The sequence below is a fragment of the Aspergillus fijiensis genome (assembly GCF_003184825.1).
Source record: "Aspergillus fijiensis CBS 313.89 unplaced genomic scaffold BO72scaffold_66, whole genome shotgun sequence".
Lineage (NCBI taxonomy): Eukaryota > Fungi > Ascomycota > Eurotiomycetes > Eurotiales > Aspergillaceae > Aspergillus > Aspergillus fijiensis.
The window spans coordinates 86,000-206,312 of NW_024469042.1; the positions used below are offsets into that span (position 1 = coordinate 86,000).

The 120,313-nt window shown below is 52.8% G+C and overlaps 43 protein-coding genes across 43 annotated transcripts; 18 read left to right on the forward strand and 25 right to left on the reverse strand.

Moving 5' to 3' along the window:
* Positions 1-5,198: 5,198 nt before the first annotated feature.
* BO72DRAFT_388248 (uncharacterized protein) lies at positions 5,199-5,534 on the reverse strand (the record flags this gene model as incomplete). Its single annotated transcript, XM_040941709.1, has 1 exon — positions 5,199-5,534. One exon carries the CDS (start codon positions 5,532-5,534, stop codon positions 5,199-5,201), a length of 336 nt encoding a protein of 111 aa, XP_040796959.1.
* A 938-nt stretch (positions 5,535-6,472) lies between these two features.
* Positions 6,473-6,861, forward strand: BO72DRAFT_452177 (uncharacterized protein). Its single transcript, XM_040945673.1, has one exon. The coding sequence runs from the start codon at positions 6,483-6,485 to the stop codon at positions 6,807-6,809; it is 327 nt and encodes a 108-aa protein (XP_040796960.1). The 5' UTR covers positions 6,473-6,482; the 3' UTR covers positions 6,810-6,861.
* A 1,137-nt stretch (positions 6,862-7,998) lies between these two features.
* On the reverse strand, positions 7,999-9,868 carry BO72DRAFT_438486 (basic helix-loop-helix domain-containing protein). The gene is made up of 2 exons (XM_040943382.1): positions 8,841-9,868; positions 7,999-8,766 (listed from the first exon to the last, which is right to left on the reverse strand). Exons 1-2 carry the CDS (start codon positions 9,432-9,434, stop codon positions 8,176-8,178), a joined length of 1,185 nt encoding a protein of 394 aa, XP_040796961.1. The 5' UTR covers positions 9,435-9,868; the 3' UTR covers positions 7,999-8,175.
* A 1,824-nt stretch (positions 9,869-11,692) lies between these two features.
* BO72DRAFT_489359 (putative nucleoside hydrolase) lies at positions 11,693-13,489 on the reverse strand. The gene is made up of 6 exons (XM_040948085.1): positions 13,328-13,489; positions 13,146-13,249; positions 12,927-13,096; positions 12,838-12,872; positions 12,483-12,779; positions 11,693-12,416 (listed from the first exon to the last, which is right to left on the reverse strand). Exons 1-6 carry the CDS (start codon positions 13,361-13,363, stop codon positions 11,793-11,795), a joined length of 1,266 nt encoding a protein of 421 aa, XP_040796962.1. The 5' UTR covers positions 13,364-13,489; the 3' UTR covers positions 11,693-11,792.
* A 2,260-nt stretch (positions 13,490-15,749) lies between these two features.
* On the forward strand, positions 15,750-16,934 carry BO72DRAFT_388303 (uncharacterized protein; the record flags this gene model as incomplete). Its single annotated transcript, XM_040941711.1, has 1 exon — positions 15,750-16,934. One exon carries the CDS (start codon positions 15,750-15,752, stop codon positions 16,932-16,934), a length of 1,185 nt encoding a protein of 394 aa, XP_040796963.1.
* Positions 16,935-18,339: 1,405 nt separating this feature from the next.
* BO72DRAFT_452181 (protein ERV29) lies at positions 18,340-20,467 on the forward strand. The gene is made up of 5 exons (XM_040945674.1): positions 18,340-18,978; positions 19,116-19,228; positions 19,337-19,830; positions 19,887-19,951; positions 20,024-20,467. The coding sequence occupies exons 1-5, from the start codon at positions 18,812-18,814 to the stop codon at positions 20,094-20,096; spliced, it is 912 nt and encodes a 303-aa protein (XP_040796964.1). The 5' UTR covers positions 18,340-18,811; the 3' UTR covers positions 20,097-20,467.
* Positions 20,468-22,358: 1,891 nt separating this feature from the next.
* On the reverse strand, positions 22,359-23,778 carry BO72DRAFT_253588 (uncharacterized protein). The gene has a single exon (XM_040940060.1). The coding sequence runs from the start codon at positions 23,544-23,546 to the stop codon at positions 22,374-22,376; it is 1,173 nt and encodes a 390-aa protein (XP_040796965.1). The 5' UTR covers positions 23,547-23,778; the 3' UTR covers positions 22,359-22,373.
* Positions 23,779-25,826: 2,048 nt separating this feature from the next.
* BO72DRAFT_472020 (U6 snRNA-associated Sm-like protein LSm8) lies at positions 25,827-26,252 on the reverse strand (the record flags this gene model as incomplete). The annotated part of the gene is made up of 2 exons (XM_040947116.1): positions 25,827-26,098; positions 26,228-26,252. The coding sequence occupies 2 exons, from the start codon at positions 26,250-26,252 to the stop codon at positions 25,827-25,829; spliced, it is 297 nt and encodes a 98-aa protein (XP_040796966.1).
* Positions 26,253-27,013: 761 nt separating this feature from the next.
* Positions 27,014-28,425, reverse strand: BO72DRAFT_500501 (putative proline-rich, actin-associated protein Vrp1; the record flags this gene model as incomplete). Its single annotated transcript, XM_040948910.1, has 2 exons — positions 27,014-28,249; positions 28,306-28,425. 2 exons carry the CDS (start codon positions 28,423-28,425, stop codon positions 27,014-27,016), a joined length of 1,356 nt encoding a protein of 451 aa, XP_040796967.1.
* A 401-nt stretch (positions 28,426-28,826) lies between these two features.
* On the forward strand, positions 28,827-30,077 carry BO72DRAFT_438504 (uncharacterized protein; the record flags this gene model as incomplete). The annotated part of the gene is made up of 1 exon (XM_040943383.1): positions 28,827-30,077. The coding sequence occupies one exon, from the start codon at positions 28,827-28,829 to the stop codon at positions 30,075-30,077; it is 1,251 nt and encodes a 416-aa protein (XP_040796968.1).
* Positions 30,078-30,141: 64 nt separating this feature from the next.
* BO72DRAFT_452185 (60S ribosomal protein uL1) lies at positions 30,142-31,376 on the reverse strand. The gene is made up of 4 exons (XM_040945675.1): positions 31,325-31,376; positions 31,029-31,206; positions 30,696-30,889; positions 30,142-30,624 (listed from the first exon to the last, which is right to left on the reverse strand). Exons 1-4 carry the CDS (start codon positions 31,341-31,343, stop codon positions 30,362-30,364), a joined length of 654 nt encoding a protein of 217 aa, XP_040796969.1. The 5' UTR covers positions 31,344-31,376; the 3' UTR covers positions 30,142-30,361.
* Positions 31,377-31,874: 498 nt separating this feature from the next.
* On the reverse strand, positions 31,875-34,188 carry BO72DRAFT_472024 (uncharacterized protein; the record flags this gene model as incomplete). The annotated part of the gene is made up of 7 exons (XM_040947117.1): positions 31,875-32,907; positions 32,958-33,048; positions 33,109-33,516; positions 33,568-33,658; positions 33,716-33,866; positions 33,921-34,033; positions 34,111-34,188. 7 exons carry the CDS (start codon positions 34,186-34,188, stop codon positions 31,875-31,877), a joined length of 1,965 nt encoding a protein of 654 aa, XP_040796970.1.
* An 857-nt stretch (positions 34,189-35,045) lies between these two features.
* BO72DRAFT_253750 (uncharacterized protein) lies at positions 35,046-37,613 on the forward strand. The gene is made up of 7 exons (XM_040940062.1): positions 35,046-35,420; positions 35,481-35,509; positions 35,565-35,604; positions 35,653-36,109; positions 36,159-36,484; positions 36,572-36,964; positions 37,023-37,613. The coding sequence occupies exons 1-7, from the start codon at positions 35,178-35,180 to the stop codon at positions 37,359-37,361; spliced, it is 1,827 nt and encodes a 608-aa protein (XP_040796971.1). The 5' UTR covers positions 35,046-35,177; the 3' UTR covers positions 37,362-37,613.
* Positions 37,555-38,521, forward strand: BO72DRAFT_253803 (uncharacterized protein). Its single transcript, XM_040940063.1, has 3 exons — positions 37,555-37,783; positions 37,848-38,321; positions 38,408-38,521. Exons 1-3 carry the CDS (start codon positions 37,748-37,750, stop codon positions 38,411-38,413), a joined length of 516 nt encoding a protein of 171 aa, XP_040796972.1. The 5' UTR covers positions 37,555-37,747; the 3' UTR covers positions 38,414-38,521.
* A 2,366-nt stretch (positions 38,522-40,887) lies between these two features.
* Positions 40,888-42,604, forward strand: arfA (putative ADP-ribosylation factor). The gene is made up of 4 exons (XM_040945676.1): positions 40,888-41,510; positions 41,623-41,867; positions 41,927-41,992; positions 42,067-42,604. Exons 1-4 carry the CDS (start codon positions 41,363-41,365, stop codon positions 42,157-42,159), a joined length of 552 nt encoding a protein of 183 aa, XP_040796973.1. The 5' UTR covers positions 40,888-41,362; the 3' UTR covers positions 42,160-42,604.
* Positions 42,605-43,117: 513 nt separating this feature from the next.
* On the reverse strand, positions 43,118-43,918 carry BO72DRAFT_388270 (uncharacterized protein; the record flags this gene model as incomplete). The annotated part of the gene is made up of 1 exon (XM_040941710.1): positions 43,118-43,918. A coding segment is annotated over one exon (801 nt), but the record flags the coding sequence as incomplete, so codon positions are not given.
* A 2,243-nt stretch (positions 43,919-46,161) lies between these two features.
* On the forward strand, positions 46,162-49,157 carry BO72DRAFT_452197 (DUF3405 domain-containing protein). Its single transcript, XM_040945677.1, has 3 exons — positions 46,162-46,253; positions 46,321-46,323; positions 46,441-49,157. Exon 3 carries the CDS (start codon positions 46,560-46,562, stop codon positions 49,008-49,010), a length of 2,451 nt encoding a protein of 816 aa, XP_040796975.1. The 5' UTR covers positions 46,162-46,253; positions 46,321-46,323; positions 46,441-46,559; the 3' UTR covers positions 49,011-49,157.
* Positions 49,158-49,206: 49 nt separating this feature from the next.
* On the reverse strand, positions 49,207-51,943 carry BO72DRAFT_254078 (putative flavin-binding monooxygenase). Its single transcript, XM_040940064.1, has 5 exons — positions 50,991-51,943; positions 50,819-50,925; positions 50,235-50,770; positions 49,654-50,113; positions 49,207-49,550 (listed from the first exon to the last, which is right to left on the reverse strand). Exons 1-5 carry the CDS (start codon positions 51,598-51,600, stop codon positions 49,404-49,406), a joined length of 1,860 nt encoding a protein of 619 aa, XP_040796976.1. The 5' UTR covers positions 51,601-51,943; the 3' UTR covers positions 49,207-49,403.
* Positions 51,944-52,981: 1,038 nt separating this feature from the next.
* BO72DRAFT_462539 (putative cytosolic Cu/Zn superoxide dismutase) lies at positions 52,982-53,603 on the forward strand (the record flags this gene model as incomplete). Its single annotated transcript, XM_040946566.1, has 2 exons — positions 52,982-53,219; positions 53,290-53,603. The coding sequence occupies 2 exons, from the start codon at positions 52,982-52,984 to the stop codon at positions 53,601-53,603; spliced, it is 552 nt and encodes a 183-aa protein (XP_040796977.1).
* Positions 53,604-55,273: 1,670 nt separating this feature from the next.
* On the forward strand, positions 55,274-58,142 carry BO72DRAFT_388147 (putative C6 transcription factor QutA; the record flags this gene model as incomplete). The annotated part of the gene is made up of 2 exons (XM_040941704.1): positions 55,274-57,903; positions 57,956-58,142. 2 exons carry the CDS (start codon positions 55,274-55,276, stop codon positions 58,140-58,142), a joined length of 2,817 nt encoding a protein of 938 aa, XP_040796978.1.
* Positions 58,143-58,345: 203 nt separating this feature from the next.
* BO72DRAFT_438534 (type II 3-dehydroquinate dehydratase) lies at positions 58,346-59,012 on the reverse strand. The gene has a single exon (XM_040943384.1). The coding sequence runs from the start codon at positions 58,848-58,850 to the stop codon at positions 58,383-58,385; it is 468 nt and encodes a 155-aa protein (XP_040796979.1). The 5' UTR covers positions 58,851-59,012; the 3' UTR covers positions 58,346-58,382.
* A 1,719-nt stretch (positions 59,013-60,731) lies between these two features.
* On the forward strand, positions 60,732-62,712 carry BO72DRAFT_413639 (inositol monophosphatase family protein). The gene is made up of 6 exons (XM_040942509.1): positions 60,732-61,265; positions 61,477-61,528; positions 61,589-61,677; positions 61,727-62,165; positions 62,240-62,371; positions 62,424-62,712. Exons 1-6 carry the CDS (start codon positions 61,088-61,090, stop codon positions 62,530-62,532), a joined length of 999 nt encoding a protein of 332 aa, XP_040796980.1. The 5' UTR covers positions 60,732-61,087; the 3' UTR covers positions 62,533-62,712.
* On the reverse strand, positions 62,633-63,962 carry BO72DRAFT_452205 (shikimate dehydrogenase family protein). Its single transcript, XM_040945678.1, has one exon. The coding sequence runs from the start codon at positions 63,820-63,822 to the stop codon at positions 62,782-62,784; it is 1,041 nt and encodes a 346-aa protein (XP_040796981.1). The 5' UTR covers positions 63,823-63,962; the 3' UTR covers positions 62,633-62,781.
* A 1,402-nt stretch (positions 63,963-65,364) lies between these two features.
* BO72DRAFT_388179 (sugar porter family MFS transporter) lies at positions 65,365-67,095 on the forward strand (the record flags this gene model as incomplete). Its single annotated transcript, XM_040941706.1, has 3 exons — positions 65,365-65,901; positions 65,957-66,670; positions 66,727-67,095. The coding sequence occupies 3 exons, from the start codon at positions 65,365-65,367 to the stop codon at positions 67,093-67,095; spliced, it is 1,620 nt and encodes a 539-aa protein (XP_040796982.1).
* BO72DRAFT_254280 (uncharacterized protein) lies at positions 67,020-67,562 on the reverse strand. The gene has a single exon (XM_040940065.1). It carries the CDS (start codon positions 67,478-67,480, stop codon positions 67,100-67,102), a length of 381 nt encoding a protein of 126 aa, XP_040796983.1. The 5' UTR covers positions 67,481-67,562; the 3' UTR covers positions 67,020-67,099.
* A 601-nt stretch (positions 67,563-68,163) lies between these two features.
* BO72DRAFT_413649 (sugar phosphate isomerase/epimerase family protein) lies at positions 68,164-69,312 on the forward strand (the record flags this gene model as incomplete). Its single annotated transcript, XM_040942510.1, has 1 exon — positions 68,164-69,312. One exon carries the CDS (start codon positions 68,164-68,166, stop codon positions 69,268-69,270), a length of 1,107 nt encoding a protein of 368 aa, XP_040796984.1. The 3' UTR covers positions 69,271-69,312.
* Positions 69,313-69,842: 530 nt separating this feature from the next.
* BO72DRAFT_489379 (uncharacterized protein) lies at positions 69,843-73,288 on the forward strand. The gene is made up of 3 exons (XM_040948086.1): positions 69,843-69,995; positions 70,083-70,545; positions 70,620-73,288. The coding sequence occupies exons 1-3, from the start codon at positions 69,956-69,958 to the stop codon at positions 72,853-72,855; spliced, it is 2,739 nt and encodes a 912-aa protein (XP_040796985.1). The 5' UTR covers positions 69,843-69,955; the 3' UTR covers positions 72,856-73,288.
* Positions 72,939-75,046, reverse strand: BO72DRAFT_254309 (putative MFS sugar transporter). The gene is made up of 5 exons (XM_040940067.1): positions 74,742-75,046; positions 74,344-74,684; positions 74,045-74,282; positions 73,467-73,987; positions 72,939-73,398 (listed from the first exon to the last, which is right to left on the reverse strand). The coding sequence occupies exons 1-5, from the start codon at positions 74,777-74,779 to the stop codon at positions 73,022-73,024; spliced, it is 1,515 nt and encodes a 504-aa protein (XP_040796986.1). The 5' UTR covers positions 74,780-75,046; the 3' UTR covers positions 72,939-73,021.
* A 1,025-nt stretch (positions 75,047-76,071) lies between these two features.
* BO72DRAFT_254306 (uncharacterized protein) lies at positions 76,072-77,687 on the reverse strand. The gene has a single exon (XM_040940066.1). The coding sequence runs from the start codon at positions 77,522-77,524 to the stop codon at positions 76,223-76,225; it is 1,302 nt and encodes a 433-aa protein (XP_040796987.1). The 5' UTR covers positions 77,525-77,687; the 3' UTR covers positions 76,072-76,222.
* A 441-nt stretch (positions 77,688-78,128) lies between these two features.
* Positions 78,129-80,784, forward strand: BO72DRAFT_413657 (uncharacterized protein). The gene is made up of 5 exons (XM_040942511.1): positions 78,129-78,838; positions 78,905-79,252; positions 79,310-80,156; positions 80,214-80,466; positions 80,543-80,784. Exons 1-5 carry the CDS (start codon positions 78,175-78,177, stop codon positions 80,552-80,554), a joined length of 2,124 nt encoding a protein of 707 aa, XP_040796988.1. The 5' UTR covers positions 78,129-78,174; the 3' UTR covers positions 80,555-80,784.
* Positions 80,785-81,491: 707 nt separating this feature from the next.
* BO72DRAFT_254343 (mitochondrial import receptor subunit TOM22) lies at positions 81,492-82,760 on the reverse strand. Its single transcript, XM_040940068.1, has 3 exons — positions 82,510-82,760; positions 81,912-82,201; positions 81,492-81,647 (listed from the first exon to the last, which is right to left on the reverse strand). The coding sequence occupies exons 1-3, from the start codon at positions 82,628-82,630 to the stop codon at positions 81,594-81,596; spliced, it is 465 nt and encodes a 154-aa protein (XP_040796989.1). The 5' UTR covers positions 82,631-82,760; the 3' UTR covers positions 81,492-81,593.
* A 166-nt stretch (positions 82,761-82,926) lies between these two features.
* On the reverse strand, positions 82,927-85,247 carry BO72DRAFT_413663 (mitochondrial-processing protease subunit alpha). The gene is made up of 2 exons (XM_040942512.1): positions 84,848-85,247; positions 82,927-84,765 (listed from the first exon to the last, which is right to left on the reverse strand). The coding sequence occupies exons 1-2, from the start codon at positions 84,950-84,952 to the stop codon at positions 83,131-83,133; spliced, it is 1,740 nt and encodes a 579-aa protein (XP_040796990.1). The 5' UTR covers positions 84,953-85,247; the 3' UTR covers positions 82,927-83,130.
* Positions 85,248-85,392: 145 nt separating this feature from the next.
* On the reverse strand, positions 85,393-88,072 carry BO72DRAFT_531478 (acetoacetate--CoA ligase family protein). Its single transcript, XM_040950371.1, has 2 exons — positions 87,426-88,072; positions 85,393-87,343 (listed from the first exon to the last, which is right to left on the reverse strand). Exons 1-2 carry the CDS (start codon positions 87,639-87,641, stop codon positions 85,487-85,489), a joined length of 2,073 nt encoding a protein of 690 aa, XP_040796991.1. The 5' UTR covers positions 87,642-88,072; the 3' UTR covers positions 85,393-85,486.
* Positions 88,073-89,605: 1,533 nt separating this feature from the next.
* Positions 89,606-91,645, forward strand: lcb2 (putative serine palmitoyltransferase 2; the record flags this gene model as incomplete). Its single annotated transcript, XM_040941705.1, has 1 exon — positions 89,606-91,645. The coding sequence occupies one exon, from the start codon at positions 89,606-89,608 to the stop codon at positions 91,643-91,645; it is 2,040 nt and encodes a 679-aa protein (XP_040796992.1).
* A 749-nt stretch (positions 91,646-92,394) lies between these two features.
* On the forward strand, positions 92,395-92,887 carry BO72DRAFT_254390 (uncharacterized protein). Its single transcript, XM_040940070.1, has one exon. The coding sequence runs from the start codon at positions 92,513-92,515 to the stop codon at positions 92,771-92,773; it is 261 nt and encodes an 86-aa protein (XP_040796993.1). The 5' UTR covers positions 92,395-92,512; the 3' UTR covers positions 92,774-92,887.
* Positions 92,888-93,070: 183 nt separating this feature from the next.
* Positions 93,071-94,592, reverse strand: BO72DRAFT_254383 (PQ-loop repeat-containing protein). Its single transcript, XM_040940069.1, has one exon. The coding sequence runs from the start codon at positions 94,472-94,474 to the stop codon at positions 93,176-93,178; it is 1,299 nt and encodes a 432-aa protein (XP_040796994.1). The 5' UTR covers positions 94,475-94,592; the 3' UTR covers positions 93,071-93,175.
* A 595-nt stretch (positions 94,593-95,187) lies between these two features.
* On the reverse strand, positions 95,188-97,385 carry BO72DRAFT_489388 (uncharacterized protein). Its single transcript, XM_040948087.1, has 5 exons — positions 96,987-97,385; positions 96,516-96,796; positions 96,247-96,421; positions 96,029-96,068; positions 95,188-95,789 (listed from the first exon to the last, which is right to left on the reverse strand). Exons 1-5 carry the CDS (start codon positions 97,334-97,336, stop codon positions 95,577-95,579), a joined length of 1,059 nt encoding a protein of 352 aa, XP_040796995.1. The 5' UTR covers positions 97,337-97,385; the 3' UTR covers positions 95,188-95,576.
* Positions 97,386-98,032: 647 nt separating this feature from the next.
* Positions 98,033-100,775, reverse strand: BO72DRAFT_438569 (SH3 domain-containing protein; the record flags this gene model as incomplete). Its single annotated transcript, XM_040943385.1, has 8 exons — positions 100,644-100,775; positions 100,220-100,582; positions 99,955-100,107; positions 99,835-99,908; positions 99,418-99,781; positions 99,215-99,369; positions 98,660-99,166; positions 98,033-98,617 (listed from the first exon to the last, which is right to left on the reverse strand). Exons 1-8 carry the CDS (start codon positions 100,669-100,671, stop codon positions 98,033-98,035), a joined length of 2,229 nt encoding a protein of 742 aa, XP_040796996.1. The 5' UTR covers positions 100,672-100,775.
* Positions 100,609-101,455, reverse strand: BO72DRAFT_254452 (uncharacterized protein). The gene has a single exon (XM_040940071.1). It carries the CDS (start codon positions 101,238-101,240, stop codon positions 100,698-100,700), a length of 543 nt encoding a protein of 180 aa, XP_040796997.1. The 5' UTR covers positions 101,241-101,455; the 3' UTR covers positions 100,609-100,697.
* An 829-nt stretch (positions 101,456-102,284) lies between these two features.
* On the forward strand, positions 102,285-104,590 carry BO72DRAFT_452220 (kinase-like protein). Its single transcript, XM_040945679.1, has one exon. The coding sequence runs from the start codon at positions 102,302-102,304 to the stop codon at positions 104,219-104,221; it is 1,920 nt and encodes a 639-aa protein (XP_040796998.1). The 5' UTR covers positions 102,285-102,301; the 3' UTR covers positions 104,222-104,590.
* Positions 104,591-104,962: 372 nt separating this feature from the next.
* On the reverse strand, positions 104,963-106,606 carry BO72DRAFT_452221 (mitochondrial 54S ribosomal protein uL15m). Its single transcript, XM_040945680.1, has 2 exons — positions 106,238-106,606; positions 104,963-105,945 (listed from the first exon to the last, which is right to left on the reverse strand). The coding sequence occupies exons 1-2, from the start codon at positions 106,570-106,572 to the stop codon at positions 105,204-105,206; spliced, it is 1,077 nt and encodes a 358-aa protein (XP_040796999.1). The 5' UTR covers positions 106,573-106,606; the 3' UTR covers positions 104,963-105,203.
* Positions 106,607-110,713: 4,107 nt separating this feature from the next.
* Positions 110,714-111,634, reverse strand: BO72DRAFT_254965 (uncharacterized protein). Its single transcript, XM_040940073.1, has one exon. The coding sequence runs from the start codon at positions 111,476-111,478 to the stop codon at positions 111,005-111,007; it is 474 nt and encodes a 157-aa protein (XP_040797000.1). The 5' UTR covers positions 111,479-111,634; the 3' UTR covers positions 110,714-111,004.
* A 594-nt stretch (positions 111,635-112,228) lies between these two features.
* On the reverse strand, positions 112,229-113,249 carry BO72DRAFT_254738 (uncharacterized protein). The gene is made up of 2 exons (XM_040940072.1): positions 113,001-113,249; positions 112,229-112,947 (listed from the first exon to the last, which is right to left on the reverse strand). Exons 1-2 carry the CDS (start codon positions 113,118-113,120, stop codon positions 112,483-112,485), a joined length of 585 nt encoding a protein of 194 aa, XP_040797001.1. The 5' UTR covers positions 113,121-113,249; the 3' UTR covers positions 112,229-112,482.
* Between the last annotated feature and the right edge of the window lie 7,064 nt (positions 113,250-120,313).

Here is a 120,313-nt window from a genome sequence, read left to right on the forward strand (position 1 = left end):
CATAAGTTACAATTCGCGAAGCTTACCAGATGTATCATGTGCTCAGGAAGCGTCATGGAAGAAAAGAACTCATCTTGATGAGAGAGCTATATCTGTTGATCTAGATAGCTCGTGAAGAGACTACAAGAATTTTTTCTGAACCGCGCTGGCTCAAACACATTCTCTTCAGTGCCGACCGGAAGGGAAACTTCTTTCATCTTGACATCCTGGTCATTGCTGACCTTCAGGATGGACCGGGGGATGCGGCCGGGGGAGAGATTGCTTCAAGACAGGGACTTTATCCCTAACCTTACCAGAAACAACCTTCATCACCACGTCCTGGCCATTGATGACCTGGGACTCCCATGGCAGACACATCACTGGAAAAGCGATCGGACAACACTTCATAAGCCATCTCATATTTCACGGTAGGCATCTTTATCACCATACCAGCGTAACTCCTCAAAATGAATGTAGCATGGTCTGAGATGATCATGACTAGTGTCGAGCAGATCCCGAGAAGCAACTGCTTCATGTATGATGAAGGCGTCATAGCTGGAAAGGCTTGCACCTTGAAAACGACGCGCTCTCTGCAACATGAGCTCTATGCCATGTCCTGAATGGCAGTCCTACCCTGTCACATCTCCTAACTTGTAAACACGGATGTCCAGGCATGTGACCAATTGGCAACCCCAGCGCATAGGATCCGATTATCCCAAAGCGAGCTCGGTCTAGGACAGTTGTCAATGCATCCAATTATTAGCCGCAAAATCCCCTGAAGGCAGCCCATCCCAGCACGCCGAGGCCACACGCAATAAGCATATTGAAAGCTGGTCCTGCTCCTCCTTCAGACATCTCATGCAAGTATCTCCCCTTTCTGATTTTCTCGAAGACGTTGGCCGTTCAGAGCCTATCTGTGCCCTCATTGCAAGCGTCTCTGGGGAAGGTAATTCTTGTTTCCGACCAAGATAAGCCGTGCAATCTGGCACAAGTGCTCATGCGATTCGTGCGGATTACGGAGGATTCTGCTTCATTGCAATGGCTGCGGAGTAAAGTTTCTGGCTCTGCATCATGTTTGAATCCCACATCTTATGGCAGAAGAATGTAGTCTATGTCATCAGCGAGTTCTGCTCCCCCTTCTTCTATGTTGTTAGCAAGAATGACGCTAGTTGCAAATCTCAGGAGCAAGGGGTGAGTGTCGACCATGGAGACGTCAACTATCATCTCTTACACATGCCGCATGCGCAGTCTCGATGCTTTGGGTCCGACCAAAGTGACCCATCTCTCGCGGTTTTCATAGTCTTTTGCAACGTGCGCGTCCATCAGACTCTCGTATCATTGATAGATCGGTCCGTCTTCGTAACCGAGATTCGATAGTTCGGCCTCATAAGCAGATAGGACGTCGGCTGAGAAAGCAGTGAGCCGCGCCCCTCCTCCCACATATCTTGGAATTCGAGGATACAAGTACGCATGGGGATCGCATTGCGGTATTGCAATACTTCTTCATCTGTCAGATTATACCAGCATGAATCTCGAGCTTCTATGAGACGTCAAGGTTTAGGAAGCTATCATGTAGTTCCGAAGAGATCATATCGCCGGCATAGATACAAGGCCTGAGGCTTCATTTTTGTGTAGATTCAGAAATGGGCGCTGTGTTCGAAGTTAGTTATAACCACTGCAGCTTCGAGTACTTGGAGGAACATACAGCATGGCTACCACCGATATGTGGCTTGATGTGCAACAACTCCCAGATCTCAATATCTTCTTTGACATTTAAGCGGTAAGGGTCATATGTTGTCATCTCTAGGAATGTATCGCGACTCGGAGTGCCGTGCGATAGATACGCAGGGTGATCCGCCGTCGGTTTTTTGAATTTGATACAAACCTGATCGCCGTCTTCCGCGAATAGAATTTTGCTTAACGAGGTTAGCAAACGGCTGCGTCAAGGTGGGAGTAGACGACTTACAGTCCCCAAAGAAAATCAGCTGCAATGGTACCAATCAAAACTTTGAGTCGGTATCTGAATATGGTCTGTTCCGAGATAGGCTTGGGCTTCCTAGCTACTCGATAACCATAAGCTTGCAAGAAGTTGGTATGCTCTTTTTTTTTTTCCCAAATCCGCTGCCAAACCGGATCAGAAGCTGCGCCACACGAACTCTGAAAGTTTGGTCTATTTGTGGAGTATTCAGATCCTCTTCGATCTTGACCAAAAGAGCCAGGTTCCAAAAGACTCCGTCGAGGCTCAAAAGTGGAAGATCATCTTTTGACTTGTTGCCCAGAAGGACATACGGCGATAGAGAAGCAAGAGAGAAAGTATCGGGGCTGCAGAGAATAGTTTGAGGTGCAAGCCTCACGATCTACGACGAATGTGAGGAGTCACCTCTTGTGCAACCTCTTTGCGGATTTTGTGGCAAACCAGCCCCAGCGTTGCTGCTAACGTCTGATATGCAGCCTCAGCGTAGAGATGATAGCGCGTATAAGGGTGGACGCATATTAAGTTAGTTGAGTCACTGTCGTGAAGTTTGGTCCGGTTATCGATTGCAGCCTCGAAGCCCTAACTTATCCCCGCCCTGCGGCGAGCGCAGGCATTTCTCTGCAGAGCGTTTAGCTTTCTGTACCTCAGTGAAAGGATTAGCCAATAAGCTGCGTAAACGTCGTTGCTTATCAGGATAATAGCATTGGAAGCATGTTGTATCTCATGGCTGAGATACTTTCATGGAGAGGTTCAACTTCAAAATTGAGGTTCGAAGCGAGCTATTACTGTTAGCGATCTGACGGACGAGATAGAAGGGTCGCGGAGGGAAAGGCATGCATCATACAAGACAGGTGAAGACACCTCCAGATGTCTCTCCAAATATCTTCTGTTGTTACACTTTCAAACAGAGAAGTCCTCCAGGCGCTGAATGTGATAAACAGCAACCGCACGTTTGGTATCGGGGTCGCAGAAAGGGATAGCAGTAGTGTAAGCAGTAGGCCACACCCAGGATTGCTAGTGTCACAGAACCGTTCTGTTCAACGATTGAAAAGCATGCAAAGTAGTCAAGTTCGAGAACTCTGGTCTTCTGACAGGGCAAGAAGCATACCATGCTGTACAAAACGGGAGGCACACAGCGCGTCTGAAGTCACCACATGGAGTGCAGTGCTAGAAGCGATCAGCAACCAAGCCACATAGACCAGCGATGCCTGTCCCAAGCTTACCTGTTATTTTTGGTCCTGGTTAGACCCAAAGATCTTGTTCCCTTTCCTCCTTCTTGCCTGGGATGTACAGTATCCTCCGCAAATAGTTCTAGTGTGCTTTTTCTTCGGCTGCAGGCTCTGCCAGCCTAACAGCAGAAGAAGCCCTGGTTTGATATAGCCAAACGCATAGTTGCGTATGACATCCCGCAAGCCAGGAACTGTGCAGGGGGACGAAGACGAAGTACCTTATTGTAAGGCGTTCCTAGGAATCAAAATGCCAGCCCGCAATGTCCACACGATCGGCACTCTCTTTGCTTGGCTTTTTGCAATGTATATAGAAGGATACATCCACTTCTAGCTTGAAGACGAGGAACGGGACTGAATCCGTTCATTGACTGGTCGGTGTGCGAGGGGTTAGTCTTGTTCTGGAAGCAGGTTAAGGTGACTCACGTTCGGTTAGTGTAGCAGGATTCTGCATCTCTCGGCTTGGCGGATATGAGCCTGACGGCCCACGAAGCATGAGACTTCATTTTCAAGTTGGGCAGTCATCTTCGTCTGGTGGTATATGGTTCTGGAAGTAGGTGTGGCTTGAAGTCACGAGCTTATACTGGTGGAAGGGGCTTTGTTGGGGGGTTTGTATAGTTGATAAGAATTTGGGCTTAACGAGAATGTTTTATTCTGTTAGGAACTGGGTATGGTGAAGTGCTGTAGTGGTGGAAGGAAGGAAGGTAGGGAAGAGTGGGTTGAGTGGAGTGGAAGAAGAAAGGAGCCGGAGGATGGAAGAGTAGAGGAGGAGGAGGAGGAGAATCAAGTAGGCGAAGGCTGGATGAAAAGAACCATTCATCATGAATAATAGCCACCTATTCACAAGGCCTCTGGTACAGACCGTTCACTAGTGTCCGGGCTTCGATAATGAGAAGCAGACTTATGGTGGTCTCTGCGTGAGTTTCATGGAGGGAATTCACACTAATACATGTGTACTTGTCCATTCACCTTGGCCATTATTCACAGCGTTCTTAGTCTCAGCCAATCAAGCAGCTATATCATTCGGCCTGCTGTTGAAGCTCGATCCGGGTGGAGGAATCGGACAGCTGGCCCCCTATCCTAGGTCAGCAAAGTAGACAGAAATGCGATAATTCTACGATGAGTGTGAACATTGCTCTAAAAATGTATTATAGATTGATTGTCAAGCATAGAGCCCAAATTCGATGTAGCCCATGTGCCAATAGAAAAACAGCAAGCCTGGCAAAGACCAGACCAGAAACATCACAAGAGACCACAAGAATTCGCCAAACTCCAAGCACCTCGCCAATAAAGGCTAACTTCCAATAAACCAAATCGCTTGTCGCTTAAGATAGCCAATGATCTTGTCCGTGCAGGGGATTCACGCAGTCCAAAACTGGAGAAAGACTCAGGCCCAAACAAAAGAAAAGAAGTACCATTAAAGACGATATTAGACCAAAAGTGGGGGAATGAAAGTAAAAGGCCATACCAGCAGCCACCATGAACAATGTGAGACCAACCCCGGATATGCTCGACTCCAGAAAGTCCCCAGCCCAGGGTGGATGGTCGGTAAAGTAGGGATTGTTGATTGTTGGAGCGCACCCCACACCCGGAAATGCATGGATGTTGACACCTGCATACTTGGCGGGGGCCGGGCGCGGCTCGGCGCCCAGATGAATGACGTTGACCCCCCGGCAAGGGTCATTTCTCGGCACCACTGCCATGCATAGATAGATAGACTATCCAATTGGTTTGTCCCGTCTTGTCCTTTCGCAATTGAACTCGAAAAAGAGGTGTCATATCTCTTTGACTTGCCAAGAAGGCTGACGTGGGTGCGCAAGACTTCATATTGCATTCTTGGCGGTGGGTTGGCGCGGTCGTTGATGGGTTTCTGTCCGGTCTGTATCGATCGACCCAAGGACGTGGAGAAAGAATAGGGATGGTGTGGGGGCTGGGGCACAAAGAGACCCCGACAAAGCAGGTAACAATGTGCTGCCCCCATACCGTACGACGGTACAGCATCAAGCATTCCCATTCTCTCAGTATGACAGTTGCTCCAGCCAAGCCGAGATCTGCAATTCTGGCGAATGTTGGCCCGGGTGACAGGCATCGGTGACCAGTTGCTCCGTCACGAAAGCGTCGACATTGCGCTCGGTCAGGGGGATCTTGTACCGGTTCTTCTGCTTGAGGAGTTCCTTCTCGGCCCGGGCGGAGGGGGAGAATTTTTGTAAGGTGTTGCGAATGCGGCTGATCTTGCTGCTGGGGAAGTGGGAGATGCGCGGCGGGCCGAAGGGAATGTCGACCTTCCAGGGGTCCTCCGAGGCGATGGACCGAGCATTCTTCTTGCGCTCTTGGGAGGGAAACTTGCTCGACATGATGAGGGTGGGAAGCTGGAATGACGCGGGATTGGAGAGGGGATGATTTCCGAGGCCATGGATCAGGAAACCGAAGAATGAGAGCGATCAACAGGGGAGGGGAGAGGGAGGTTCAAGGATGAATATATACGATGCTTGGGACGGGCCACGGGACTCGGGCGGGGAGTCACCAGTCCGTTTAGTCTTGCACATCACGGAATGTCGGCACTGCGGGGACTTTGCCATCGCGCCCATGGGCCACACTAGTGGATGCTAAGACTTTAAAGGGGGGTTAGGGGGGGAACTATTGTACTTTCAAGTTCTCAAGAATGATAGTCTGACCCTGCCTCCTGCTGCATACAATGTAGTATTATCATGGCGATTTGAAAAAGAGAATGATGGGACTGGTTGCCATTCAAGAAACGTCTATGTCGACCAACCCCGCCGGCTCCTTGTCTTTCCTTCTTTGCAGCTTTTTGGCATAAAGAACACCCTACCTTTCAACAGCCGATAACTAACTAACTAACCGAACGGGAAATTACTAAGTAATCGCCTAGCAGGCAAGTTGTTCGCCCACCCCACGTCATCTTACGAGAAGTCGGGCGCGGCGCCCTCGATGGATTTCCACGATTGTACTGTGTAGATCAGCACAAACCATAACCTGGACGGTGGATTAGTGGGGGAGAAAGGGCCAGAGGATCTCCGCGGTCAGGCCCAAAATACGTCAACAAGAAAACTCTTTTTTGCCCTATTCTATTCCAAACGAGTCGCTATTACAACAACCCATTGCAGTCTAACCTACACCCATAAGCAGAAGCGTAACTACCGAGTAAACTAGCCTATGATTTTTCCTGATCGCCGAGCATTGCCAGTGGCCTACCTTCCCTGCGGGTACAAAAGTAATTGTCTCACGCACAGGCCAAACCCGAAATGCTTATCTGGGAAAAACAAAAGTGGGTGATAAGTCGAATGCATGCGCACACCTGTGCCGTGAACCAGGTTCTCAACCAACCAGCCAACCCTAGGGTCCTTCTCCGTATCCCAGCATCGGTGATCCCAGCCATTGCAATCCTTGGCTACTCGATGGATCACGGAAGAATTCGCGCCAAGGGGTTTATTATTAAAGAAGCATATGGAATAACGGTCAACGCAACGTCGTGGAACAAACTCGACGCATACTCATTTGCTCGAGCAGGACAATTGCCCAATTGCCCCCAAGCCAAGCAATACGATTCAACGCGAAGTGCCAGAGCCTATTCCAGGTCGTGCTGCCAATATCTATGCAGAAACTCGTGAGACACCTTGCAGAATGTGTGGAATGCATGGTATGATGTTCCTATAGGAAAAGGGAGATAGGAGGCCGACTGTGGTGTCGATGGTTGCTGGATTACTATCTGTGTGTCCGGACCGGATTATTTTACACTGTAGCTTGTTTTTCTGTGATAGAAAGAATCGCTAGGCGGTCGGTCCTCTGATATTGGGTTTGACTGAGAAAGCGTCCCTCGCCTCGGCTTCGACACCTCTAATCTAACTTTCCATGCCCCCATCGAGGTCACACACACACACGGCACAAACAATTCAACCGCCAAAACTGACCATCAGGCTAGAACCTCTCCAGAAGAAACTAGATGAGAAACCCTCCCACGCCACGCCACGCCACGCCATGCCATGCCACATACACCATGCACGCAGGCGTGCACACATGCAACAAAACTCTCTGCGGGGTACAAGTACAGTACAGCACAGGACCGTCCGCGCAACTCTTCCTGATTCCTAGAGGCTGGCGCCCAGATCAAACACCAGAAGAACGTTTTTTTTTCATGATTACTAGGTAACCGGCAAGATCGACTGCAGCTGCAGAAGCCAGGGCACTCAAGGTCGAGACCTCTTTTATTCTAGCCTCTCGTTGGTGCAGGAATCGGTTTTGTGTAATGCAGTGCAGTGCAGTCCAGTCCAGTCCGGGAAGGCCAGGGGGTTTTAGGGGGGGAGGGGCAGCCACACACTTCTGTTAAGTGGGTAGGCTGTTCTGGGCTGCAACGCTCACCCGGACCGCGGTCGGTCAAGTGACTCGATGCTGATCGCAGGGTTGCGCTAGGCTGTCGTTGCATTCTTTGCTAGGGGGTAGGGGTAGGGGTCTGGGCTAGGGATTAGGTGTTGTCTTCCTTTTTGGCGAGCGGATCTCTGCTTCGGCTTCTTATTGTCACTGTCACTGAAGAAGGCCCGGGTGGGGACGGGGGCTCTAGGCTCGGTTGGTGCAATGCTTGATTGCCATGGCCTTGTGGGGCTAACGGACGGGGACCACTTCGCTACGCTACTGCAGTAGATAAGTTTGCAGGTTGTGGTTTATTTTATCTTGACATTGTCTAGTCGGTTCTACGACCTTGCTTGACAATTGGCTTTCTCTCTGGTTTCTGAAGGGTGTGGGTTGAAGCGATTCGCAACTTGCTTATGGGTATCTAGATCATCGCTATTGAACCTTATCCAGAACATCATCGTTACTTATACTGGTCCAGCCTGCATATATAGAACAAACAAAATCCAACATATCATCCTGCCCAAAGAACGCCGATCCGCTCTCTTTCTGTTTGAAAAACGCTAATCCACACGCCGAACCACGTACTAAACTTTTTACGCCATGAAAAACATGCTAGAAATACAGAACTTAAGATATGAGCAGATCTTTCACACTCATGCCCAGCTTCTTTTGCGGATCTTGTCCCTGGCTGTGGTCTTCCCGCGCGATCGGGACAGGAGGTGCCTGCGCGTCATGGACCGATCCCACGGATCCCCGACAGTCACGGTTCAGCATGAGCAAGGCTGCCGACGCTTCATGGTCGACATCGGCTGGAGATGTCATGGCGTACTGCGGTGACAGGCCCGGGGAGGTACTGGCCGATGCAGCCCACGAGCCACGTGCCGAGCGGGACGTCTCTGGGGCGGCGGGCTGGACTGGTTCTGAGGCAGAGAATGTCGCGAACGAGCATCGGAGGTCAGGAAGTGATCCGGGAGCAGGCGTCGGGATCTGTGCAGAAAATATCGGTGAAGTCGTATTAGAGGCCGAGGATTCAGTCGGGAGAAGCTCTGGAGACACCGAAGCCGAAGATGAAAGTCCTGACTCCTCTCCAAGAGCCTCCGGAGATGCTGGAGAGGGTGGGGCCGGCGCCATGGATGGAGAGACTCTCGTTGCAGGACCACCCGCGGTCTTCAGATCTAAAATACATTGCTCCAGGTAGTTGACGTAATCAATGCTTGCCTAGGTACATCGGGGCTCATTAGCGATCAGAAAACAGGGGTCGAAAACCGGGCGAAAGGGCAACAGGAACACACCTGCAAGATAGCGAGCTTATGCATATCCTGTCCCTGACAGGCGGGGATCATGTCTTTGAGGGTCGCAAACTCTTCATTCATCTTCGATCTCCGCCGGCGCTCGATCAAGCTGTGTGCTGTCTTGCGCGCAATCTTCCGACCGGCTGCGCTTGTGGCGCTGGGCTGTTTCTTCTTGGAGTTTGAGGGAGCTGCATTGCTGGCAGAGGCCTTGCTGGCGTTGTCTTTCGTGGAGGCCTTGCTGCTAGGCGGCGCGGCGGGTTTGGGCTGGTTCTGGGTCTTGGGCTTCATCTGGATGATCTTGCGGGTGCGGGTCGGCGGTGGTGGCAGATTAAATTCTTCCAGGGGTCGCTTGATTCCCGTCTGACGCGGCGAGTTGGCCATGCTGCCCATGGTGGTATTGGGCGAGGCAGGGGACGCAGGAAAGCAGAGGGCAGGATCCGACTTGGAGGACCTTCGGCTGGCAGCGACCATCCGAACAGGGCTCATGGCAGCAGGAGGCAGAGCAAAGGTGTCGGCCGCATCCACAGAGGACTGCTCCTTGACGGTGAGCTCCCCGGACATGGCGGGGGTCGGTGGCAGACGAGACCGTGACATGATTTGAGTCGGGGGGGGTTGAGCAAGGTTGGCTGTCGACCTGACACTGCTCGCCAATGGGTGCGTTGGCTGAATGGAAATGGGTTGAACTAGTGGAGATGCGAGTAAGACGGGGCCAATGGTGAAGGGTATGTTGAACGACCTCCCGCAGCGAGGTTGTACAGTCTTGCTTGCCGGTAGGGGAGAAGAGGAGTAATTCGGGAGGTAGTAGTTGAGAGGCGATGCGAGAACGACAGTATAGGAGGAGTGGAGAGAAGGCTTAATTCGCACCACAGAGGTCAAGAAGGAAAAGTTTTATGTTTAATTATCATAGATCAAAGCCAAAGAGGATAGAGAAAGGAGACGCTGATGAGAGGAGGAGGGGAGAGTGATGATATCTAAGGAGGGTAGGGAGACGAGAGTGTTCCTAGAACGGGAGGGAGGGGGGAAAGTAGTAAGTAGTAGGAGGAGGAGGAGGAGGAGTATGAGGAGGATCACGATAATGGTCTGGTCCTAAGGTAGGGTAGGTACTTAATCATTACTTAATCTACAGTTACCCGGACAAGTATGATAGTCGCAATAAGTCCCAAAGTACAGTAAGTTACCTATAATTTAGTTTAGAAAACAGGATGATCGACAGATGAAATCCAATCTGTAACCTTTGCTGAAGAGACACCCAGTCAAGTGTGTCGCGTGCTTAGGGAAGCCCACGCGGCGGACGAGACGCCCATCATTGGCCGGACAGCGGCGGCGGAAAGGGCACGAGACCGAAAGACCGCCCGGGGCCAAATGGCCGAGTCTCTGAGGCCTCCTGGCGCTCGTGCTCCCGTTCCCTCTTCTTATCGGCTGCGTAGCCACTTGACTCCTTACTTCTAGACTTCCTTCAAAGTACGCCAAACCCTAAACGGAGGACGTTCCACTATCTGAGGTGGTTAATCCCTCTCCAACAAAGCAATCTACTTTATCTACTAGTAGTCATGATGCCGTTGATCATGATCGAGTAAGTACCGTGGACGGTATGCAGTCTTGTGCCGTAACCTATGTCTAGGTTCCACTTGAACTCGTCCAGTGCAGCGGGAAAAGAGAAAATGAGGGGGAAAGGGAAAAGCATACCCTTCTTATCTGGCTTGATCGCCCACGCTGATGCAGAGGGAATGCTAATTGGTGATGTTGAAAGATTCCGTCAACATCTCCGACCTCACTCCCCCCTCCGTACTAGGGCACGAGATACTTCTCCGAAGACATCCTTCCCCGCTGCAGACTGCAGAATCTCAGAGGAAAAGAAAATAGAGAATCATGATGCAAGAGACGAACATAGCTGAGTGAGACATATGATTCCCTCGAAATTTCCCTCGAGACAGAATACCAATTCAAAGGAAGATGGAGAATAAATCAATGGAGTTATGTCACCAGTGGCAACACATGTACTTTACTCATAGCAATGTCGAACCCCATCACCATTCTCAAGCCCGTGCACATCTCCCCCCCTCCTCCCCTCATCGTCTCCGGATTTATCCGTCCTCACTGCATGGGATCAACCGCTCACCCGAGCGCCCGTTGGCGTTGAGGACCCCGAGGAGGCTAAGGGGGGAGCGCACCACAGGAGTAAGTCCGCTGGAAAATGTTCCGAGCCAGGCCAGGGTCTTCAATCCCGTCCAGACCTGGCATCCAAGCACGTGCACCTTCTATTCTCAATCAGTGGTTTCACAAGCTGAGCGGGCAGAACCGTGGACGTGGACGTGGACGTGGACGTGGACCGTGGACCGTGGACATGTGCCAGTACCACCGGATTAGTCCAGTACAGTATTCAACTGAAGATAATTCTGCTCTAGGCTCGAGCCAGTGCTTTGACTTAATCTTGGAGCTGGTCCTTCGATGTCTTTGTCTCAGTAGTGCTGTATCTCTTGTGCGTGATAAATACGTTTCAGGAGAACATACGTGTCTGATCTGCTAGACGGTTGTGAGTGTCCCTCTCAGCAAGGTGCCTTTAATGATGCGGGGCTTTAGCGACGCGAAGGTCTCGTCACGAAGCACTCACCTCGGGGGCTTATGATCCTCGGACCTGCCGACGGATTCCTTCTTGACGGAGTCCGGAGCTATTCTTGATCGGGTCGGGGCTAGAAATGAGGGGAAAGCAGAGGAGGACGCATGCTCCAAGCCATCGTACTCAGTACTTTTAGCCGGACGTCTATTTATACACTTTGGGCTCGTCCTGTTCGTGCCATGGCGTGCCATGGGCACATGCCTACCAATTTGCTCATATGTTTTTACTTCTATTGCAGAAACTCTATCACTATATAGGGGGCTATTCACTAGCAACTCTGATGTATGGGGGTGGCGAGTGTAGGTTGTTGAACGCATCGCCGCGCTCTATTATTCTTAGTTGAAGATCCTCTCGAGAAGGATGCCCCCAAAGGTGTTCTCCACCGGGGAGTGATCCATCCTCAAAACGCGGTTTCCTGCCCTGGCGCTCAACCACAGACCATGGTCGTTGGAGCTCTCCTCCTCGCCGTCAATCCGGTGGCGATTGCGGCGGTCTACCACGCAGAGACCTCTCGTCCACTGGCCGGTGGTCTCAATCCGAATGTCCTCCGGCGAGGTTGCGGACGGCTTCCACCCTTCGTCATCTGCGGTCAACGCATACCACACGCACACCGGATCGTGGAGACTGAGGTCGGCCTTGTCGCCCTCGTGGCCCGGGTGAAGCCTCTCCAGGGTCTGGAAGGTGTGGGCCATGAAAGCTGACACCCATTCGGCGAGTGGGGAGCCGGATTCCAGCAGCGGGGTGATGGCCTTCCGGAACTGACCGCGGGTCATACCATGGCGGAGAGTGATGTCGAGGGGAAAGGTGCGAAGGGTGAGCTGTTTGCTGAGTGTAGCGGGGTACATTGGCAGACTCGTGCCCGGGGGCATCGTGCTCCGGGGAGAAGGCGACGTGAGGGCGTAGACACGGGCGGCAGCGACTGCATCGGCATAGGCGTTGAATTCAGCCGCAGGGGTGACCTGATCGTTTTGCGTTAGTATACAGCAAGCAGTTTTCCAGATTCTCGGGGCGGCACAGAAGCATACATTTCCAGGCTGGTTCACAGCTCCTCCCATGATCACAACCTCCTTGGCCCTAAGGAAGGTCTCTGGGTCATTTGCAGAGGCGATGGCTAGGTTAGTGAGGGGGCCAACAGCCACAATAGTAACGGTGTCGGGGTCATTCTCGCGCAGAACGCGGAGGATCTCTTCGTATGCGGGACGCTTTGAAGGAACAAACAGCCGGTTGGCGGAATCGCCAGTCGGGACTGGTTCAATGTCATTGGAATCGTTGGATGGGTCGAACAAATGCTCCCAGGTTTCCTGGGGAGACAGGTGCGGATGCTGCAAGCACTTCGTTAGTGAATCGACGGGTTAGGAAGGAGACATGCGCCCTGCTCACGCTGGTGTGAATTCCACCGAGACCATCCGTTCCGTCTAGATGAGTGGTCAGCGTTCCTTTCAATCCTGACTCTAAGCTCAGACACGTACGGAAGTAATCTGCCAGCATCTTCTGGTCCTCCAAGGGATCTTCTGCTCCCACGGCGACAACAGGAGGACAGGCGCGCAGGGCGCCGTAACCTTCGGGGAGACCTTTCTCTCGACGCCATTTCATCTCCCGCTCGAGGATGTGAAACATGGATACGACATTCTTCAGGCAGCTTGGAAAGTCAGTAGGCGTACCATCTGGTTTCGGGAATGGTGGTTTACCTTCTCACTTCGATATTACCAAAAGTAAGCGAGACCAAGAGCACCTCAACTTCCTCTGGCTTAGCGGACAGTGCCAGGAGAAGGGCAAGGATATCATCGATTCCCTATATAAGCAATCAAGCCGGTCAGACGCTGAAGGATAGAGCAGCTGCAGTCTGGGACGAGAATCAATTATATCATACAGGATCGGTGTCGATAATGATCTTTCTAGGCGCCATTGTGTGGATAGTCTACTTCGAGAGCACTGCCTACAGCTTCCGCGAATTATTTCAGTTCTGCAAATCTTGTTGGAACGATGATGTTGAGGGAGGAAAATTGCGACGATGCAAAGGATGGAGGGGAAGTGGGATGGTTCTTGGCTGGTCCCGAGTCTTATCACTCATGCTCCACTACCGCGGTTGTTGATAAAGAAGGGCTTAGTCACTCACACCTTCAAGGGCCAAATCAGCGGTCTGATAATTACTTGTCTAGGAGAAGCTGTAGTTAGCATGACTCCTTGAAGGTCCAATGCAGGTCATTTGGCTGAATAATTGAAGCACATGATCGTTAAGTTATGATTGATGATATTAGCTGCGTGTTTTTGGAATAGACACTGAGCCAACTGTCTCAGCACCATCCTTCTCCATATAGATATAGATACAGATCATTCAGACAGATCCTCAATTTTATTTGACATGTCCAATTATCTATCGTGTAGCATTGGGATGAAGAAGGGGAAGCCTGGAGCAGGACTGTCCTCCAAGGCTCCAACCCACTGCATCCATGATTGTGGTAATTTTGACCAGATAGGGTAGCTGTCTCGGGTCGTCCAGGCCGACGGAGGTTCTTCCCGGGGGTCTGGAGTCTGGACGATTCTAAGCTGAGACGTGGCCTGTTCGGAAGGCGGAATGACCTGCAGGGAGTGGTATTACCCCTGTATTTGTGCCTCTGCCACTGCCACTGCCAGTTGGTGGTAACATACAACTCGAACATACCGGAGCTTCCCTTCAACAGCTCGGTAGTTCTACCTCAATACTTTAAGTCTAGTTCTAGTTAAGTTATTCTTTCCCTCAGATCTAAAGACATTTCCTTCTAGCAAGCCATGTCTTGTGTATCGCAGGGGGTTGGCTTCCTTCTGACTATGACACGTCGATGCCAGAAGTGCAACGCGACATTGCAGTCCAGAGGGGTCAAACCAATGTCACGCATGGGGAAGATCTTTCCCCGCGCCAGTGTCGAACACCGTCCTCCACACCAGGGGATGCTGTAAGACCATTCGGTCTGTCAACGTCACGGACACTGGTCCGACGACAGGGAAGGAAGAGGTCTGATTCGTGCTGGTCTTCCAAGGCTAATTTGTTCAACCCCAGGAGGTGGCTAGTGGCTAGTAGAAGTCCGTAAAGTGATTACAGAGATTACTTTGATTACTCCTCTCCTATCTGTTACCAGCAGTTACAGACTGGCTGACTGGCTGGCTCAAAGAAAGTAGAAACATGGGGTAATCCTTTCATCAATGCGCCACAGGCATGTCAGCCCGTGTGATGACTGCAACTGGGTTTATAAAAGATCTATCCCCGAGAAAAGTCTCCTGAATCACGGTCCAGATGATGATCAGGCAAGAATCTCCTCCAAGATCTTGCACTACTTGACAATTTAACGTTACTCTTAGCAGTGGAGTCTCTCATCCAGCGCGTGCAAGGACCGCTGTTTGATACCGATACGAGTGACCATTACGGAGTACGGAGTACCTGGGTAGTTCATCCATCTCGGTGCTTTGGTAATTTATTCCTCACCACTTGCCGAGTCGACAGCCACACCCCTTCATCTCCAATCCGTGTCCTCTTTCTCTCCCACCATCGCCCTCCTCCTCCTTACAACCCTCCTCTTCTCTCTCCCCTCCAATTCCTCGCTTCCAACTCGTCCCCTGCCATACTTGTGTTGCATTTCCAGTCAGCCATTGTCGCCCACCCTTCAGTCTTCGGCTGACGGGTGCTTCAATGGTCTTTCGGTGATACCATCCCGTTACTTCTTTACCTCACCTTGCTCCGTCCTCGCGACCTACCTCACCTTTCTCTTTCAACTCCGAAGCGCCGACCGAAGCGTTCAACTACCCCAAGCTCCAGGGCCCTGTGTGAAGACCATCGATCCGCGGCTGAGGTCTCCAATTCGAATTTCAGATTCCTCCAATTGCCATCTGAAATCAAAAGTCCCAGGTAGTGCTACCGATTCGCCATTCGAGCTCGCCGGAGAAATCTGGCCTTTCAGCGCAACTGCGGCAACTTTCTCCTTCGCCAACCCACACCTCTTCTCCTTGCGCTTTTGTCGCAATCTGGTAACAAAGAGGAATCCGAAATCACGCGATTGCTCGAATTGAATCTTTCTCCGTCTGGTACCTTCACCAGATCTTTTTTCGCCTGCTTCTCTCAACGTTTCCGGACACGCGAACGGAAAATTTGACGACCGCCAGCTCAGTCTTTCGCAGTGCATTGAGACGGGTCTCTTTGAATTTCACGACTCTTGCTACGTACTTCAAGAAATAAAATTAGTGACTGTACGTCCTGGCATTTTAACCTCGCTCTTGCACTCCCAGCAAAACTGACAATTGCTTTGACCACAGCTTTAACGATGATGAATCCTTATATCAGCTGGGCTCTCCTGCTTGTAGTGGCAGGTGGCCTTGGATGGTACTACAACGGCCCCTCTCCTAAGGTCAAGGCCCCGATCAAGGCAATCACAGAGAAAGTCGAGAGTGTTCCGGCTGTGAAGAAACAGAAGCGGAAGACGAAGAAGTCCTCGGAAGCCTCCCCCGCACCCAGCAAATCCGTTGAGGAGCAGCCTGCAGCTCAGACTACGAGCTCGCAGGTTGAGGAGCAGGATGAGGAGATCGACCGAAAGGAGTTGGCCAAGCGCTTCAACGCGGTGAAGAATGGTATCCCGGCTCAAACCAGTGCTCCTACCAGCAAGTCTGCCAAGAAGAAGAAGAGCAAGGGCGCCCTTCCCCAGCTCGAAAACGACGAGCGCTCGGCTTCTCGTGTCTCCACCCGCACTTCGTCTACCACTGGTGCTGATGCCGACGACGACCTGTCTCCCGCTGGTTCCCCCGTTGTGAACGCCACTGTTCCTTCCGCTGGTTACATCTCCGACATGCTCGAGGCTCCGGCCCCTGGTGCTTCCGTTCTCCGCGTTACCGGCGCCGCACCGGCTGAGGCTCAGAAGAAGAAGGCCCAGTCTTTCAAGCAGGTCGAGACCAAGAAGCAGCGCCAACAGCGACTAAAGAACGAGGCCCGTAAGCAGCAAGTCCAGGAGGCTGAGGAGCAGAGACGCAAGTTGCTCGAGAAGCAGCTCCACACGGCCCGCGAAGCTGAGCGTCGCGAGGCGGCCAAGTTGACTCCTACTGCACCCCAGACCAACGCCTGGCAGACCAAGGCTGCTCCCAGCGCCACCGACGGTACTTCTCAGCCCGCCGTGGCCCCCAAGGTCGAGCTCTTGGACACGTTCGAGCCAGTTGCCGCCACTTCCAAGCCTGTCAAGGAATGGGATCAGGGTCTTCCCTCCGAGGAGGAGCAGATGCGCCTTCTGGGTGCGGAGAACGGTCAGGACCAGTGGACCACCGTCTCCAGCAAGAAGATCAAGAAGAAGAGCGGAAAGACGGACGAGAGCGAAGTCAGTGCTTCTGAGAGCCAGCCCACACCTGCTGCTCCTTCTCCCGCCCCCGTTGAGCCCAAGGTAAAGGTGACTCCCACCTATCTCCCCGACATCCTCCGCTCCAACCAGAAGGGACACCCTCTCGACTCCGACTGGGCTGCCTAAGCAGGTCTCTTTCCGGGACAGAGGATGCAATTCCGGTTTTGTGCAAGATGCCCTTCGGACACAAGCCGGATCCAACTAATCCGTGGGCTGTATTTATACTCATGGCTTTGGCGTTTGGGACATATTATTCTTCATCGAAAACCTTTCGCATGTATCTGGCACATTGCTCTGTTCCAGCCCCCCAACATGGCTGCGACGACGGAGACACTCAATGGGCCGAATATTTCGAAAATCCCTCCGTTCTTCTTCAAAAGCCATGTACCTTTTTTCCCTGACATCTCACTTGTTATGCTCGGTTTTACCCTCTTGATGTGCTCCTTTCCTTCACCTTTTTGTCTACCTATTTCCTTAGAATACCTTGTATCTTGTATTCCCATTGATAATTGATCACAATGACACGATCTGCTGTATTTCTCTTCCTTGAGGCCATCGTCTGGTCAGTCTGGATTGGCGCATCCGCCTTGGGTGATTTCTTCCAATTCTCAACTTTTGGTGTTCTGTATGTCATAGCAGATCTTGAATGAGGAGAATCAGTTGCTATCCGGAGAATCAAGGCTCATCATAAACCATCAAGGCTGTGAAGGGGAAACCTGGTCTTTAGTAGATGATTTATTACTTCAGTTTTCAGGGTAAGGGAACTTGGAAGGGTTTTGGTTCTTGCTGCTTTGGGACTCGGACCCTGGCGATCGGGCTTGTTGCTGCGCCTAGGCGAGATCTTAAGCTTCCAAACATTCTACAGCTGTAACCTTGACTTGTCCACTTTTTTTCAATTTGTTCTTCTTTTTGAGCTACAAGATCCTTCTTCCGCGGGAGGAATTATAGTGAGCGTGGAGAAGTGGTTCGACCTATTTTTGTCTGGGTCGTGTTTCGTGTTTCGAATCTCAGACGACGGATCTCCCGCCGCAGAACTAAAAGATTGGCGGTCCCTGTTTTTGGTGTGTGTGGGGTGGGGGGAATATCTGGTTCAGTGGTTCAGTTGAAGAAAGGGCCCATCCCCCCCTTATGGGGGTGTCTCAAGGTCAGTAGTTGTGTATAATGATAATGGGAAAAAGGGGTGTGGTCAATTTGTGGTATTGCTACTACTGTTGTTGTTTTTCCTTTTCTTTCGCCAAAGATTCCAGCAGGGAATATACATGGTTTCTAGAATGCGGGCCCGGAAGGTGTAGGCCAGTGAGGAAGAGAGAAGGGGTTAAGGATGAAGAATTGAAGGTCCTGGCGAACTGGCGAACTAGCGAACTGGCGAACAGACTGGAGATCTTTGGCTTATGTAAGGACCTTCGACGCTCTAATGGCGTCACGCCCGCAGCTCCGACGGCTCCGCTAGTCCGCATTGGGACTAGTGATGAGTTCCGGTCATCGTGGCCTTATTTCCATGTACGGAGGAGAGAGTACTGACCCAGTAACTGACCCTGTGCTTGTTTGGTGTTGGTTCTTCTGTTCAATGTCTCAATAGCAAGAAAGAAGAAAGAGACCAACTTTACCTAGTACTTCCGACTGTGCTTCTTTGCTGCAGCCACTATTCATTCGTTCCACCCCCCATTATTATTGATTGCTTGCTCCCTCTTCGATCCATCACCTTTTTCCGCTTCTTATTCTCCTCTTCCTCTTCGTCTTCTTCCTCTTCTTCCTTTCTTTCTTCTCTTCTTCCTCTTCCTCTTCCTCTTCCTTCCTTTCCACTTCACCTCATCTACCTCTATTCTTCCCGCCTAGTGCGCCTGGAGCTACTCCCCGAATCCCTTCTACCGACTTCCTTGTTTGTTTTCCCACCCCCCGTTACAACCTTCCGAGGGGTCCAACTCTACTACCCTATATTTCTTCCTCCTTCATTTCCTCTACTCTTCCAACTCACCACTTTCATCTATACTATATTCGTCGCCATGGCGCAAATTCGTGGCACTGCCGGTTACAACCTCGGCCACCAGAACCCCTTTGGCGGTCCTGGCCGAGCAGAGGCAACGAGCGACCCGAGTCCTTTGGATGCTATCCGGGAGCAGACCAGCAAGATTGAGGATTGGCTCGACACAATGGCCGATCCGGTTAAGCCGTACGTGATCCTCTATCGATTTCTACGGCTCCAATGGCTGGAGTGCTCGCACCTGGGGCAGTGAAAGGAGCCTCCGACCGATCCGCGCATCCAGAGAAGACGTATCTCCGCTGACACCGTGGCTTTTTGCTCTCCAGATATCTCCCAGCCATTGGTCGATTTTTGATCGTGGTTACCTTCCTCGAAGACAGCCTGCGTATGATCACGCAATGGAACGACCAACTGCTGTACCTGCGTGATTACCGGAAAAGTAAGCTCACACCTCGACTTCGTTCCTCTCCTGCCGGCTGCGCGGTAGCACCGCGGATGGAGACTGTGAAACGCAAGAACATCACTAACCCGTCTCTCTCCGTACTAGTACCATGGGGAATCACGCATACTTTTCTTCTCGTCAATATGATCGCCATGTCGGTTTGCTCGGTTTTGGTCATCGCCCGCAAGCACACTGAGTTTGCCGTCGCGGGTTTGTTGGCCGTCGTGATTACCCAGGGTCTCGGATACGGATTGATTTTCGACCTCAACTTCTTCCTTCGCAACCTGAGTGTGATCGGCGGTTTGCTCATGGTGCTTTCTGACTCGTGGGTGCGCAAGAAGTTCGTCCCTGCCGGTCTGCCCCAGCTGGATGAGAAGGACCGCAAGATGTACGTCCAGTTCGCTGGTCGCGTGCTGCTCATCTTCCTCTTCATTGGGTTCGTCTTCTCGGGCCAGTGGAGCATGTGGCGCGTGCTGGTCAGCTTGTTCGGCTTCGTCGCTTGCGTGATGGTCATTGTGGGATTCAAGGCCAAGTGGAGCGCTATCATTCTGGTTGTGTTGTTGAGCGTCTTCAACGTGCTGGTCAACAACTTCTGGACTGTATGTTCCCCTTCAATGCTGCTCATTTTTTTTCCAGCAACTGACATGATGACCAGCTTCACCCTCACCACCCTCACAAGGACTTCGCCAAGTACGACTTCTTTCAGATCCTGTCTATTGTGTACGAGTCCCTCCCTCGCCTTTCTTTGACTTTCCTCCACGACACAGGCTAACATATTCATTTATTCAATAGCGGTGGACTCCTGCTTCTGGTCAACATGGGCCCCGGTCAGCTGAGCATGGACGAGAAGAAGAAGGTCTACTAAACGACGGAACGACGAAGACCAACGACGTCGACGACTCCGCTGCCGTTCGAATCCGGCTCAGGTGCGCGCTTGTATGACGCGAGGGCTCTCCCGGGCCTTGGAGACGACCCTTAGCTCATACGAATTGCTTTCCCTTCTCTCTTCCAATAGCTTCTTTGATTATTCTTGGAAAAGAAACATCCAGTCCCAGCCCCCTTAGCTCTGCCCCTCGAATACCACCACCATGATCTCGCCAGTCAACGGATAAACCAACCTCAGAATCAATAAACAGACAAAAAAAAAAAGGAAGAACTCGATTCCAATTTTCATTAGCTCGATTTAGCTATCTGTGCATGATGAAAATGTTCACCAATTTATCATATATTCGTTCCACCCCGTTGTAGTCTGCATCGCCCTTTAGCTTGGGGAGATTAGACCCTATTGTAGCCGAGTAAAGTAGCACCTCGAACCAAAACGGACAGCAGATCGTTAAATTATACCAGGTATACAACCCGCGCCATACCCGACCGGGCGTAGCGAGTCAGCCATGCACTAAACTCCATAGATATATACTAGACATGGAAGTCATATAGACAGACACCTGTGGCTTGGAATCTCTGTGGTTTAACTTAACGCCAACAACACCTATCGGCATCCCATGAAATGAGATCCTTAGTATAGTATGGTTGATTGATTCAATCGAGTCCGGTTTGAAGGGCGGTAGTAGGTCGGTAGTCAGTTCGCAACTCAAAGCTCTGGGAAACTCACCCAGTCCAGTCCATTCCACTCCGACTACAGCACAGCACAGTACAGTACATAGTCTACGTACCCGTCTACGCCCCCGCATCTAATCAGCTTTTCCTGCGCCGCAAAAACAGAGAGAAAGGGAAACATAATCCCGTCCGCATTCATCGCCCGGTTCCAGGGTTTGGGATTGGTGTCAATCACAATCACAAGCACAAGCACAAGCACAAGCAGCCGCTGGATTCTCATACATATATTCAGATATACATTATGGTCACTATGCTTTATGGGGGGGTTGTGTGACTGCTGCTGCTGCTGGCGCGATAGCCGTAGGGCGAGAAGATCGAGGGGTTGTAGGTATTGTGTGGGCGTGTGTAGATTCTGATGCTTGAGATTCCTGGATATATGACTGGTGCCTCCTCCCGGGACGTCGTCCAGCATCTTGCAAGGTCAGCTAGGCTAGGCTAGGCTGGCTATCAATTACCACATACCAGCACCCACCACCGGAAAGGAGGATTCTCTCTGGAGATGGGTACTCGCCAACGCTCGTCGCCATCGACAATGCTATCGGGAATGTCGGAGCTCGGGATCTTCAAAACAAAGAGGTCAGGGGAGAGCCCTCATTCGGATCTTTGAGGGCATTTGCCGATATCAATGGACATGATCCCCTTCCCCGCGGCCTCTCACGAGTGGTCTAGATCTAAATTTCAGCCGTGGAGGATTGGTAAAGCGTGGGACCAGCTTCGTCTAACCACTTCAACGCTCGTCCAGACATGTAATAGCAGCAGCCTGCAATAAAGAAATTCAGGTGGGTTGTGTATTAGGATAAATTAGTATACAAGAAGGGGTGGGTAGCGGGCAAACTAGGTTAGTAGTCATAAGACAAAGAAAGTGACAGAAACAAGTTGCAGGTGGACAAAATGAAAGTGGACGGACGAATCACAAAAGGGAGAGACAATGGTCAATGACAAATAAGAAAAAAAGCAAAAATAAGGAATGCGGTCGGGAACACACAAGAAAAAGGAAAGACAGGGGGGGAAAAGGCATAAGTACTCTGTGCAAAATAGTCTTCAACAACAATGATTGTGGCTCAAGTTGGTCGCAATTGATGAACATGGGTTATTCATCTATGTACTTTCGTGCCCATGAACTGTATGTGTATGTGTATGTGTTTTCCTGATGTCTACTGGCCCAGCCATCCAGACACTAAACACAATCTGTAACTTTGTTCAACGCGGGATACAGCGCGGCGGGGGGGACTCGGTTGCGGTTTCGCTGATGATGCATCACAGGGGAACAGACAAACAGAAAGACATGCAAGGGGAATTAAGAAAGAAAGATGGAAAGAAACGCTTTTTCGCTGCTGCCAACGCCAGGAAACATGACTGACACAATGACAAAACTCAACAGCGAAAGGGGGTATTCTGCTACCCAAAGAACAGGGGAAAAATCGAGCATCGCAAAAACAGGCTTCCATGACAAAGGACAATGTGGTGGGTTGGATGATTCGTGGATTATTGCCTAAATCGGCTTGCACTGAAGACGGAGGAGAAATCAGATATCCATACTCCAACGCCAAGGCCGCAGGCGCTCGAGCTGGCCTAAGGCGATATCGTCAGGCGAGTCGTTGATTTCCAGATGCAGCATCTCAACTTTGTTGTTGCTCTCGTGGTGCTGCGGGTGCAAAGTGGACATGGTCTTGGCGATCGTTGGGAAGTGTTTGCCGCTGTCTTGAGTCGCCTTGGAACCAGGCCGCGAGGTTGGGGTTTGCGGCGATTGCAAAGACACCCGCGGGGACTCCGCCTCCGAGTCTGCATCGGACGAGAGCGATGAGCACGATTCGAAGCGAGAGTGTAGCGAGGGCGTGATAACCCAGCGAGACTCGTCACGTCCATGCTGAGGTGACTCGTCGTCGCCATCTTCCTCCAACCCGTCGGCTCTTGGATCGTACCAACCATCGGGTGCCATCACTGACGTTCTAGCTCGGGAGGCACTTCTCTCGATCGGTTGTGTTTTGATCGGGGGCTGCGCTGGTGCTGTCGCAACCGGCTGCTTTGGATCTGTTTTCAGATCGGGCGACTTGTTGTTGTTCTTGGACGCGGAGTCACCGATGCGCTCCTTGCCGGCCATAACCCTGGCACTTGGTGGGGGCTGCAACATCCACCGCGTCTCCGCCCGGCTCTTGGGCCCACTAACGATCGGGGGATGCAGATCATTGACCGGGGGTACTCGAGCGATATAATATTTGCTGTTAGAGACCTCATCCGGGCGCCCTCCACCAGACAAACCCACAGACGAGCCCTTCACTTCCACATCTTGACCCCATAACGGCTCGTCTTCCCGCTGATAGCGCATGCGACTCCAACGTTCGCCCAATGGGTTCTTGAGTTTGTCTTTTCTGAATTTTGTACTACCCGAATCATGGAGTGACTCCGTCGATACCGCATCTGTATTCCAGGATTCCTTTCGACGATGGGTTCGACCACCTCTACGCGCAGGCGGACCGGGGCCTAGAGCGATCTCCTCGGCCCATGCTGGGTTCGTACTGAAGGGGGTGGGTTGTCTGAGGGGTTTCGGTTGGTCGGTGACAATGGTATCGACTTTCTCTTGTTCGCGCTTCGACCGGGCGGCTTCCTTCATTCGATTTCGACGGTAGGACGACTCGGCACAGGGTGTGCAGGTGGCATAGTAGAAAACGGCCGACTGAGCGCCCCGATACAACCACATTCTGGGCTGGGCACTGATAGCGCTCAATGAGGACGGGATAGAGGTGAGGGCGATCTAGAGGAGAGAAAGGAGGGAGGTGTCGAGAAGAGGGTGAGGTGTCGGAGTGACGGAGAGTCGGTGCTGTCAATCACGAAACGAGGCTGTGGGCGGGAGATTATGCTGCAACCTCGTACTCAAGTAGACCAATTGGATGGCGGGTAAAGACAAGTCGAACCCGAGAAGTGCTGGCACGGTCGCAACAACATGAAGGGCGCCTGGTTCAATCGAGGAGAAAGAGAAGAGGGCAAGATATCGCGGCGGTGGACCGGAATAGGCAGAGGTGGCGGTCGCCCAGCGACCGAGGGAGGGAATTGCGAGTGGATACGGGGATCGAATCGGTAAAGGGGACCGGGGAGGTGGTTGGGTATTCGAGTGGTAAGAGAATGATCCGGGGAAGATGAGGTGAGGGTGGCGGCAAAAAAAGAATGTCTCCCAAGAGTAAGATGAGAAACAATTCAAATCAATCAGAGGAGGAGGGGAAGGGGGGAGGGGGGAGAGAGGAGGAGAGGAGGAGAGGAGAGGAGTTGAGTAAAAGTGAGAAAGTGAGAAGGGGAAATTGGTTGGAGAGGAGTAGTAGAGGACTAAGCAGCAGCAGCAGCAGCAGCAGCAACAGCAGCAGCAGGAGCGGCGGCGGATGGAACAGTTCCCGTCAGGGGAAATTGGAAACGAAACGATCCGGTGTTGGGCCGCACTTGGCAAGGGCGGGGCCAACGGCAGGCAGTGAGAGAGAGAGAGTGTGTGAGAGAAAAGGATTCACATTGATTAAATTTGGATTGGAACAATGTGCAATAGGTGAAGAGAAGAAAAGGAAGTGCGTGTGTGTATGATAATAATACAATAGTAAGAAGTAAGAATGGGAGAAAGTGACAAGGTCACTGACTGGAACTGTACCTGGAACTATACAAGAAACAAAGATACAAAAGGAGAGAAATAAGGTTAAAAGATCTCTTGCATTGAATGGAACTCATCACTTCTTTAACTTCTCTCTCCCTCCATCTTTTCGCCAGGGGGATCCATCAAAGTGTAAATAAAAAAAAGAAAAAAAAAAAAAAAAAAAAAAAACCCCCAAAAAAATCTAACCTCCCCCTTTTGAGACAGACTCCCGACAAGCGAGGGATTCATTTCAGGCAGTTAAATAAATATCCATAGTGTCTTTGCACAGCCATTAAAGACTTAGACACGGCAAGCTCTTGATCTCCTCTCCCAACAATAACCACCCCATAGTAGTCCAGACGCAGTCGCTGTCTACTTGAACAATCATATTATCGGATTCATCAAGTCATGTACAGGTAATTAAACGAAGAGTCTTATGTTAATTGGTCATCTATGTATCAAATCCACTTTCGCCCGCTCGTGGCCCATGTCCTCGGCTGGAAAGGAAAGCTTTCCGGGTGGAAAAAGAGGCCCCGACCTCACATCATCTAAGATCCAGGATCAGATGGACATCGATCTCATTAATCCCTGGCCATGGCTGACAAGGGAGACACGGTCCAGCTCTCAAACAGCCTCCCCTCCCCCTTCCTGGTTATCCCATGCGAATCATTCCGAGTTTTGGATCCTGCTCCCTTCTGCTTCAGAAGATCCCGAGCCCCCCAAAGGATCCCACAGAAGTCGGCCGACCACAGAACTTGCATTCCGAACCCCCGTTCGGATTGAAGATCCCGAGCGTCCAATGCACCTGCATGTCTAGTCCGTAGTCACACTCCCATCTCATTATAGAAGATCCCCTCCGAAACGGATCATTCAGAGTTCCAACGCGGGCCGATTCGAATGCATTGCATAACTTGACCCACCCAATCCCCTCCCATCGCGCAAGTACCGGATACCGGGAGACGAAAGCCACAAGCGCAGCGAACCTCAGGCACCCACTGGCTAGCACCTTGTCCCGCTGAGCGCCAACACCCACGCAGAATGAGAGAGAAACTGGATAGACAAGAGGGAAAAAGCGGAAGAGAAGAGGGGGAAAGGGGGAAAGGAAGGAGAGGGGGGGGGGGGCAGAGACAGCCTTCGTCCGTGACCACGTCACGCCGAACTCGTCCACGTCAATTTCACACCACAATCAAACGAAACGCGTCTCCATTCCTTGCTTGCCACGGGAAAGAAAAAATACAATCCAGCCAGTGGATTGTTATTTGGGGCCTTTTTTAGTAATTTTCCTTTTTTTGTGTCGAATGCGATTTGGGTTTTAAAAAGAAAGAGCTTTGTCCAGCGGGCAAGGTGTCTTCCCCCTCCCTTCTTCTCTCATGCATTCTTCGTGCCTTTCACTACCTCGCCCTTGACCTTGGTCCAGTCGATGTCACGGTCAATAGCCTCGTCGACCTCCCCGCATAATACCACATTGTCGCCGCGAATAAGATAGAGTCCGTGTTCGATTTGCGAGCTAGGTTCCGGGTCATCGGGCGTCCGAATGATGCGCTCAATCGTGTCAAGGAGTACCAAGTTCGTCAGCTGATCCGTCGATAGAAGGGTGCCCAGCAGTGTCCGGCCATCGACGGTCAAGACCAGAATTTTTTCTATGTTCGCGAGGAGTCTGGTCAGTTCGGATTGCTATCTCACATGTTCAAGCAACGCGGAATACTCATGGGCAGGTGGTTATGCTACCCAAAAATGTTCTCCGACCACGGAGGGAGCTAGATACTTACTGTTGATGTATGATTGTAAAGACATGGCGAAGATGTGGCTGGCCCGAGAGCTGGCGGTATCGCAAAGAGAATGGCAATTGCTCGAGCTCTCCGACAGACTTCTCTGATCCCAAAGAAGCGCAAGATCGTAGAATTCTTGTTCTCGAGAGAAAGATTTGGCCGGAGTATCTCAGAGCTTTACTAAGATGCAGATAGCGATGGAAAAACAGGTAGAGTAATCGTGTCGCGCGGATGGGGCGTCTGAGTTCCGAGCAATGACCTCAATATATTCCTTAGAGTGAAGGAAAGCCGATGTGAGGGTTCAAATGAATTAGAATGTTGTGCTGGTAACGGTCGATCGCGGTCCCAGTCCAAAGTAAGGCAATTAGCGAGGGTCCATCTGTTTAAAGAGAGATGGCAGCGACTGTTGATCCCGACCTGCTGCTCCGTTCGCTATGGCGTCGTGTCACGTGAACCGTCCCGTGCTTTGCTTATCAGATTCCGAAGATCTACGAATTCTGACTCGTCATAACGTGATCTGCATTCGTGAGCTGGGACGGCGCATTGCTGCATTTAGAGTATATTTGTTATTTGTTCTAGATTCTATTCGACAATCTAAATGCTATTTGAAGCAAGGCGACGCCATTTCCTGTCAAACATAGTGACTGGTGCATGACCACAAAACTACCAAGCCTGGAAGTCTTTTTGCTTGACATCTTCCTGCCAAACGATGCGAGGGTAGCTAATGCGTTTGAAATAATGTTCAATTCATACATGTTATCTAACTACCGGCCACTGGATCTCCCCTCAGCCGCTCAATGCGCTGAGGTCCAAGGGCACACTGCTCCCTCGCCCAGCCCGATACCGCCGCGCACCACCGACGAACGGTCGAGGTTTGGGCAGCAGTCCTTCGCTCTGGAATTTGAACCTATGATCATCAATCCGAGTCACGCCGTGCATGCCCGGACTCCGAGGGCTAGATCCCGCTGACGGCCCGCCGTTGCTGAGGGTATAAGCGCTCGGATCAAGAGTGGAACGATCCGGGGGTGGACTGGCTAGTGACTCATATGAGCTTGGTCGTGGAGGTGCTGCTGCAGGGGGCATCGTCGGAGGAGCAGATGAAGGAGGCGGCGGTGGAGGTGCGGAAGGAGCCGAGGCAGCGGGTGGAGGTGGAGGTGGGGTGGAAGGAGTATGCTGCATGTGAGCGAGCACATTTCTGGCTGCTTGTACAGCCGCGGAAGCAGCCGAAGTGCCATTTGCCGGTGGAGGCGGTGGTGGAGGGGTTGACCGTGCCGGCGCTGGAGGTGGGCGCGGGGCTGACGCTGCTGGCGGGGGTGGTGGAGGCGGCGCAGCAGGACTAGCTGAAGGAGGCGGAGGCGGGGGTGGAGCGGTAGTCGATGGTTTTCGTGATGTGATCGGAGGAGGAGGAGCATGCTTAGCGGTACCAGGCAATGGTGGAGGTGCGCGGGGAGGCGCGTCAGGGGCGGACTTGATCGATGCAGTTGACGCTGTCGATGATGGACGAGATGCAGGCCTAGGGGGCGGCTTTCGAAGATTCGCGACCAATGGGTTGACTGGAGGAGCTGGTGGGGAGTCTGTTGCAGGTGGAGGTGGAGGAGGGCGGGCTCCTGGTGGTCTTGGAGCCGACGCAACGGGCGGCGGGGGAGCTCCCCTGGAGTTTTCCGAGTCCGACATGTATGGGGATTCCCGAGTAGCGCCGGTATCGACACCCCCTCGACTGCGTAGCTTAGGCATTCCTCCTGCAAAGAGTCCAGCTAGCTGAGGAGCTGCTGGAGCTGCCGCCGCTGCGTCCGCCCCTGAGCCTGTATCGCTGTTGCTCCGTAGCCGGTTGGCGGCCTGTGCCGTCGGGACTGGAGGTGCAAGTCCAGCTGGAGGCTTCGCCATGCCTGGGATGGGTGGTGCACCGGGCACCGAAGGGCCTGAAGACTTCACTCCCCCACCGGCAAGCTGAGGAGCTGATCTATCATTGGTGACGGCCTTCTTCAATCTTGCACCTTTGTGAATATCGGAAAGGAGAGCGCTCTGTGATGGATGTCAGCCAACGGATTGGGTCTGAAACAAGAGCTGCAAGCACCTACCCTGCCCTTCGCTTCTGAGCCCGAGGGTCTATTTGGTAAGTTTCCTGGTGGAGGTGGGGGAGGAGGGCCTCCCATCCCTCCGGGGGGCGGCGGCGGCGGAGGAGGCGGAGGGGGAGGCATGTTGACTGTATGTATGTCGAGGAGGGGATGACGCTGATATCGGAAGATTGCGGTTGATGCGTGTAGTGATCTCAAAGGGACCAGACGGTGGACGTTAGAAATACCATCTGACAACTGCCGCGACTAGAGATATAAGGACAAAGGAAAGAAAGTGGATGCCTGTTTGGAGAGCTGATGTGAACAAGGCGAGGGTGTAAGGGAAGTGACGGAGTTGGGGGGGGGCGCTGTACGAGACAAGCCGCCAGGTACTGTACCACCGCCCGCCTAGTAGGTGCGGCAGTACCACTCGCCGCCTTATCGCATATCCGTCGCATTTCCTTCTTTTCTGTTCAAAACCCCCGTTACCGTTTCGAACGTCCTAGGCGGAATTGTGGATAGCAAACATGATTACCACGAACAGAATGGCCTTGAGGGCCCAGAAATCCAAGACCCAATCTCTGGTCTGTCAGTTCTGTCGTCAAACAGGGTCTCCTAGTCCCGTACCTCGCCCACTACTTTCTCGGACCTATGCCTCAAACACCACCAGCCCAGCACTCTCAAGCGTGCATCGCGAGCGATTCCAGTCAAGACAATCCTCGTGGACTCACGCGAACCAAATCTCGAAGCGCTTCAACTCGAGCCAAGCAGAACAACCCACAAGACTGCAATTGGATGAAGCCATTGCCCAGATTGCCGAAGAATGCTCCAACCTCTGCCAGGCAGACGCCGTGCCCGCCAACGACGCCGTCAAGCAACTGCTGCAGAGAAGCGAGAAGATCGCCGAGACAATCGCACAACCCACAAAAGCCCAACCAAAGCAGGAACCGGATGAGTTCTCGTCTCTGTTAGACCTGGACGAACCGGCAACGGCCGCGGAGAAACCGCAGCCACGACCCAAGCTAAGCCGCAAGCAGCTATCCAAGCAGCTGTGCCAGGCGATCCACGGCCTGCTGACCGACGAGAAGGTGTTCATCTCCCCTGAAGCCCTCGCCTCCTACACCAAGATCCACGTCCTGCTCCAGCAGCCCCACCACTTCCCCGAGATCTTTCACCTGTACGCCAACAAGCCGATCCCGGAGGAGAAGAGTTCGCCCGTGCGCTTCAGCAAGGCGAACCCCAACAGCATCAACAGCGCCATCCCCGTGGAGCTGGCCAACTCGGCGCTGGACGTCGCCATCGCTCAGCGGAACCTCTCTCTCGTCCTGGCGATCATCGACACCACATTCTCCACCGCGGCGTTCCGCCGCGCCAAGGCCTACAAGAAGGCCGCGCTGCCGCTGGGTGGGCTGAGTGCCGCCCCGGTGGCTTGCTACATCCTCGCGACCTGGGCCGGGAGCCTGCAGAACACGATGGACCCCAGCACGGCGACGGGCATCGCCTTCGCGGCGGGGCTGGCGTACATGGGCGGTGTCACCTCGGTCGGGTTGTTGGCCATCACCACCGCGAATGATCAGATGGAGCGCGTGACCTGGCAGCCGGGAGTCCCGCTGCGGCACCGGTGGCTCCGTGAGGAGGAGCGGGCGGCGTTCGATAAGGTTGCGCTTGCCTGGGGTTTCAAGGATGTTTACCTGAGAGGTGAAGAGGAAGGAGAGGAGTGGGAAAGTCTTCGCGAATTTATCGGCATGAGGGGGATGATCTTGGACCGGACGGATCTGATGGAGGGTATGCAATAAGCTCATGACCTGGTGGTTCGCGCCGCCGAATATCGATGTACAGTACCAATTTATACACTACCATATCACATCAATTATTGAAGCGAATTCCACACATCTCATCGAGATACCGGATGCGCGCCTACGAGACATACTACGATTCTACGTGTTGCAGCACAAAAAGAGCGCAATTGAGGGACATAAAGTCATGGGTCACATTTCCGTAGAGTCAACTAAGGCCTATACAATCCCAAACCTTAATAATCCCTCTAAACCCTCCAGCGCAGCAAAGCGTTAAGAGCCCCTTAGTAGAGACGCTTGGGAGGAGACATGGTAGCCTTGAGGACAAGGCTACCAACGTTCTGCCAGCCCTTCTTGAGCAGGGAGACGAGGTAGTTGATGGCCAACATGGTGTTGGCGACGAGCTCATCCTCGGTCATGCCAACGTTGCCGACGGCAACACCCAAGCAGAGAACCTTCTTCAGCTGGAACTTGATGGTGGCCTTGATCTCGTTGATCTTGCCAGCCAAGTCCTCAGCGTGGGAGACGGGGGTAGGGAACTTTCCGGCTGTGGTGGGCGTTAGTTTGCATGTCACTGCCAACAATATGCTTTGTCATTGGAAGGGGGGGGAAACATACCCTTGGAAAGACCAGGACCCAAGAGACGGGGGATCTGCTTGATGAGGGAGTCGGAAGCGACGAAGGCATCGTACTTGCGAGCAAGCTTCTTGATGAGCTTCTTGTTCTTGTTCAGCTTCTTGAGGTCATCAGCGGACATGGCGTCAACACCGAAGTGCTTGGCACGGTCGAGATCGTGCTGGTCACCGAGAACACTAAAGTGCGTATGCCGTTAGCCTGGATGTTCTCCAATCCTGGTGGTTCTCTCGTGCTCTATGCATCCCCACAGCACGCAGATCTGTCGCATAACACCCTCTCCATTCGACCCGTCTTTTTTCGGTGGTTGCCACATACCAGATGCTCATGTTGGGGCGGGGGATGGTGGGCAGCTTGATGGTGCCGGAGAAACGCTTGTCACGCTGGGGGTCGTAGTTCTTCAGACCGATCTGAAGCTCGACGGTCTCGAGGAAGTTTCTCTTCTTCTCATTCTGAGAGTAGTTGAGCAGCTGCTCAACATTCTGGCGCACTCCGGCTGTGGATGGACAAAAGAATCGCAGGTCAGCGGTTTTGATACACTTGATTTGGCTTTGTGCACTCTCATCTCTTGTTGATCGAGGCGTATTCGTGGATGCAAGGGAAAATTCACATACCGACTGTGATCTTGGACATCTTGCTGGACAGTCTTCCAAAAGAACTCTTTCAAATTCCTATGGTGTGGCTCTGCGCTGAATGCTGGTCGACAAGCAAAAGGGAAAAAAACTCGACTACTTCGCCCCGTCGGCCGTAGAGAAATTCCCGTTCTCCGCTTGTGGGCGTGTCTCGCGCTAGCCGCACTGGGGCTAGCGCTGCCCTAATTCATGCTTCGGGCTGATTCAGCAAGCTATCAATGACTAAGCGCTGCTCGCGTCTGATCTCAGCCAATCATGGCACACTGTTCACGCGACGCTCCCGTCTACATAGTACCGTAGGTGCAGTGGACTGCCCCCGCGACACTAAGAGAGTAATGGATTTGTCGATGGGTTAGGATTATATCACATTGTGACAGGAGAGATGCTCTATAACAGTAGCAAAAATTGAGTCCCCTCAGTCTACTCCTGACTCCTTGTAATCATCATGAAAACAAGTAATCCAGATCTCATCCCTTCCATCTCTTCTCATATGGTCACGACGCGACACCGTGCACCAGGCAAAAGCCATGCCCTAGGTAGGAGGGGGCCATTGAAGGTTCAGGTCCAGGTTACCCCAGTCCCATATTTGGCCCAGTTCGCACATATCAACGCTGAGAAGACCGTCCATCCCAGCAAATTCGCTGGTTCCTGCTGCCAAGGGACTCAACCCTAAAGGTAACGAATAGTTGATGCCAGCTTCTATAGAGCTCCAGGGCAAATCCAGGTCCGTGGAAGCAGAGGTGGCATCAAAATCTGCACCAGATCCTAGCGATGTCGAAGGAGGTGTAATGGGTCCCTCTAGGGATCCGTCCGACGACCTGGAGAATATGGCCGCCTTTTCCTCTCCAGTCAAAGTCATACTGCCCGCAAGCCTGTTAAGTACCGCATAGCAGATGGCACCGGTCTTTGTGTTCTCGGATATCTGTTCCAGCGCTTCGAGAGCCGTCGAAATTGCTTCGATAGTCTTGTCTCGGCCGGGAAGAGTGCTGTTGTGATCATGGATAATTGCAGAGCATAAGAAGGCTGCTGTATCAAAGATAATGAAGGGGGCGTAGTGGAACTTGGCGTTTGCAGGTAGCATAAACGCTAGCATCCGCTGCGATGATTCCAACAGCTTCAGTGCACAGTCGACAGCAGTCGGTCGAAGACTCCTCTCAATGCTAGGCTTGTCTTGATCGACAGTCATTGTGAGGCATGGCTTCAAAGGCAGAAACATTACCATATACCCGATCGCATGTAGCTGATGCCGCTGTATTGCCACGTGTTTGTGAGATTGATCCCAGCGAGTGTCGGGGTTTTCTGGTCTGTATGGCGCGGGGAGGTTCATAAACCACTTCTCAGTCTCTTGTTGGATGGTAATGGCCTGTGCGGGCGACAATAAGCCACCCATCACACCGGGTATCTTGGAGATAGTCTGTCCGAGCTCACATTGGAAAGTCATGTGAGCGATCGGTGAAAGCCCGAACTCCTCGGGATCAGGGCTCTCGAGGCGTAGGTTTGGCAGTTCAAAAGAGCAGTAGTTGCTGTTGATGATGAATGGTCTCGATAATAATAGAGACATTTGCCTAGCTTTGTCAACACCGCGGGTATCCACGACCAACCAGCACGAGCTTACCAATCCCAAGTATACAATATGCACCAAATTCGCCTTCTCATTTCGCATTCGAACTCTGAGGCAATCGCCTTGGATGAACTCTTGTGCATGCCTATCGTCGAAATTCAAAAGTCAGCCTATATATTACGAAGCTTGAAGTACCTGTATTTACCTAATTCCTGCGCTTGGTGGATCGCAGCGCCCAGAGCATGCCATGACTCAACAAATTGTGCTTCACTTTTGTAGTAAACTGCATTCAGGAACAGTTGTTGCACTTGAGTCAGCCCGCCTTTACCAGGTGCAATGGTACTGCTAAGCTGCTTGGCAGCATGATGATAATGTTCGGCAAGATTCTGGGCGTTCTCCCCGAGCTCCGTCTCCAGCTTCTGTCGGGCATCAAAGTCCAGATATAAGGTTGCGCAGGCGCATATGTGTAAAAGCGTGCAAGTAAACTCGGGAGTCAACGCCTGACCCGCCGCCTTGCCAGACCACCAAGTAGCATAGTCGTGCGAGAATGTGGGCGGGTAAAGACAATAGTATTGAGGATTGATCTCACTGAGAAAGTGCTGTATCAGGATGTCTGATCATGCATGAGTGATTGCGTAGGATTATCGTGAGTTGGTTGGTTTACCTGTGTATGGTTTTGGAGGGACTATACGGATGGCTTTCTCCATCTCCGGCTGAATAGTGCTACAGGAGACCGGAGATATCGCGGCAGATTGCTGTCAAATCAACAGTCAGTAGATGGTGGACACAGATCCATATCACGTTAGCCTTACATATCTCTCAGCACCCTGAGGCGTCGCTACCTCGCTATCAGGAAGGTATCCGAGCATACGAAAAGCATTGTCGTTGGTGATTGCCGTGATTGTATTAGAACTCGAAATTTCGTGATTCGACTCTACAGAAGCCGTCTGTGGAGTATCTATGCTGAAGCAGGTATTAGGGACCTGTATGAAACCAAGAACGGTGCCTATAGCTCACCTTGCATTGTTCGTCATAGACCTGGTCACCTTGAGCGCCTTTTTGGGGGGAAATTTGCATAGATGAGCCACTCTTCTTGCTTGACAATGATTGCATGGCCAATCGCGGCTACACTGTACAAAGGAGTCGTCAGATAAGGTGCTCTTTTATGAGAGAACTAGATTAATCAAGGCTGACTTGTGTTGCTTGCCTTCTGCTTTCGACGCTGACATTCAGTACATGACGTAGCCAAGCGAACGGGCTGCCCCGTGGCTGCTTGATGTACCATTTCTGAGATGGTCGCCAATGGAGCCGCTAGAGACGGTTAGACCGGATTACTTGAGATGAAGATCATATCCTTCCTAGAAGCAGTCGGCTGGATATGATCATCATGCTTTCAAGAGTCAACTGAGGACTCCTCTGCCCGAAAACGTCGATATGTCGCTTGTGACCGATGGATCGGTGGATCTGATGCGGTGCGTGGATACTGGATACTGCTCCGTACTGCAGTCGGGTAGAAGTCAGTCCCGCGGTTCGCGTGACGGCCCGGTAGAACTAACCAAAACCGGGTAGCTATGGGGTACCCGGGCTGTCGTGGGAGCCTGGAGGGCTATCTGGGCTATAGGTATAGTAAACAGTGAATAAAACCTCATTTGAAAAGTCTTCAATGATCTCTTTCTATAGGGGATGCATCAGATGAAGAGTTTATATTCTACTCCTTACCACCTAGTATTATGTATCGTTTTCGGAAAATGATCTTGGTCCGCCAAGATGATGTTTTGAAGAATGCTATATATGTTGATAGCCTCGACCTTGCTCGGTAACACCGCCGTTTCGTTTCAAGAACTTGACCTGACTCAATCCCTTACAAGCATTTTGCCTAGTCACACCTGGCTTGCAGATCTTCACTAAAACCAAAATTGAGCATATGATACCTTTCAGCGCCCACAACCATCGATACGCGCCCGCCTCCAGATGCCCCCCCCGGAATCCTTGGCGGGGGCTTGTCAACATACCCCTCGTGCTGCGGACGAGTCAGCTGTAAGGCTCTGGCGCCCGCGCTGAGCGGCAAGCGATTGTGCTGTCTCAGCTCATAAGTACCCAGTCAGTCGCCCTGATCTGCGCGACGCAGGAGCTGTGAGAAATTATCCGAGCAACTGCAGGCTGTTGTTCTCTGCCATGAGTCCCTGTGCCTCATTCAGCTTCTGAATTATCATACCCACCCTTTAGTGTCCAGTATACGGTCTCGCGACTGCCTGTCGCTGGCCAGGATAAGAAATGTCAGGGCCTACGACATCCAGCAGTGGCCACACACCTCAATATTATTATTCCAGTTTTACTCAGAAACCAAGTATCCAAGATAAATTTCGCGACATTGATGATGCCAGCAACCTGAAGCACTATCGGGCTCTTTTGCAAGACCCTCAAGCAAGAAACTTTGTGCTCGACTTCGGCAATGAAGATGCATGGTGTGCTGTGAACTTGGACCAGGAAGAGATAGCGCTGCTACTGCGCAAGCCAGTATGTTGTCAACGGTAGCTTGATGCCATTTGAATAAGACTAAATGTGGATGATGCTTAGAAGCCAAATTGTTATGGTACTCGGTGGATGTAAGTATAAGCATTATCGAACACGAATGGAGACATGCTCAGCGAGGTTCACCAGTAATATATGGGCCCCCGAGCAGCAAAAGGATTTGATAAAGGTTAGCCTAGTCTCCAATGGGTCACCATGTCTCCACTGATGTTCTCAGTCCATCACCAGTCACTATGGTGTATCGGAACGGCTACAGGGCATGATGTGCACAGACCCAGTCGAGCGTCCATCGAAACCTCCAGTCCCTGCTGAGCCTTCACGAACTAGCTACTCCAGACACCGCGACCGGTTGCCCTCAAATCGATTGAACGACCTCGAAGAAGGCAATGCACTCAGAAATTTGACAAACCCCGAGGAGATTAGCGCACTGGCATCGTTCAGGGGTCTCACCTTTGCCCACGTCATCGACCAAATATGGCATTTTTGCTCGGTGGATTATGGGCCAAGGTGTATGTCCAACTTTATTGAACTGCTGGAGCCAAATTTCTTACGGATGACAGATACTTGCGTCGGTTACAATTCGATCTATGTGCTCCCAGGTCATGAGATGGACAATGGGAAAGACTTACCGGCTGGTAGGCGGTTATGGTCCTGGTTAATTTTGTGCGATGATGGTAAGAAGCATTTCCCTGATGGCTAGATTCTTAATAATGAGCTGTACAGGGACTGTCATAAACATGCAAGAGAATCCGTTTCCTGGCCTATCAGGCCCGTCGGAGAAAGAAATCAAGGCTGTCCTTGGCGTGGTTCGCCGGAACCTGCAACTTATCTTCTCCGGGGTCTCTAAACACCACCCCGCCTCCTCAGAAAGCGAGTCCCTAGTGACGATTCGGGTGCGGCCTTCCTCCGAGGCGTGCCCAGAACAGACAAGCATTAGACAAGAAGACGGACCGAGCTTACTTTTCTACTACATCTTCGATGACTGGGTGTCATCCTATGCCCTTGTGGCGAAACGTGAGCACAAATATGGCGTGGCTTTAGACCGGCTGGTATGTGGACCAATATTCCCTCTCAGTCCTTTGTGGTGAACGTGTCATTCCCTCGCAGCGTTTTACAGAACTAACACCTCGAGGCAGAGACAAAACATGCTAGCCAAGCCGGTCGTGGACCTGATTGACGAATTGCACTGGCTGGGAAGGCGATTGGCAGTCCTCAAGCGTCTCTATCAGAGCTACGAGCTCATCATGATTCGCATTCTTCAACGACAGCGATCACTTCATGGTAAAGCACGCTACAATTACCCTCAACTGGCTCTCGGACAGACATTTGGAGACAACGACTCCGACGATACTCAAAAGCAATCCATGCAGAACAGCTTTAGTCTTTCAAGCATCCCAGATGATTCAGTTGGAGTACCTCTGAGCTCCGCAGCTATGACCCGCTTCGAGAGGCTGGTTGACCGCATCAAGCTGTATTGTCTCTCTGAGATTGAGACATGTTTGACAGAGAAAGAGAATCTAACCTTCTTGGTACGATTCACATTTATCTCTAGACAAGACTCCAGGGAAAGCTAACATTTTGTGATAGAATTTCAACTTGATAGCGCTCAAAGATTCGCAGGCTGTGGAGAAGCTGACCAGAATCACTATCCTTTTGGCGAAAGTGACGATCCTATTTCTACCGGTCAGCCTGATGACGGGGTATTTCTCAACGGAACTTCAGAATGTCAAGGGCGAATACACAATCACGCAATACTGGGCCAGCTTCGGCGTCATTATGTTCCTGTCCTTTGTGTCGCTTGTCTTCTTCGGTTATGTCAGTGACACTGTGGAAGGCAGGCCGATCTACGAGTCGTTGTTCCAGAAGTTCTTCCGGGTTTCTCGAAGCAAAATCTCACACAGTCGCAAAGACATACGAGATACATGAAGCCACCTCACCCATCTTCAAGGATATGGACAAGTCAAGAGGCCATGATTGATGAAGATTGACATGTACTGTACAATATGGGATTCTCAGCTGAGGGACATTATGCTCGCTGACTGATCTACGTCTGCCAAGTTCAATAAATACATTGTCTGCATTTTGACTTTCTATCATCCATGCATAGACCCAGAGTGACTGACGGTTCTTTCATGTGAAGGCTTACATGCCTGGAAAATCAGGCACTGAAGCCGCCTGAAGCTTGGGATATAACTTTGTCACTCTTCCCCCTTGCATCTGATCGATCACATGACAACTGAGCTTATTATCCTGCTGTCAAAGTTCTGCCTTTCTATCTTTCTTCCTCAAGCACCTTTGATGTTCATTTAGTCATGTCTTATTTCTTCCCACCCCGGCAATCTTCCCAGGTAGAATGATTTTCTACGAGTTGGCCTGAGGACTGGATCAAGCTGACATCGTTAGATCATCAAGCTAGATGGTCACGAGATAATGGCAACCGAGATTGAGCTACTAGATCGACATCGAACAGTCTATCGTTTCAAACTTGAGCCAGGCTCATATCGGCATACAATTCCCAAGACAGCCACCTCTGTTATTGTTAAGCAACAGAAAGATGAATGGGAAGAAGAGTTCAAGGATGAGCAGAGGGCCTACAACAGATTAAAGAAGCTCCAGGGGAAAGTGATTCCATACTTTTATGGTCGGGGTCATTTTGATGGACGACCTGCACTCGTATTATCAGATGTTGATGGGATTACTTTAGATGAATTAGCCCGCAGCAACTACGAGGTCCCCGAGGAGACATTAAGATCTTCTCTGGAGGAAGTCTTTAGTGAGTTTTCGAAGCATGGAGCTTTGTACCGAGACCAGAAGCTGGATAACTTCTTGTTGTGTGATGGCAAAGGCCGCGAGAAGAGCAGAGTGATGGTTGTTGATCTCGAGCAGGTGGTATTCCCTGAGCATCTTCGTCCTTGGCAACATTCTATCAACCAGGAGAAAGCGAGGTGTCTGATGGAAGAGTTTAGATACAGACGTAACCCCGGGCGCGAATCATCTCCACTTGAGTTCTGGATGTCTGGGCATGATAAGGGTGTCTCCCTCAGCGAGCTAAATGATTTTGCACGCGATCTGTCAAGAAAGTCTTGGGAGGCCTGCTTCTACCACGGCTTGAGCAAGATAGAGGAAGAAGGAACACTATGCCATGCAAATATGATATGGCATTGGTTTCACACTGAGGCGAATATAGTAGAGAATGAACCTCAATGAAGTAATTCCTTGTATGGCTGATAAGAACTGTATCTTCTACTTCGCAGTCCCGGGTTTGCTTAGATCTGTTTGCAAGTGGACGCGGGGAAGGAGGTTTAACATCTCCAGAGTAAGGACTTGGCTGCTATACTCACCCTATACTCACTCTTGTCAGAATCAGTCACTAAGTCTGCTCCATGGTCAATGATTATGGAAAGATCACTATAATCTCGCTAGCTGAGATCCTCATTACCCAAGTTTTATGGCTTGGTGTTCTTGGTGCCAGACAACCTAGAGACTTGGTCTTGAAGAAGGGATGTGGTATAGAATTGCCCCCTGTAGCAAATGTCTTACAGGGTAAAGATGGCATGTCAAAGACCTGGTAGCATGACCATATCATTGTGATGATTCTTAATACAACATGAGGGGGAAACGATAAGATTATCGTTGTGCGGGGTCCCGCTACATTCTACTGTAGCCTTGGTGTGGAGGTCTACCAAGGCGGTAACTCACGGCAGAGTAGGTAAAGGGTCACGGCCACAATGAGCTATATAGAACGGGGCAACACCTATTATCAGTTGGTATATCAGAATCAACACATACAGTACGTCATCGGGATCTAGCTTTAACTCATATCATAGTACCATTATACTAATTTATGTATCGCATCCTCAAACTTCGCCAGCGCCTCGAACCACTTATTTCAGATTGCGTAGTTGAGGGTGGAGGCTTCACCACCTCTCGTTATGGAGATGCTTCAAGTAAGTAACTGGATACTCAATCCGTGATGATGTCTTATATGCCCAATTTCGAGAAGCGGGAGAAAGGCTAGATTCCTGGGGCTTGGTCTGAGATAGATCAACTTTGCATTGCTTGTTTTTGAACTATGGGACCGCTTTTGAGGCTTTCATTCTTCTTCAATAATGCGATGAATCGAACTATAGCCGAGCACGATGGAGGTGTATGGCAGAGACAGCTATCACTTCTGGCTTCCGCACAAGATCTACCCGCTAAAATCATTCGTCTATTTTATATCGAAGCTCTCTTTCGCTTGGCTCATACAGGTATGAGGCTTGAACGCGGGCTTTGTAAACCAGAACTAAATCGCAACTATGGTGCAATTTGAACCATAGAAGGCAGCTTATGGTAAGCCTAAAAATGACAAACGATCTTGCCCCTTCAGCCGAATATTGAGAACTTCTGCAAATTGTGAGCCCCCGGCACCAGGAGACGTTCATAGTTAAAGCATGCTTGATGAGGACCTCGAATGTGCTTTAACCTTCATTGATATCTGCTTCCTCGATACACTTGATGTCCACACATCTTATGTGTTTCCTAATGAAGGGAGGGATGCATATCCACCATGAAAATCTCGGAACAGCATAGACCGGCACAATCTTCTCAGGAAGTTCAGAACAGTGTAATATACTGGTCAAGTCTCTGGAGTATATCAAGCAGATGTCCTGGGAGCATTTCATTAAACTTGATATTCCAAGAAGGAATGATTCTGATCTCTTCTGGTATAAGCCTGGCCAGCCATGTGTTGGCTTTATCTTTAGATTGCCCATTGCTGCGCCTCGAGTTGATATTGCTGTACTATACTGATACTGTACTCTGTATTGTACAGAACACCGACGGAGGGACTTGTGGGTGAAGACTGTATGAGAGGCGGTAACTTTACCGCGTAAGATAGTAAGAGTCGATGAACGGAAAACAACGTGTCCTCTTCTGGTGGCCAGGCAGAAACCGATCTTCAATAATGCCAGGGTTCTGTCAAGCTCTCCAGATTGTACCTAAATGATCCAACAGTTGGCATAAATGAAGAGTATCATCTTCTACTGATTGACATCAATTGATTCTATAAATATATAGTATACGCTTCAAACGCCAAAGTTACTCCATCTACTGTACGTACGGTACACGAAAAACAGTCGGTAAGTATTTAACTGATTGTTTTTGGCCGGTTTTAGTTAGTGACGGAAGCTACGCCGGCGGCTGAACTTCTCGACCTGGTCACTGGTCACTCGCTGGCAGTTTTGCTCACCCAAAATTTCCTCCACCCCTCGAACGAACCAACAAACAGAGGGCCTGCTCCATAACAGACCCGAACCTGAACCTGACCTGACCTGACCGAACCTGACCCTCTCTGCTGTTTCCAGTCGGGCGGGCGGTCGCTGGTCTCTTAGTGCCTCTCTGTCTCTATCTCTGTCTGGTCTCGTTCCCACACCCATTCCCACCCCCCTCCCTCTCTGTATCCACGCCCATTCCTAATCTCCCTTCCTCTTTCCCTTCCATCTTCAAACCACATCGGTAAGTACATTTTTGCCTATGTTAATGGTTTATGTCTGCTTGGTCAAGTTGTCGTTGTGTCTCTTGTCCTATCCACCGCCCCTCCCCTCAACTCCCTGACCAGGCTGGCTCTGGTCTTTGTGTCTGGTTATTTCGCCTCCCTCTAATTCCACTCCCCCTGATTTGTCTTGCCCGCCGTGTTTCCCCGGCGTGACTACCTTAACCTGACGACTTCCACCCCTCGTTGTCGTCCACCTCTTATTTCCCCTTCGTCATACCACTGTCCTGCTCGCTCTCATATATACCTCCTCAACCCCTCATCACCCGACCCGTGATTGAACAGCAGGGCACTCCCGCAATCGTGCTCGCATTCTTACACTCTGTCCTGTCTGGTCGCATCTAACATCCTCCGCGCTCACCATCTAGAACCCTGAAGATACACCACGACCATCATGGGTATCACCTTCTCCAAGATTTTCGACAGACTATGGGGACGCAAGGAGATGCGGATTCTGATGGTCGGTCTCGACGCTGCCGGAAAGACCACCATCCTGTACAAGCTCAAGCTCGGTGAAATCGTCACCACCATCCCCACCATCGGTCAGTCACCCTATTCGACTATTGTCTCGAGAGCAGCATGTCTCTGCTCACCCAGCGCATGGGTTCACTGCTGAGCTGGCTCGCTGACACATCTTGGGAATTGTTCATGCAGGCTTCAACGTCGAGACTGTCGAATACAAGAACATTCAGTTCACCGTCTGGGACGTCGGTGGTCAGGACAAGATCCGTCCTCTCTGGAGACACTACTTCCAGAACACCCAGGGTATCATTTTCGTCGTCGACAGCAACGATCGGGATCGTATTGTCGAGGCCCGCGAAGAGTTGCAGCGCATGTTGAACGAGGATGAGCTCCGTGACGCCCTGCTCCTGGTCTTCGCCAACAAGCAAGATTTGCCCGTATGTGCTCCAACGCTTACGATTTGAGGAATGATGATATTGACGGTTTTATCTCTCAGAACGCCATGAGCCCCGCCGAAATCACCCAGCAGCTCGGCCTGCAAAGTCTCACTCGCCGCCCCTGGGTAAGTTTGGAAATCACGTCATCTTGGTGCCTCAGGTGTTGGTGCTCGCTTACTGACCCTTGACCTTTTTTTAGTTCATCCAATCCACCTGCGCCACGACTGGTGATGGTCTGTACGAGGGTCTGGAGTGGCTCGCCGAGACGCTGCGGAAAACCAACCGCGACTAAATGGATATAATGATTGGAGGTATACCTGGAAGCGTGTGACGGGGCCTGTTGCAGATGACATGACTGGAAACAAGGGGAGACAAACCGGGGCCGACCTCGTGTGTAGTGTGGAAAGGGAAATGCTACTTTGGTGGTTCTTGTATGTTCTCTTACGGCTCTTCATTCCTCTATGCTATTAGCTTTTTACTTTTTTTTTTTTCTTTACTCTCTCTTTCGCCATCGATAACTGAATGTCGGTGTGGATAACAACGATAATTTCTTTCTACGACTCTTCTGCCGGAGGACTTCCTGCCACGGAAGCCCGACGAATGTCTCATGGATTGCACTGAGAGCACGGTCGACTCAGTCCAGTCATTGTATCTCATTATCACCGCAGGAAGAGGGTGGAATTGCAACATGTAGAGAGTTGACGCACGTGAGTGAAAACAATAAATCAGTGTGATGGGTCCGGACTCTTGCTAGCTTGGGGAAGCTTATCTACAACTCAACCTGAATGTATGCAGCGTGATATCCAGGACCGCCCGACGCCAGCGCCAGCACTATCACCGTGCATCTTGCACCTCGCCCCTTTATAAGCCGGCTGCCGTGAGATCGACTAGGAACCCGTAGGTGCAATCCTCCATCCGCCTGTACGTTCTGTCGTCGTTTCCATCATCGAATATTCCTGGCTAACTCATGATAGAATCGTATCCCGCTGATGACGGCGGCGGAGACGGTAATATCAACCGCTGACGCTTAGGACCCTTTCGGTTGCTCATCTACTACCACCACCACCACCACCACTCACAAGCACTACACCCACCAAATCATATAATCACCCACCCTGCAGCTTTCCTCCTCGCCACCTCTCCCACCCCTTGCCCCTAGCCCCTCAGCCTCCGCGGGCCTCACGACGTCTCACCACCCCGGCAGGCATGCACCGAATAAAACTAATTCTCCAAAGCATCCCCAGGTGCATTCACCTCCGCAACTCCGTCCCACTCACCCACCACGCCGCCGCCCGGATAATCTCGAGTACACAGTCCAACTCCTCGGCGTCGCGCGGCGCATACACCATCACAAACCCGGGCGGCACGATGCGCAGCCACCACCACCAGCTGTCGCGGGCCAGCGGGTGCCGCTGGCCCCAGCCGCGCTCCAGCACCAGCTTCACGTCCGCCGGGTGCAGCGTCAGGTGCAGGCTGCCGTCGCTCGGGTGCGCGTGACACACCTCCCCGTTGCAGGTGAGGCGGTGGCGGCGTTGTTCTTGTTGGTGGCTGTTGTTGTTGACGCCGGGGTTGGATACTTTGAGGGTTTGGGGGGAGGTGGTGGTGTTGTCGGGACCGCAGGCAGCGTTGCCGTTCCCGTTCCCGTTCCCCGCGCAGAACATCCCCGTGCTATACTTCTCGAAGCACGAGGTGCCCGTGTATAGCGTGTCCGGGTGCTGGGCGACCAGGCGGTGGATCTCGGTGGACAGCGTCTCGTAGATCGCGGCGTCGCTCCTTTGGGTCGTTTGGCGTTGCGGCGCGATCCCTGTGACGGTGGGGCGGGGGCCGGCGCGCGGGGGCAGGTGCGAGGCGCGAAGCAGGCCTTGTTGCGGGTGGACGCAGGGGGGGATTGTTGGGGCGAGTAACGGGTTGCGCAGGATGAAGAGCCGGAGGATGCAGATCCGGAGGTAGCCCGCTGGGGTTGAGGGGGTGCCTCCTGGTCCCAGGGCGAGGAAGGCATGGTAGTCTTTGCGGATCGTGTGGAGGAGGTAGAGGGTTGGGAGGAGGAGCAGCAGGCATGTTGTTGTTGTGGTGGTGGGGTCGAGGGTGAAGATTAGGTGGTTGTGGTTGGGGTTGGGGTTCAGGTGGTGGTGGTTGAGATTGTGGGCTGCTGGGGATAGGTTCGATGATACTGCTACTGCTGCTGCTGCTGCTGCTGGTGATGTCTGACAATGGGGGTCAGGTGCTTGTCAGTGATTGTTCTACTGGGTTTATGCTATTATGTGTGGGTGCGAGGGAAATAGGCATGGGTGCGAAGCGTACCATGATGTCTGTCTTTCTTTCTTTCTTTGTTGATTGGTCTCGACACGAGGTGAGTCGGTTGCTGATGGGGGGGACTGCGATGATGGTTCAGGTTTGAGGGAGAGGATGGGCTGAACACTCGATCACCTATCTCAATGCGCTGCAGAGCACAGCGCCATTCACTGTGTTCTTGCCCCGGGGCAAAGGGGGCACCAGGGCTGGTAAGCTCGTTTTTATACTTCTGCTCCAAGGGGGTGGAGTAAGGTAGGTGTCATATCGTGACCCAGCTCCGTCTCTTTTCTCCACAAATACGACAAAGAGAGAGCTCGAGGCACACAGGAATGGCTGGAATGAAGGCGCGGTACTGAGGGGTGGTCAATGTAGGTAGTCAGTAGGTCCCGGCAGGTCTCATGCTGCCACGATAGTTTTTTTTTTTTCTTTTTTTTTTCTTTAATAGAATCTACGGCAAAAGGTGGATATGCACTGTTGAGTGCAGCCAGGTGGACCAATAAAGGTCACAGTTGCATCACACCGCAACTAATACTCCGCAGTCCAGAATGTGATTCATACATGAGTACATTGAAAGCTGCTCATCAATAGCTCGGCTATTGCGCGTGGTGTGGTTTAGTTTTGTGTGGATGAGATGGAAGGAACGAAGGAAGGAGGTACTAGGTACCGTCGTCAGTGTGATGTATGCTGGCGAAAAGAAGCTAAGGTATGCGGATGAAGCAGCAATGACTAAATGTCGAAGTAACCTCTTCGAACATAAAACCTCCCCCAACAAGAGGTTCGGAGGATAAGAAGACGGAAAGCGTCGGGCCTCCCCAAAGCCACGGTATGCCGAAGCTGTCAGCGGATGAGCTGTTTCGTCAAAAGACGCTCCTTTCTTCCTGGTCGCAGGAATAGGAATGCAACACGAGGTGTGGTGTGGGAGGTGCCGTGCAGATAGAACTATGTTCCCATTGACTCTTGGGGGGCCGCTCGCTCTTGTTTCTGGGCATCTAGGAGGCGTGTCGCCCAGCGAGAAGTGGAGTCCAATCTCATCAGAACCGGGGTAATTGTGGGCCCTGGAGCACGGTGGTTTCTTTCATTCCCATTGCCGGGTCCTTGGAGGTCATGCCATTTAACCTTGAAGGCAGGATTAGACTCGGTTGTGGGAGAGAAAGATTGTTAATTCATTCGTTGGTTGAATGTGAATGGGGGCCCGTTTTTGGGGAAGTGAGGTCGGAATTATCAGTGACATCACCGCACTTGATGGTTGCAGATAACGGGTTTTCCTCCTGCTTCCCCGAAAGTGCCTGGCGCTCGCCTTGGGGATTTAGTTGGGATTCAATCCCTGTGGAAAGAGCTCTACCTGCTTCTGGTGAGAAACATATTTAGTACATAGTGCAGGTGACTTTGCTACTTGAGTTTTTCTCTATCGTGTGACCTTTTCTTGAGTTGAGTGGAATAGTTAGTTATGTGGAATATGTACTTAGTAATAGCCTAACTTACAACACGAGTGACTGGAAGCTTGCTGCTGCTCTGCTGTTGCTTGCTCGGACACTGCTTGATGCCTGGAGTTGCCTCAGGCTGAAAAGATATCCCAGAGAAGCTTAGCGCGTTGAGACAGGGCGCTAATCCTGATGTGGACAAGAAAGGTCGAGCCCAGTCTGTGTCTCGAAGAAACACAGCTCAGCTCGAGTTCTTGACTTCTTGGAACTACTGTACCATGGAACTTCATACTTACTTTCACAGCCATGCAGCCTTTTAACTTATCGTTTATTCCATACTCGATTCTATCCTTGTATACTCGTGAAAATAGGCCCTGCAAATAAGACTGATCCTCTTCAGAACGGAACTCATCTCGATCTCGTGAAAGTCAAGGTCTAGAGATGGCCCCGCCAAGATGATCAAGTCCAGCCTAGTGCAGCAAGCGCTGGTCGTCGTCTCTTGGGCAACGACTGGCGCCGATCTGCCAAACACTACGCCATATACTCCGTACCACCGCGCAGTCTTGTGTTTTGTTGACAGTCAGTCTGAGAGCGTTGAACCGTGCTGAGCTCCTCGGTCTGATCAATTGTTATTGATCGGCTCGATCCAAGTCCCGGGCAATTGGACTTGAACGTGAGTGCTCTTGTTTTTATTTGTTCCCACGTCCCCATCGGGAATCTGTGACTATAGATCGGTGGACAACGATCAGTCACCCACTTTCGGGCGAACCGTTCTGACACTGCTCAAGAACAGGTCGGCATGTGTGTTCTTCATTGTCAGATATGTATGATTCAATCGCTCACTAACCTTGACACATGATAGTTGCTGAATCTTGACCTTTCCATTCCTCGGATCTGCTGGCGCCGTTCAATCGATCGCCCTGCACGGTGCGCATTCCTCTGACGTCGTTAACGCCCACCTGTTCATGCTGTGTCCACCATGCCCATTCGAGCCAAAAGGCATCCAGCCTCCAAAACGGTTCATGCACGGTACTCAAAGAAAAGTCGCAATGTGATGGTGGATATAGAGAAACAACCTGCACGCCCTAAACGTCACTATCGCCAATATAGCCAGAGTTCATATGAATCCGATACGGATACTGAGGATGACTCCACCAGCTCCTCCTCCGCTTCTTCGTTTCGCCCTATGCTGAATGATGCGCCGGCGCGCCGGCCGCCTCGCATTGGGTTGGGCTATCGCGTCCCCCACCGAGTCATGCGATGGCTCTGCATGGGGTTGCTTTCATTCCTCGTGCTTTTCATTATCGTTCTGTTTCGATTTACATTTCTCTCCACTGTTAGTCGGGTCAATGTCCCGCTGCCCAAGCCTAGCGCCAAGCCGCCCGCTTGGGAAAGCTTTCCCTTTCTCAAGCGCTATCATGGGGGCATCCGAACCTTGGTCACGCGCGCAGAAAATGTACCCGAGTATCCCAACGACAGCTTGGAAGCGATGGATGCTGGCAACACTGACTCCCAGAACAATACCAGCATCTCGAAGCGCGACCAAACCGTACCCTTTTCAAGCTTGGTCTTCAACCCGTACCCTGACTACGCTTCCCCAGAGTACATCGCCAAGTATGGAGAGAAGCACGAATGCTTTCTAGATGAGGATGGAACTATGCGGGTTCCTTTGGTTCATCATTACCCTGGCGTGCCTCGCGGATTTCCTGACCCGGTCATAGGCTCCAATGAATTGCTTGGCATTAAGGATGACGTTTGCTTCGATCGATTCGGCCGCCTTGGGCCATATGGTATGGGCTACAGTGTCCGAAAAGGTGGAATCGGTGCAGGCCTCGAAGGAGAACGTGAGGGCGCTGAGCGTGTCTGGCAAGATTTTCCACCGGTCGATTTCCGGAAAGTGGATTGGGCTGCTGCTCAAAATCGATGCATTGCCACAAACAACCATCGCTTCACAGAGCTCCCTACACCGCGTCTCGACCGCTTTATCTCCATGCCGATTGGAGTTCCGACCTTGGATGATGCAGCAACGACTGTGCCTTCCCCGGAAAATGATCAGCAAGAACAGACTGAACGCGGACGGCTGCCCCGGACTGCGTTTGTTCTGCGCACCTGGCACGACTACCGCTATAGTCCTGACGACATTCTGTATTTGCGTTCGCTGATTTCGGAACTGTCCCTGCAGTCCGGCGGCGAGTATGCAATCCACTTTTTGGTCCAAGTCAAAGATGAGAATCTCCAGATCTGGGCTGACGACGAGACATATGAGCGTGTGCTCTCAGATGCCTTGCCGGCCGAGTTCCGTGGTATGGCGACGCTTTGGTCCGAGCGGCAAATGGCGCTCATGTACCCTGGTCTGGAAGAGACGTGGGCTAGCGGACTCTCTGTGCACGGTGTCTATCGCAGCACCCATATGCCCATGCAGTACTTTGCTTACCAACATCCGGAATACGACTATTATTGGAACTGGGAGATGGATGCTCGATATACAGGACACTGGTATCATCTTTTCGACAAGGTCGTCAGCTGGGCGCGAGAACAGCCCCGTAAGGGCCTCTGGGAACGAAATGCGCGCTTCTACGTCCCGTCCGTTCAAGGGACGTGGGAGGACTTCCGACAGATGGTGCGCGTGCAGACCGAGATCGGCACCAACAGTCCGAACAACATGTGGAGTGCACCAAAGCCCGGCCAAGACAAATCAGCAGCCGAAAAGAACGCCCTGCACCAGCAAGGCGACAAGTCCGTCTGGGGCCCCGAGCGGCCCGCTGAGCAGGACATCCTCGAGGTCGAAGGCGAAGGGATCCCGCCCACCACGATGGAGAAGGACCGATACGAGTGGGGCGTCGGCGAGGAGGCGGACCTGATCGTGTTCAACCCTCTCTTCGATCCCGAAGGCACGACCTGGGCGCTCCGCGACGACGTGACCGGCTACGACCGGACCGCCGGCATGATGCCCCCGCGCCGCACGGCCATCATCACCGCCTCCCGCATGTCCCACAAGCTGCTGCACACCATGCACCAGGAGACCGTCCGCAAGCGCCACACCATGTTCTCGGAAATGTGGCCCGCCTCGACGGCCCTCCAGCACGGCTTCAAGGCTGTCTCCATCCCCCACGCCCTCTACCTCGACCGCCGCTGGCCTACCAAGTACGTCGACTCGGTCTTCAACGCCGGCCGCAACGGCGCCTCCGGCGGCGCCCGCACCTCCGTCTTCGGCGACCGCGAGCACAACTTCCGCGGCACCACCTGGTTCTACTCGGCGGGCTTCGCGCCGAACCTCTGGCGCCGCTGGCTGGGCTTCAAAGTCGACAACGACGGTGGCGAGCAGGAGGAGCTCGCCGGCGAGGGCCGCATGTGTCTTCCCCCGATGCTGCTCCATCCCATCAAGGATGTCGAGATGATTATTGATGACGGTGAACAGGCGAGAGATTGATTGTGTGTATAAATAAGAAGGGGGTGGGAGGATGAGCTACGACGCTTCTGGATGTGATTCTAAAGACTCATGGCTTATTGTTTCTATTACTTTTTGATATGTGTTTCAGCGACTTTATGTGTTTAATGTATCTATGTCAGGATTCTTTTGGGTGGAAGGGAGAGGTGGTCACTTGGTATATAGTAGAGTTTCACTGGCTGTTCTTCTCCTGAGGGAGAGGTATATGAATGATGACTTCAATTCTTGCCTTAGGCTCATAGTATCAGTGTACGGTACCTAGCTGTCTCTCGAGAAGTTTAACCTCTGGTCGGGCCAGCAAAATCCTCTAATTTATCAAAAACCCCAAGTCGAATTCCTGCTCTATCGTTCCCTCTTTATGTGCAGAAATGACGATTAAAGCTTCGACTGCCCCTGCTGCCCCTCCACCAACCCAGCCTCCACGGCCTTGATCTGCAACGCCAGAAACTTGGAGTAAACACGACACAGCGCCAGATTCCCGCCCATGTACCAGAACCCGGGGTGACCGCTGGGGCGCCACATCTGTCATTCAAGCCCGTGGTGTTAGTCAACGCCATACCAGCAGGGTTTCTGTGCTAACTTCCCACCACCACCAAAGCAGGAAAGATCTTGGGGAAGAACGTACAGCATTAACCTCCCCCTCATCATCCAAGTCCCACACATCACGCAGACGATCCGCGACCCCATCGCCCAGCACCTTTCGGACCGTGGTGCGCATGTTGTCGTACCCCGTGGCGAGCACCACGATGTTCGCGTCGAGAGTCGTGTTTTTGTTGTCGCGGAGCGTGATTCCCCTTTCAGTGAAGTGAGAGATGCCCTCGGGACTGCGCTGGACGGCGATCTTGCCGGCGGCGATGAGGGGGCTGCAGCCGACGTCGATGTAGTACCCGCCGCCGCGGGTCATGTAGGCGCGCGAGATGCCGGCGCCGTCCGGGCCGGAGTCCAGGGCGAAGCCAGCTTGTTGGAGGCCCGTGAGGAGGTCGTGCTCGGCGGCTTGGACGCGTTTCGTGAAGTGGACGTCTAGGGCGAAGCGGACGGGGTAGGGGAGGGATTCGGCGATGAGGTCGGCTTCCTCGGTTGGGGGGCTGTTTTCGGGGGGTTAGAGGAGGGTTAAGACAGGGGTGGCTTTTTGAGGGTTGTAGAGGGATGCGAATGAGGGTCTGTTCTTGTTGGATCTGGGGAGGAAAGTGGGGTGGAAGGAGTTACCCATTCTCCTCGTGGAGGCCTTCGTGCATCATTAGTACACCTTTCTCGGCAGTGATCACGTAGGTGCCTCTGCGTTGCAGCATGGTCACCTCGGCTCCGTTTTCGTAGTAATTCTGAGCAATGTCGTGGCCACTGTTGCCGGTGCCGACCACGACGACCTTCTTGCCCTTGAAGTTGTGTGAAGATGCGTCGTCGTGCTGGCTCGCGTGGTAGACGGTGCCCTTGAAGTGCTCCTGGCCTGGGAAGGTCGGAACCAATGGCTCTCCTGAGTGACCCGTGCACCAGATCAGGTGGCGCGGATGAAGAGTGCGTTCCTCTCCACCGTCACGGGCGACGACTACGGTCCATTGTTGCCTGGCATCGTCGTAGGTGGCGGACTTGATGGAGGTTTGCAGCCATACGTTGAGCTCCATGATGCTGGCGTATGCTTCGAACCAGTCGGCGAGCTTGTCCTTCGGGGTGTACTGCGGCCAGTTCTTGGGAAAGGGCAGGTAGGCCATGTGCGTGTATTCAACGGGATCGTGAGTGACAAGAGTCTGCAAATGTTAGATTTGACACCAGATTGGGGTCGTATGATCGCTCACCCGGTATCGCTTGCGCCAGTTGTCGCCTATCCGTTCATGCCGGTCGACGATAAGATGAGAGATACCCAAGGACTGCAGTCGAGCAGCAATGTTGAGACCGGACTGTCCTGCTCTGCTGTTAGCGACGTTACACAGTGCATGAGAATCACGGTGCATGAGACTATCAACTCACCTGCTCCAATGACCAAAGCTGTCGGCTCCTCGTTCTCAAACTTGATCGTCCTTTGACGGCGTTCAAGCCAGTTTCCCTGACTGAGACCACCAGGCATGGTCTCAATGGTACCTTGTGCTCTGTGTAGACCCAATGGTTCTTCGAAGGATTTGAGACCCTGCAGCGTCGTACACACCGAGTATGCCTTCCATTCGCCAGTCTCATTCTGTGTCAGTCGGATCACCCCCGTTCCGTGGCCCATGCGGGTCTCAAAGAGGAACATGGAGGTGATCCATCTTAGGCCTTCCGTCGGGGATTCCAGCTTTGGCTGAAACCTGCCCTCGTGTTGGACACGGAATGCAGACAGGCCAGCACGGGACTGATTTTGAGACAGGAAATCCTGGATCCGATCCCGATTCTGGATCGTGCGCAGATCCCAACTCACTGCCGATAAGTCCCTCCACCAAGATTCTTCATGGACAAGAGCTGGAAGTTGGTGGAAAGTGCCTGTGGTGAGGAGCGCGTCGAGGTTTGTGAGCCATCGCTGGACGATGCCTCGAGGATCCAGCGCGCCGATGATGGAGGGCGTCTTGGGAAGCTGAATTATGTATTGGGTCTCAGGAAGAGACATTTTGGAATGGGAACAAGATCAGCAAGAGTCAGGGAAAACGAGGTCACCGATGTGCTTGTTGAAGTCATCCTTCTGGGACCGGGCGGCCAGAGCCTGGCCGATGCCTCGAATAAATAGAGGCATTCTTCATTGTGCATTACAGGTTATGCACAGCTCTCCTTCGAAGGATGGATGGATCCAGAGCCGTAGGACATTCTCCGAGCTGCGAGGTGTTGATCGCAACGAAGTCCGCGATAGTGATATGAGGCATCAATTGGCGCGGAGGAGTGAAAGAGTGGAAGAGTGGAGGAGGTGGAGGAGTTGGAGGAGAAGGTGGAGTCTAGACAGTGCGGGGAAGTATGGCAGTTCGAGTCAACCTTTCCTTCCATTTGCTGTCTGATGAGCACTAGATGTTGCTCGGGGTCTCTCTGCCCGAGAGAGACTCGGAGGAAGACCCGATCTGCAAATGATCCGAGCGAGACGAGATGCATAACAAAGGCAGAGGAGATGCAGCGAGGCGGAGTGAGTTGGTGAGTTGGTGGGTTGGAAAGGGAGCTTGTTCCTCTTCGTCACAAGATCCTGGCCGGGCATTGCTCGTGATTGCTATTCTGGTCCGACCACTCATCGACTCGTCCACAACACCTTACAATCTACCATAACCGATCCAACAATCCGTCCAACAACTGATTCATCCATGATTAATCCATTCATTCCTTTTCTTGTCTATGTGATAAGTCGAATCTCGTATAGCAAGCATGGTTTGGCTCGTTCGGGTTACTATTTCTGAATGCGGGGGATGATGAAATCACCAGAGCTGCAGAAGATGAAAAGAAATTTTCAGGAACCGGCCCTCCCTGGCTACGTGGTCCAGACATCATCGTTCTTCGCTGAGCCATGTTGGCTGTTGTCACTTAGACGAAATACGAACCAGGAAGCCTCAAAGCCACGGTGACAGTGACATTGATTTGACCATCCCGGTCCCTGGTGTAACAAGGGATGGTGACAGTCTGCATTTTACCGCAACCGGCCAACAGCACAACACAACCCTCTCCTGTCAGGGCAAGATGGTTCGATGAGAGAGGCCAGTTTGGAATGGGCGGTACTGATTAGCTCAGAAATCCAACTGGATGTCGCTGAATCGCTCTCTGTGCCTGACGGACTGGCAGGCTTGGCTTGAACTCTCTCAGGACTGATATAAAACCCGCCGTTGCTAAGGTCGCACTTGCCCTCCAATCCGCCATTACTCTGCGCCGTACACAGTCAAGGACCTCCTTGCTTCGTTCTCGTCAACAACCATCGCGAAAGCCAAACATAAAGACCACCACCCTCGCACAACGATCCGCTTCACGACCTCCGATTGACTCCGCCTCCCTCCCATCTTTATCTGAAAATCTTCCCGACCATGTGGTTCAAGACTCTTTCCTTGGCCTCGCTTGGCCTTCTTTGGCTCCAAGCGTCCGCGGCAGACACCAATGCGCCCATTGTATGGGACAACGACGACTCCGTCTGGCAGGTCCAGCTCCTGAATAAGGACAATACCACCGTCCAGGGCCATCTCAAGGCGTCTCCGGGACCCGATAATGTCGGCATAACTATCCATGCTAAATTCTGGGGAATTCCCACGGACCAACAGCCCCTATGTATGTATCGCACTTGCGAGTCCTCTTGGCTTGTTCACCCGTGATGTGCTGACTTTCATTTCCCATTTAGTATACCATATCCACAAGAAGCCGGTGCCCGAGGACGGCAACTGCTACAGCACCAGCAGCCACCTGGACCCATATGGCCGCACCGATACACCTCCCTGCGACATCAAGGCGCCTCAGACCTGCGAGGTCGGCGACCTCAGTGGAAAGCATGGCCCCATCTGGGCGGCCCCTGGCGAGTCCGTCGCAGTCGCGTATACCGACTGGTTCCTGTCCAACGTTGAGGATACTCCCGCATTCTTCGGCAACTTGTCCGTGGTGGTGCATGCGGCCGATAACACCCGGTTGACATGTGGAAACTTCGAAAAGGCCGACTGATAAAGCAGGCGATAGTGGCAGTGTTTGGGATGTAGCAGGTGTACTATAGAGTACGTTTGTCGGTTGTGGCGGAGTGGTGGTGTTGTTCCTGGACAGCCCTTTCTTTGTAAGCAACTATTTTTAGTTGGTCGCACGACTACTTATTAGATAATGAAGAAAGCTTTATACGATGTCTCGCGCGGTTCGCTCATTTATCTTCTTTTCACATCTTTTTTCTAGTCCATCAGGACAAGTTTGTGTGTAAGTTGTGGTGTATCCCTTGTGCAGAGAGTCCAGTACATACTATGAATGGACATGCTACGAGTACAGTACGCACTAGGATAGTGCCGGATCAAAGATGGAAGCCGGCAAGTGCGGAGAAAGGCTCTGCCGGGAGACGTAAGGTGACTGTAACAATACCAGTCTGTCTCCAGTCCGGAGGGATTCCGTTTTCCGAGACGCAAGGTTGAGTGGCCCAGGTAAATTGTGTGTGATTTGTTTTTGTCTTTTCTCACCCAGTGACCCAGGTTCTCCCTTACCCCGCGGGGGATGAAATGAAAAATCAGATGGAGGAGGCTGTGCCTCAGTTTTAGCTTCGGGGTCAAAGCATGGGGGAGGTTGAACACATGTCGATCGACAGCCTCAACCATTTAGTATTGAGTATGAGTACTGTATATAAGGATAGAGGTAATTTCATTTGTAGCCAATGTCTAACAGACACAGACAGTAACCAAGTAGGTAATTGAGTGATTTTGATCGAGTAAAAATAATAGGTGAATAATGAAATGCTGGGGGGGTGTCCGCCACCCAAGCGAGAGGGTTGACCCAAAGCGTAGTGCACCTTACTCGATCCTGTTTACCGGGAACTCTTAGCCTTTTCCAATCGGCTCTCTCTGAGAGGACCGGGGAATGGGGGAGTCTTTCTCTCTCCTCTCCTCTCTCCAACTAAGTCTCCCACACTTTCTCTCTTCTTTCCATGGATCTGTATTATTTAGTTGACTAAATGACTAAACTAACTAACTAACTACGCAACATATGTAACTAAGTACTAACAGTAAATACTCCGTACACCTAGTCAGTAACTAACCCAGTAATCACCAGTCCGTCGCGGGTAAGCAGTTCCAAGTTCCATTCCGGTTTAGGCTCGGTCTTTTCCCCAACTTTTCACTCCAGCCCGTCATATCCTCTCCATTTTCTTTTCTCCGCCTTTACGACCTCTCGCGCTCTTCCCAACACTGCTGAATTGAATTGAATTGTGAACTGAACACACTCCTAACAACCTAGCCTACCTTTCTTCCTCCTTCTCTTCCTTTACCCCTCCCTCTCCTTCTTCCACTTTCCCACACCCACACTTCACCCACACACTAACCAAATCCCACCATCCCACTATCCCACTACCACTGCCACTACCACTACCACTACCACCACCCCCCTGTCACTTGTCGCCGATTGCTCCGATATTAGTCTCGCTCCTGTTGGTGGCTTATTACTTCTACTCCTAGTCAGACCAACTAAAAAGGTGTTCAGTCCTCCTAGTCGACTATCGCATCCATAGTGGGGCCGAGTCAGACAGCACCAAAATATATGGCATAAACAGCCACCGGCAAAGCATTCATCTCTTCCCGGCTGCGACACATCCTGAAGATGAACATGCGTCCGGAACAACCTAGTGGACCGTGGGATAGACGATCATGAACAACGACACGCGCCAAGCCTCCGGGGGCGCCAGTAAGTCCAAACGACGTCTAACTGAGGCCGACGAGGAGGGCAAGCAGACCCCGGCCGCAGACGATCTCGCCTCCAATCCCAAACGCCAACGGGTTTCACGCGCCTGCGACAGCTGTCGCTCCAAGAAGGACAAATGTGACGGGGTGCAACCCGTTTGTTCGACCTGTGCCTCGCTCTCGCGCCCATGTACCTACAAGGCTAATCCCAAGAAACGCGGCCTCCCGACCGGTTACATCCGCACCCTCGAGCTGCTATGGGGGCTTGTCTTCAACAAAATCCAGGGGAGTGAGGAGGTGGTGCGCGCCCTGTTAAGGGCCGCGAATATCCCCAGCCACCTCGCGACCATGGGCAAGGAGGCCGAAGGGTCCGACACACTGCTCTCCTCATGGAAAAACAGTATTGTCCTCAAGGAGATCGAGCGGCTCTTGACCTATTTGGAGCAACCAGAAGATGACCCGGGCGGGGTCCGACTCCCCGGGGAGACGTACTCGCCGCAGGATGCCGAAGGTAGCAGCGTCATCTCATCCGATGCGCTCGAATGGCATCTCTCGGACGTCTTGCCAGAAGCGCGCGAAGGCTCTCTGACCGTGGTCTCTCCGATTAAGACCCCGACAGCGGCATCAGCCATCGCGAGGAGCGCCGCCATCCGTGTCACCCGAGACACTTCCACGCAGACCACCTTTTCAGCAGATACCATCGACGAGCTGTCCAATCCCTCTCTTGCCCGTTTGCCCTCCCACCTACCCTCCAACTCCGACCCTGCCATGCCGAAACCCCCCCAGCTGCCCTCAAATGCATGGCCTCTTTTCGACATCTACTTCACTTATACACACTGTTGGTTTCCGATTCTTGAGAAACACGATATCCTTCGAACGGCTTTTCGACACAATGACGATGACGATGTTTATGTTTCACCTACCGCTCCAGGCTCAGGAGACCATGCCGCTTTATGGGCGGTGTTAACTCTCGCCTCTATCCAAGAAGCATCGATATCCGCCACCCGTCAGCTGACAGAGTTCTCTGCTGAACGACCCGACCCAAGCCACCTGTATGCGACGGCAAAAGGTCTCATCCCGGGCGCAGATGGGGTCCACGAGCTAGGACATGTCCAGGCTCTCCTGATTTTGTCCCTGGTCAAGATTGGGCAGCAGGACTGGACAGCTGCGTGGTTGCTGGTGGGACAGGCCGTGCGGGTTTCGCAGGCTCTTGGCTTGAACCAGCCAGCTACCGGGCAGCCCAAGACCACTGAAGATGGGAAAAGTACTGCACGATCCAAGCATGTGTTCCTTGGCTGTTTCATTCTGGAGACGCTCGTTGCTATGCAGACAGGCCAGGTGCCGTCGCTGCGCAAAGACGAACTCTTGAGGATTGGGCCGGTCAACGAGGACGGGCTGGAAGAATGGCATCCGTGGGAAGACCAGACCGGTCTGCGCCCGGTGGAATCGTCGCGGGCCTCGTTTCATCGCGGCCCCCTTCATGCCTTGAGTGCATTCAATCGCCTCACTTCGCTGATGTGCATCCTGAATGATTTGTGCTGCCTGAAGCAGACATCGGCAGGTCCGATATCGCATCTGGAGGCGTTGGAGCGCCAGCTACAGCTCTGGGTGTCTGCCCTGCCGAAGACGTATCGTGTTGGGACTGCGCCGAACCAGTCGAAGATTGCTTCGCCGCATATTTTCGCGCTCGAGATGGTATACGAGAGCGTCGCTACCAACCTCAGTCTGCAGATCGCATCTCAGCGAGACGACCGCATGGTCCCTGACCTGCCGATGAAGAAGCGAGCTGTGGAAAGCTCCAAGCGGCTGTTGTCGCTGCTCCAGACATACATGGAGACCTACAGCTTGTCGGCTACGTGCCCTACCTTTGGCATGATCCTGACATTTGCCGCATTCCCAGCATCAGAGAGCTCCAACGCATCGCCTCCTTTTGAACTCGATCCGGGCTTGAAACATAAACTCCAGACGTATTCTGCGCATCTTGCTACGGTCTGGAATGTGAAAGGAGGAGAGTCGGGAGGGACTGTACCGCTTGAACGAGCGCTTGACGTGCCTACCCCTGTTGATCCCGTCGCGAGCCGACCAAGGAGTGCATCGAACAGAGAGTCGGTCTCCCACAATGCTTTCCCACCATCCACCCTACAAACGCCCACAGAAGCTGCCCGCCGAGTAAGCTCCATGGATGAACCCCGGTCCAACTTCGCCACCCCAGACGCCTTTTTCTCTCATACCTGGATGAGAACGCCCAACCTTGAAGAGAATGTTGCTCTATCGATACCCACACCAGCGCCGTCGCTGAATATCGCCCCCCATGGCACCGAGCCGCCACTGCCCCCATCTCAACTCAAAGAATCTATGACACACAACCCGCGCCCCTCCATCTCCTCTTCCAAGCCTATGAATAGCACACCCATGATACCCGACCTGACCTCGTCATTCCACCCCAGCGGCCCTCAGTACCAGCAACAATACAGCGACCCAAATCTTGCCTTCGGCTCTTTCGTGGATATCGACGGATACGGGCCGCGACGACCCAAGATTGCGCCTGACCTGGATGCATTGTTCGATGAGTTAGCGTCGCTGGACGGGACCGAGAAGTAAGTTGGCATTGTATGTTGCTTCCTGTCGGTGATACTAATTGAGCTACAGAACCGATAACCAGCCCGAGTTCATGCAAAACCTAGGGTTTGTCCCGGACGCAGGAGTTCCGGAGATATATTCGTATTCGACGCAGGTGGAGCCGTTTCTCCTGGCTCAGACGCAGCAGCAAGTGCCGTGTCCGGAGCCGGGGGTCGTACGACGGGAGTCTCAGGCGGTTGAGCCTGCGAAGCGATGATGCGGGTGCCCGGGTGCCGGTCTTGGAGGCTACAAGACGACGAGGATGAGACGCAGACGGGTTTATGAGATGCTCAATCTGTGGAGCAAACGCTGCCAAGCGGCAGCCATGTAAATATACATACATATAAACCAGGTCATATACATAAAACAGCTATATACCATTTCTTCCACAGTATTCCTTTTTCCGTTTTCCGTTTTCCCCAAACATTTCCCATAACCAGCACAGAATGAAAAAAAGCTAGTTATACTCCAACTTCGCAAACTTTCGAATGACGTGCTCCACCGCAATGGTATACCCATCCACCCCCAACCCGACGATGATCCCACTCGCCTTGTCGGAGAAGTAGCTGTGGTGGCGCCAGGCCTCCCGCGCGTGCACGTTGCTGACGTGCAGCTCGATGAACGGGATCGCCACCCCGAGCAGCGCGTCGCGGATCGCCACGCTCGTGTGCGTGTACGCCCCCGGGTTGATGATGATCGCGTCGACCTGCTCCGTGCGCGCCTGCTGGATCCGGTCCACCAGCGCGCCCTCGTGGTTCGACTGGAAGGACTGCAGCGTGGCGCCCAGCGCGGTGGCGCGCTCCGCGCACCGGGCTTCCACTTGCGGTAGGGTCGTGCTGCCGTAGATGTGCGGTTCGCGGGTGCCCAGGAGGTTGAGGTTGGGGCCGTTGAGGAGGAGGATTTTCTTGGGGGCGGGGGTGGTCATTTTTGTGGGAGGGGTTGCGAGGAGAAAGGTATGGTTTTGGTTTGGTATGGTAGGTTGAGGACGAGGAAGGTAGGTAGGTAGGTAGGTAGGTAGGTAGGTAGGTAGGTAGGTAGATGTCTGCTTAAGAACTTGATGCTAGCAGGTAAACTGGGAGCGAGGATGCGGTTGCGGTTGCGGGCACGGGCAAGGGCAATGGAAAACCGGGAGGAAATGCGGGGTTATAACATAACCACTTCTGCTGAGGCAAAAGGCTTATTTCTTATCCTGGTCTTTGCCGATTCTTCCTCCACTTCTGAAAAGTCTCGGGCTTGTAGTGTCGGGTACGATTGCAGCAGGGTTGATGATAGTCAATTCTGTAAGGTGCAGGGCTGGATTTACTCTGGTTGACTGTATTTGGATCGCATTGCGTCTCTGTCGCATCTATACTCTATCCTTCTATCTGGACACTGAATCCAGAGAATGCGCCCCCAGTGCAGGCTGCGGAGAAGTGTTGGTCCCTCGGCTCCCTCCGGAAGTTATGTATGTGCTACAGCATCCCTGGGTGCAACGCACGCCAGGATGCATGCATTATTCAGCTCCTGGGGTTCGGTCGGATGAGCTGTTTGGAATTGTGATTTCGTCTGTCTGGGATATGCACAGCAGTGCCAGGAATGCAAGCGGACAGTATGTACAGCACAAGTAGGTGCGCCACGAGCCGAGGCTGGGAGGTAAAAGGCTTCCCCGAGCGGGACTCGGGAGGGAAAGCGCTTTGCCGGGTAACTTAGGTATTGTTTGTAAGAATGTGCGGGGGGTGCCGAGCCTGCCGAGCCGGCCCTCACCTTACACTTACGCTACGCTTACACTTACACTTCCTTGCAAACGATACCGCTGGACTTGAGCTGAGTTACGGACGGTGGATGGAGCAGGAGCAGGAGCAGGTGACTTTGCTGGCTGAAGTCCACTGAATCTGTCAGTGGTTGGTTTGTGGGGGGAAGGGGGGTGTTGGGCTGAGTGTTCGCGTGTTCGCTACGAGGTTCGGCCATCTGTGGTTCTGTTGGACGCTCTTCCCCTTCAAAGGAATTGGAGTGGTCTATGTAATCTTGGCTCCACGGTTCGATATCATGCTCTGCTTTCTGGAAGTAGCTCCTGCCAGACACGTTCGCAAGGTGCTTGCATGCGTACATGCTGTGTTGGAGTTTAGGGACTGGGACGGGGCTGGACTGGGGGCCCTGGCCCTACCTACTATCGCTAGACCAGATCTTGTGAAATTGCCGGCTCCACTTTTGACTGGCGAGTTGAGTCACTTAGTTATAAATTGTCGCATTATTAATCTCCTCTCGGACAGAGCTTGGGAAGGGTGGAATCGAGTCATGGGACGATCGGTCCCCTTCCCCATATTCGTTTGCCTTGATTTGAGCAATTGAGCTCCAGTGGCGAGGATTGGGGCAGGGCGATGGGCAGGAGCTGGAGCTGGAGCACTTGCACGTGCTTTAATTGTCCACGCTGTTGTATGCCTCAAGGGTCAGGAAGATAGACTGAATGGCGTTTGTAGGATGATCCTGGATTTACCAGGGTTCCATTGCACAGCTGTCAATCGCTGTCATTGCTCTGCAGGGTTGGTGAGAATGAGACAAACAGCGTGGAAGAAGAGATTCTCTAATATCATAGAGCAACACCAGCTTTGCTACACAAGTGCAAATTCAAAGCTCATGGTGAACCGGGAATGCGATTCCTCGAGATCACTCATCTGTGTCAGCGGTGCGACCCAAGAATAGCAGCAGGGGAAATAAACTCGCTTGGCGTTCGATAGCATGATGGACAATGAGTAGGGAATTACACAAGATTGTTGAGTTTTGCTGGGCAGTGCAACAGGAGCTGTTAGATCTATGAGGACAAACCCAATAAAGATCAATTGCAACTACCTCTCAACTGACTACTCGACCAGTGGCAATGCATCGATAGTTGCATCAACAGTCGGATGACCCACGTGAGGGAGCAGGACCCACTGATAAGTCGGTTATCAGCGGTGAAAGAAGCGGGAAACCTCCTCACTATCGCCGCTCCGAGCTTGCTCACTCTTCATCGCAACCCCGTGCTCGCCTCTATCCTCTTGTCTTGTTCTGTCTCATACCCTGCATATACTCCTGAGATAATAGACTAGACACTATTTCTGTCGAATTGTGCACCGAACTGTGCACATCACAGACACGACCCACCAGTGACGGACCTCAACCTACCCCGCACAACACCAAGTGATAATGGCCGCCCCCGAGTTCAGCCAGGAGCAGCTGGACGGAATCTACGCATTCGCGGTGGATCTCGGGCGCAAGGCCGGCCAGCTGCTGCTCGAGAGCGTCGAGAAGCGACTCGATGGGGGGAGCCAGGCGATCGAGGAGAAAGACAGCGCGGTGGACATTGTGACTCAGACGGACGAAGGTACGGGACCCCTCTCTACCTATACAACACGCACCGGAACACGCCGTCTCCAGGAAGCTGAAAGAAAAGGGGGGTCTGGGGGTTCTCCCCCAGGATGCTGTTATTCTGGGAGACTTGGGCGGGATGGGCGTTCTGGGGGGGAACCCCCAGACCCCCCTTTCTTTTCAGCTTCCCAAACAAAGCGCCGCGCATCAAGCTCACTGCATTCCAGATGTCGAAGCATTCATCAAGAGCTCGATCCAAGACCGATACCCCTCACACAAGTGCGTTCTCATCTCCCATGCAGTCCTGCCGGGACCCAACGACTGACCGACGAATTGCAGATTCCTCGGCGAAGAATCATACGCCAAGGGCCAATCCCGCGAGTATCTGATCGATGAGCAGCCGACATGGTGTATCGACCCGCTTGACGGTATGCGCCCCATCTCTACCTGTCAATTCTAGAAGACTAACCGTCGCAGGAACCGTCAACTTCACGCACATCTTCCCCATGTTCTGCGTCTCGATCGGCTTCATCGTCAACCACCGCCCGGTCATCGGCGTCATCTACGCCCCCTTCCAGGACCAGCTGTTCTCCTCGTGCGTCAACCGCGGCGCCTGGCTGAACGAGAAGCGCCGCCTCCCGCTCATCCACAAGCCGTCCATCCCGCCGATGCCCGCCAACGCCCCGGGCAAGTGCATCCTCTCCTGCGAGTGGGGCAAGGACCGCCGCGACATCCCCGACGGCAACATGTACCGCAAGATCGAGAGCTTCCTGAACCTGGCCGCCGAGACGGGCAGCCGCGGCGGCAAGGGCGGCATGGTGCACGGCGTGCGCAGTCTGGGCAGCGCCACCCTGGATCTCGCCTACACGGCCATGGGCTCGTTTGATATCTGGTGGGAGGGGGGTTGCTGGGAGTGGTGAGTTGGGTGCTTTGCTAATTCGCGTCGATCACCGATATTCCTCGTGACGGGCACTGACCAAGTAACACTAGGGATGTCGCTGCGGGCATTGCCATTCTGCTGGAGGCCGGTGGGTTGGTCACGACGGCCAACCCCCCTGAGAATCCGGAGACAGATCCGATTGAGGAGTACAAGTTGGGAAGTCGATTGTATCTTGGTATTAGGTATGTGGTTGTTGGAGCCTCCCAGTGCAATGCCGGTGACTAACCCGTACAGACCCGCGGGTCCGTCCGAGACCGAGACTGGACGTCAATCGCAAGAGCGCACGGTGCGCGAAGTATGGAAGCGCGTGCGGCAGTTGAACTTCTCCCGCCCGGGGGCCTAAGTCATTCCGCAATACAGATAGATAGATACCTTCCAGAAACATACAGTGCAAACATACGGCGAATATACCGTCGTCTACTAGGCTTATAAGCTGGGGCATGAATCATGTCAAGAGGCAAATATATACAATTCATCTATTCCTTTTTTGTATATTCTTTCAAACAACAAGCAAATGCTCCGGGTATGCTAGAATTCTGTACAAGAAATCATAAAACCATGAAGGTGGTGTCATCCAAATTTACCGCAAAAATTAAGCAGACTTGGGCTGCGTCCGCTCGGCGATCGTCTTGGCGACCATTTCCTTGACCGCATCGACCACCCCAGGGGTGCCGATGATATCGCGCCCGGTCCAGAGACGCGCCTGCTCCAGCCCCTGCCAGATCAGGGCCTCGGAGCCCTGGATGACCTTCCAGCCGGCGGCGTCGGCGAGCTCGGCGATCTCGGTCCAGGGGACGGGGTGGTAGCACATCTCCAGGATGACGCCCTTGGGCTTGGCGTCGTCCTTGCGGCCGAGCAGGGCCTGCAGCACCTGGCGGGCGTTGACCTCCTCGGGGCTCTTGGGCGGGTAGTTGGGGATGCCGGAGACGATGGCGGCGGGGGTCTCGAGGGCGGCGGCGGCGGCGGGGTCGGTGACGGGGATGATCGGGGCGAGACCGGAGAGGCCTGCATTGCGCTGGCGGTCCTCCTCCAGGATGGCGGCGACCTCGGCGGCGTCGCGGTTGACGATGTAGATCTGGCTGGCGCCGAGCCACTTGCGGAAGACGTAGACGGCCGTGCGGGCGGTGCCGCCGCCGCCGACGACCAGCGCGGGCTTGCCGCGGAAGCGCGCCGGGTCCGGCGAGTTCTGCACCAGCGCCTCCCGGATCCCGTTGCAGTCGGTGTTGGTGCCCACGTACCGCCGCTCCCCGGTCGTCTCGTCGGTCTGCACAAAGATCGTGTTACACGCCCCGGCTTGCCGCGCGTCCTCCGTCAGCTCGTCCAGGTGCGGCATGATCCCCACCTTCCACGGCATCGTCACCGACGACCCCACGAACTTGGGGTTCGCCCGGATCGACGCCAGGAACTTGTCGATCGGCGGCGACCGCGTGTACGGCGGCGGGTACGTCTCCGAGCTCCCCGTCACGCTCGACAGCGGGATCTGAATCCAGTTCAGCCCCAGCTTCTCGTAAACGGTCTTGTGCAGGGGAGGCGACAGCGAGTTCAGCAGCGGGTGGCCGTACAGGTAGGCGACTCCATCCCGGTCCGCGGGGATGGTGATGGGTTCTTCGGGTTGGGGGTTCGTGGAGGTCATGGTGGTGCGTGTCTTTGGGGGTGGGGAGAGAGGACAAAAAAGAAGTGAATTGCCTGCAATTGCGTTTCTTGTATCGAGAAAGAAGAGGAAAAGGGAGAGGATTGGAAGAGTAGAGAAGGAGAGAAGGGGAAAGATTTAAGGCCAATGACGAGGGAGGGGGGGGGGGCCCTCAGGTGTCAAGGCTGCCATGAGACTTTTTTTCTTGTTGCGGGAGAGATCTTTCGGCTTTGACTTTTACCTCCACTCTCCCGGCTCTTCCTTTTTCTCCATTCTTTCTCTGCCTGCTCCTCCTCCTCCTCCTCCACCTCCAGTCTACGACCAAGTGCTGCAACTAGCCTGTGCTCCCAATCTCTCTTCCGTTGCCCCTCACTCGGTTCCTGGAACATGGAAAATAGGTTGATGGTGAGTGGATCATGCTGGGTGGCATGGATCCACTGACATACTGGGCGACAAAAGCCGACTGCTGCAGCGGCATGAACTCACGCCGCCAACGGGCAGAACCCTTTTCCCGCCACTCGCGAAATCCCCGAGACTCCGACGGCGCGGCTTTAGTCTCTGGCTTAGTCTCTATTCTTCTTCCTTCTTCCCCACGGGGAGACCTTCTCCGGCGAAGCACTTTCCCCAGCCACTGTCGCTATCGTCCTCTCTTCATTGGCCCGCTTAATGTGCGATCTTCGTATCACCTCCTGCTTAGGGTTTGGCCCAGAGTCCGCTGAATGCGAAGCCTTGGGGCTTGCATCTCAGTTTCCCACGGGTTGAGCCCGTCGGTTTCTGTGGGCGACGGGCGACGGGCAACATTCCCTTCCACACCCCTCCCCACAAACTGACACACTCGCCCTCGCCTAATCTGCTTTCTTAAGTTTTCTGTTCCTCCCGAGTGGAGACGCCAGGCCGAACATCGGCCTCAGATCCCATGGGGAAGCGCACCCTCTGGCCCCAATAGGCGCAGTCCGGCCGCACATGACATGCTTTTTCCTGCCCGTGGTGCGAGTTAGTCACGGTCTACGGTCTCTCGAGGGCCAAGCTGGTCTAGGTCCAATCGTTGCGCCGGCACACGTGGTGACAGACTTTGCGCTTCTCCTTCCCATTCCCTTGGCTTGCCTTTGGTTGCTCTCTGCTGGCTGCTGGCTGCTGGCTGCAAATTCGCTGGGCGTGTTTACTCTGCGCGTGGATCGTTTTCCCGCTCCATCGTTTTCCCACGATACTTTCTCTGGTGTAGTCCTTGGATATCTGGGGTTTTGATTTGCCTGAGTTTTGCCTCCCTCCGCACCCCGGATTTTGCTTAGACTGGGGAAGGTAGTCTGAGCTATATAAGCCCACTTCCTCGAGGAGCAGGATCTGTTTCCTTCTCACCATCACCAACATCTCTCTCCGATCACCAAGACCCTCAAACACTTCTCGCCTAGCTCGTTACCTTCTATCCCTTCTTCTCGCTCACAGTCTCTGTTTCCTCCTCCCCCTAGCCTTCTTCGTCTTTACTCCTCCCTCAACAAGGCACAGGTATAAACAAGTGTCTAGCCCCAGGGGTGATCATCATCCATCATGGGAATTCTTTCAATGGTCGAGGACAGGCCGACGCCTAAGGAGGTCTACAACTGGAGAATCTATCTCCTGGCGGCGGTCGCCTCGTTCACATCATGCATGATCGGATACGACAGTGCCTTCATTGGGACAACGCTGTCGCTGCAGTCCTTCAAGGACGAGTTCGACTGGGCTTCTATGTCCACAGCCACCCAGAATCTGGTCAGTGCCAACATCGTCTCCTGCTACCAAGCCGGGGCCTTCTTCGGAGCATTTTTTGCGTACCCGATCGGGCATTTCTGGGGTAGGAAGTGGGGCCTGCTCGCTTCTGCGCTGGTCTTCATTCTGGGGGCGGGCTTGATGCTGGGTGTCAACGGCGACCGGGGTCTGGGCCTTCTCTACGCTGGCCGTGTCCTGGCTGGAATTGGCGTAGGCGCGGGGTCTAACATCACGCCCATCTACATCTCCGAACTGGCCCCGCCTGCCATCCGCGGTCGGTTGGTTGGTGTCTATGAGCTGGGGTGGCAAATCGGTGGCCTGGTTGGCTTCTGGATCAACGTGAGTCTTATCTACGTCTATTTTTACTGGACTCGGGCTAATCATGCGGAAACAGTATGGTGTCAGTGAGACGCTGGCTCCCAGCCACAAGCAATGGATCATCCCCTTTGCCGTGCAGCTGATTCCTGCGGGTCTGCTCCTCATCGGTATCGTCTTTGTTCGGGAGTCTCCGCGCTGGCTGTTCCTCCGCGGGAGGCGCGAGGAGGCCATCAAGAACCTCTGCTGGATCCGCCAGATCCCCGAGGACCACATCTACATGATGGAAGAGATTGGTGCCATCGACCAGTCCATTGAAGCCCAGCGGAACACGATCGGACTGGGCTTCTGGAAGCCCTTCAAGGCCGTCTGGACCAACAAGAAGATCCTGTACCGGCTGTTCCTCGGCAGCATGCTCTTCTTCTGGCAGAACGGCTCGGGCATCAACGCCATCAACTACTACTCCCCTACCGTGTTCAAATCGATCGGCCTGAAGGGCACCAACTCGAGTCTGCTGACCACGGGCATTTTCGGGGTGGTCAAGACCGTAGTGACTTTCGTCTGGCTCCTCTGGCTGATCGACCGTGTGGGAAGACGCAACCTCCTGCTGATCGGTGCCATTGGCGGTTCCGTGTGTATGTGGATCATTGGCGCGTACATCAAGATCGCGGATCCTGTGAACAACAACACCCAGTCGCTGAACGGCGGCGGCATCGCTGCCATCTTCTTCTTCTACCTGTGGACGGCGTTCTACACCCCCACCTGGAACGGTACTCCCTGGGTGATCAACTCGGTAAGCTCCCCCTGCTGCTCCACTGCCGACTGAACAACGCTAACCGGCCAATGAAGGAAATGTTTGACCCCAATGTGCGGTCGCTGGCTCAAGCCTGTGCCGCCGGATCCAACTGGCTCTGGAACTTCCTCATCTCGCGGTTCACCCCGCAGATGTTTGAGAAGATGGAGTATGGCGTGTACTTCTTCTTCGCGTCCTTGATGATTCTTTCGTTCATCTTTGTGTTCTTCCTGATACCCGAGACAAAGGGTGTTCCGTTAGAGAACATGGATCCCCTGTTCGAGATCCAGCCTGTGTGGAAGGCGCACGGCGTCGTTCTGGAGCAGATGCGCGAGGACGAAGAGCGGTTCCGCCGCGACCTGGAGGAGTCCGGCTTCACCAAGTCCGAGGTGCACCAGGTGGAAGACACGGCGACCAAGGTCTAAAGCCTTACTTTTGGATTTCGATTTTGCTCCTTATCATTTCAGCCTGGCGGGCTACAATGACCTGCGAATGATTGTTAATGTATTTCTTTGTATTGTCTTGGATATCACGATTGTTTAGATAGTCAACATACCTATTGTTTATGACATACCTGGTTCGATTCCTTTTGATTGCCCGTCGTATCAGATCTTGGGCCATGAAAACTCTATTGGTTGGGAGCGGTGAAGCATCGCTTGGTATGACCTTGGCAGTGCCATGGCCAAGGCAAGCGACCCGAGAGTGTGTAACGTCAAGGTTTAGACACGATGGCGGTGGCGGTTTCAGGGGCGATAACGAGCGAAAGAGCCAGGTTAGACTGACCGTGAAACCAAGAAACAGTAAGAACATTTAGGTGCCTGGTCTCCCACAATCCGGAAGACAAAAACGTGAGAGAGTACCACAGATGGACGGGGGATAAAGGGTTGAAAAGGGAATGAGGAAGGAGGCCGTCATCCCGCAGTCTCCCGAAGCCACTGCCGCACTATTGTGTGACGGACGGATAAATGCAGGTGAGGAAGTGGCTGGGCAAAGCGCTTTCCCGCCCGCCCGCCCGTCACTGACCACTGACCCTTTCTATTCTTCCCTCCAGGCAGAGAGAACAAACAGCCCTAACTGATTCTGCTGACAATCATTCTTCCCCAGGCCCTGCAAGAATGGATCTCGCCCTCCTGGATGGTCTCCATTATTGTGGGAAAGAGTATAAGGCATCTGCCCCAATACATGAACCTTCCCTCGGCCATTATTTGCGCTTTATCAACAAATTGCTTTTTTAGCACTTTCTCTTTCGCTATTTCCCCCCCCCCTGAATCGAAACGCTTAGAAATAGGTGACGCGGCCCGTTCATTCGTCCATTCCGTCACGATAACATCTTACGGATTCGTATCTATCACATCATATCTTCTCGACAGGTCATAATATAGATCCATCCTGCTGCTGCTCTCATCTGTTTCCTCTTCCCAAGTTCTCTGCTGCCCTTTCCGTTCTTTCCCTCACTCCCCCCCATCCAACACATCTCATTTACATCGCACAACATGCCGAACCGTTTGGGAATTGCCTCGATGTCGCTGGGTCGACCGGGCATTCACAGTCTTTCCGGCAAGCTGCACCAGGCTGCTCTGCACGGCTACGAGGGCATTGAGCTGTTCTTCGACGATCTCGACCACTTTGCCAAAACGCTGTTCCAGGGCGACCACACGGCGGCCGCCAAGCAGGTGCGCCGGCTGTGCGACTCGCTGGGGCTGACCATCATCTGCCTGCAGCCCTTCTCCTTCTACGAGGGGCTGCTGGACCGCGAGGAGTCGGAGCGCATGGTGACCGAGAAGCTACCGCGGTGGTTCGAGCTGGCGCGCATCCTCGACACGGACCTGATCCAGATCCCGTCCAACTTCCTCCTGGCGGACCCGGCGACGGGCAAGCTGCGCACGACGGGCGACCGCAGCGTGATCGTGGCCGACCTGCAGCGGGTCGCCGATCTGGGCTTGCAGCAGTCGCCGCCCTTCCGCTTCGTCTACGAAGCCCTGTGCTGGGGCAACCACGTCGACACGTGGGACGCCTCGTGGGAGGTGGTGCAGCAGGTGGACCGGCCCAATTTCGGGCTGTGTCTGGACACCTTCAACCTGGCCGGGCGTGTGTACGCGGACCCGGCGCACCCCAGCGGCAAGACGCCCAACGCCGAGGCCGACCTGGCCGCCTCGCTGGCCAAGCTGCGCGCCTGCGTCGACGTCAAAAAGGTCTTCTACATCCAGATCGTCGACGGCGAGCGCCTGACCGCCCCCCTCGACGAGTCCCACCCCTTCCACGTCCCCGGCCAGCCCACCCGCATGAACTGGTCGCGCAACGCCCGCCTGTTCGCCTTCGAGGAGGACCGCGGCGGCTATCTGCCCGTCCAGGAGGTCGCCCAGGCCTTCTTCGATACCGGCTTCGAGGGCTGGGTTTCCTTGGAGCTCTTCTCCCGCACCCTCGCCGACCCCCACCCTGATACCCCCAAGCAGCACGCGCTGCGCGGTCTCGAGTCGTGGAAGAAGCTCGTCACTCGGTTGAATTTGACGGACGTCTCGCCGTCCGCTTCGTACACGCCCCTGGCCTCCCCGGCCGTGGAGACTCCGGCTCCTGCTTCGCCGCTGCAGCACCGTCTGTGAGCGTCACGGTGCTTGCACGGTGCCTTTCCCCGACGAATTGAGGTATCATCCGTGATGGAGCTCCTTGGGTCAGGTCCATCACGAACCGACATCTCGTCTTCAACTTCAAACCCCCCCCCCAATCATGTCCTGTGACAAAGGAATGATGAACGATATACCCTGTTCCGGAGTGAATGCTTCTCACTCCCACATACACCTCCTACCATCATCATTATCAACCTCCTGCTTCAGCCCTGAGATACGGCTGTACATTATGCACATATCATCGCTTTGCTTCCACATTAGCATGGGACTTGTACTTGGAATGAATGTAACGACACACTTGGTTCCTGTTTTTTTTGGTGTTTATTTTGTGGCAATCTAGATACTATCTACACCAATACTGATAGAGAATAAATGAACAAAATAAACTTGCCTCTTACCACAAACGAGACTTAATATCTGTGGTGCCCTCCGTGCCGTCAGCACCGCAACCTGCATAATTTTTCCCCCAAGCGGGGATGGATAGTTAGTGCCGTGAGTATAGTGCGGGGTAACCTAAGTGAAGGTCAATCCCTCCTCCCCTCGCCGACTTCTTATCTCCAGGACAAGACTATCTACTATCTACTAAGTTATCATCAATCACCTCCTCCCCTCGCCTCAACACCACCACTTCCTCCTCCTCCTCCGCTGCTACTGTACAATCATGCCCCACTCCCACGCTCCGAAGAAAGTAGCCATCATCGGTACACACCCTTCCCCCGTCAACCTCAACTCCCCCCTCCCCTCACCCTCCCCCCAAATACTATACTATACTAACACAATAAACCCAGGAGCCGGCCCCTCCGGCCTCGTCACCGCCAAAACCCTCCTCCACAATGCCCCCGGGGGCTTCTTCCTCCCCACAATCTTCGAGAAAACCACCCGCATCGGCGGGCTGTGGGCTTGCCCTGCGACAGACGGAGCAGACACCGCTCTGCATCAGGCTCAGACCCAGACTCAGACCCAGACCCAGACTCGCCGAAAAACCAGAGGCTTCGTGAACCCCGCCATGCGCACGAATCTCAGTCGGTACACGGTCGCGTTCTCGGATCTGGGGTGGGAGAGCGTCCTCGGGGAGGGTGATGAGGTGCCGATGTTTCCGGAGGCGAGGCAGGTGCGCAGGTACTTGGACACGTATGCGGAGCGGTTTCTTTTGCGGGAGGGGGCGGGGGTGGTGAGGTTGGGGTGTGAGGTTGTACGGGTTGAGCGGGGGGATTTTGGGGTAGGGTGGGTGGTGGAGTGGGTGCAGGGAGGGTTAGTATGCTGTTCTTTTCGCGAATTCGAGGGGTTGGGGGATTGCTGACTTGTTGTTGTTGTGGTTGTTGTAGGGATGATACCGGTACGCGGACGGAGCGGTTTGATTACCTCGTTGTCGCGTCGGGGTACTTTGCTCGGCCGGTGGGGCTGGATATCCCTATCTCTGGGTTCGAGGGGGAGATGGTGCATAGTTCTGCGGTGCAGGAGATGGAGGATGTGCAGGGGTTGTTGGACCGGGTTCGGGTTGGGGGATCTGGTGATGCTGATGCTGATGTTGATGCTGGAGGGAAATTAGTGGTCGTGGGGGGCAGTATGTCGGGCGTCGAGGCTGCGTCGGCGGTGGCCTTGCATCTTTCTTCTTCTTCTTCTTCTTCTTCGACTCCTGGCCATGCGCCGCTCGAAGTCCATCACATCTGCTCACGTCCGTTCTGGATGGTGCCGACCTACTTACCCCACACATCTCCCGACCAAGAAGCCCCCGGGACGGCGGTGAATTTCCTCCCCCTCGACCTCGTCTTCTACGATCGTGCCCGTCGTCCCCCCGGCCAGATCGAGTACGCTGTCGGCCCGCTCGCGCCGGACCAGATCTCCAGATCGAATGCCTGGTTCCGCCAGCTGCTGGGCAGCGAGTACGCACGGATCGGGAGCTTTGGCGTCTGTCCGGAGGATTCGGAGCTGCAACCCTCCTGGGTGGCCATCGGCAACGACTACGCGGAATACGTGCGCGCCGGGGCCGTCAAGGTCACCATCGGCCGCGTCGCCCATCTGAGCTCGTCGAACGATCGCGCACGCGCACGTGTGGGAATCAGCCTCCCAACCGGAGAATCCAGCATCCTGGACAACGTCGCTGCCATCATCCTAGCCACGGGCTTCACGCCCCGCGACTCGCTCGCCTTCCTCCCGCCCTCCATCCTCTCGACTCTCGAATACGCCCCAGACGACGCATTCATCCCCCTCATCCTTGACAATAAGGGCACCTCACACTCCGAGATCCCGGATCTGGGGTTTGTGGGCTTCTACCGCGGTCCCTACTGGGGTGTCATGGAGATGCAAGCGCGGAGTCTGGCCGCGCGCTGGAGTAGATCTCCGGCTGAGCAATCGAGACAAGACCGCTCCCCTACCCTCGCAAAGGAAACCGGACCCGAAACCGACAGGGAGAAACTGCGCCGCCTCCGCCACCAGACCAAACACAGGAGCCAGTTCCCCATGGGCGACTACGTCGGCCTCATGGAGTCCTTCGCCAGGGAGCTGGGGATTCCTCGCCTGCCTATTCCAGACCCAACCCCAAACCCAAACCCAGACTCAGACTCAGACTCGGCTTCAGACCAGCAGCGCCCGCTCCTTGACCCCGTCATACCGGCTAGATATCCCTACCTCTCCGCTTCAGCTTCATCGGCAGGACCCGATAACCCCACAAAGACCCTAAGTTCCCTAGCCACCACCCTCTCCCCAACCCCTAGCACAGTCTCCACTGGCGAAGCGCCAACAGCAACAGCCATCTTCCGCGCCCTACACGGCGCATGGCACTTCTCCCGAACAACAACGACAACCACAACAAGACCCCACAAGAACGAACCCTCTGCTTCGCTATCAGAACCGGAACCATTAGATACCAAAACAGAATCACCAACCACCGGCTCCGCTCTCTTCAAACCACGCTACACCACCCTGCCAGGCTACGAGCGCGAGTATCTTTACACTGAGATCGAAACAGAAACTGAAACAAACCCCAAGCCTCAGGGTCAGCCCCCGAGTCCACCGCACCAACCAGAAACCACAGGGCCATCACGCAGTAGCGATAGCAATACCACTCTAGAGGACGGGGTCAAGCGATCCGTGTACCGGCTTCTCGGTGATGGGGGCGGGGGGTCTGCGTTCAGGGACGGCAACTGCGATCGGGGCGGAGGGATTCATGTTTGGGATTGGGAGTGTGATGCTGGTACTGATGCTGGTACTGGTAGTGGGGAGGGTGTGGAGGGTGATGGAGGTAGCGGCTGTCAGGAGGGGAGGGTACGTGCCCCTCCAGCGGAGCGGTTCTCGCATGGTATACAAGTCTCGCGGGCGAGTTTGGGGGGTGGGGCGTTCGATGGTGGAGATGAGCATGAGCCGAAGGACGCAGGTGGAAGCGGGAGTGGACGGAGGTGGTATGGGATTTGTGGCATTGGAAAGAATACTGATGGGTGGGGTGGTGCTACGTGGGAATATATATTTCATTTAGAGGGGGTGTCCATCATACGGTGGGAGTGCGTGAGCGCGATAGAACTGGAGTCTGGTCGGAAGCTCGCGAGGACGCTTTATCTACGCTGATGGGAGCGAGATATATCATGGGCACACTTGGATCAAGGAGCAAGCGACGGCAACTGAGCACTCTGGCCAATTCCCTACCGGGTATCATCAATACTATTATTCCAGCTACCACAATACCGTATGTGCAGCTAGTCAGGCGAACTCTCTCAGCTATACACCCCCACACCTAAACCCGCGCATCCTCGACCGTCGTGGCGTACGGCTTCTCGCTGGTCACGCGCATCGACTTCTCGTGGGCGAAAAGGTCCTCGCCCTGCGTGACGTGGTTGGCGCCGCCGAAGAGCGCGTCGATCTCCTCGAGCGGAACCTGCTTGGTCTCCGGAATGAAGAACCAGACGAAGAGCGCGAGCAGGAAGTTGATGCCCGCGAACATGTAGAACGCGTAGAACCCGCAGTTGTTGAGGAAGGTGGGGAAGAACTGCTGCACGATGGCGTTGGCGACGTTCTGCGTCTGCGAGGCCATGCCCACGGCCTGCGCGCGGACGTTCATGGAGAAGACCTCGGACGTCCAGATCCAGACGGTGGCGCCCCAGGATGGTTTGTCTGTGGCCCGTTAGTAGCTGGCTCCCAAAGGGCTTGTGCGCAACCCAAAGACAAGGGGGTATACTTACAGAAGAAGATGAACAGGAACAGCAAGAACACGATCGATATACCCACCGACTCCGTCTTCGCACCCCCAGGCGACGGGGTCTCGGTCTCGACCGCAGAGACGATGATCATGCAGATCCCCATGCCGATACCACCGACAATCAGAAGGAACTTGCGTCCGAAGCGGTCGATGACCCAGACGGCGTTCAGAGTGAACAGGATACCGAAGGTGGCGTTGAGGGCGTTGATGAGGGCGATCTTGCTGGCGCTCGTGAAGACCTTCTCGTAGATCTTGGTGGAGTAGGTGTTCAGGGTTCCTTGTCCGGTGATCTGCTGACCAGCGTTGATGACCAGCGCCAATCCCATACGCTTGCGGAGGGACTTGTCCTTCCAGAGCGCGCTGTAGTTGCTGGAGATCGCCTCCTTCTCGTATTCGAGGGCTTCCCGGATCTTGAGCAGCTCCTCCTCGACCTCTTCGTCGGTCTCGCGGACTCTGCGGAGAGCCGAGCGCGCCTTCTCAATATCGTCTTTACGCTGGACATACCTATGAGAGGGTCAGCAAGACTTATTCCTATAGAGGGAAAAGAAGTGTTAGACATACCAGCGAGGCGAGCCGGGGATGGTAGGCAGAATAGCCAGAATAATGACGGGAACGAGAAGCTGGAAGATGACGACCAGCTTCCAGTCCCACTCTCCCAGGTTCTTTGAATGCTTCGTGCAGCCATAGTTGATCCAGAAGCAGATGAAAGAGCCAACGGAGTAGAACATCTGCCAGAAGGTCATGATCTTTCCGCGGATCTCGGGCGGTGCAAGTTCACCGATGTAGATAGGGCCGGCAGCTGGAAAACAACACGGTTAGCTGCAGTCCTGGATTGATAGGACGTCTCGCATGTAACTCACTCAATGCAATACCCTGGCCAATACCGATAATGCAGCGTCCCGCAAGGAAGCAAGCAATACTGCCCCGCGGCGACCAGCACTGCATGAAGGTGGCAGCAATGACCAAGACACAGCCAATGGCCATTCCGATCTTACGGCCAAGAAAATCGGCAATGGGACCACCGAGGAAGAAACCTCCGAAGATCGCACCCACAGTGTAGGCTGTATTGACGGCTCCGATCATATTGTTGTCCGGGTTATGGAAGTAGGCTGTCCAGTTGTCCGAGCCCTGGACGGAATTGTAGACAGAGGCATCATAACCATAAAGCACCATGCATGCTGCTGCAACTAAGGAAATGAACCTGGAGAATGATCTATTAGAGAGAGTTCAAATAGCCTGCTTGAGGAGCAAGACTCACCAGTTGTAGGCTCGCTTTGACATGAATTTCTCAATCATCTTGACGACGGGGTATCTGAAACGGTCTAATGGAGGGAGGGTAAAACAAGAACGAATAGGTGAATATCACCAGGTGGTCGTCTTGAAGGGCCACCTCTTAAAGCCAACCGGGGCTACAAAGGACTGATGGGGAGAAGCGCAAGACACAGACAGAAGAGAGGAGGAAAGAAAAGATGCAGCAGGAGATGCGGGCTGTGGGTATAAATATGCGAAGCGGCCGACCTCGAACCAGGATGACCATAAGCAGATAAGCTACCATGCCGCGTGCCAGCAGCCAGGTGGCAAGCGCTATATCAAGCCATCCTACGCCCTAGCATCATCCCATGCAGCATTTAGAGTGGACGCTAAACCGAACGTAACCCTGGTGGGAGGCGAAAGGTGGGAGAAAGGCGGGGGGCCAGAGCTCCCCCAGACCCCGGACCTGTGCATGCACGAACCGACCTTGACAGGTTTTTCCCGACACTTGTCTCCAGGATTTGAGTCAGGGGGAGGGTGGAGTGGAGTGGGGATTCCGGGGTGAGTTGCAAACCAGCGATGGAGATGGATGGAGCAATTCCCCAGACGGGACCCATTGTCGGGGCTGTCGTATCGTGGAGAAATCCGGGGTCGAGATTCGAGGAAATTCTCAACGACACACGGCCCAAGTCACCCCATTTCCCACGAATCAGCCGCGGTAAGAACGCCAAATGGGGGCTAATCCGGATCCACCAATGGAAATGGCAAAATAGATTAATTCAAGACTTGTCGCACTTTCACATGGAGGGGGGAAATGGATAGAGAAAGGATCAGGTGAGAAGGAGAGGAGGCGATTGGCGGCGAAGAAGAGAAGAAGATGGACGAAAGGTGAGAAAGAGGCAAGACAGATTCATCCATCACCGGTCACGAGACCCCTCTCTTCTCTCCGTCTCCTCCATCCTCAATCCCATCCCTCAACCAATTTACCCCCGAATGAGATCTTCCCATCTGCCAACCCTACATTCAGGTTCGTATCAATGCCACGAGGTTGACACAGATGGCTATCCCCAAGGTTCCTGAGATACGGGCTGGTCCTATGTCGCTCGACGAGATCCGGATCTACAGGGCTACCTAAGTATACTGGGGCAAATTGGGGCGACACAAACGGCCACACGAACGATACCATTCCTAATGCATACAGTCGAGACCGGTCTGTCCTTATACCCGCATATTAACCGAGGCCTTGTCTCTGGCCATTCTCGCTAGTCCTATTGCAGCCACCAACTCCCATAGCTCGAGACCACCATGACTCTTCTCCGACGAGATTCAAATCCCAGGTATGAATGTGTCAACATCCCCGTTCCTCGAGAATACCGGGCTAGCGCCGATCCTAAAAAAGAAATGCGTTGCTGTGCGTGATGCCCTCCATTTCCTCGTTCACCGCACACCGTTGTCCTTTGGGAGCCTGCCAGATGCCGACGTTCCTCCTCACACTCGCGTTTGCAGCTGGTGGAAGCACAGGGATCCTCTCTCTGTCGTCAAATTATTCTTGCACGCCTGAGACGAACCGAAGTCAAAGATATCCTGAACTTTCCTGCGGGTGTTTCGCTGAGAGGGAGTGAACCGTCTATACCGCTGCTGGGTGGCTGAATCAGACACACTAACTTGGGCACCCACCATATCAGATGCTTGACTGGGTCTTTCCCAAGCTCGCGAGGCCTCGGGCATGAGAGTTGTCATTTCATCGGCTGGAATGGAGCAACCTGTCTTGATGGCTATGCTTGGTGCACGTTGATCGCGATGGTTCCTGCCTCGAAGCAGCAAGTATCGCACGCGAAGCCGTCGGTAAATTTCCCGCAGAATGTAAAGGAGGGTTGCCACCATGACTGACGCCCCGAAGACTGCGCATATCTTATAGAACACATCGAGTTCATTTGCCTTCTGTGGGCGGCGTCTGTCCACCCGAACAACATTTGTGTTGGAGTGGCATATTACGCACTGCCTTGGCTGAAAGCCCAGGAAGGTTTTCGCTATATGGGTATCCCTCCAGCTATGCCCGCCACATATGTTCTCACAATCCGAGTCAAGGCTGTGAGAGCTCTGACACACGGATGAACGTCTGTGTTCTGTGCGAGTCATGACAGAATTTAAGTGCTCGATGGCCCTTTTGGAAGTCTTCGTTCCTTTCTCCTTTCCAAGCAAGTATTCCAGGATCCCATGATATCCCAGGGAGTGTGGATCGCTTGCAAGTGTCTTGATAGGTTGATCCTCCGGAGGAATTTCATGCACTTGTCTTGGTTTGAGGCCCTGGCTTGCAATTTGGTCTGAATGCTCTCCAACTGGAAAAGCAGCCAGTGGACGGTCGAGTAGTGTCCCCTGCTGCAGAAGGTTGCCGGGCCCCTCGAGTATCAGCTCTTCAAAGATACTCTGGCAATTGTGCAAGTCCAGAGATCCTCTCTCTATGTTTGTTATCGTCAGTGTGAGCTTCAGACCTGGCTCAACCACGTTCTTGACCGGGATCGTATCCTTTGCATCTCTGTCAAGCATTGAGTCCGCTTTTCGTTGTACAGGATGTCCCAAGGTGATTGTGCAGCCTGGTCCATCCGGTTGGTGAGATTCAGACACTGCGACATAATCCGATATGCTGGCGCATGGGTTACTGCATCCGATCCAGGGCTTATCGGTCCCGTTCACTTGATGCGGGATCAGCGGGAGATGCTCTTGGGTGCTATTTGATATCACACTTAGAAGTGCGTGAAGAAACGCAACGAATCGCTGTTGACAATACATGAAGGAGGCAAGAAATTGGCGGCTGTGATAGGATTCTATGGCGTCAATTATGTTGTCTAAGATGCAGCAAGTAAGTTTTGCAAGTCATGGGAAGGTAAGAACTGAAGGAGGATCTGCGAAACCTAGCACGGCATGCATCAGTGATGAGACTGCTACGCAAGTTTGAGAAGTTACAGGCGGAGCTGATGCTGCTGAGGAAGCCACGACCGTTGCTAGAAGGCATTCCTGCCAATATTGCCATCTGCCCATGGTCGGGGACGCTGATCGAAGCTTGAGAGGCTTGAGCAAGTGGGAAAACAGTCGAGTCAGTGTTTTTTGGCTCTCTCATGGCAGCGCTGTCACTCAAGTATTGTCAACTGTCATACAGCAGTTGTTCACAGGGTACGGTGCTTGATAGAATGTTCTTTGACTCTCCTATAAACAACAGCCAACTTCCCAAGAAGCACTCCGTAGTCTCTCACATTAGGCAATATTGCAACCCCATCACGTGCTTTCGTGCCACGCCCCGACGCGGTCCCGCCGCGGTTGGTTGCAGACCCGATTCCTCCCCTCCGGCCCTCCTCCCACATTATCTATCGACTTGCAGTACACCCCCACCCCCACCTCACCATTCCTGCCCCCCCCCCCAAACTACATTGCATCTATCCCCTATGCCCCGCACATATGGCAAGAAGAAGCAGACGCGACTCTCCTTCGCCCCAATAGGCTCCTCTCCCGTCCAGCAGAATGAGCCCGCCTCGGACGGAGAGAGGGATCGCCGGGCGACCCTCCGCTATTCGCATCCTTCCAAACCCACCATTCTCTCCAGTCGCCCCAGGCAAGACACCGCTTCGCCTTCACCGTTTGTCAAGAAAGTCGAAAAAATGGCCAAAGACAAGAAGCCCGTGTCGTCGTCGAAGGCCGTGAAGAAACAATCCGCACGCAAATCTGCGCGCCAGAAGGACAAAGATCGCGCTGTGTCGCCTGCTGCTCCCGTTGTGAAGGTTGAGACATCCTCCGACGATGGGAGTGAGTCGCATTCGGCGGAGGAGCAGAAGGGTGCTGTAAGATCTACTCGCAAGAAGGGCAGCAGTCGCGCGAAGAAGGCGCCGGCTTCGGTTGTGAAGGTCGAAGCGACGTCTGACAATGAGGGGGAAGAGGCGGGGTTGGTGGAGGAGCAGAAACCCGCTCGCAGGTCATTGCGGAAGAAGAGTTCAAGGCATACGACTTCTGAGTCAGTTCGAAGGGAGAAGTCAGCTGAAGGCGAGGCCAACGAGTCGGATACGGTGGAGTCAAAGCAGGGTGCCCGAAAGATTTCTCTGACGGGCCGCGAAGGTATGCTCTACGGACGAATAAGTTGAACGACTTGACATCTGCTAACCTCGATTGGAATTTAAACAGAGGACTCAAACAAAACGCCCGACCGTGCTGTTACACCAGAGCAGGATAGTGAAAGTGACATTGACATGACTCGCAGCGCGCGCAAACGATCTGCCCCGACGTCGCTGAAGCGAAAGAGATCAGAAGAGGCTTCCAATAGTGAGCCGTCTCTACAAGTCGTATCAGACGACAGCGACGGCGATGAAGTTGTCAGCAGACCTCGCCGAAAGCTTAGGCGGGGCACTATTTCTCAGCCTGTCGAGGACGAGGACGATGATGATTTGCCGACTGCGCCTCGAACGCCGCGTCGCGCCAGAGACCAGGATGACTTGGACATTGAAGAGGACCTCGAAGCTCTGCAAGACTCAGGTACCTTTTTCTCTTTCTCTCCCTGATCTGACAGTTTACTAATGACATCTGCTACAGTGGTGAAGGAAACTAGGACCAGAGGCCGTCTAGCAAACTCCGCCAGAGCCCAAAGACAGCAACATTTGGAAGCTCTGCGCCGTCGGCGAGCAGGAAAGTCTGAATCGGACGAGGAGGATTCCCAGCTCGAGGCAGGAGAGAGCGGAGATGAAGGCGAAGGCGAGGGCGAGGAGAACGAAAGCGCTGCGGAAAGTGAGCAGGCCGCTGCCGCCATCAAGCCCCGATCGCTTAGTAGAAACGACGATAGCGACGTCGAATCATCTATTGCAGGCAATGATGATTTAGACCGCTACGAGGATGACTTCGTCCTGCAAGATGAGGACGATCTACTGGGTGCGCCCGGCGGTCTCGACGAAATGCCATTCGAGTTCACCCGTCACGCCTACAAGCAACTCAAAGATTACTTCCAGGACGCGGTGGAATGGATGGTGCACAACAAGCTGAACCCAGCCTTTCCGCGCTCGAGTCCAGTCTACGAACTAGCCTTCAGCAAACTCGAGGACGAAGTCAAAGGCCGCACGGGATCACAGCTGGTGTCGTCGGTGTGGACGGCCGAGTTCCGCCGCGCACTTCTGGCACGACCACACATGGAAGTGACATCCTATCCGACCTTTGATAACCATCCGTGCGATGCATGCAAGCGCTCTGGCCACCCGGCGTCCTTTGACATTAAGCTCTACGGCAAAGCCTACGCTTTGGACACCCTGGAACCGCTCGAGGATGAGAACAGTGATGATGATGACGACGACGAGGAGGAGCAGTCTGACAACGAACAAAGGGACAGCCGCGAAAGAGACCGAGACGGGCACGTCTTGCCGGACGAGAATACGCGCTTCTACCTCGGACGGTATGTTACTTGCCAGGATCATCAGCGAACACACCCACTAACAAACAACCCACCCAGACACTGCAAGACCAAAGCGAACCTGGCTCACACTCTAACCCACTGGCGCTTCCGTCTCAACGAGTGGGTGACCGACCACTTGCGCCTCAAGGGCTACCTGTCCGATGCGCGCATCCTCGAACGCAGCCACTGGAGCCACCGCAAACAAACCAAGTATGCCATCAAGGCAGTGGAGACGATGGTCCAGGAGGGCGAGGTCAAGAAACTCTGGCGCGATTTCCACATCGATCTGCGAACCGCCCGCGAATCCAGTGTATGTCCAACTAAAACAACCCTTGAATACTAACTACCACTAAGTCTGGAGACTCTTGCTAACGGTGACTTCACAGTCCCTCGGATAGGATCGCGAGTGCTTTGTTCCAGGATGGGGTTCGAGAAACCTTCCCACTCATCGCTCGATATAACCAGCCAGTCAGCCTCCTTCAGTTCTAGGCCGAGGGCACTTTCTCATGCTGCTTCACTTGTCTTCGACACTTTTCCCATGAGACAATTCTTACGAGACTGAGGCAGGTTAACCAGAGAGGCGTTTTACCTCCACTTGCCTCGACACGTTTATCTGTGCATACTAGGGGTCTCCCTTTTTTTTTTTTTTTTTTTTTTTTTTTCCTCTATCCATACTAGGGATCTCCGCTGCCTATAATCGGCCCTTCCTTCCGTCATTTTTCCATGATACCCTTTCTGCTTGCTTGTTTTGTCCTTCAATCATCACAATCTTATTGTTTCTCCATATTCCCGATCATGTTTACGCACATGGCATAGTCCTACATCTAAAAAGAGGATAGGATGTTTCTATACCTCAATATAACCCCCCAAAGTTCCCAAATCTTGAAATCATTCACATTTCATGAAAATCTAGAAACATGAGTTCCCCAAAACATAACTAAAAAATTGATAGGAGTAGACACATCAAAGAAACAGAGACAAAAAAAGCCGATTATACAAGTACAACACACATCGCCCAAGGAAACGGGAGGGTGGAAGAGGGATGAACAAAGTTGAAAGGCAAGGCCAAAGATGGTTTCCGAAAGCGAACAAGATGTGAGGGGAAAGTGGAAAAGGAAGAACACCGTGATTCTTCATTTCCCTCTGCCGGGGACACACACACCCCAGGGCCATTCTGTACAGTGTATATAACTTTTTTTTGCATCGTCTGTCCCAGCAAATCCTGGAGTTCCATCCGGGTGGGTCTTGTTTATACACAGAAGGGGAAGAGAAGGGAATGGAGTTGAACGACGATACGGATAGCGGATCTCATCGCGGAAGAAAAGATCCGTTGTTGTTCTTTTCGATCCACACTTCCTCAATCACTCATTGTTGCGATCTTTTTCTCTTTGGGGCGACGGAGAATTGTTTCCTTTTCATTTTTGGGGGGGGAGCCATTTACAGAGTAGGCTGGGCCTGCTGCTCGGCGGGGGCAGCGCCAGGGGTGAGCATCTATCGGAAGCGGGGAAGGTTAGCATCTTTTTCTTGGGGTTTTTCTCATATCGGTCGATGCAATGGCAGTCTCGGGTTGTATGGTGTACACCAAGGACTTCGTGGCGAGCGATTCCCGGGGTTTCGGGCGAGAACAGGGAAAAAGAGGAAGAGGGCTTTTTGCTCTTCTTTGCTCAAATCCTTCCAAACCCGAATTTCCCAGGAGTCGAAAAAAGCAGTAACAAAACAAGTGGCCAGAGAGAAAAAAAAACAATATAACCATACCTCATTAGCACCCTTGATCATGCCCTGCTCGCGCTCCATCTGGATGTACTGCTCCTCCTCGGCGTAGGCCAGAGCCCATGGCACACCCAGCAGGAACGCGCTGGTGCTGATGATCCACAGCGCCTTGCCGCTGAACGTCACGCTGGACTTTGTGAAGGAGGTGACCGTGTTGACGGTGGAGGTGAGGGAGCGGCGAGCAGAGGGAGGAAGCATGTCCTTCAGGGCATAGATGCGGTCGTACAGGGTCTCGCTCTCGAGCTCTTCGTAGGACTCGGTGGAGATCTCGGATTCTATAGTGCAGCGGAAAGATGATGTCAGTTCGTGGTTCTATATTTGTGCAGACAGCATTTGCGATGCTGGCTGGCTTGTTATGTGCTTCTTCTATGGGATTGTTTTTGAGGTTGAGATGGATTGGAGGATGTAGAGCTGGGGGTAGGGTGCATGGCTGCGAAATTGGATGGTCGCGTAAGGATGGATGTATGGATGGGTTATAGGCGGATGGTGATTGATTGAAAATGATCGCAGGAGAGGTGGGTTTTCGATTGCGATAGTCGCCACTTGGGATAAGATTCGATGGACTTATAAAAAGTGGACGTACCGGTGTCAGTGTAGTCATCGTCCTCCTCTTCGTCATCCGAGGCAAGAAGGACGTTGTGCTTGCTGGGTTGAGGCTTCTCCTGGGCGAAGTGCTCGTCCTCGACTTCGGTGAGCTTGACCATTGTGACGTTTGAGGAGTATAAATGGTGTGAGTTTGATTGCAATAGAAGGTGGGGGCGCGAGGGTCGTGAAGATGAAGATGGTGGTGAGTTCAGTAGGAAGTTGGATGGAGGAGCAGAACGGAGATTGAAGGCGGCCGCCGGCTTCGAACTTCCGTTCCAACTTTTTTCCCGGGCGGAAACAAACTCAAAGCGGTAAGGAGCTGGCCGCCGCCCATCCATTCTTATTCATCAATGCGCTGCAATTCCACGTCAATTGTCATCCAATCATTTATTCTGTGAGCCTTTAATGGCCAGTGCAACTATAAGAAGAATACAGGCAGTGATGCGTCTATGGTACACTTTGATTGAGGTTCATGGCTATATCTAATTACATAGAGTGAAGAATTTGTGGAAAGCCTGTTCTATCCCAACCTGCTTCCAGGAAATAATCCTTTCCTGGACGCTATACTTTGCTTGAGGTTCGCTGAACTAGGAACCTCATTGATCATTCGTTCTCCAAGCTACCGTCTTCCCAACTGCCATCTGGCTATCCGCTCCTGGATCTCTCCCCAAGGGAACGGGCGCAGCTTGTACCCTTCAAGCTCGCCTTCCTGCAGGACGACGGTGGGCTTTCCACTGCCCTTGCCAGGGTTCTGGACCTGACCACCGAAGACCTTTCTAGCCACCCGACGCAGGTCCTGCACCGTCAAGCCCTCAATGTGCCGGCACATCTCCTTGACGCTCACCTTCCGGCCGTGGACCTGGACCTGGCGTCCGAGATCCTCCAACTCTACCATACGCGACTCCAGGTTCATGAGAAGCGAGGAGCGGAGCTGGTTCTTTGCACGCTCAACCTCCTGGGGCTGAAGCGCGGAATAGCCGTTGTCAAGGGTCAGGGCCTGCAACTCACGGCACATGACCTCCAACATCTCGGTCGTGCGCGTGGGGCTGCAGGACGCGGAGATTCCGAAAATACCGCTGTCCGTGTAGCTGTGGTTGAACGCCACGCAGCTCTCCACCCACCCGTGCTGGTTCAACACGTTGGTGTAGAGACGGGAGTACATGCCCTTGCCGGGACCACCGGCCGAGAAGGAGCCGCCGCCTCCGAGGAGGGTCTGGAGAGTAGCGAGGGCGTAGATGTCAGGGTTTGAGATTGGGAGGGCCTCGAAGGCAAGGTGGATGTAGCTCAGACGCGGCAACATCGGGTTGGCTGGCGGAGGGATGGGGGGTAGAGAGAGGAAGCCGCCCGTGTAGTGAGAAGGCCGAGTCAAGTCTAGAGTCGTTGACTGCACTAGCGACGGATCAAGCGGCGATGCGGCATCGTTCTGCGAGCCGGACAGGCTGAGGTTTTTCAAGAAGGGGAGTTTCGAGAGAATTCCCGACTTGGAGGTCGGGGGTGTGGTAGAAACAGTCGAAGATGGCGTGAATTGAGGGACTGTGGGCACCTGTCCCTCCTCCAGAGTCGATTCGGAATGAGACAAAGTAGTCTCGACACCGGTTCCCGAAAGAACCGGCTTGTTCGACTTCATGTCACCAAAGTACTGCTCCGCGAGCTTAACCGCCTTGTCATGCTCCACGCCGGCAAAGGCAACCACCATGCGCTCAGGGTTGAAGAAAGTCTGCCGGTACTTGTCCACGACCGATTTGTTGATCTCTCCCAGTCTCTCCGCCGGGCAGAGTAGTGGGTTTCCCAGAGTGTTGTTCGAGTAGGCCGCCGTGTGCACCAGCTCCGGCAGGATGAGGTCGGGCTTGGACCAAATCTCGCCGATCTCATATTCCGCGGTGGCCAGCTGCTGAATCACCTCTTCCTCGGTGATGAGAGGATCACGGATGGTCTCCGCCAGTAATCCGAGCGTCGAGGGAACTGCAGAGTTGAAGCTAGCCGACTGGTACATCAGCGACTCTCGGGAAGACGCGCATTGAATGTTGCCGCCGAGATTCTCCAGAGTTTCCAGCATCTCATCGGCGGAGTGTGCCTTGGTGGACTTGAAAGCCAGTCTGTCCATGATGTGGCTCACACCGCGCAGGCTCTCATCTTCATAGCGGGATCCAGCGTCGACATAGACACCAACTCCAGCGAAAGGGCCTGGCAGGGATTCGGTAGCGACGCGGATTCCGTTCGGCAGGGTAGTGATCTGATCTAATTCTGCGGGGTCCTGTAGAGAGTGTGAGATTCCGAGTCAGCCTGCTAATGGCGCATTTTGCCGCAAATCCAACCAACCTGCGCGCTCAACGTACCTTAGACCCGTCTGCAGCGGTGGAAAAGCTTCTCGACGCAGCTGAGCGAGGCACGCGAGCAATCGGCTTCGCGGACTCGACAGCCCGCAATACAGAGCGACGCATCTTCGAGTATGTGTGTTGCAAAGTCCCAATGAGTATGTCTAGATTACTTTTGCGTGTTTGCCTGAGTTTTGTGAAGCCTGCTGTTCCGGAAAATGGTTTCGTCACGGCCAGGCGTCGCAAGGATTTGGGCTCCGAGCCGGGGTTGCTTATCTAAGCGTGGAAGCACTCGGGGGATTTCTTGGGCAAGATTGAGCAATGCAGCATCAATATATAAGGGAATAGCAAGGTTGCTGACGCTAGTATTTCCTTTCCAGAGGTATGTAATTTCGAGAAGAGTTTGCGTCCTCAGCAACGAAGTAGTGCCATTTGTGTGGCAAAAAAAGGACCGTAGGTGGTCGGTCATGTGTTTAATAATGATTCAGGATCTAGATTGAGCCGAGTTATGTTACTGGTATCGATTGCTTCATGATTTCTAAACACGCATGGAAAAATGCTTCAGCTTGACAAGAAAATCTAATCATTAAATGTTCTCCTACAGTATACTTTGCTGAGACATAACTCATACCACCCATTAGCAATTCTCAACACGGCAACTTAGTTCGCTGTCGCCCAGGTGCGGTACCAGTCCAGGCAAGAGGCATTGGCAACACTCGCACCGATCTTGATGTTCAACCCGCATAGGATCTGTTTAACCGCATTCTCGACCTTCTTACCGTTGGACGTCACGGGAATCTCAGGGCATACAGCCACGATTCCCGGTACGTGGCGAGGACTGAGCTCTTTACGGATTGTCGCCTGAATGCGAGCCGCAAGATCCGCCGATATGACCTCGTAAGCCGCCCCAGGCGGCAGCAATTTGACAAAAAGAACGACTGTCTCGTCTGTGTCAACCCCATCACGTCTTCTTCCGATGCAGAGAGAGTCCTCCACCTCTTCTGCGAAGTGTTTGAGCAGAATGTTGTAAATCTCTGCACTTCCGAAACGGACTCCAGCCGGTTTCAGGACGCCGTCACTGCGACCCAGCATGGCTACTCCTCCAGTTTGGGGATTCACACGCACGAAATCGCCGTGGTGCCAAATTGATGGACCAAACACGTCGAAGTAGCTCTTGCGATATTTCTCCGCCCCTATGGGACCTGGAGGCCAGAACATCACCGGTTGTGCGGGGAAAGGTCTGGTGCAGACGAGGTCGCCAGGTTCGCCAGAGGTGCTGATGTCGTTGCCGGCATAATCGTAGACTGAAACGGCCATGCCCAAGCAGCGGCACTGGATTTCACCCTTGTAAACGGGAAGAATGGGGCAGCTGCCACAGAAGAGCGACAGGATATCGGTTCCTCCGGTAATTGAGCCCAGCATAATGTCTGCCTTGATAGATGTATAGACATACTCAAACGTAGACGGAGCTAAAGGTGAACCCGTGCTGTAGATGGCTTTCAATGTCTGCAGGTTCACCGGCCGATGAGGGTGCTGTGTTGGATTTAGAGATGCCTGCTCCAAAATGGACAGATACTTGGCCGATGTACCAAAGTGACTAATCTGTAGTTCATCTATCAAACGCGGCATGGCCATCTCCCCATTGCCACCTTCAGAATCGAACGGTCGAAATGGCGAGCCATCGTAGAGGACAATGGTGGCGCCGCTGGCCAAGCCAGAAACAAGCCAGTGCCACATCATCCAGGTCGTGGTTGTGAAGTAGAACACTCGGTCTCCGGGGCGTATATCGCAGTGAAGAACATGCTCTTTCTTATGTTGGAGAAGCGTTCCCAGAGCACCGTGTACAATTGGCTTCGGTGCTCCCGTTGTGCCGGAGGAATATAGTATGTAGACTGGATGATCCGGCTCCAGACTCGCGAAGTCCAGAGGGGCTGCAGCATCTTTAACCTGCGCAAGAAAAGAATCGTAAGGAACAGCCTTGCCTTGCAGCGGCTTTACTTCTTCCAGCTGGAATTCATAAGAGTCGACGGTGCGGAACACGACCAGGAGTTCGAGCTTGGGCAAACCAGGAACAATCTCCCGCAGCTTCGCATCTGCGCCATGAATTTTCCCATTATACAGCGATGCATTGTCGGCAAACAAGAACTTCGGTTCAATCTGCTTTAGGCGCTCCAACACGGCGTGTACACCGGTATCTGGAGAGACACCTGTCCAGAAGGCACCAATTGACGTTGTTGCGAGCATCGCAACGACAGTGTTTGTATGGTTTCCCAGAAACCCAGCAACGCGGTCCCCCACCTGCAAGCCTGCCTCTTTCAACGCGTTGGCACATTTTCTGACCCGATCTCGCAGCTCCTTCCAGGACACGTATTCACGATCCGATTCCGTGGCAGCAATGACAGCCACCGCATCCTCGTCAGGAGACGAGGCTGGGTAAAGAAGATTTTCAGCAAAGTTCAGCTTGCTTCCGTCGAAGAATTTGGGTCGTGGAAAGAGAAGCTGCTCTGAACTCAAGGCCTGGGGTCTGGTTAGCACCGCCTCAAAACCCTGCTTCGTGAAGTGACACAAGCGTCATCATCACTATCAGTGATATACTCACGCGGCTGTAAGGCTGGTGAGCCACAATGGCAGTGTATTTCCAGACCTGCTCCCAGAACTTTGCTGGCTCTGCTATGCTCCACTCCCAGAGATCGTTGTATGAATCCAGCGACAGGAGATGCTCCTTGTTGACAGTCTTGATGAAGTCATGGATCTGAGTGGTATGTGGAGAGGAGTGTCGCCATAACTCCTTCGATTCTTCTCCGTTGGTAGCCATGGGCACTACCAGTCGTGTGTTCTGCTTCCGACAGATAGAAGGTGACAGTTTGTGTCTAGGAAGAAGGTCCAAATCTAGGGAAATCTGACTGTCAAGGAACCGAGGGTCCGAAGCGGTTGCCGTTCCAGTGAATACGTGGTTGCTGCCTGTCACCCAAACTCAATTACTCCCTAATCAGTAGGTATTGGCACAAGTGAGGGCAGACGAGTCGAATTCTTAAGGTGATTTTGCAGTATCTCAATTTCTAGGTCTGGCTACTATACTTATAGATCGACTGGAGCATTTTATGGGGCATTCCGGGGCGGAACGGGGGCGGAACAGAGCGGATAACAGCGGGGAACAGAGTCAAGAACAAAGCCATCAAGGACAATAAATACGGGGACTACTGAACAATCACCATGCAAGTAGATAGTGAAATGACTCTGTGTGGGCGAAGGTGCGAATGCAAGCTGAATCTAGGGAGATGCGCAGGTAGTCAGAGCATACGGTAGTGTAGAGTCATGCATGTTGGCCTGAGGCAGCAACAGTTCTGCATTAAGTCTGTTGTCTGTTGACCAGTTGAGCCTCGAGTAAAGTTTTGTATCCAACCACCCATGTACAGTACAGCAAAAGCTGCATACTAAAAGCTGGAAATAAGTGGCGGTGAAATTCCTCCATGCATCGGAGGATGTACATTGTACATATAGAGTAGGTTAAGTTACCAGTTTACAAGTTGATGTACAACAGAAGTGCAGTGTGGCAGTTCATGCACCTTGCGTTTCCCCTTTCTTATTTCCTTACTGAGCTCCGTACTGTACTGTAGGTTGTTCTGACTCCGTCCACCTGAGCGGGAAAGAATACTCAAAGATTGATGATTACCAGGGCAGAACCAATTGACTAATTGCTCAACCACCGAAACGGCCGGAACGAGGGTCCAACTTACCGCTCCATTACCGCTCCGTGACATCCGCTTACTAGGTACTTACTTCATCCAGGGAAAAGCAAAAAAAAAAAAAAAGAAAAAAGAAAAGAAAAAGAAAAAGCGATAAAAAATAAAAAAAGAAGCTGTAGAAAAAAAGAGTAAAGTGGAAAAGGACCCATCGGGGCGTGCTGAGGATGGGAACGCTTAATTTGTTTATCCTCATTAGTTCTTCATTAATAATACCCAATGGGCTGATATGACCGTGGGTTGGTTCTGCACTCTGCACAAATCAGTCATTCAATCAAGCACTGCAGTTCTCGACCTTTTCAGGAACGAGTCCCTCCCGAATTGTTCGACTCTCACTCACTCACTCGCTCACTAACTACCCGTTCGTTCCCACCACCACCTTCTCCTCTCCTCATCTCCTCCTCATCCTCCACCACCACCACCACTACCGCAACATCCCGTCTTCTCTTCTCTCCTCCTCACCATCATCCGCACTTCGCTTTCTTTCCCGGTGGCTTAGTGTTCGTGCGGGTTTTCCTGTCCTGGCCTCAAGGATTTTAAAATCACCTTGTTCGTTGCAGGGCTCCGTGCCTCCTGCTACTGTTGCTCCACGTGCAAAAGGTACAGTACCTGACCGATCATCTCTGATTCTCCGCCCTTTCCCCCTCTCCTGAATGGTCATCTTTTTGACCTTTCGCAATTATTTCTCCTTTCTTTACACTTTGTTCTCCTTTTACAAAAGCCCTTTTGTTCCCCATGTAATTTGCGCTGTGCGCTCCCCGAATGTCTTGCCACTTTGCGACACTCAATTGTCTAAGTCACTGACCATGTTCTCAACGGCCATTTAGGTGGACAATCTACGAACGCCGTTTGCTGTTCATACCAATTGGAGACAACAAGCGGCTAGGTAACATCAGCCAGCGAGCGGATCTTTCATTTACTCGAAGAATCGTGAGTGCTGCCGACCAGGTGGTTCTTGCCGTCTCCAGCCGACTGCGCTCTTCCTCCTATCGAACCCGCACGATTCTCCGTGTTTCTGTCCGGCTGCTTCCTTGCGATGCCTCGTCGAGCTGCCGGTCCTTCTCTCACCAACGATCCTTATAACGCTCCCTTCTCTTCCTCCGTTTCTGTCAAGGGCGGCATTGCCATCAAGGCGCCCTCCGTGAAACCTAGTCGCCTAAGCCAACTATTCTCTACCTCTCCGAAGCCAAGGGCTGAACCTCAGACTGTGCAGGGTACTGTTCAGTCGCTTAGTGGAAGCTCCCATCCTAGTACGGTCGCACCGCCGATCAGCTCTGCTTCTCTGTCGCTTCCTACAATATCTCTTTCAACGGCAACCGCGGGTAACCCCAACATGGATGAGCCCCCGACCACGTTATTCCAGCCCCCTTCGCCTGAAGAGGCTCGTCGGCTGGCCAAGCAACATGCTCAATTCGGCCCAATCGGTCACCACAGTCACCGCTATTCCAGCCGACATCCTGGCGGGCCTTTTCCGGAGCCTATAATGGACGAGCCGCCCTATTATTATCTCCTCACGACTTATATCAGTTACCTTATCCTCATTGCTTTCGGACATGTGCGCGATTTCTTTGGAAAGCGGTTCCGCGAAGAGAACTACCGTCACCTGAAGCCCCGGAATGGCTATGGTGCGCTCAACAGCGATTTTGACAACTTCTACGTGCGCCGCCTCAAGCTACGCATCAACGATTGTTTCGAAAGGCCGGTGACTGGCGTGCCTGGCCGATACATCACGCTAATTGATCGGGCCACGGATGACCACAACCGACATTTTTATTTGACCGGCACGACAACCGATACACTGAACCTGAGTTCATACAACTACCTTGGATTCGCTCAGTCTGAAGGCCCATGTGCTGATATCGCCGAGGCGACGCTCCGGAAATATGGAATCACCTCACCAAGCACCCGTGCTGAAACCGGCACGCAAGATCTGCATGTCGAGGTTGAAGACTTGGTCGCTAAATTTGTCGGTAAAGAAGCCTCCATGGTCTTCTCTATGGGATTCGGAACCAATGCGAATATTTTCCCGGCTCTCGTCAACAAAGGCTGCTTGATCATCTCAGATGAGCTGAACCACGCATCCATCCGATTCGGTGCCCGTCTTTCCGGTGCCTCCATTGCTATGTTCAGACACAATGACATGCGCGACCTCGAGGCGAAGTTACGTGAGGCCATTAGTCAAGGACAACCACGGACTCACCGCCCATGGAAGAAGATTCTAGTTGTGGTGGAGGGACTCTACTCTATGGAGGGATCAATGTGCAACCTTCCTGGCTTGATCGAGTTAAAGAGACGCTACAAGTACAACCTGTTTATTGATGAAGCGCACTCGATCGGGGCGGTTGGACCCCGAGGCCGTGGTGTTTGTGATTATTTCGGGATTGATACCAACGAGGTAGATGTTCTTATGGGCACGCTCACCAAGTCTTTCGGTGCCAACGGCGGTTACATTGCGGCGGATAAGACCATGATTGATAAATTGCGAGCCACGAATTCCGGCGTTTTCTATGGAGAAGCACCTGCTCCAGCAGTCTTGGCTCAAATTATGTCGGCACTGCGACTAATTCAGGGCGAGCTTGTCCCCGGTCAGGGTGAAGAGCGACTACAGCGCTTGGCCTTTAACTCCCGGTATCTGCGCCTGGGATTGAAGCGTCTTGGCTTTATAGTGTATGGTCACGACGACTCGCCGATTATTCCTGTTCTCCTCTTTAATCCTGCCAAGATGCCTGCCTTCTCTCACGAGATGCTGAAGCGGAAGATCTCCGTTGTTGTTGTGGGTTATCCTGCCACCCCCTTGGTCTCGTCTCGTGCCCGTTTCTGTGTGTCGGCCGCCCACACTAAGGAAGACCTCGATCGTATCTTGACCGCCTGTGACGAGATCGGCAACGTGTTGCAACTCAAGTTCTCCACGGGAATCGCAGGTGGTGCTCTACCGGCGAATGAGGAACTGACGCCCCCTCCCGAGATGGAGAAGGCTTGGCACCGCAAGCGGACTCCTAAGGTTGTGCCTCCCAGATGGCCGATTGAGGATGTTATCAGACGGGGTGTACAAGATGTCAAATCGCCTTTGTTTTAGATAAATCCTCTTCTTGCCGGGGAGGAGCTACCGTGTCTGCTTTGGAGCTTTGCTGGCCTGCCCGGAAGTCAAATCTGTCAGTCAATGTGAAAATGGTTGCTGTTGCATATATTGTTTCAGAGTCTTCAGGTACATTTTCCAAGCCGGTTGCTCTCTCGCAGCCGGTTTTTCAATGCCGTGTATCGCTGGTCGATCGGAGGCAGTCTCTTCTTTCACCACGAGCTGTGTGTGTATCATTAGCCAAACCTAACAAATGTCGCACTTCATGTCCTTATCTGCCCCCTTTCTTCTTATGCACAGAAAACCAAGAGAAATCATGGGACGACATTCACGCTCATGAACCGACTCCATTTATACACTGTCTATTTATTTTCCCCCTTCTTCTTTCACCCATTGCCTCCTCAGTTTGATTTCTACCTCCTGCACGGACATTGCATTGGCTGTGTACATGATTTCGACGTTTTCCCCCCCCCACCCGCCTTGCCTTTTTCCGCAGCAATTGAACTTGTACTGTACCTATGCTGAAACCAAATCTAATGAGATCGATGAGAGCGAAAGGTAAATGCGGGGTTCTGGAAACGCAGGGAACACAGGCTGAAGGTCGCTTGAATGCTTTTTTGTTTTCTTGTCTTTCCATCAGAGACAAAGGGAGAAATGGGATCGGAACTTCTAATAGTGGTTGAATTTCTAATTGAATGACTGATTTAATCGTTCTTATGATTATATACATACCTGTAATTGCGTTCTCCTTTTTTTGGGAGGGGGGGGGGGTGTGAAGAGGGGAAATCGTGGTGGTTTTGCTTGAGCACAGTACGTTGAATGCAGTAGATTAGGTATGGCTCTATCTACGTTCAGAGTCTTTGGTAGATGGGCGAGAGAAATCAGCATGAGAAAGTGTCTGATATTGAGAGATCTGCTTGGCCAAGGTTCTTCTTGGTTGCAAACTTATGTATGATGTATGGTTGTATGGGTGATGTGCAGAAGCAGGCTAAGATCGATCAGGAAGAAAATAGACGGCGAATCTATCGTCTCGACCACATGAAAAAAAAAGCAAAAAGAACTGGAACCTGGAGGGGGAAACAGGTTGAGCGACCTCTATGCAGACAAGGATCAAGCCAGTCAGGCTAACCAGTGGAATCAATGCAATGCGCCCCCGTGTTGTATGTGATAAGCCCCGTTCGCTTTCCAAGAGAGACACAGATAAAACCCAGAAAGAAAACCAATAACGCCGGTAGGATGAGTATAAGTACGCTGATAGGGTCGCGCAGAGTGATAATACCCCCAACGATGATGAAGTTAAGAACAAATCCCGAAAAATGATATCATAATATCCTGAAACCCGAGCAAGCTGATGATATGGGTATGTGGTGTAATGTGAGATGTTGGGTGATGGTAGGCATAAAGTCGTGTGATGATCATGTCCAGCTGATAGGCAGAAAAACAGGTCCCGAGACCGAGGCTTTGCCGGGAGACCGTGGATGGCTGCGTAGTACGCACAACCCTGCAGGTTTGGTTTGAGTGACGTGAGATTCAAACAGCCCCGTACCTCTCACGGTCATGTTGACGGAGCAGGGCCTGATTCTCGGGATTGCGAGGCGTGGCGGCGGCAGAGGATGACACCGAGGGGATCCAGCCCCTCATCCAGCCGCGGACACGAGTCCAGTGGCTACGACCCTCCTTGGGGTCCTCGACCTCCATGATGGATTCGTCGTCACGGGAGCCGTAGACCAGGAACTGCACGCCCATGGTGCCATCGAAGGCCAGAACGCCGAACGCGCCCAAAAAGAAGGGGATGGCCCGGCTCACCCACTCCGCTCGGTTGTTGCCGTCCGCATCTGCCCATCCGCCACCGCCGAAGGCAGGGAAGTCGTACCAGGCGTTGGGATTGGTAAGCAGGGAGGCCGAGTAGAAGAAGTTGCCAGAGAAGGCAGCCATGAAGAGGAGCGGCGAGAGGCCAGAGGTGCTCTTCCGGCAGTAGTTCTTGTAGAGCTGGGGCGGCCGCGAGCCCAGATAGAGGACCGTGGACATCCAGGAGATGATGCGGCCAAGCACTTCGAGAGCATGCGGGGAGAGGCCAGATGCTGTCGCTGTTGCTTGGACTTCGGTAGGAGCAGCGTTGGCGAGGACGGCACACAGCATGGAAGCGAGCAGGAGGGTGCGAGGGGAGCCGATGGGCAGACTAGGCCCGCTGCTGCTGGTGCGGATGATGGAGCGGCGGGAGGAGCTGTACTTCTCATTGCTGTAGGATGGTGACTGGCCATTGGAAATGCTCACAGTGGGCTCTTTGAGGTCCTTCATGTCTTTTGGGGTCGACACGGGAATGCCCGCCAGGGGACGTTGGAGATGAGAGATCGAGTCGTCCTCTGAGAAGGGAACGCCCTCCAGAATACCTCCCGTTCCATTATCATAGTGCGAGTGGGTGAGGGCACCATAGCCGTCCTGTCCCCGTTTATAGATTGTGTACCAGAAGTATTGGAAGACGAGGGTGACGTCGACAAAGACGTAGTACCCGGCCACAATCACCTGCCAGCCGGCTTGTCGGGTGAGCAAGGCGCCCAGGAGATTGCAGGCGTCGCCTAGACACCACTCGACCAAGAAGAAGAGTGACAGTCCTGATGTTGATTGGAGTTGGATGTTCTTGTAAATTTGCGGGAGCTGTGCGAATAGCCAGGAGATGATGCTAAGTGTTCCCAGGAGGGAGGATATCAAGGCTAACGAAGTAGGCACGCAGACGTGGAGGTAGGAGGATATGGCAGCGAGAAAAGGCGAGGTTGGTTCGCAGTGCTGGGGCAGCGTAGGTTGCAGGTATTGTATCAAAGGAGGAGGCATGGTTTGAGGTAGGATATGTGCTGTGTCTAAACCGATTCGACTGAGGTAAACGGTTTGTCTTTATGCTAGAGTGCTGAGGGTTGGGCAGCGGGTCTTGAGGGCTGTCTGAGAAGAGGGATTGATATGATAAGAGGCGTAGGCGTAGATAAGACGGAATAGGGCTGTAGTGCTGTAGTGGTGTGTAGTGGTGTAGTGGTTCTATCTATCGGGATAAGACAAAGGGTGGAGCCGGGGAAATGAGTGACAAAGATGGTTGTCTAAGAGGGGGAAGAGAGAGTGAGGATGAAAGAGAAGGAAGAAGAAGGGGAAGGGGAGAGGAAGAAGAGAGGAAGAAGGGGGGAAGAGTGGGAATGGGGAGTGGGAGGAATGCTGATGATAGTTACGAAAGAGGAAAAGACGAAGTGACTGGAGAAGGAAAGAGTCACACTCCCTCCCCGGGGACCTCCATTTGGGGATGGATCATGGGAGTCACGAGGCCCGTAGGATGAATAGTGGATGCCACTGATCACTGATAACTGAACCTGAATGAATCGATAACCTTTTCTTCCCCCTATCGCCTGGCCCTGATTGGGTTCTCGGAGAAGGGTCGGAACCACTCATCCACTGACTAACTGTGATTATTAGTTCACTACGGAGTACTTCCAGTTGTATGTGAGTTCTCATTTCATCCCCAGAGCAGCAGCTGACTGTCGATCCCAGCATCCGAGTCTGATAAGGATGATCCATGCCCTTCAACTTTATCCTTTATCCCGGCAAGGCAGCCAGCCCATGGGGATTCCCATGGATTGCGGGATCTCCACAAGATAACCATAACAGGGCGCTTTTCCAGTATGATGACATGGATTATCCCTTCATTGCCGCAAGACAAGATGGCCTCTGGCTTTCTTCAGCCCCACGTCATTCAGCCACTCATTCTCCGTTTGAGTTTGATCTCAGCTCTAACCACTGAGCGAAACAGATCATCCCGATAAGGCGTCCATACCAATCAATCATGGTGTTGTAACTGTTGTTTGACAGCGACAACGCAATCACTGACAGATGTCTCAAGACCCTGTTAGTTAGAAGCTTCCCTCCTGACGATCGACACCTTACTCAAATCCCTTTACTGTCTGTTTTCCACAGAATCGATAGTCCCGATCTCGACGTTGGACTTATCTTTGACAGATCTGGTCTTGAGATGAGGCTCCCCCAGATTCCGATCCAGCCACCGAACCAGGGTCCAAGTGGCGCTAAACTGCTGCAAGGCACCGGCCGCAACAATGGTGATATCCCACTCGGCAGTGTCGTCATTCTCCTTCAGCATCTGCCAGTGTTCCTTGATTGGACTTAAGAAATACAGATTGATGTGATGCTAAGATGCGTCCGTGCTAGTATCCTCCTGCATTGACACTATGGCACTATAAGGAGGTGAATAATGTATTCAGACTCAGGCCCCCCCCAGCGAGATGGTAGCACTGACACGGCAGGACATCACAGCACAACACCGCACCGCACCGCACCGCACCGTATCAGTGCACAGCTGTACACCTTGATGAGACAGAGAAGCTGACTTACTAACTGGCTTTGATAGATCCATAAAACCTTCTCTCCCACGCTACTTAGCGATAAGTGCTCAAGCCAGAGGCTTATCCCATAAACACCAGCAAGAACAACAATCAATCGCATCAACCATGAAAGGCCGTTCGTTCATAACCCAACGATTCCTCATCATCCACAAACATCCACAAACAAAGACTCAAAGCCCACTCCCGCCAGCACGCCCAACAACCAACCGGACCTCCTCCCAGGAATTAATCATTCCCATCCCCATCTCCTTCCCGACTACCGTACCCCTCCCCATCCCCCGAACCACTCCTCCTCGACGAACTCCGATGATGCCTATGCCGATGATGCCGATGGTGGTGATGGTGGTGATGATGCCCATGTCCATGCCCATGCCGGTGATGACTATGACCATGGCTATGGCTATGGCTACTACTCCGATGACTATAATGACTCCCCCGCTCATCGTCACTCCCACTATAATGACTGCCCCCCGCACCACCACCACCGTAGGCACTCCCCCCACCACCACCACCACCGTAAATACTTCCATCATGATCCTCCTTCCCCCTCGCCTCCTTCAATTTATTTTCCATCAAACTCCCCAGAATCGCCCCGCCCACCGCCCCAAGCAGCCCATGACTCTTCTTATGGCCCAGGTAGAACCCCGTCGTGCCGCCGAGGATGGCCCCGCCGAGGCCGCGGTCGGAGGATTCGGGGTTGTCGGCACCCTCGTGGTCGACTGGCTGGGGCTGGGCGAGGTCGTGCTGGGATTGGTTGCTACGAGCTTGATTAGCGACGCTCACAAAGGAATGATTAAAATCCGGCCGGGGAAGGGAGTTTGGCTGGGCTGATGGTGGGATCATCGGACGAGAGAAGTAGCGAACAAGAACAAGTCCCGTGGCGGGGACGCAGCCAGCAGCCAGCAGCCAGCAGCCAACAGCCAAAATGGGAGGCGAATCTCACTCACTAATATTCCGCGCTACTTCCCTGTCTTACTATCCCGTGCGGCGGAGGCGGACGGGGAGGCTCATATTGCGGACCCAGACGGTTGTGGTCGTAGTCGTAGTCGTAGTCGTAGTATCGCGGCGGGGGCTGTTGCTGTTGGTTTGGGGCCGGGGGAGCTCCTCCGCCAGCTTCGTCTGGATGAGAGCGGGGGATCTGGGTTACGTCGCATTGCGAGGGGTAGCCGTAGTGCTGCTGTTGCTGGTAGTTCGGGGGGTGCTGGTCATGGTAAGCGGAGGGGTAGTTGTAGTTGTAGTCATACTGCTGTTGCTGCTGCGCTGGTGGGGGTTGCGCGGAGGAGTATGGCTCGCCCATTTTGACGGACGTTTGGGGTCGGGATAGAGATTCGAAGGGTCAGGGCGGGAGTCAAACTGGCTGGTTTACAGGGTTTTATCTATCGTGCAGCAAAGCGACCATTGACTACGGCTTACGTTGGCTACAGTGGATGGGAGATGACATGGCCAGCTGACGGTGCCGCGCGACAGCCTTGCAGCCCTCACAAGATGCAGGGCACATTCCACCATCACTCGACGCATATCATATACCTCGATTCTTCCCAGTTACTGAGAGATCATGAATTTCTCTCATCCAAACACAATACGCAAATGCAGATGCAGATGAATGAAATGAATGAAATGAACATCTCTTCATAAAACTATTCAAAAATAAAAACGACAGGATCTGGTCTAGATTGCCTGAAGTTAGGGGGTATCCCAGCAGCCATGTAGAGTAGGCTGGAAAGAAAGAACAAAACATAAAATGGTCAGTCCCCACTTCATGAGACTGCACAAAACAGAATGCAAACAAAGGAAATCAGAACTATACGATCCTATAGACCCGAGCCGCTCCAGAGCCGCACTCCTCGTGCAATTACCAGAGCGGCGAACAGAACACCATAGGCCAACTGCTGCCATGCGTCCAGCACATGGCAAGTCCAGGGCCCCTGGGGTGGGTATAAAAGCGGGACCAGAAGTTCATCAACGATGGACAATCCACCTTTTACAACACGCATCAAGCCTGAGACCGCACATCCGCTCTACTTGCCGACTCCCGTACTCGGCGACCAACCCATTCAGCCAGCATGGAATCCAGCTGGCTGCTCATTTCTCGCAACCTCTTGCTCTCTTCCTTGAACAGGCAGCCAGTAATCGGGTGATCAGGACCAGCAGGCGGAATATTCGAGTTGTCATGGACGATCACGAACAAATCACGGATGTCGTTCTCTTCTTCCAAATAGGTTCGCAAGCTTGCGTCACTCCATGTAGGGGTAGGCGCAGATGCGTTGCTAAACGAGGAACGAGCATCAATGCCTCGACTGTCGCGATGACTCGTAACAGGAGACATGGGCGGGGAAACCGAGACAACAGAATGTCTTGCCGGGTTGGAGAAATCCATCCCTGGTCCGGACCCGAGAGGCGAAACCGGGGCCTCTTCGATCGAAGCACTGTCCGGAGAGTCGAATCCCTGGTTCTGATAATCCAACTGTCTGGGTTGGAATCTCTGCGGGGGCGATGCCACCGAACGCTGCGCGTAGGACACATTCTCGGACGCATCTTGCCAGTCGCCGTTCGATTCAACTGGTGACGTTATTTGATCCTGCGCTTCGGGCTGCACCAGTTTCTTCGCAGGGCTCGGTACCCGAGCGGAAGACATCATGACCTCCTGGCTGTCATCGAATGGCCCCAGCGGGGGTGATGAAGGGATGTCATCCGCTTCTTCCGACGTGACTTGTCGAATGGTCTGATCCGACTTGCTGCTCATCGCAGACTTGATGCTTCGGTCAATAGTAGCGGGCTCCTGTTCACGAGGGAAATCCTGCTTCGTTGGAGAGAGTGCCACCGGTGGTTGCTTCTGCAGCTTACTGGGCTGCTTCTGCACCACCATTTGCTTGGGGGATCGAGCTTCAGGAGAGACTGGGGAGGGTATCGAATCCAGGGAAGTTTTAGGCTGAGGTGAAGATCGGGAGAATTCGTTCGAGTTCTTCTCTGCTTCATCAGTATCCTCATCGTGGGACTTGGACTTCTTGTCCTTCCTCTTAAAGAGGCCGCTCAGCATTCCCGACTTCTTGTCTTTGCGCTTCTTATCCTCTTTGCTCTTATCTATCGCACTAAGGGTCTTGTCGATATTCTCCATGCTACCGCGGTTCTGATGCAGGTCAATAGACATTCGACGAGGTCGGAACAAGTGACTTACTTCAGTGGCATCGGTGGAGAGAGTACTACTGCCAATTTCATCTCGGAGCAGGTTGGGCGTCAGGGAAATCTTCTTGGTTTCCACGGTGTCGTCTCGGAAGAAGGAATCGGTATTGCGTACGGTGCCATTTCGCGACCGGCTCACACTGTTGTCGGCTACATTCTTCTTAGCCAAGGTCCCAGAAACCGGACTGAGACACTCACTTTCAGGCTCAAATAGCTCCTGGCTAGAGCGTTGCTTGATCGGGCTGTTGCTAGCGGGCTCTTCGGTGTCATCGATGCCGCCTTCTTCGGAGCCCTTGTCGCGTTGCGACTTGGTTCTCAATGGCTGGACAACGATGTCGTCCGTTTGGCCGTCATGTGCATCCTCTGCCTCTGCTCGCGAACTTTCGTCATCGTTGAAGGACGCTGCGTCATCTAAGTCTTCATCGCTGGAGTACTCGATGTCGGACGCCTCGATGTACGTCGGAGCGGTGAACTGGACGTTTTTTGTTGTTCTGCGACGCACCGCCCTCATAAGCGGGTTCTTCGATTTCTCTGAATTGTCTCCGAGCATGGTTGCCGAAAGCTACCACAGATAGTATCAGTAACTGGCCGAGATCTGGTGACGGTCACACTCACATCCACGTTGCGATGCTTGTTCAATCTGGCGAGTCTCTCGGTCGGAGTTTCAATGTGTTCGGCGGGCAGATAGCCTGCTTACGGTGAGCTTAGATATACCTATACCAGCAGGTGACCTACCAATGCTGCCGTCTTTGACAATCCGCACGAGCCACCAGTAGCTGTTGCTGTCATCCAGCAGCACCATGGTGTCACCCTTCGAGGCGTTCGCCTGTCCGTCGACGGTCGCGTAGAAGTTGTGCAGCGCATAGACGAATTCGAAGTCAATATCCTCTAGGTTTGGGTTAGATTGGACCGTGATTGGGGCCTCGAAGGGCAGAAAGTGCCCAAGAGCCGGAGATTTCTGCAGGGTGACATGGTGATGAACGCAGGAGGCCAGACATACCGTCGTCAATGGACGGAGAGCTCGAAATCTTATCCATCATATCGTCATCTAGCATGTCATCACTTTCGCCGTCGGCCAGATCGTCTTCTTCGTGTTCACCGGAGAGATCGCCGTGGTGATCTATATCCTCAATCTCCTCGTCGTCGTCATCATCGTCATCGTCGTAGATATCGATGCCGTCGGCGCGGTTGTCACCAGGTTGGCCGTCCTGGGCGCTGGGACCATGCATGATTTCAGCTTTGGTATCCTGATCGGCCTGGCGAAGCGCTTGTTCCTGGTGGGGGGCAATGCCCGATGCATTCATGGGCTGTCTGGAGTGATCCTTGGCGGAAGGGGCATGCTGGTCCTGTAGGTCCATGGTATCTGTCATCATACATTTGCTGATCAGCACGACGGCCACATGACTTCCACTCGTTCCACATACCAGCCCGGACAATCCGAGGCCTTGTCATTTTGACTATACTTCGCGCCTGCGAATTTACTGGTCGAGATGACAATTGGTTTGACGTTCCGGGGGCGAAAGAGCGACTTTTGGAATCATGAACATTGAAACCCGATGGCGAATGTAGATCGGCACGGCGCAGCGTCCCGGTGCGGCTCGAAAAGAAGGAGAGTCAAGAGCGGTCGGCGCAAAGAGTTGCAATAGCAAAGAGCGGAAGTAATTTTCCAGGGACGAAAGAACGAAGGCGACGGCCACGAGGAGCAACGGCGGGGGTGGATACTTCAAGTCCGACCAGGGGGGGGAGAGAAGGAGGAGGAGGAGGGAGGGGAATCCGTCGGGCAAACAAGACGAAAGGGAACGACTTCCAGAGCGGATTAAACAACACCAAAACAAAAACAAATTTTGGAAAAGAAGGGCAAACAGCAATAGCCAGAACGCCAATGTTATTGGGGAAAGAAGGGAAATTAGGTACCAGAAGAGGTGCCGGGTGGGTGAATGGAACAAATGTGAAGCCCAACGCAACGCAACGCAACGCAACGCAATGCAACGCAACGAGTTCCCCGGACTGATTTCAAGCATGCAAGAGAATAGGGGAGGAGGAGGGGAGGGAGGTTCCTCCCAAAACAAGCGCCCCTTGCGCGCGCTTACCCACAGCTGACTTGCCCGATAGACGGGCCCCGATCCCGTGCCTGGACCGCCCAGTAGGCCAAAGATGAACTTGACCAGATACAGATAACTTGAAGGTGACGGCAGGGCTTAGGGCCCAGGGTCAGGGCCCATATCTTCAGGTGATAAGTGAGTGATTCCAGTTGAAAAAGATCAAAAGATCCACTGGGCCTAATCTGAACTAATCCAACCTAGGAAACCTAAGAACAGCCCGGCGGGGCTGCGACCACCACTCACTACTACGCAGCGTGGCTGTGAATGGCTGATCCCTCCGTCACCTTACATTAGACTATCACTTAGTATGTGTTAGCTGACCAGTGTTGACCAGTTGACTGTCAGGCAATGGAATCTCCTCCGTCATCACCCGAAGATTCCCCCACTCACTTGCCTCTTTGGGACCCTTCTTCTCCCGATCTTTTCCCTACTCTGTACTCTACACCTTTTTTCCCTTTCTTCCTTTCTTCCCATTCATCATCATCATCATCGTCAATCAGTCAATGATTTGATGGGCCCTCCTTCCTGCTGCTGCAGAAGGATTGCTTTTTTTGGTCCGATCAGCTCACTCAGTGACGCTAAGCTGCACCTTGGTGCACTGAATCCCTCATTTCTGGGGGTGGTTCTTCCTTTCTTCGTTTCTTCTTTTGGAGCTTAGCTTCCCTCCTATCGGATCGGGACCCTCCGATAACTGCCTTTACTAAGTACTTCTTACTCTTCTTCTCCTCTTTTTGTCCCTCTGCGACTCCCACCCTCCACCACCACCACCACCACCTCTCGATCAGATCTCACCCCTCTCGACACTCACCTTCATATTCACCATCCACCATCCACCCTTCTCCTTTTCCTCTTTCATGCTTCTCACTCCCTCCCTCTCAAAAGTCTTCTACAACTTGATCTAGAGATAGACCTCTTTTCTCCACCTCGTCATTCCTCTCTTCTTTCCATAGACTTGCCGCTCTTCTGGCGGGTGGAAGGGCATGGCTCAGACGGGAAGACCAAACACACTGGCAGGGTTGAAGCTTGAGACGTCTTTCCAACATACACCTCGACCCCGATGGCGGGGTGAGGCTGAAGGCGGAGGAGCGACGGATGGCGATCGTACAAACATCTTTCACGATTATCACCCACCCCGTGGCGGTACTAATCAAGACAGCAGTGTTTTGAGTGGCTTACACTCGGCGACACCTCCTATCTCCGTCCCTCGTCATCATGATCTTCCCGATCCAGAAGATGTCAGCTATCCTCACAAACCCGAGGATGTGCAGGCCTCCCCGCTGGACAACTTTCTGCAGCAAGAACGCCGGCCCTCGATCAGCTTTGACCCCATCGTGGCCATGGACTCCGGTCGACGCCTGCCACTCGAAGAGCCTCTGGCCGGTCGGCCGCAAAAGTTCCAGTCGCGCAGCTCGAGCTTGAGGAACACTCTCCGCCAAGAGGACGGACCCGACGATCACGACCGCCAGTCGGACCTTAGCTCAAGTCCGGAAAGACAGCGACGCCAGCGGCCCATCCCAACCGGTTCTTCGCGGGGCAGCTTTCCGGAAGAAGAGGAAAACGCCGTGGCCTCGGAGATCGAACACCCGACCTCTCTCACCTCGAGATCAACCGCGTCCCCGATGACTGAAGAAATCCGAACTCCGTCGGAGGGTTCAAGGATACTGTCTTCGCCGGTTTACATGGCGTCGCCCGTACAGGGGTTTGCCTCGCTTGACGATCGCAGCTCTTGGTCGGGAAGTGCTGTGACTCCCTTTGGGAGCAAGGCAAGGGGCCTTCGTCTTTCTACTCGACAACGGTCGCGCAGATCTACCGCTTCCAGTGGCAAGTCTCCTGCCAGCATGTTCCTTTCCATGTGGAGCGCCGGTGGGGAGGAGTCCGCGCCGCAACCTGATGACGAAGGCCAGATGGTCGGGACGGATTATGTCCTTGGCAAACAGATCGGCTTCGGGGGATTCAGCACCGTGAAAGAAGCGTACAAGGTTGAAGAGGATGGCAAGACCAAACACCTCGCCGTCAAGATCGTCAAAAAACAGGTCTCGGGCAAGAGTGAGAAGGAGAATGACGAGGTCCAAGCAGAATTCGACCACGAAGTCCGAGTTTGGCGCTACCTCAGCCACCCCAACGTCCTGACCTTGGATGCTGTGTACGAGACTGATTTTGCTACGTTTTGTTTCACAAAGCTGGCGATCGGCGGCACTCTTTTCGACCTTGTCCGCCAAAATCGAGGTGGTCTGGACCTCAAGCTTGCCAAGAAGTACTCATATCAGCTTGCCTGTGCACTTCGATACTTGCATGAGGACGCTCGGGTTGTGCATCGAGATATCAAACTGGAGAACTGCCTGCTGGATCCCACCGAATCGCCCGATGGATCCGAGGTCTCAACCCTAGTGCTCTGCGATTTTGGCATGGCGGAGTGGATGCATACGGACAACGACGGCTCGTCGCCTGATCCCTACGATAATGTGGCGGATCGACCGCCTCCGAAGAATATCGGGCCGGCTGGATCCAGCACCAGCGTTGCGGGAAGTCTGGAGTACGCATCCCCGGAGCTGCTCCTCTCAACCAACGGAGTCATCCATCCTTCGGTCGATCTCTGGGCGTTTGGAGTCATCGTCTACACCATGATCGTTGGCTCCCGGCCGTTTCAAGATCCGTTCGCGCCGCGCATCCAGAACAACATTCTCAATGGGCACTGGAACCATCACGCCGTCCTTGGCGATGAAGAAGCGGATGCTCCCACTCGGCAGGAGCGGGAAGATGCGCTCGAGGTGGTTACAGGATGTTTGCAGATGGATCCGGCCAAACGCTGGACCATCCGTGATGTACTTTGCTCGCGGTGGATGCGAGAGTTCTCTCAGAACGCCGACGGCAGCCCCACCGAGTCCATTTGGAAACTTTGAGGAAGAATGGGCTGCAGTGAAGCCTTGATGGCCCTATACTTATGACCTTTAGATGACTACGGGCTAGCGCGCGCGCATTGCGCCTGGTTCTTTATCCATGATACCCTCTTTTATGTTCACAGCGGGTTTATGATATATTCAGTATTTGACTTTTGAGCGCGTCTTTCGGTATACCTTTTGTTTTGTGAGAAATGAAGGCTTGGGAGCATACACAATTTGCAAGGCAATTGCATGGCGTTTTTTGGGGGGTATTTTCCTTGGGGTGTATTGATATCCAGGTGGCTTTTCTGTTGCGGTTGTTGCGAACGACCGGCTTCCACTGTGACGGTGACCTTGCTAATGAGGGGAGATTGAGCACGGGAAGTTTGTCAAGATATCGAGAATGCTCCACTATACGAATGTTAATGACTTCACTATCTTTTTGAAGCTGTACGCTGCTAGGCGTAGCTACTGGAATCGCGCATAAGATCAACATACATAGCTGGTTTCTTCGGACTGGATCTAGGTGGAATCAGTTATAAGTTATGCTGGCTGCTCTGAGTGCTTCTGCCAGTATTTCTATAGCCTGTAGCCGGAATAGAGGATCGATAGCAAATGACGGTTCAGTTTGAGGTGGACATCTGCATACCTGCCGACCTGGACTTGGCAATCAACTCACCCACTTACTTGACTGAGGTTTAGGGATTTTTACCAAGTGCAACCACACTACGCCATCCACGGTAATACACGAGGAAGCGAAAGAAAAAAAAAGAAAATGCATATCCACGATAACCATACAACAAAAACATATTTATACAAATACAAGAGAGAACAGCCAAAGGTCTTTCAAAAGTCCAAACAACCCTTCACACACACACACACACACACACACACCTTACAGAAACCGCACACACTCTCTACTCCATCCCAGCGAGCCCCAACCCCCAACTATACCCGAACCTCCCGTTCTTCCCCAGAACAATCAACCCGGACCCAAGACAACCTACCACAACCGATTCTCGGGCAGGACCTTCTCCTTGTGCGCGCCGGCGGCGGTCTTGCGCTCGACGGGCGACCGGAAGAACAAACTGGGGCCCTCCATGGGCTTGAGCAGGTGGCTCAGGTAGCCGCGGTGGGCGGGGTCACGGTAGTACTCGATGTCGCGGCGCTTGGTGGGGTCGGGCAGGCGGTAGGTGAAGCCCATGGCGCGCATGATCTCGCTCTCGACGAGCTGGCCGGCGGCGTCGCTGTCGAGGCCCTCGGCGGCGAGGAGGCCGGCGGGGGCGCTGCGCGCCGTCCACGCCGTCGACACGAACGGGTGCATCTCGCGCTTCAGGATGCGGCGGATCGCGCGCGGCGTGTAGAAGCGCGTGGTCACGGTGCCGCCGGCGGCTTCGACGGCGGCGATGGCGGCGGCCGAGGCGCGCGAGACCACGATGTGGATGGGTTGTTTGAGGACGTTGATGGTGGTGTCTTCGGATGTAGAGGGGGATTCGGGGGTGGTGGTGGTGGATTCGGGGGAGGTGGTGGTGGTGCTGCTGCTGCTGCTGCTAGGGGCGATGACGGCGCCCTTCTCGTCCTTCAGGACGCCGCGGCCCAGGAGCTTCACGCCCTCCTTGGTCTGGTGGATGCAGCGCGAATCGAAAAGCTCGCGGATGGTGATCGGGCGGGCCGGGTCGATGCGGCCTTGGTCGATCCAGTCTTGGATGCGGTTGAGGTTGATGGGGGCTAGCTCGATGGCGTGGCTGGGAGAGGTTAGTGGTGTATATCATAGAGAATGAGGTTGGAGTGGGTATTGGGGACATTGGGATATCCAGGGACAGTTTGGGAGTCAGTTGCGTGAGGATTGATTGCGAATGGGAAGCTCTTCCACGATTATTCTTTGCAATCTGAAAGCGCTTCGGCAATTCGACCTCACTATCGACGAATCCTCAAACAAGCACACCCCAATTCCAAAACAGATCCCAATGACGCAGGATTACAATCCCACGACCTCCCACCTCGTTCCCCAATTCAAAGGTAAGAGTGCAAACATACATATTGTTATATCCGCGCTCCCCGTGCACAACAATGTCCGGCGTCTGTCCACCATTGAACCCCGCGGGCACCTTGCCGTGCTGCTTCTGACCCTTGTGACCGCGACCGGAGGTCTTACCCTTGCCGGAAGCCGGACCGCGACCGCGACGGATGCGTTTGTTGTAGGCCCCCGCGTTGTCGGAGAGCGAGGCCAGGATGTGTGCGTTGCGGGATTGTTGGAAGCCGGCCAGCAGGAAGGCCAGAGGGTTGGCGGTGGTGCTGGCGGCGGCGGCCGTAGTGATGGGCGTCGCGGACGTGAGCGCCCGGAAGGGGAGGAGCTGAAGCCGGGGAGGCATGGCGGGGCCGACTTCAATTGTGGTGTTGAGGGAGTGTGGAGAGTGAGGTGAAGTGGTTGAGTTTGGAGGTTTGTCGCCGCGGAAGTCGAAGTCCACGGAGAGACAGGATCTTTCCGTTGGGATGGGAAGTTTTTGGCGGCCTGAGGCAGAAAGCCCAAGGTGTCGGAGGAATCTCGGCCCGGGATGGCTGTTCTCGTGCGGTGATTGGCTCTTTTCGGGAGTACATCTCTATCGTACTGTGGAATTTGTAGGTCGTGAAGTTTCAATGCTATGGCTTTCAAATTACCAGGCAAGTGCACTGTGTACTCCATATCCTCATTCCAACTTACTATAGATCAATTCTTACGCCGGTCGTCGGTCATCACCATTCTACTCCGATCCCCATAGGTCATCACTCGACTTGCCGTCTCAATCACAACCAGAAGCCAGTACGCCGAGACATAGTAAACTTCTTCTGTAGACTAAGCTAGACAAGTGACCTGTGTTCTCTCGGAAATACCAAGCAGTTCAAGCTTCCTTTTATTTATGGCCTTTAAGCTTTGCGCTCATCTCTGGGCCCCTTTATTCTGGGTCCTAGGCTTACCTGGACAAGCCTCCTCGCATTTCGGTATCCATGTCGATTGTTTGGCGTTGTACGAGTTCAATAAGGCAGATATAGATATAGTGCACCACTAATAGGTCTGATATGCTTCGTCTATTGAGAGTAATGAATCAAGCTGCGTTGACCTTGATCCTATACATAAAGAACGCCCATCATTCATCTCCCACTTCCTTCAGAAGTGTTCCTCTTGCTCACCAGCTCAGCTTCACCACCACGTTAGGGCTACATCAGGTATATATACATCAACTGTATCTCGGTGCTGTTTTCTTCCTTACTACTCATCCAGGAGAACTGACTCACCAAGTCAAGGGCATAAGGGTAAACTGAAGTAACGCCGGCCCGGAGGACGGACAAGCTATTACTAACTACAACACCGAAACCCAGCGTTCGCGATATGACCTCGAGAACGTATGGTGCAGAGGAGTGCCATCAATCGATGTTCGAGCACAGCATACAAGGAAGCCCACTCCGTACTCCGTATGATGATCTTTCCATCCGGCATCTCCTACCTCAAGGTCTGGAATCGGTCTCTTGACCAACGGGCTTCTGGTTGGAGAGCACAAAAAGCTGCTCGCTCCGCTCATCACCTTGACCAGCTACCAGCTATATATAGTCCTATAAATAACCAGCCCATAACCCTAGTGACAGTCACGACCAGCTCGGCGGTACTGTAACAGGAGTATTCTGGAGTCGAGCAGATGACTGCAGCTGAGCGAGTTGCAGGTTCTGGATTGCTTCTCAATGCAGGCCAGGTCGACCTTACGTGGACTGGACTGAACAGTATTCGGTACAGTACCTAAAGTGGTCAGCCAGCGCTCACCTCTTCCGGCCGATTTTCTTGTTCTTTGCTTTTTCCTCGTTTGTGACATCTCTTTTTTCAATGGTTGCATGTGCAGGGCGTGAGCAACAGCAACAACAACAACCAGCAGTCTTCCCTGTAAGGCGAGAGGATGGCTACAGTACTTGCCTGCTTCCGTATTGTACTAATGACTGATCCATTGAATGAGAGGTAGCAGCAGCAGCAAGCCTGAAGCTCCGCGGATGCATCGTTATGTATAGTACTTCAGTCGCGGCCGCATATACGACTTCCACTTCGAGGTAAAGATGTAGATCGCCAGGCCGCGAGCTTCGGGAAGTGGTCAGTCGGATTGGATTGCTTCCCTTGTTCGAATCAGAACCAGTATTCAGTCAACTTTTGAGAAGAGTACGGTATGGAGTATACGGAGACAGATTCTGTTCTTTTCATCCAGAAGATGGGCGGCAGCCTGATGGTGTCGGGTTCGCACAGTTACGGGGATGACGACAATCCATTCCAACCTTGACGCGCGGTAAGCAAGCAAGCAAGCCCGCGAAAGCAAAAGCAAAGGGTATGTATGGTTCAGGGATCAGGCTGCGATGAGACGATTTTGGATATCATGGTTCCGGGTTGTGGTCTGATGGTGAGACATGATCTGTGTGAAGTTGTTTAGTTAATGGCTGACTTATTTTATGTAAAGTCAATGTCAACCCAGTCAATCTTGGGGCCTGGGCGAGATGAGCGTGTTTGTGGCCTCTCGGTTTCCTGTGCCATTGATCATTGCGTGTTGATACATCCATCGGTCTGCTGGATGCCACAGGAAAAGGAGGGGGTCAAAGTGGCAGTTGTACCTGTCCTTGTACCTGTCCTTGTACCTGTCCTTGTACCTGTAACTGTACTTGTGCAGGGCGCACCGCACCCACCAGCGAACGGCTTATCATCTAAGGATTTCCACGAATCTGGACCTACGGTGGGGATAGGAGGAAGGACAAATCGGAACCTCAGTGCCAGCAGTCGGTTGAACATATTCGTTCAATCCCTGTTTGTTGCTGCCCCATCTGCCGCGCAGTGAGTTGGGTGAACCTGGATAAGTTATCGGTGGTCGGATTGTCACCCAGAAGAAGATCCAGAAAAATCGAAAACAGTAGAGATCGAAAATGTAGAAGAATTGAAGTAGGCAAGAAAGAAGAAAGAACTTAGCCAGCCTCGACTGGACGGAAGTCGAAGCCTGGGCCTTGCACTCGGTTGGATGCAATACTTGGATGATTTCTAGATGTTTAGGTCTTGCTCATGCATTGTTCATTCGACTTGTGAATTGACAATGCTCGGAATTACCTGAATCATAAGTCCCGCATACTTAGTCTTAGAGTTGGGGGTTGATATGTTTGCCGAATCGACTCTGGAATTGCATGTTATCTTGCCCAGTGAACGGAGAGATATATACATGTGGGACGGATGGCATCGGAACTCGCCCTTTTCCACCACCCTATCGATAATTGCCTATCCCCTGAGACATTACTGAAGCTCTTGCTGATCTACTTACCCATTGCCCTCATTCACCATCCTTGAGAGATGTCGGCCGCAACCCCAGAACCACCAGAATGAATCAGTGTCAAATTTCAAACCAAACCACCAGAAAATCAATGCCCTTGTTCCCATTCCCCTTGACTCACAATCACCGCCACCCCCGACCACAAATCCGAGCCTGATGTTGTGGTCCCTGCTTCGTTGAATGCCCGTTGTTATGGAAGCCGCTGTGCTGTATGCTAGCCCATCCATCAACAAACACCACTACCACTGAAATGTTTTAAACCCTCGAACCGATGATCTTCGACATTCCCTTGCTTCGAATGGCCCCATACACCGTCTCCGGGACCCCCCTCGAGGGTAGTCCCACGAGGGGTTTAGCTGCTGTTCTGTATCCCTATCCCCTCGAGCGTAGGGAGGACAAGGGAGGTGGACAGTAAGTACGGATGGATAGATCCGGCTAAGCCTGACGGAGTTCTCCGTGCACTTGTGGTCTACCCCAGGTTTCGCAACAAACAACTTGGCCTCGCACTCACACAACGAGTTGTGTCTGTATAATTCTGTGCTGTGCTGTGCTGAGTGTTACTGCAATGTTATGTTGATCGACAACACGGTGTGAGTATGTGTATACTCTTTCACCGACACTGACTAGGAATCAGAATGAGACAAAAAAAACGACCAGTTAATTCTAGTGTGGTGTTGCAAAAAGAAGGTCATCCTTCCCCGCGCCGCCACAAGAATGGAAAGATGTTTTGTTTACTTCCGCCTCTCCCCCTCCCCTCCCCTCAAAAGACAGACCGATATCCAAAGATCTACAATCTTCATCTCAAGCAAGTAATACAGTCTCCAACCCGCAAGGATGTCAGACCCGGATCACCGAATGCAAGGGAATCTGACACTGACCACCAAATCGCAGTAATGAGTAATGAGTAAAGATGCCCGCAAATCCTGCAGTAGCAAGCAAGTGAGGTTTTCGCACATACACATCTACACATAAGTTGATCCTCGGTCTTATCTGTTTCTTGTCCTTGCGTGTAGTGTAGCGGACGGTAGTTACAACTTTCTCTCCGCCCTTCGCCTTCCCTTCAACAGATCACTCCCCATCACACGAGTCCAACGATGCAAAGCGATCATCAATCACGTTAAACGTGGAAGTTAGAAAGAGCCTCCCGAATCGAATCGACAAAGAAACTAGGGGCGCCTCCAAAAGAAGCAACAACAACAACACCAAACCCCCACGGGCTATGCGCCCTCCGTCCTCATACTAATGCTAGGACGCTAGGGGAGAGAAACACAACACCTCTTTCCCCTATCTAATTCTCTCTCACAAGGTTCTCATGCGAATCCATCTTGATGGGCAAGAAAGAGCCAGTCAGTCAGTCAGTCAGTCAAGCGAAGGTCCAAGTCGCGCAGGGTGGGTGCCCTTTCCCCCTGCCTTGCCTTGCCTTGCCTTGCCTTGCCGACCGGACTCGATGGATAGATACTCATATTCATACTCATACCCATACTCATACATCGATGTGTTCAAAGTTTCTTACAATGACAAGAGTCATGTTGCACGAGCACGAGCAAGAGGGGAAGCGAACAACACCGTAACCCCACAGCATCGTCGTCTTTAAGGGTTGAGGTTGAGGGGAGGGGGGGTTTGACCGCTGCTTTGCGCGTCGATCTTGCTCTGCCCCGAAAGAAGCGACAAAAAAAACAAAAGAGCAGCGAACGCACTGGCAAGAGAGGGGGCGAGTCCAATGTACATACAGTAAAATGAGTGTGAAATGTAAGAATATCATCTGTCGCACCCAATCCTTCGGCACCGCAAGAAAGGGGAGGAGGGGGGGGGGGGGCCGCCTCTCACAATATGAGATAGTCACATCGGGCGGGTAAGTTAGTCGTCGTGTAAGGCGAGTGATACTTCCCACGAGACACAGAAGCAATCGCATATGCTGGCGGATGGCCCAGTAAACAGTAAACCAGTAAACCACCATCTCGAGGTCCAGTATTTGCTAGGCTGCACTTTTCGTGGACTGGACTGGACTGGACTGGATTGTACTGGGCAAGGATTGCTGGCTAACATTGCCAACGAACGAACTAACTAGCCGCTGGAAAAGCTGACCTCCTCATCGTCTGGCGACGCTGTCCAGATTGCTTTGCTCCGTGCGGAAGGGTACTCGCCAGTCCACCTTTATTTATTCGGTTGATACTTAGTATATCTAAGTATACTTAGTACGCCGGAACTGGGACTCTTCCAAGGCGGTCCAGGATTTCAAGATGGGAGGAACAGGGAAGTGGGATTAGTATGCAAGTGCCTGCGGTCGGTAAGATCCAGAATCTCCGTAGTAGATTCGAGATTCGAAACTTGGACCGAGGTCATGTGATAACAACTTTTGTCGCTCAAAAGCAGCACCACCTACTCACTCAATACAAGGGTAAATATGGAATACTCGTTAGACTCGTCATTCGATCGGGCCTTAGAGCGAGGTAGGTAGTGACGGTCAGCCTTCGCTCATTTGCCAATGGATACACAATACCGAGGTATGTGTAGTAGTATACCGGTAGCTGAGCCCGCCACGAGCACAAGAACCGGTAGCGTAGCTTGGGTGCAACGAATACTTGTTCAACTGAAACCTTCTCCGATCCTCCACTCACGAAAGTAAATTGTTGATCAACTCTGACCTAAGCCGACGGTGAGGATAATTTACATAGTATGAACAAACAATGAGCAAAAAAAAAAAAGGCAAAGCCAAATTACTGGGCGGTGACGAAGCAGAACAACAACACTCTCCAGCTTTTCCGGACGGGCCACGGTGCCGCAACCGGAGATGAGAATGGCTTTGGTGTGGCAAGCACCGCCTCCAATCATGGAGCTAGGTGCAACTTACTCATAACTAACTTACAGGCTGCAACCGCTAAGAGTACTTCGTAAGGTAGTCTAGATGAGATTCGAGTAAAAGGATCGATGATGCCCGCGCTGGTGGTTCTCTTCACGTTCCTACGCGGAAAAACACGGATAGTATGGGTAAAAGCCAAGGTGTATGTAGTACGTACTTGGCCCCCCCAAATTAAACCGCATTTCCAACCTCGGGGCGCAATATCTAGTTATTCTGCTAGACGAAAACAGCTGGGGAACGAACCTGATCCGGGCTATTCTTGCTCTTCTTATTGACCAGGTTTGGGTTGATTTTCCATGGTTGAAGCTGGATCCAATGAGGTTGGTCACAGCATTTTGACCGTGAGATCTGGCGAAGCAGCATGTTCGAATCAGAAGGTTAGGTCGGGATGCTCGGAAGAAAGAAGCATCAACAGAGACAGAACAATCAAAAAGGTGTGAAAGGTCAACAGGAGAGAAAGAGGGAAGAGAGCACAAAGCCGAAAAGCTTGTGGCAGAGTCGTTGGTAGGCAACACCGAGCAGCAGCGAAAGGAACAGTCCAAGATCCATCCAGTGTTCAGATACCGCTGCAGGTAAGTTAATCACCGGACAGGAAGTTAGTAGAGGTCGACGGATTGACCACCAACCGCATGCTTCGACTTAAAGTGGGTAGGAGCATCATCTGGAGTCTTGACGCCTTGGAGGTTGGGAGTCGAACCCAAACAGCGTCTTGCGATCGTCGCATACAGTATAATACCATCTCACCTCGACCAGTGGTCTGCTGCTATACGGAGTGAATCGGTGTCAATTAGCGAATGTTGCCTGTGAGTGAGTGTGCCCGCTGCTGCTGCGCCCGAGTGACCAAACCAGTCGACGACCCAAGGATGCGCCCCAGCCCCAGTGTTGGAATGCTAGGCAGAAGAAGATGGACGAAGGCGTGGTGACACTCCAAAACGAAGTCATCGGCATCACCATTCAGCTTGAAGTGGATTGACTAGTACAGAGATAGTCAGACGTGATGATGATGGCGATGGTGATGGTGATGGTGATGGTGATGGGTGATGGTATCATGGTAGTCAGTTATAGTTTACTCCGGCAGATGGGGATAGCATCGTGGCTATTTCTGCTGCCTCCGTATGTGCCGGAAGGAAAGTGGCACACACGCTCGCTCCACTTCAACAGTCGGATGTTCTGGAACAACCGCCGCCGCCGCTGCTGTTGCTGCTGCGTGTTACGCTGTCAGGTACTGTAATAGTCAGGTATCTCAGGCTGTTGATCGCGGGAGCAGGAGCTGGGGCAGCCTTCAAGGTTGAGCAACATAACACCCTGATTTGTTTGGAGTTGGTCGAAGGCAGTCCCCATTCAGTCCACGAACCTCGAATTACTGGCTGTAGCACCAATGAGAAAAGGGTTAGACACGTTTATCCCGAATGCAAGTGCCAAGGTTCAGGTTCTGAGTCCTGACTTCTGTGAATCGAACTTGAATGGATGGTATTTTTTGTTACCGGGATTGAGAATACCGTACGCGTCCAACGACCGACCGGCAGCTGTTGTCCCAATTAAGATTAGTTGAAAGGAAACTGGAACTGGAACCTACCGTAATAACTACCAGTAATGCTACACTTGCTTAGTCGGTGTGGGCCATGTCGGCCTCAGGAATGAATCAATGAATCAATGAATAATAATGAATGGGGACCTTCAGGTGGCGTCTAATCATCCCCACGACGGTCGCCGTCTCTTCATCAAAAAAAATTCCCTAAAAAAATTGAAACGAAAAGAGAAGAAAAGAAAAGAAAAAGGAAAAGAAAAAGAAATTCGATCCAATCTTTCGCCAAACCATCATCTGATTATCATTGCCAATCCCTCGACTCACAATCAGCCGATCTCCAGATGATGATGAGATGATGCTATGGTTTTGGACCAGTCACCGCAGGTACCTTTTTATTTTTTTTTAATTATGTTTTTGGTTTCCAATGCTTTGCCATCTTCTTTATTTTGCAGGTACGAACCAGTAGATACGAGGCAACCGAAGTCGCGCGTTCACCTCCCGGTCGGTCGGCTTTGCTGGTGGTTCAATGCGCATCGCATAGTTACCTTCGTTTTAGGTGGATGGATGCAATATAATCTGGTACAGAGGTAGCCACAGCTGAAGTGGACAAAGTCCCGAGCGTCGATGACACAAACAAAGAGATCCATCGCATTTTGATCTCTTGCCCAACCGAGAGAATGTGAAAGAGTTATAGTTATAATACCCGGGGCCTATGCATTCATGGGTTCGACCGTCCGTCGCTCGCTTGCTCGCTCCCTGATCAGTCAGTAATTTCGGGAAAAGCAAAAGGGAGAAAGCGAGAGCAAAGGATCCTGGCTGTTAGGCCCACCAACAGGGGAAGGGGAAAGAGATACGGTACGAAGTCGGTAGTTAGTAGGTGGTTAGGTAGTTTAATAGACGGAAAGCGGAAGGGCAGTCTCGTTCTGACTTGCAGGGCTGCAAGTATAGATAGGTAGAAAAACAGAGAGAGAGGCAGCAGCAAAGAATCGGTCGGTCAGTCAGGCATGATGTTAGTACTAGCAGGGTATGCCGGTCACATTGCCTAATCATCCAAGCTGAAGGGCGCTGAATGTGGGAGAGACCTCCTCTACCTCGCTCTCCGTCTTCCCCGTCCATCGATTGATTGATTGATCGATTGTCAAAGGGGCGACGAGGGGGAGAGAGAGGTTGGTTGGTTGCTTGGATGGCGGACAGCAAGAGCAACCACACTGACGGTCATCTCCCCAGTAGTGAGATGGCCGGCCGAATGAGATGTCGGATTGTGGAATGGATTCAAATGCGATCTTCCACTCTTCCCCCCAATTTTGGAACTTTGTACATTGATTGCATTGATTGCACTTGCACTGTCATAACGCCATGCTTGAACTATCAGACTAGATCTGTAGTCGAAACCCCAGCTCATCAGTCGCCGCAGTCACTTCCCCTCCTCCTTCTCTTCCCCTCCTGAACACTAGAGACTAGAGCCCTATTTCCAACCGACTATGGACAGGGAAGGAAGTCCAACCGGCCTGGTGGTGTTCGACTGCACATCGTTGACTGCCTACTGTATTGTACTAACCAACTGTACTAACTCAATCACACATCCACCACCCCTTAAGTTTGAAAACGATCGTTACGCTAGTTGTGCCAGCAGAAGTCTCATCATCGCTAGATGACCCGAAACTTGCCGGGGCTGAAGTTAGGATAAGGAAAGCCTCCGACCGTACTTTAACCTTTCTCTGTCGCGGACTATATTGGGGTAATGGGACTCGAGACGTTGAGTTAACTACTAACCTACGCAGTAGTTAGTGGTGGTAGGGGATCCGGTTGACGATCAGACCCTCTCCTCCGACCAAGTCAGCAACTTAGTTACTACCTCGCAGACACCGATAGACAAGATAGACGACCGGTGTTTCCGAAGGCAGGTATCAATTCTTGCTCGAGACGCGTCCGGAAAATGGATCTCGATGAGACATGAAAAGCTAAAAAGACCTCTCCGCAGCAGCCCGTCAAGGACTCTCCGCTCCGGAACGAAGTAGATGAAATCATAAAGCATCACAGCGTCGGAATTATCCATCCCCCCCCCAAAGTCTACTGAGAACGCGCGCCGATTTTGGACCCGTTTTGAGATAGTCAGCGTCGTGAAATTATGGCGTGGTTGGTGCTTTCTTTTTGCAACCGCATACTAAGGTAGTTATGTAGTAACCACTGTGTCGGCGGGTCTGGATGACCACCAACAACACATGTGTCATGACCGATCATCATCTTTGGATTACTGCTGGGCCGATCGATGCGGAAGGCGGAGGGAAACGCTGTTGTACCAGAAAGGTGGGTGTTATGATCCATCTATCCATCTTCATTCGATGAATGATGATGGGGTCAGGAAGGGAGGGTGATGGGCGGCACACAATTGATCTTCGGCATTCGTCACCCTGTTTGTCTGTTGTAATCTATTGAACTATTGACTGTACTCCGTACCACGGGGTGAAAGGAGGGAGGGGAAAGGAAAGAGAGAAACTGCGACGCGTCCTATGTTACGAGGTCAGTCAGATCTCTCGCTTCTCTTCTTTTCTCTTTCACGGGTCGCGCGCCAGAATCCAGTAAAGTACTTTCCGACCGTGTTGGATCTAGCGTGGTTTCTTTTACTCGCATCAAATGCGAGGTAGGGGGAGAGGGAGAGGGAGTGGGTGGTGCCAGTTGATGACTTACTTACTACTTGAGTACCTAGGTAGGTAGGGAATGTGTCTTGGACCAGGCGCAATACACCGCATATCCCTTCTTGATTGACTACTACTGTAGGTATTGTTCGGTTTCAGGCCTAGAGTACTGCCGCTTGGATGCCTGCACGCACCGAAGAGCAAGAACATATCCCAACGCTACGGATGACATCCCTTCTCTCTCCTTCCAATCCATGGGAAGATGTTTTCTTCCCTTTTTTAGACTAAGAAAGGGGACCTTGGCCATAATCAAAACTATTAACGGAATACGACAACAATGACTGACTGACTGACTGATTCCCTAAACCAAAAGAATTCCACGAGCAGCTGACAGGGAAAACCCAGACCCGATAGCCGCCGCCCGCCCTGCGCCATCGATGGTGGGTATGTGACTGTAAGTATGTGAATGGTGTCTGTGTCTGTGTCTGTGTGCTGTGGTCTGGTCTACCACTGTGGATTCTTCTCCCTTTCCATCTTTGTACACTCCTGCAAGTTGAATCATGACCAGCACGACCCAAAAAAAAGTACACCAGTGGCGGAAACACAATCAAAAATGGACCAGATTGGGCGCGGGTTTTTCAGACTTTTTTTTGGTCGAATCCTCCAGCCATTCCACCCCAAGCGCAGGACCGGAGGAGGTTTCTTTCTTTGGTTCCGACCGACTAGAGACGGAGGGAAGATTACGACGGGGGCGGAGTATGACGGTAGAGCTGGCGAAGGAAGGGAAAGGAAGATGAGCAGACGGAACCTGGGAAAGACACAGACAGACAGTGAGTTGAGCGGACGAGTGAGTTGCCCAGTAATGAGAACAGCAACTAAAGGTTGGGTGATGTGGTGATGGGGATTGGTTGGGACGGGTTAGATGTGGATATCATGGATGGATTGAATCGAACATGACCTAAGGTACTCCGTACTCCCGTACACTTACAGTCTGTCTATCTGTCTGTCCTGCTTCCTAGCTAGCCTAATCAACTCACTACCTAGTGCTAAGCAAGCTGGCTGTCTGAAGTTGAAGTCAAGCCAGTCGGCCCCGCGGCCACCAGTTTCATTTAGTCGCCCCAGTCAGTCACCAGGGCAAAAGACAGGAGAGGGGCGCTTACGGCTACTGCTGCTGCTGCTGCTGTATGAGCCCTCAGGGCTCAGCTAGTCTACAGACTTACCTATTGTAGAAAGGTACCACTGTACGGCAATGCTCATCAGCCTTCTCACTTCGCAAGGCTCTGGAGCGTTTTGCCTTCGGCTTAGGCCTAGGGGGGAAATGTACCCTAGTCTAAGGTACGGAGTAGAGAATGAGTACCTGTAATACTGTAGGCACAGAGCAGCAGTCCAGTCAAGTTCTTGGGCCCTCTATCGCCAAAAGGATTGGATGCGAGTCGAATCACCCGCAGCGATTGGACTGTCCATCTGTTGGAGTCGCCAATCTAGTGGCAGTCGGGTGATTGGTTCATTGTTTCGTTTACGCCTCGCTGCTGGGCCCGGGTCGCTCTGGGGATGCACCTTTGTACTATCCATTCACACCTGTCCATCCACAACACCCATACTCATACACCACGCAGGCCTCGAACCTAGCCCAGTCAGACACACAAAATACCTTACATGGCTACATCATGGCTACATACGCACATCACTTGTCTTGGCCTTTTAATACCCTCACTACTACTCCCTAAGGTGGATCAGAACCAGATGAAGATATTGCCGATAAGTAAAGTTTTTCCTTTCTTTCTCTCTCTTCGTTTCTCCCCCCATTTGCTTAGCCTCATTTGAAGCTCTACCAGCTTCGGACATTTTCAACTATCAGTCCGCTGGGCTGCCTGCGTGTCTGTCTGTATGCGGTAATGGGGGTACAAAGTTACCTCCGCCCCGCAGGTGCTCCGTACTTTGTGTGAAGTATTACTGATACCAGCGAAAGTTTGTTACCTCTCGCAGTGAGAGACGCTTGACCGCTTGCAGTTAGAGGGGCAACAACTGTCCAACCGCCAAGGTTCTTTCCATACCGGACGAGCTCTGCGGATCCGTTCCATACCTGACACAACGCCTCCAGGCTTCCCATACCTTACCTCTTTTGACTCTTCTCTCCCCATGACAACCATCCAATTAGCCCGTGATCCATAACTTGCATAGCCTGACTACTGCCTGTATCCTCTGCCTACCGACCACCGGCACCCTTGCCATCGCGAATGGAGTCCTACTATGAGTAACTAGACTACGGAGTACTACTAAGCCAAAGGTGAACCACCCTGCCGACCCAAAGTGACTGTGCCAGAACTGTCTAGAGGATCAATACAGAGATACCGAATAACTACCCAGTAACTACCCAGTTATTTTCGCTTCTCGGTGATTAATTTTGGAATTTGCACTGGATCCGGACGGAGGCTCTCTCTGACTAACCACGTCGCAGATTGGGTCGTGTGGCCACTGCCACAGTCCTAACATTGAACTTGTCCCAGTGTCTCCCTGCGACCGTGATGACTCCATCTTCAACTGCAGGCAGTAGGGTAATTAGGTAAAACTGTAAATCAACCATTGAACCGAGAGAGTTCGGTGGTTTGAGATGTGAGAGTGTGAGTGCCACTGAAGGCCTCTTACAGCTTTCATACGCAGCGATCCATCTTTCCATCCATGCCCCCGCCTCTCCATCCTCTCTGCCTCCCTTTTTCTTTCCCCGGGTACGTAGTAAGTTAGTCGCTGAGTAGGTACGGGAGTACTTCAATTCTTGCCTAATTCTTGCCTAATTCTTGCCCCGTCCTCAGGTCAATTACTGTAAGTAGTAGGGAGTGGTGCAGTGCCGTGCTTGAACTTAGGGCCGCCGATGGCCCCAAAGCATCGTCTGGAAGGCATGATCCTGTAACAAGTGTCCGTAATAATGGTAATAATGAATACCATGATTACCCATTGCAGCTTGACCACCTCACCCACTCCCCCCGTCAGCCCCCTAAGTGCCGTACTTTTCCGTACCTGAACTTGTCCGTCCGTCCCCATTCCTTTGCCTTCCGTCTGGTTGAACTAGAACCGGCGATCAACCACATTCAGCGTGCACAAACCTCCCTTCATCCAATTTCTCCCGTGCCTCCCGGGACTGCTGAGCAATGCCACACACACCCCTTCTCCCTTGAGGTGCGTGGTGAATGGATGGATTGGATGGATGGATGGATAGATGGACGTATGGGCAAGTCATCATCCTTTCCTGGTTTTCTTCTTTTTCTGTTGCATTATTATTATTTTGTCTAGGCTTTTGTTGTTGTCCTATAACATAATAGTCTCTTAAGTCTACTGAGGTTGCTTAAGTTATTGCATACTTTTTGCTTTTCTCCACAGAAGAGTGAGAGTCTCGAATGCGTACTTGTGTACGGTATACTCCGTAGCAAAGAGGGACGGACCACTTAGAATCAGTATCCAAAAGGGAAATAAATCTGAAGTTCTGAACGGCACATCATGACGGTTGCAATGTGACGCTAAACCCAACTTATTATTGGATCTGATATGGGGCTTTCGTCGCGACTCGCGACGGAGTTAGCAGGCACGTATTATTCCCAAGACCGAACTTCTACACTTTCCACACTTTCCACACTTTCCATCCCTCTTCTTTCTTTTTTTTTTTTTTTTTTTTTTTTTTTTTTTCTGTTTTTCCTCCTACCTTCCCTAAACCGGTAAGGTGACTTACAGCATGCTAGATACAACAAGAACTGAGTACTCATGTCCGGTAAGTTA

Excerpts from the sequence above, each read along its gene's own strand:
- BO72DRAFT_452177 (XM_040945673.1), top strand. The coding sequence starts at position 6,483 with ATGCATGCGCACACCTGTGCCGTGAACCAGGTTCTCAACCAACCAGCC.
- BO72DRAFT_438486 (XM_040943382.1), bottom strand. The coding sequence starts at position 9,434 with ATGTCACGGTCTCGTCTGCCACCGACCCCCGCCATGTCCGGGGAGCTC. Across the intron at positions 8,767-8,840 it reads ATAAGCTCGCTATCTTGCAG|GCAAGCATTGATTACGTCAA; the intron begins GTGTGTTCCTGT and ends CGATGTACCTAG.
- BO72DRAFT_489359 (XM_040948085.1), bottom strand. The coding sequence starts at position 13,363 with ATGGCGCCTAGAAAGATCATTATCGACACCGATCCT. Across the intron at positions 13,250-13,327 it reads TCATTATCGACACCGATCCT|GGAATCGATGATATCCTTGC; the intron begins GTATGATATAAT and ends TTGCTTATATAG. Across the intron at positions 12,873-12,926 it reads GATGCTGGCAGATTACTTCC|ACGGAACGGATGGTCTCGGT; the intron begins GTACGTGTCTGA and ends CCACTCATCTAG.
- BO72DRAFT_452181 (XM_040945674.1), top strand. The coding sequence starts at position 18,812 with ATGGCGCAAATTCGTGGCACTGCCGGTTACAACCTCGGCCACCAGAAC. Across the intron at positions 18,979-19,115 it reads ATGGCCGATCCGGTTAAGCC|ATATCTCCCAGCCATTGGTC; the intron begins GTACGTGATCCT and ends TTTGCTCTCCAG. Across the intron at positions 19,952-20,023 it reads TTTCAGATCCTGTCTATTGT|CGGTGGACTCCTGCTTCTGG; the intron begins GTACGAGTCCCT and ends TTTATTCAATAG.
- BO72DRAFT_253588 (XM_040940060.1), bottom strand. The coding sequence starts at position 23,546 with ATGTGGTTGTATCGGGGCGCTCAGTCGGCCGTTTTCTACTATGCCACC.
- BO72DRAFT_452185 (XM_040945675.1), bottom strand. Across the intron at positions 30,890-31,028 it reads CGCCCCAACATGAGCATCTG|TGTTCTCGGTGACCAGCACG; the intron begins GTATGTGGCAAC and ends TACGCACTTTAG. Across the intron at positions 30,625-30,695 it reads GGGTCCTGGTCTTTCCAAGG|CCGGAAAGTTCCCTACCCCC; the intron begins GTATGTTTCCCC and ends CGCCCACCACAG.
- BO72DRAFT_253750 (XM_040940062.1), top strand. The coding sequence starts at position 35,178 with ATGTCAGGGCCTACGACATCCAGCAGTGGCCACACACCTCAATATTAT. Across the intron at positions 35,421-35,480 it reads CGCTGCTACTGCGCAAGCCA|AAGCCAAATTGTTATGGTAC; the intron begins GTATGTTGTCAA and ends GATGATGCTTAG. Across the intron at positions 35,605-35,652 it reads AGCAAAAGGATTTGATAAAG|TCCATCACCAGTCACTATGG; the intron begins GTTAGCCTAGTC and ends TGATGTTCTCAG.
- BO72DRAFT_253803 (XM_040940063.1), top strand. The coding sequence starts at position 37,748 with ATGTCTTATTTCTTCCCACCCCGGCAATCTTCCCAG. Across the intron at positions 37,784-37,847 it reads CACCCCGGCAATCTTCCCAG|CTAGATGGTCACGAGATAAT; the intron begins GTAGAATGATTT and ends TAGATCATCAAG.
- arfA (XM_040945676.1), top strand. The coding sequence starts at position 41,363 with ATGGGTATCACCTTCTCCAAGATTTTCGACAGACTATGGGGACGCAAG. Across the intron at positions 41,868-41,926 it reads CCAACAAGCAAGATTTGCCC|AACGCCATGAGCCCCGCCGA; the intron begins GTATGTGCTCCA and ends TTTATCTCTCAG. Across the intron at positions 41,993-42,066 it reads GTCTCACTCGCCGCCCCTGG|TTCATCCAATCCACCTGCGC; the intron begins GTAAGTTTGGAA and ends ACCTTTTTTTAG.
- BO72DRAFT_452197 (XM_040945677.1), top strand. The coding sequence starts at position 46,560 with ATGCCCATTCGAGCCAAAAGGCATCCAGCCTCCAAAACGGTTCATGCA.
- BO72DRAFT_254078 (XM_040940064.1), bottom strand. The coding sequence starts at position 51,600 with ATGTCTCTTCCTGAGACCCAATACATAATTCAGCTTCCCAAGACGCCC. Across the intron at positions 50,114-50,234 it reads GGCCTCCACGAGGAGAATGG|CCCCCCAACCGAGGAAGCCG; the intron begins GTAACTCCTTCC and ends CCCCGAAAACAG. Across the intron at positions 49,551-49,653 it reads ATGAGGGGGAGGTTAATGCT|ATGTGGCGCCCCAGCGGTCA; the intron begins GTACGTTCTTCC and ends CTTGAATGACAG.
- BO72DRAFT_438534 (XM_040943384.1), bottom strand. The coding sequence starts at position 58,850 with ATGACCACCCCCGCCCCCAAGAAAATCCTCCTCCTCAACGGCCCCAAC.
- BO72DRAFT_413639 (XM_040942509.1), top strand. The coding sequence starts at position 61,088 with ATGGCCGCCCCCGAGTTCAGCCAGGAGCAGCTGGACGGAATCTACGCA. Across the intron at positions 61,266-61,476 it reads TGTGACTCAGACGGACGAAG|ATGTCGAAGCATTCATCAAG; the intron begins GTACGGGACCCC and ends ACTGCATTCCAG. Across the intron at positions 61,678-61,726 it reads GTGTATCGACCCGCTTGACG|GAACCGTCAACTTCACGCAC; the intron begins GTATGCGCCCCA and ends TAACCGTCGCAG.
- BO72DRAFT_452205 (XM_040945678.1), bottom strand. The coding sequence starts at position 63,822 with ATGACCTCCACGAACCCCCAACCCGAAGAACCCATCACCATCCCCGCG.
- BO72DRAFT_254280 (XM_040940065.1), bottom strand. The coding sequence starts at position 67,480 with ATGTTCTTACTGTTTCTTGGTTTCACGGTCAGTCTAACCTGGCTCTTT.
- BO72DRAFT_489379 (XM_040948086.1), top strand. The coding sequence starts at position 69,956 with ATGCCCCACTCCCACGCTCCGAAGAAAGTAGCCATCATCG. Across the intron at positions 69,996-70,082 it reads GAAGAAAGTAGCCATCATCG|GAGCCGGCCCCTCCGGCCTC; the intron begins GTACACACCCTT and ends CAATAAACCCAG. Across the intron at positions 70,546-70,619 it reads GTGGAGTGGGTGCAGGGAGG|GGATGATACCGGTACGCGGA; the intron begins GTTAGTATGCTG and ends TGGTTGTTGTAG.
- BO72DRAFT_254309 (XM_040940067.1), bottom strand. The coding sequence starts at position 74,779 with ATGATTGAGAAATTCATGTCAAAGCGAGCCTACAACTG. Across the intron at positions 74,685-74,741 it reads TCAAAGCGAGCCTACAACTG|GTTCATTTCCTTAGTTGCAG; the intron begins GTGAGTCTTGCT and ends ATCATTCTCCAG. Across the intron at positions 74,283-74,343 it reads TGGCCAGGGTATTGCATTGA|CTGCCGGCCCTATCTACATC; the intron begins GTGAGTTACATG and ends GTTGTTTTCCAG.
- BO72DRAFT_254306 (XM_040940066.1), bottom strand. The coding sequence starts at position 77,524 with ATGTATTGTCAACAGCGATTCGTTGCGTTTCTTCACGCACTTCTAAGT.
- BO72DRAFT_413657 (XM_040942511.1), top strand. The coding sequence starts at position 78,175 with ATGCCCCGCACATATGGCAAGAAGAAGCAGACGCGACTCTCCTTCGCC. Across the intron at positions 78,839-78,904 it reads TTCTCTGACGGGCCGCGAAG|AGGACTCAAACAAAACGCCC; the intron begins GTATGCTCTACG and ends GAATTTAAACAG. Across the intron at positions 79,253-79,309 it reads CGAAGCTCTGCAAGACTCAG|TGGTGAAGGAAACTAGGACC; the intron begins GTACCTTTTTCT and ends CATCTGCTACAG.
- BO72DRAFT_254343 (XM_040940068.1), bottom strand. The coding sequence starts at position 82,630 with ATGGTCAAGCTCACCGAAGTCGAGGACGAGCACTTCGCCCAGGAGAAG. Across the intron at positions 82,202-82,509 it reads CGATGACTACACTGACACCG|AATCCGAGATCTCCACCGAG; the intron begins GTACGTCCACTT and ends GCTGCACTATAG. Across the intron at positions 81,648-81,911 it reads TGATCAAGGGTGCTAATGAG|ATGCTCACCCCTGGCGCTGC; the intron begins GTATGGTTATAT and ends CGCTTCCGATAG.
- BO72DRAFT_413663 (XM_040942512.1), bottom strand. The coding sequence starts at position 84,952 with ATGCGTCGCTCTGTATTGCGGGCTGTCGAGTCCGCGAAGCCGATTGCT. Across the intron at positions 84,766-84,847 it reads CCGCTGCAGACGGGTCTAAG|GACCCCGCAGAATTAGATCA; the intron begins GTACGTTGAGCG and ends CACTCTCTACAG.
- BO72DRAFT_531478 (XM_040950371.1), bottom strand. The coding sequence starts at position 87,641 with ATGGCTACCAACGGAGAAGAATCGAAGGAGTTATGGCGACACTCCTCT. Across the intron at positions 87,344-87,425 it reads CTCACCAGCCTTACAGCCGC|GCCTTGAGTTCAGAGCAGCT; the intron begins GTGAGTATATCA and ends ACCAGACCCCAG.
- BO72DRAFT_254390 (XM_040940070.1), top strand. The coding sequence starts at position 92,513 with ATGGGCGAGAGAAATCAGCATGAGAAAGTGTCTGATATTGAGAGATCT.
- BO72DRAFT_254383 (XM_040940069.1), bottom strand. The coding sequence starts at position 94,474 with ATGCCTCCTCCTTTGATACAATACCTGCAACCTACGCTGCCCCAGCAC.
- BO72DRAFT_489388 (XM_040948087.1), bottom strand. The coding sequence starts at position 97,336 with ATGGGCGAGCCATACTCCTCCGCGCAACCCCCACCAGCGCAGCAGCAA. Across the intron at positions 96,797-96,986 it reads GGAAGTAGCGCGGAATATTA|CAACCAATCCCAGCACGACC; the intron begins GTGAGTGAGATT and ends TCAAGCTCGTAG. Across the intron at positions 96,069-96,246 it reads AATTCCTGGGAGGAGGTCCG|CGTGGGAGAGAAGGTTTTAT; the intron begins GTTGGTTGTTGG and ends ATCGCTAAGTAG.
- BO72DRAFT_254452 (XM_040940071.1), bottom strand. The coding sequence starts at position 101,240 with ATGCTTGAAATCAGTCCGGGGAACTCGTTGCGTTGCATTGCGTTGCGT.
- BO72DRAFT_452220 (XM_040945679.1), top strand. The coding sequence starts at position 102,302 with ATGGCTCAGACGGGAAGACCAAACACACTGGCAGGGTTGAAGCTTGAG.
- BO72DRAFT_452221 (XM_040945680.1), bottom strand. The coding sequence starts at position 106,572 with ATGCCTCCCCGGCTTCAGCTCCTCCCCTTCCGGGCGCTCACGTCCGCG. Across the intron at positions 105,946-106,237 it reads GAGCGCGGATATAACAATAT|CCACGCCATCGAGCTAGCCC; the intron begins GTATGTTTGCAC and ends AACCTCTCCCAG.
- BO72DRAFT_254965 (XM_040940073.1), bottom strand. The coding sequence starts at position 111,478 with ATGGTGGTTTACTGGTTTACTGTTTACTGGGCCATCCGCCAGCATATG.
- BO72DRAFT_254738 (XM_040940072.1), bottom strand. The coding sequence starts at position 113,120 with ATGGTATTATACTGTATGCGACGATCGCAAGACGCTGTTTGGGTTCGA. Across the intron at positions 112,948-113,000 it reads GTCGAAGCATGCGGTTGGTG|CGGTATCTGAACACTGGATG; the intron begins GTCAATCCGTCG and ends ACTTACCTGCAG.